This window comes from Equus caballus, chromosome 14 (assembly GCF_041296265.1).
Source record: "Equus caballus isolate H_3958 breed thoroughbred chromosome 14, TB-T2T, whole genome shotgun sequence".
Taxonomy (NCBI): domain Eukaryota; kingdom Metazoa; phylum Chordata; class Mammalia; order Perissodactyla; family Equidae; genus Equus; species Equus caballus.
In genome coordinates this window covers 72448727-72592905 of record NC_091697.1, presented here as the reverse complement: position 1 = coordinate 72592905, position 144179 = coordinate 72448727, and the positions used below count along the sequence as shown (strand labels likewise).

The following is a 144179-nucleotide window of genomic DNA, read 5'->3' as shown; positions in this document are numbered from 1 at the left end:
CTCTTACTCTGTGTACTTGCCAAAATGGCCCTTTCCCCACCTGTGTGTCAGTCTTGAGAGTGAAGAATATATCAGTTTTAATATACATTTTGCTGATTATTGATGAAGTCGAGCATGTTTCCTTTTCTCTTAGTCATTTGAATTTATTCCGTGACTTGCTAATTCAGTTTCATTGTCTTTTTCTTATTTATTTTAGGAACTCTATGTATTTGAGATAATAATCCTATGTTTCAGGTGTTTTCTGAAATATCTGCTGGTTGTTGTCTTTTACCTGTTTATGGTCAGTTTTGTCCTACAGAGTTTTAAAATGTTTATAGTTTGTCTAATTTATTTCTTTTTAACCTTCATGGTTTCTAAGCTTTGAGTCTTGCTTAAGTAGTCTTTTTCTCACCTCAAGATCATAAAATTTATTCCCTATAATCTCTTACTGTTTTAAATAACATCAATATAGTTTCTAATATGGAATCATCCTTGCATTCCTGAGATAAACTCTATTTGATAATACACTGATGAGTTTCATTTGCTAATATTTTATTTGTGATTTTTACAGCTGGGCACCCGATTCAAGATGGCCTATAGTTTTGTTCGTTTTTTGTTGGTGGTGGTTATGGAGGTTGTATTCGAACCTAATAGGATGAGGCAGGAAACTTTTCGTCTTCGTGTACACCTAGAACACTTTCTATAACCTGAATTATCTCTTCCTTGAAGGTTTGGGATAATTTGCCCACAGAATAATGTGGCTGGCTGATACTTTTGTGGATAAATGTTTGGTTCTCTTTTTTTTCCTATAGATACTGGTCTATTCAGATTTTCTATTTTTCTCCCATTTCTTCTGTTTTCTGTAAAGGCAAAGATTTTAAAATTTAATGTCATAAAATTATATGTAGTACTCTCAAAAAAATATAAAATCTCCTTTATATGTTTGTCTCATACTTTATTTCCATATTTTTTCCTTTTTTCTTTATCAGATTTTTCAAAGTTGGATTCTTTTTCAATTTTTTCTCTCTCTCTCTCTCCCTCATTTGGTTACTATTAAAAAGCAAAAACAAAACAAATAAAACATTAGCTATTTTTCCTCAAAGAAGAGCTGGGCATGGTTTTATCTGACCACTTTAACCAATAAATGTGAATGTATCACCAAAAATATGAAAACCATGCCTGTTAACTTATAAAAATGTTGTCACTAAGAGGTGGGGGGGTTATAATATGTATAACGATTACAGTGTTTCTGATCATTTATTTTCTAAATTAAGCTTTGAGTTTCTGAAGCACATAATAAACTCATCACCTATACTGAACTAAATTCAATATATTAAAATGTTTATAAAAACGTACTTTTCTGATGGTTTTACCCAATGAGAAATCTAAAGGTTTTAGTATGTCAAAAAATCACTGAACCATTGGTAAGAATGGTGAGAAACTGTAGAAGAAATGAGAACGCAACACCAGAGGGAAGGCCAGCTAGTAGACTGTAAGACCGAAATGAAATGCTTCATAATGAAGGAGGGCAAAAGAATAAAAAACATTAGAGGGGCCAGCCCAGTGGCACAGCGGTTGAGTGTGCACATTCCGCCTTGGTGGCCTGGGGTCCTCCGGTTCAGATCCCAGGTATGGACATGGCACGGCTCAGCAAGCCATGCTGTGGCAGGCATCCCACATATAAAGTGGAGGAAGATGGGCACAGATGTTGGCTCAGGGCTAGTCTTCCTCAGCAAAAAAAGAGGAGGATTGGCAGATGTTAGCTCAGGGCTGATCTTCCTCAAAAAAAACCAAAAAAACCCCAAAAAACATTAGGAAGGAGAAGAATATGTTAGAGCTAATCAAATAGAAGTACAGGATGCAGCTAATCAATACTGCATTGGTATTGGTATTGCTATGAAAGGGTAAAGCAGAGGAAATAACAGTTTCATCTGTGAGCACTCAAGACTCTTGAATCTGTTCTCATGTAACACATGCCTCTCATTTCATCCGATCTGTATATTTTCCCCACTCAAATAAAGCATTCCCTATATATATTTAGACCTCAACGTCTATCAACAAGTCACACAGGCACAATTTGACAGAATCTGCACATATCTATCCAAAACACTTTGTTTTTAGATAATTACATGTTATTCTCACATAAGTTTGGCCATTTGACTTGTCTAGTTGTCTGAGAAGAAGAATATGTTGTGTTACAATGAAGTCTATGAATAAATATATAAAATGTGTTAATACTTACTAATATCTACTAAAGACCTGTTATTTCATTGTTTTGTTTTTATTAATTCTTTAATCTTTTTTTAAAGACTATTTTTTAGAGCCTCCTTCCTTCTCCCACGGCCCCCTCTCTTCCCTCTCTCCCTCCCTCCTCTGAGGCGAACATCAGAACTTCTGGACTGTGCCAGATTATAAGAAAATTCTTCATCTAGATCTTCCGACAAATATTTAATGTTCAATTTTGTCCGTTCTTCTATTAAACTAATCTACTGAGCTTTTAAATTTTCTATGATCATATTTTTAATTTCTGAAAATTTGGGTTTTTCCATAATTGCCTATCTTGTTATATATTAATATGTATCTATATCCCTCTTTTCTCACACAAGGATGTTACTTATAACTATTTTGGAGTCTTTTCTATTTGTTCTGTGAACTCTGTTTCTTCGAGCATTGGTCTTTTGTTGAGGTTGGTGCCTCTCTTTCACAGTCCTCAGATGGTGGTTCTCGGTTGTGTGCTGATCTTTGTATCTGTAGCTCTGTGTATACATTTCTGTCGATTTGGCTTCTGTTTACCAGAGCTTGCCTTCAGGGATTGTGGGGCAGAGTAGGACGTGTGGCCAGGAGGAGGTGTTCCAGTAGGGGTCCTGTGTGTGAGAGGTCTGCCTAGTGTTCTCTTAAGTCAGCAGCTGTGTGGGGCACTGCCATGCTGTTTCCTTCCCAGAGTCCACTGTGGTGTCAAAGAGCTGCAGCCACTGCTCTGTGTGAGTGAGAGAAAGGGGAAGGGCTGACTTGCCCAGCTGCTCTGCGCAGAATTCGCTAATCAATAACTGTGGCCTCCCTCTGCTCCATTGCATCTGTTGAATGGACTTGCAGATTCCTGGAACTACAGTTAGGTTTCTCAAAGTTACTTACAATCGATTTCCTTTAAACAGCAACTGTGATTCTAGAGAACTTACATATAGCATAAAATGAAGCACATTTATATCAATATTAGTATGATGATGATTTGACCTGTATTAAGAGATCAGTGAGAGATTTCTTGAAGCCTCTTTAAAAATGCTTTTGCTTTATGATCTGGATAAATTGTTTTAAGAAAACTTTTAAAGAAATATGAACTTCTTGACCTACTACTTTAAAAAGGCAACACCAGCCATTAATCACATTCCCGGTGGTATTTATTGATCTCAGAGAGAGAGGTGGAGTCATAGCTTCGAATAAAGCAAAGAGGTAAGCAAAAGCCGGAAGGATAACCACAAACTTAGATCTGATTTTCAGGATTTTTTTAGTGGGAAATTATTACCATCATCAACAAAAGAGAAACTAAGTACCCCCCTTAACGGAATAGATCTTAACTATCTCCGTAAAGGGGAGATTAAAGGAGAAAGAAAAAAAGGCGTAAGCTCAATTTAATTCGTTGTTTTTAAAGAAACATAGGTCATTCAAATGATCTTTTAAAAAAAAACCTAAAATTTTAGAAAGCAAATCTTTTTACTGTTACATAAAATATTTAATGTTTGTTATAGCTAGAATATTATATTTGGGTAGGCTTGCCAGGCATCCTGAATATGCAGGACATGCCTCGTAGTTAATTATGTTGTCCTGTGTCCTGTATTAACTTTGTCAGGACACCATAAATGCCCTGTATTCGGCTTTTTTCAAGAAATTACAAAAATTCAGCAGTTTGAGCTATTTATCTGGCACGGTAATTGGTGCTTAAATCACTTAACTGGCGATCCCGGTTGAAAACCATACCTCCACAAACAAACATCTGGACAGTCTCTTATCGTCTCTTCTGCAGATTTGGCTGAGGGGAGATCAAAAGGGGAACTGAGAATTGCAAGTATTTATTTTTTCATACTCAAGAAAAGAAAAGACTATTCTTGGCCACATTCCCAAGTTATGAACAAGTAACTACTGTTAATTCAAGATAACTTCCTATCAGGACTCATGCTCTGAAAACCAGCCAAACAGCTAGCGCCTCACTCTCGTGGACTTGCTTCTGGAAATCAGCCGGTCAACAGCCTCATTCTAAGCATCTGAGAGTGAGCACATTAACAGCCCCGAGCTTCTGAAAGCCAATCAGTGACAAACCCCCAATCCTGCCAGTCAGCCGTCTATGACAGCCGGTGCTTCTAGACAACAGCCAATCAGAAAGTGCCCCACCCCAGGAGTCAAGAGAGCCCTCCTCCAGTGACCACGCTAATACAGCTGAAAATCCTTCAATCTCTACACGCTCCTGCTTCTGAAAATCCCCCAATCCCGGAATGTCAAGCTTCTCAAAACCTTATGTAAGGTCAATTCTGGTTTTGCTCAAGGAAACGGTGTCTTATAGTATAGATCTCCCTTGCAGGCACACAGGAAGTTTACCTTTTTCATACCGATACTGCGTTCACTTTGTTAGTTGACAAGATGGCAACCCTGCAGCCCCTCTTTACAGCTCTTTGTGAGTTCCGATTTGTGAGTGGCTGATGGCACTGACATGTCCATAAGATGATCAAATTCATCTTTACAAATTTTGCAGTGATTGTTAACAGCAAATTGCTAATTTCTTATTTGTGTATATTTGAAATTCCAAATGCCAAAAGACAAGAGTAAGTTTTGTGATGAACTTCTCAACAGTGGACACATTAAATGAGGAAGAAAAAGTCCTTTTGAAGCTCCTTGTGTAATATGCAATTGTCCATTCAATATAAAAACTGTCAGACATACCAGCAGATACTACAGCTGAGCATAAGAGGTATGATTTCCTCCACTAGCACCAAAGAAAAAGATTATTTTTTTTTTTATTTACAGAAATTCAGATGAAGATAAAATAAACACAGCAGAAGGTGTAGCGGCCTTCCACAGTCTGTCTTTCAGCTTGAATAACTGTTTAAATGTCCTGCTACCAGAAGTATCTTCTGATTTGAAAACTGCAAGCAAATATTCAGTGCCAGGACAAAATCTACAGCAATAATAAAAAGTGTAATAGCTGCATTTACTACTACAGATTATCAAAGATCTAAATGCCTCCTGATCTTTTTGCAGCATAGCCACAGATGCAAATAATCACAATCAGAAAAAATGTTCCTTTTGCTTGTGCAGTATTTTTTTTCTGAAAAAGTCTTGCTTAGGAAGACATTGTGAGTCAAATCTCTTCTGGGTAAGACTATAGAAATATTAGCAAATTTTAGCAAGGACTCTCTTATCAGCTAGGAGTTAATGAGATCAATTGTATTGCTTTTAATGTGGACCATGCAGACATTTGCATAAGGGTACAGAAAAAGTTTATGCAAAGTCGAAGCAAGGCATGAATGATTCCATAGAAAGTCTTGGCTGTCTGTCCATATTCTGCATGCTGCTGCTCAAATAGCATATGATGTTCTTTCTGTTGACACTGTTGTGACATTGTTATGAAGTTTTTCTCTTACTTCAGCATTTATGCTTACCAGCAGCATTATACTGTTTGTACTGAGCAATTTAAAAATTTTATGGTTTTGTTGGCATTATTCAATTCTCTCAAAATGTCTGCTGGCTCTAACAAATAAATTTGGAGGAATCCTTGGTTTATCACTTAAAGTATGAAATCTTATGAAGAAAAGAACCCCAAGATTCTTGCTGAGTTTTTAATAATCTATTAAGTGAAGCCTATTTACTTCTTGTTTACAGTTTTCAATCACTTTAGCAAAAGGATTATGCAAATCAAAAGAACAACAATGCTTTCGAAGTACTGCCTTGTTTAAAGGAAATTGTTGAATATATTAAAGAAAGAATTGAAAAATTTATCCCTTTCATTATCAAGGCTGTTCTTAAAAGAGGCAATAGTACTTTCAAACAGGAAAAGAAATTCCAACTTGAAATAGATAATTACTATTGTAATTGTTATAATTAGGTTTTGAAATTGACATCATCCTTTGAAAAATTTGATTCTTTTACTGGCTGTTACTAAATATTCTTCCAGGATAGGAACTAGTGGAATCACGTGTATTGTTGGAGAAGAAGGAAGTAAAAATGGACAACAATCCTCTTCCGTATCAATGGACAACATTTAAAAAAGTTATTGATCAAGAGATGCAACATAATCTTCAAGAATAGAAAAGCAAGTTATGGCATGAAAGATGGTATGTGCTTCAAGAAATGAAATTTGAAGAGCAATTATCAGAATTTTAGCTTTATGCCAGGATGTGTTTAGCTTACTGGTTTATAATGCTACTATTGAGCATATTTTCTCATTGATGAAGGTTAGATGGACAACAAAAACAAAATAAGTTGAATGCAACCACTGTGGATATGTTACAATGTAGGTGGAATATGGACTGTAACCACAGGAATTTTATTAGCAAATTAGGTGAAGCAAGGAGCTGTTAAGGACAGCCATGTCATCAGAAAAATAAAATTAAAGAAAGTGGCATGTAGTTTCGATGGTTATAATTTACTTCAGACAAATAACACACATTTTTAAAGTATGTCCCGTGCAATATTTTTCACTTATCTAAATGTATATATGCATAGGTAATTAGGAATAAATCAAATTTAACTGGGCTTCCTGTGTTTTTATTTGCTGAATCTGCAGCCCTACATTTAGGTAAAATTTAAATTTTAATAGAGTTTAATTTTTGTGAGTTATATTTATAGATTATAATAAATTGCAGCATTTTGTATACCTATGTGTATATTGTAATTTTGCCCATTATATAAGGCTTGGGAGCATTGCTTATCTTTTTATTGGTTACACAGGCTTGGGATTATTTTAATCTTTGCTCTTATGCAATATCAGTAGCAATATTATTCTTTTTTTCATAATAGTGTATTTTTATGAGTTTTATTGAGAGATAATTAACACACCTTATAATCTATCTGTTTAAAGTGTACAATTCAATGGTTTTTACTATATTCACATATATGTGCAACCATGACCACAATCAATTTTAGAACACTTTCACCACCTCAAAAAGAAACCAATACCCTTCAGCGATTTGCTTTTGTCTCCCATCCTCTCTCTCCACTCATTCCCATTACCACCCAGCCCTAAGCACCTCTAATCCACTTTCTGTCTATAGATTTGCTGATTCTGTACATTTTATGTAAATAGAATCATATAATATCTGGTCTTTTGTAACTGTATTCTTTCACTTAGCATAATATTTTCAAGATCATCCATGCTGTAGCAAATATTAGTACTTCATTCCCTTTTATAATCAAATAATATTCCATTGTGTGAATATATCACATTTTGTTTATCCTTTCACCAGTTGATGTACATTTGGGCTGGTTCCATTTAAGTTCTTACTTAGGGCTGGAATTGCTGTGTTAAATGGAAACTCTAAGTTTGGTTGTTTGGGGAACCACCAGACTGTTTTCCAAAGAGGTTGTATCATTTTACATTCCCACCTGCAGTGTATGAGGGTTCCATCTTCTCCACATCCACACCAGCACTTGTTGTTATCTGATTTTTTGATTCTAGTCATCCCAGTGGGTGTGAAGTGGTATCTCATTGTGGTTTTGATTTGCATTTCCCTGATGATTAACGGTGTCCAGCATCTTTTCATGTTTATTGGTCATTTGCATATCTTCTTTGGAGAAATGTCTATTCAAGTCATTTACTCATTTAAAAAATTGTGTTTTTTGTCTTTTTATTATTGAGTTGTAAGAGCTCTTTATATGTTCCAGATACAAGTCTCTTGTCAGATATATGATTTTTTTCCCATTCTGTGTGTTCTCTTTTCACTTTCTTGATAGGGTTCCTAGAAATATAGAAGTTTTTAATTTTGATTAAATCTAATGTACATATTTCTTCATTTGTTGCTTTTGCTTTTAGTGTCATATCTAAGAATCTGTTGCCAAATCCAAGGTATTACAGATTTACCCCGATGTTTTCTTGTACGAATTTTATAGTTTAAGCTTTTACATTTAGGTCTTTGATTCATTTTGAGATAATTTTTTTACGTTGTGTGAGATAAGCATTCAATTTCCTTCTTTTGCATGTGGCTCTCCAGTTGCCCAGCACTATTTGCTGAAAAGATTATCCTTTTAACATTGAATAGTCTTGGTACCCTTGTTGAAAATCAGACCAGATCCTGAGAAATACAGGGGAAGAATCCTGGAATGAGGAGTGGATCTTAGGGAGAGATTGCCTTGAGGAAATATGTAGATCTCTGCCCCAACAGGACAGACTGTGCCAATCTGCCTCCAGGTGGCTCAGGAGAAACCACTGGACACTCTGGGGCAGCTGAACAGGGGCACATCTTCCTCTCTTTCCCTGAGAAACACTAGCCTTTACTAGTGAGAAGAATGGGAGCAGAAAGCTCCGCTCTGGTCCTTGACCAAGGAAGGAGTCACAGTTTGCCTGCTTGTCCACCCCAAGCCCACCATGGCAGAGACCACTGCATCTGCAGTCTCTCTCACAGCTTCACCTCTGCTTATTGCATCTCCATAGCTTAACTAAACCTCAGGGGCAGATAGAGCCAAGAGTAAACAAAGAAATGGTTCCAGGCAACCCTGCAGCAAAAAAAGAATAAAGAGCAACTGGAACACCCAGAATTGGGTTAGCTTCTACTGTAGTGATTGCTAAAGGAGACAGAAGGCAACTTTAATAATAAACAAACAAACAATAAAGAAGCACTCACTCAAGGAGATTCTATTACAACATAAAAAGGACTTTCTGGGCCTGAAAAGCATTATTTTGAAGTTAAATAATTCAGTGAAAAAATGGAAAAAGAGAGACGAAATTGAAAATGCAATTAATGGTGTGATAAGCAGAAGAAAAATCTCAAAACAAAGAACAAAAGTTCTGGTTTAAATATACTGAAGCCATCACCTTGAAAAGCTTTACTGAGTTCTAGGCAGGATTAGAAAAACAAATAAGGTGTCTATTCCTGGATATGTCCTGGTAAGTTTTCCTTGGTGGGGGAAGATTCGCCCTAAGCTAATACATATTGTCAATCTTCCTCCTTTTTTTTCTCTTCCCCCCACCCCCCACCGCCTGCCCAGCGGTAGCACATAGTTGTGTAAAGTTGTAAGTTCTTCTGGGTCTTCTATGTGAGCCACTACCACAGCATGGCTACCAACGGATGAGTGGTGTGGTTTCGCGCCGCAGAACCAAACCCAGGCCACTGATGTGAAGTGTGCCAAACTTTAACCACTGGGCCATCAGGGCTCCCTCCTGGTCAGTTTTCTGAATTGCAAGGATAGGGAGAAATCGTACGTGCTTGCTGACAAAAGACAAAGTCAGATTGGTACAAGACTACTACTCACCTGCAACAATGGAAGCCAGGAGATGGTGGAATCTTATCTACAGAGCATCAAAAGAAAGGAATGCAATCTAAAAAGTCTGCTCTCAGTCAACATGCCATTCACCTCCCAGAGAAAAGAGAAACCTATTAATGAAATGTGATGGTTTAGATTATACATCCCACACTTATTCTAGCTGAGGAAAATACTAAGAAAGAATGTTTCAAGCTAAAGGAAACTCAAGAGATGATATAAGAGTGACAAGCAATGAACCTTAGAACACACGTGGTTAAATATAAATAAATAATGGTAGAGAGATTGGGAATTTGTAATGTAAGTGTCAAATAAAGAGCTAAAAATTAAAGAATTTGAGGACAAATATGGCAAGAGAAAAATTAATAATAGTTTAGAACTCAAAGTACCAAAGGATCTCAGCAAATAGGAATTGTGACCGGGTGGGAGAAAAGGGAAGTATTAGCCTTCAAAAGCTCTCGTTTAGAGAGTGAGGAAGCAAAAACATCATGAGGATAAGCAGAAGGTCAATAGAACCCCTTAGTATCTTGTTTTTATATAATAGTAGAAAAATATCTATTTTATTAGGAGCAGGAGAAATTTGAAAATAACTTCCAGTGGAATGGAAAAGGAAGTAAGAACTTCTGAAATAAGGGCCTTCTGCCAGGAGAATTTGGAAAGAGTCTCAGTTTTATGCCCAAGGGCTTAGTTTCCTGGCTCTCAGCATCTGAACAGCTCAGGCCTGAAGCCAGGATCCTTATCTGGCCTCCTGCCCAAGTGTGTAAGAAAAACCTGCTGGAGAGGCAAGCAGCAGGATGCAGGGAGCACAATTTGGAGGCAGACAGAACTGGGTCCCAATCAGAAGTCTGCTGCTTTGCAGCTTGCTCTCAGCCTTCAATGCCCTTTTCTGTAAATGAGGATGAAAACACACTCTCAGAAGGGTGTTGTGAAATGGGGTGAAAGAGTATGTGAGTAGGCAATGCAGGGCCTTGCATAAGTAGCTGTGCTACAGTGGTGATTTTTATTTTGATTATGGTTCTTATTATTTCTTGGGAACAACCCACCCTATGAAGATGCTCCGGAGCCCAGCAGTCAGGTGGGCTCAGCTGGTCAGCCAGGGGCCTCGGTTTCAGCACCCCGACCCCCTGTTTCAGCTCTTCACTAGGGTACTTTACTCTGCAATTCTGATTCCAGGAAACAACTTCCTGGGATTTCACCTCCTGCCTGGACACAGAGTGGACTGGCTTTTTGGACCTCTGTTCACATGAATCTTTGAAATCTCTTTAGATCAATTTTTTCATCAGTTTCTTTACATTTGTGTAGTGAGGACAGGGTGAAAGGAGTAAAAGAGATCACTTTTTGGCTATTTTGAAAAAACTATGTGAAAATTACTTTACAAAATGAAAGAATTCTATGTTTCCAAACATTTTGGATTTTGAAGTTTAAAAAATTGAAGTTGGGTTTAATCTTGCCAGACTAAAAGTGAAACTGTAAATAAGGCAAATTATTTTTTCCCAGTTGAGACTACTGTGAATTCCTGCCAATATCTAGTATGGGTAAAGTAAGTGCGTCAGACTTAGAAGTAGATTAATTGCATTGATCTCAAAACATTGTAGGGGCCAGTCCAGTGGTGTAGTGGTTAAGTTTGCATGCTCTGCTTTGGCAGCCCAGGGTTCAACAGGTTCAGATCCCAGGTGTGGACCTAGCACTGCTTGTCAAGCCATGCTGTGGTGGCATCCCACATATAAAATGGAGGAAGATTGGCACAGATGTTAGCTCAGCAACAATCCTCCTCAAGCAAAAAGATGAAGACTGGCAACAGATGTTAGCTGTCTGTTGCCAATCTTCCTCACATAAAATTTTAAAAATTAATTAATTAAAATGTAGATGGAAAGAACCTTGATGTTCTTGCAAATAAGGGCTGAATTCACATATGCAGACAAGTTTTTATCTTGGCAAAAGATAAAGATAAAGCAAAATAAGTAGAACTAGATTTTCATGCAGTATTAAAGCCACCTTTAATGATTTGCATGGGGATTTTTTTTCTGGAAGAAACTACTGTGACAATTCTTCTCATCATGTGTCTAAGAATTAGACTCTGGGGGCTGGCCTGATGGGCACAGTGGTTAAGTTCACACGCTTGACTCAGATGGTCTGGGGTTCACAGCTTCTGATCCCAGATGTGGACCTACACACTACTCATGAAGCCATGCTGTGGTGGGGTCCCACATAAAAAATAGGGGAAGACTGGGGCTTGCCCCATGGCCGAGTGGTTAGGTTCGTGCACTCCGCTGCAGGCGGACGAGTGTTTCATTGGTTCGAATCCTGGGCGCAGACATGGCACTGCTCATCAAACCACACTGAGGCAGCATCCCACATGCCACAACTAGAAGGACCCACAACGAAGAATATACAACTATGTACCAGGGGGCTTTGGGGAGAAAAAGGAAAAAAATTTTTAAAAAATCTTTTAAAAAAAAAATAGAGGAAGACTGGCATGGATGTCAGCTCAGGGAAAATCTTCCTCAAGCAGAAAGAGGAAGATTGGCAATAGATGTTAGCATAGCATAGACTCTGTTCTATTTACTTCATAATTTGTTTATCCAGGTAAATTAAGTAAATTTGCTTATATGTGGAATAAAGGGAAAAAAAGAGTCAAACACATCGAAAGAGAGTGGAATGGTAAAAGGTGGTTGCCAGGGACTGGAGAGTGGGGGAAATAAGAAGAGGCTGGTAGGAGACCAGCTCCGTGGCCGAGTGGTTAAGTTCGGCCGCTCCGCTGCGGCGGCCCAGGGTTCAGATCCTGGGCACGGGCATGGCATCGCTCATCAGGCCATGTTGAGGCGGCCTCCCACATCCCGCAACTAGAAGGACGTGCAACTAAGATATACAACTGTGTACGGGGGGGTTTGGGGAGATAAAGCAGAAAAAAAAAAAAAAAAAGATTGGCAACAGTTGTTAGCCCAGGTGCCAATCCTAAAAAAAAAAAAAGAAGAAGAAGAGGCTGGTAAAATGGTACAAACTTTCAGTTATAAGATGAATAAGGTCTGAGGATCTAATACATAACATGGTGACTATAGTTGATAATACTGGATCGTATAATTCAAATTCACTAAGAGAGTAAAACGTGTGTTCTTCCCGCTTCCCCAAAAAAGATAAATATGTGAGGTGATGGAAGTGTTTGTTAATTAACTCAATGGTGGGCATTCTTTCACACCATATACATACATCAAATCATCACATTGTACGTTTTAAATATATTACAATTTTATTTGTCAATTATACCTTCATAAAGGTGAAAAAAGAAAGTTATTAATAGAATGGAAACAATAACTAAATGACTCTGCACTTTGTTATCTGGGTGAGTCACATAGAACAGGCCGTCCTGTAAAGCATCTTCCATCCCTTGGCTGCATCTGTTTCCTCACCCCACCTCACTCCTGTTTCCCTTCAGGCTGTATTCTACTAAGAGCAGTGCAATTCGGTTTGATAAGAGAATTAATATAGAGCAGGTCAGTTCATAAATTCTATTTGCTTATGAAACTACCCAAAATCAAACTTAGTTTTATCTTCCTAGGATACGTTTCTTCCTGACTTTTCTGTATTAAATACATCAGACACCTTCTTCCTAGAGCCTGTGGAGGTTTCAGAGTCATCTTTGAACACTAGCTCCCTCCAGCCAATCCACAACCAAGTCCTGTGGGTTTGACCTCGGCAGTGGCTCCTCTAACCCCTGCCTCCTGACCATTCCCAATGCCAACTCCTAGTCCAGATCTCTTGGTTAGCACTCCTGCAGGGGCCTCCACAATGACCTTCCTGCCTTTACTTCTTTCTTTTCCCCAACCCAACTCATACCAAGAACCAGGTAAAATTTCCTACTGCCCAGCTTTGATCGCATAACTATTCTATTTGATCACTCCACACCGCTTTCAGAATAAGCCCAAAGTCCTCAGCCTTTGCCTTCTGCTTTTTTCCTCAGCCTTCCACTCCCACCCCACCCTCTAGACAAATCGGATTCAGTTTTCGGAGATTGGAAAGCCTCCTTAAATGCATGCCACACAGAAGATTGTGAGCTTGGCTGTTGTGAGACTTTCCTTTCAACAATATACTATCCTCCATGTCCACCTGTAAAAACCCCACCTATCCTTTGGGCAGAAGAGCTCCCTGTCAGTGCAAATAACCAATAACCATTCTATAGATAGGAGAGAGAAGATGAGTTTTACTTGAGTCAAACTGAGGACTAGCCCAGGAATGTAGTCTCCACAGAGGAAGAAAGCATTCGGGAGAAGCATGGCTTTCAGTACAGTTTTATACCTTTTTAGAACAAAAAAACATACATCAAACATGTCCACGATACATATTCATCAAAATTCCAAAGAGATATTTAGTTCAACATGACCTTGATGTCCAGGAAAGGAAATTTATCTTCAAGAGTACTGATACTGGCATAGGAAAGGAAGTATGCATCCTTATCTTCAAAGAGGCTATTCTCTAACTCTGAGATAATGTTTAATGCGTTCCTTACTTTAATGGTTAAAGCAGTTGTACAACGTTTGTTTGACAGGCCTAAGTCAGTCTTCTTTAGTTCAGGCCGAATCAGGTTTAAATGAGAATAGTTACCCCATATACCTCAATATGTCAGAATTTCTGTTCTCAATTTCCACAGTTTTTTGGTTTATATCTCTTTCATGACATTTACTATTATTCCTATTAGTTTGATGTTTATCGTGTATGTGTGTGTGTGAGCTATTGTTCAGGAATGGGGCCTGTATTCTGTTTGAATTTGCTACCACTCCTCACACCTAAGAGGGGCCAATAGATGTCTGTTGAATAAATGAATCCATTTATTGAATTGAGTTTCACCCAAGCAGACTTTCTTTCTGGAACTTTTTTAACCCCAAAGTTTCGCTTCCTAGTAGGGTTCTCTAAAATTTGGGCAAAGTTTATGGTATTATACACAAAGTTTTAACTCTATGTAAGCAGGTTTTATATATGTAAGTGGTAGCTTTTTTTTTTTCTATTGGTGACAATCTGAACTGCCAACTTAGGGGCTGCCTATAATGATATATACGTCCTACTGGCCAGGAGATGATTAGAGTGGTATGAGGACAAGTTAGTCCAGCATCAGCTAAGTGCTTGTGGCTGCCAGGCTGTGTTCTCTAGAGAAGGTGTTTGATGTGGAGGACAGAGCACTTCCCAGCAGGTGAGGATGCTGGCAATCTGGGGCAGGTGCCATTTGTGTCTTCTAGCATGTCCAGAGATAGCAGGTATTTCTTTGTACTGCACTTTCCTTATTTATACACATGAATGGAAAGGCTATCTCCTGATTATTCAATTAATGGAAGTCATTAATCCTTTCAGGACCTCAATCCCTCTGGCCAAAGAAAAAACTTCGTCTGCTCCTGCTAAGCTGCACGTGCCTCGCCCTTGCTGGTTAGCACATTATCATAGCTGAACACAGCCACTGCTGCCCAACCTGGAAGGGTCTCTCCCTTGTTTGCTGCCCAGTACAAGTGCCTTCCTGCTGGGGTGATAGCACATTGTCCTCGAACAGAGAGAAAGAACTCAGAGGGTTTATCTTATCTCGTCTTGAGATGATATGATGCTTCTCAGGGTGGAACTGTACCTTTTAAGTGCTCTGGGTGTCCTCCGGACATCTGTTGTCTCTATCTACACCACAACTTGTAGATAATTTATAAGAGACATCACTGTGAGGGGGCAACATGGAGGGGAAGCAGTAATTCTGGTGGAGACCGAGCAGAAGTGGATGGAGCATTGTCCTACTCTGATAATTAGGCTTAAATGACTCTTGAGTTGATCCCCTGGTAAACACTGATTATCACAGTGCCCATGTCATCCATTCATGCCTCTGGCTCTTAATACAACATATTTCCCAGAAGTGAATCCTTTCTCCCTAGCCTAATAAAACTGGCCGCCATAGATTGGGGATGGGGTAGGGCAGAAAAATCCTACCAAGAAGAACTTGTGCCAGAGATTCCATTCAGGGTTTCTGGAATCATAGACACTAAAGATCAAAGAGATTCTTTAAAGACTCTCTAAATCCTATGGATTAAAAAAGAAGAAAAAATCAGCAGTGGAGTCTCTCCCCTGCCCAAACAAAACCACTACTGGAATTGCAATATATAAAGTAAAATCTCAAAACCAAGCTGGTTTGGTTGCTGGGGGAGTTGGGAGTTGGAAGGGCCTTAATCCCAGACTATTAGTTATACTTCACCCCTCATTAAATCATTGAGTTTGGGGGAAATCCAGGAATCCTGGGTTCTATGGAGCTTAGCATGAAAAAATTTCATTTACAGGAAAGATAAGGAAACTAAGCCCTAAAGTTAAGAGCCCAGTATCCCAGTACGAGCCAGTAACAGAGCAAGTTCAGAACTCAGGGCTCTCAGCTGAATGGTTTTTCTGTTCCTCCAAGAGTAGAGCTGTGATTGACATAGGCTAGAAAACAAAGTCAAAGGAGAAACATACTAAAATTCAGAGGAGTTACTAAGAAATAGTTTAGGCATAAGCATTATAGCAGAAGAAAGTTCCAGTGATAGTAATGAGAGTGGTGTTTCTTCAAGTGTGTTCTGTAGATCTTCTGCATAAGCATGCCCTGGATTTCTGGGGAAAGTTGTTAAAAGTGTAGATTTCTGATCCTCATTCCAGACCCGAAGAATTGGACTCTCTAGGGGTGGGCCCAGGAGACTACCTTTTTAAAAAAGCTTCCCCAGTTGATTCTTATACTTGAACAATCCATCCAACAACAGCCTTCACGGCAAGGTGGGAGAGTGTAGCACAGAACAGGGAATATCAACTATATGCCTTCTCTTGTAGCTGCTGCTGCTTGGTGTTTTGTTTGGTTTGTTTTTTTTGCTGAGGAAGATTAGCCCTGAGCTAACATCTGTGCCAATCTTCCTCTATTTTATATGTGGGTTGCTGCCACAGCATGGCTGACGAGTGGTGTAGGTCCATGCCTGGGGTCCAAACCTGCGAATTTGGGCCACCCAAAGCAAAGAACACCAAACCTAACCATTTGGCCATGGGGCTGGCCCCTGCTGCTTGGCTTTTGACTTTGGAAGGTACCTTTGATAATATCGGAGAGAGGCAGAGTGGCCCCAAATTTCAGAGGTATTTTCCTGTTTTTACAGTTGCTTTAGTTGGATGAGCTTCCATAAATGTTTCTGCTCTTTCTTTGACAGTGTCCTCTAAGAGATGGTTATCTAACCTTCAGTCGAATAGGCCCCTCTGGGTGAAGAAAGGTCAGTGTAGAAGGCGGCATTTTCCTGGTCCTGCTGTCACTGCTTCTTACTTCTATGGCCTGGCTGGCTCACCCTCTTTGTTGCAATGAGTCAGTCTGGCACAGAAGGAAATCAAATGAGAGGGACATTTCAGTCTAGGGGTTCAGGGTGAAAGGAGATGTTTTCCTATTTCAAATTTGTATTTAAATCACATATGGAAGCAGCCCTAAAAGACCACTATTAGCAACTGAGAACACTGTAACCACCATCCTGCAACGGTTCCATGACTTCATTCTAGGCTGGCAGCCCCACTCTGACTTCTCCCCAGTGGGCTCCAGGAGTAGGAAAGGAAAAAGGGAGATGGAAAGAAATGGAACAGCACCTGTTGTCATCAAGGTTGAGGAGAGTGCATGTAAGGCAACAAAAATTTGCCTCAAAGGCTCAGAAAATGGCAGTTGGGAAAGGCACCAAGGTTCAGAATCCAGAATAATATAGAACTGTTCTGAATCATGCCCACAATGCTGGAATTATTGGAAGAATCAAGAGACTCCATTTTAATGTAACGATTTCTAGTTCTGGCTTCATGAATCTTCTGCTACCATTTACATCAGGATTATATTGCTGGAAAAAAATAGTAAAATGTAATCTTCTCTAATTTTTTTAATTTAATGTCGGTTTTCACGTCTCATGTTTGCCTTCGACCAAACATTGAATCATATATCTGCCTGAGTTGGAGCTTACCCACTTTGTGGGGTGACCTGTGTCAATTTCTCATAGCATCATTTCCCCAAGTGTGAAATACATTATTTTGAATGACACATGGACAATTTTTAATAGTTGAGTTCTTATTTTAATGTATACTGGAAAATATATAATTAGCAAATCAAACTCCTGATTTCATGGGAGCATTTGCTTAGGAAAAGGTTAATGTAGAAAAAATTAAAGAAATATAAATAGTTAATAATAATATGGTGAGAGGTATGACGTTCATGTTTCCGTGTGCAAGTTGCTCAGCTGCACTAATACTGTTGGTGTCTTTCTCCTCCTCTCATTTCTGTGGGAGAAGGAGGGAGTAATCTGAATTTGGGGAAAGGAACTATGCATGCTCACTTAGCCCCTTCCTCAGTGTTGGAGAGTGTTCCCTGCCTGGCAGAAAGGGGCCTAGCCCTGGGGACAGGTGTGTGAGAAGGGGTGGGGGAGGAGGCCTGCAGTTACTCAGGTGGGCCAGTGCTAGGTGAGTGACTATGTCTGACTGAGGAGTGAGATATTGGCAAACCCAGCTGGCCACAGTTCTGAAGCCATATTCACCAATCAACATTATCAGTGACAAAATTGGTATTTTCAACTCTACGTGTCTAACTGCCAGGAAAATCTCTCAAGTTGTTCCAAACTCAGGCTCCCTGAAGCTTCCGCAACATGTGCAGCTATGAAAGGAATCTCAGAAATACGGAAGTGTAAATTCCTTGAAGACAACGAACACGGATTCAGCTGATATCTGTATCTCTAATCTACCAGTGTGTTCCAGTTATTATGACTGGGTAACAAATTATCCCAAAATGTAGTGGTATAAAGCAATTATTTGTTATGCTTATGATTATGAGGGTCATGAATTCAAACAAGGCACAGAGGGGATGGCTTTTCTTTGCTCTATGATACTTGGAATCATCTGAAAGCTCATTCACTCACACAGCTGGCAGTGTATGTGGGCTGTTGGCTGGGGGCCTCAATTCCTCTTTGCAAGGGCCTCTCCATGTGATCTCTCTGCTTGGGCTGGTTTGGGCTTCCTTGAAGCATGGTGGCTGGGTTCCAAGAGTGAGCGTGTTGACAGGGAGAGAGAGAGAGAGAAAAGGCAGAAAATAGTGGTCTATCTTTGGAAATCACTGAATACCATTTCTGCTACATTCTCCTCATTGAGGCAATCACAGACCTCACCTAGGTTTGGAGAGGGGAAGTAGGAATATGTTCTGGAAGAGCCTGTGGGTCCAGAAATATTGCTATAGCCATTTTGGAAAATACAATCTGCCACACAGAGTAGCAGCATATAACAGAAATTGTCTTCCTCTTAATAAATTTGTATAATTGCTGTTGTAAGAACATGCTACAACTAGGCCATTGCTTATGATATTGTGGGTTTATATTGCCATTCTTTTGTCAGTCTACTCTGAATTGTTAATCAGCTCTGAAGAAGGTCCATCCTTCAGTACAGAAATGAGAAAGTGGTAGGGGTGAGCACCAAGATGGATGACTAGCACAAAAAAAGAGAGAATAAGGCATTCAGGACATTGCTGTTGTGTGGTAGAGAATATGATGGCACTTGTTCCATGGAGACAGGCTGGAACATAGAAAAAGAATTCAGAGGAGGCGTCTGTGAAATTGTCCCAGTACTAGAGTGAAGTTATTATAGGATCTGGATATCCATATTGAAAATTTTTATTTATAATTTTTTATAATGTATTTTTTGCCAATATTTTATTATGAAAAACTAGCCTAAAAGAATTCAGCCTGTTTATAATTAATTGAGTTCAATATTCATTAAATCTCTTTTGAGGTCAAATTTAAAATTTATTTATTTTAAGATGAGCTAACTCCTTTTAGTATTGACACGACACCATGCTCAAGAGATTCAAGGAGAGATTTAAGGAGAGTAGCTTCATCCTTGCTTAGGCCAAAGTGTTGAAGAGGGAGAAGCATTTCCTGGGATCAGGCGTGGTGGTGGCAGCAAGAACTGGAATGAAAGTGTCTCAATGGAAGGGTGGGACGTGGGGACACAGAATGAGACTGCTTGGCCAGGTGGCCTGCCCTCCCTGGAGATGCTACTTTTGTAATAAGTCCAAATAAGCTCTCGCCAGCCTGCATCTGACACCTTAGATCATTACATTTCTATTAAATATCCTCATGATGAAGCTTCCAGACCCCACCAGCATGATTTTGCACCATAGTCCTTGCAAAGCAACCCCCAGGTATTTTTGAGACTGTGCAGGATGCTGTCTCATGTGTGTGCACCAAGTCCCCTTTGTGCTTGCTTGCTGGCCTAATGCTGCTGCCAATGATTCTTGGAGATGACTGTCCTTGGACCTATCACTGCAACCCCAACTCTGGCCTCAGGGAGAGGACACCATGGCCCTTTTGAGAGTCCATCCCAAACCTTCCCTTTATCCCTCATAGCCCCGCAAAGACTTAGTTGAAATGGGCACGACATCTCTGAGGGTGTGGGTATGATGAAATGAACTATATATAGTACAGAGCCTCATAGTCCTGCGAGATGTGGCTTCTCTGAGACCCCAGCCTCAGAACTACTCTGAGGTCCCTTAAAGGGCTGCAACTTGCCTCGACCTGGAGGGAACAGCCCTGCACCCCTACAAAAACGCTTGGACTTGTTCCACATTTTACACTCCTCTGCTGGGGAAGGGGAAGGGATTTTTTGCTCCCTTCTAGTCTGTGGCCTCTTCTTTCCCTCAGCCAGATTCTGCCTCTTCCTGGAATGACTGAGAGGAAATGAACACTCCCTTCAGAGAAAGCCTGCCCCACCCCGTCCCCTGCTCCCTACCTCCGGATGTGATCTAGCCCCTCTGGCCCCAGCAGGACACTCACCACAGAAAACAGTCCAACAGTGATACCTTGCCAAAGTTTGGCTTATTCGGACTTGAACAACACTGAGAGAGGAATGCCCACAGAATTGCTCCAAACCAGTCCAGTTCCTCTCCGCTGTAGGGGAGGAAAACAATTTCTCTATCCTCTAGGTCATTCTGGCTGGCCTAAGAGTTACATTGACATGAGACAGAATAACAGGAAAAAAACAAAGTTTAACCAAGCGTATACATGGGAGAAACCCAGGAAAACGGAATAATTTGCCAGAATGGCTGAAGCCACCACCTTAAATACCATCTTTAGCTAAAGACAAAGGAGGATATTGGGGGTAGTGGTTTTGGACTTCAGAGGGGAGGAAGGCAATTTACATGGTGATGGAAGTTCAAATACTTGTTAAACAAGTGTTTGCTGGGCCATCTATAGACAATATCACCCAAAAGACAGAACTTTGATAAAAATGGGCTTTCAGGGCCGGCCCGGTGGCACAGCAGCTGGGTTCCTATGTTCTGCTTTGGCGGCCCGGGGTTCACCAGTTCAGATCCCAGGTGAGGACATGGCACTGCTTGGCAAACCATGCTGTGGTAGGCGTCCTACATATTAAAAAAAAAAGTAGAGGAAGATGGGCACAGATGTTGGCTCAGGGCTAGTCTTCCTCAAAAAAAAAAAAAAGGGGGGGCCTTTCTGGTGTCTTTCTATCACAACTATTTTACATTATACTATAGTTGTCTTATGGTATTAGCTCCTTCCTGAAACAGGCCTACTATCTTAAAATTTTTTAGGCAGTATGGAGGAAGGTCAAAATGTTCTTCCTGAGTCTTCTGAGCCTTTTGTTCTTAAAAATAATCAAGCAAAAGAGACATATTTTGAGGTGGTCAATTCTCCCACACACCATGGCTTCTGCAGAGTGAGGTGACCATGAGGCTGTCTTGTCTCTCCTGTAGGTTTCTGCAACTAGTCTCCTGTGGGCCCCAGCTTGACCATACACACAGAGAAAAGATTCCTTTATTCCAAAGTAACAAAGTTTGCAGAGACATAAATCCAACTCATATGATCACCCAGAGCATTAAACTTATTTATCTCAACATCCGTATCAAGATAAGTGATGGCATCACAGTTTCCCCAAAAGAAAGGGGTGGGGGCTCCTTAGTTCCTTGATTTATATTTATGGTACTACAGGACTGTCCAAAAATAGTTTCCAAGAACAGAGTTACTCTTTCCCAAAAGTAAATTCAGAAAGTGTTTGTGACTTTAAAACATATTTTTTCCCAATTTTTTATTGTCATTAAATTTTCTAAAAATACTAGGGCATCCTATAACACTATTCATCTCCTACCTGACAAAATTTGAAGGTTTCAATGTGTAACACATGTTTATAGGAAGTACTTAACTACTGCATTTGTTGATGATGATGTACATTTTGAACCCCTGATAAATTCCTTTTGCCTCCCAGGAACCAAGAGTGACTATTTTATAAGCTGTTATAATGCAGGATGCAGGTTTTCAAAAGAAGACAAGGCAAAGTGCATGTCTCAGCCCCACAGATCAGGCTCCCCTGATCACTGGATGGCATTGTCCTCTATCCTTACGCTATCTATTTGTACTCTTTTGTTTACGATTTGGACGTTTTTTGAAGTAGAAACCCAGATGTTCTCGGCAGATTCTTGCCCTGGGGTCCAGTGAAGTGCAAATCTATGAATCTGAACCCAGCTTGAAGAAAATCCCTTCTGACTCAGTTCACATTTGGTTCACAGCAGCCAGGATCTTATCCAACATTAGAAGCTATATTATTTTACTTTTCTGTGAATCAAATTAATTCTAACTCCTGGTCAATATCCTACAAGGCTGGTGGGAAATTCAATTTTAGTTCTTTTTGGAGGCAGTTCCTTCTCCCTTCCAGGATTACACAAGAATTCGAGAAGTTTATGTGATGCCAAGAAATAAATACCTCTAGGCTTCAGTTCATCTTGGTTGTCACTGATAAGCTCATTGCTTAGATCTGTATGGTCCCTGGAAAGATCTTGCTTTGTGCCAAGGCTGGAGGCACTAGTTGCCAGAGTCCAGCCTTCCTAGGTGCACCATAAATCTACTCTTTTTGAAAATACTTCCAGAGAATGGGACACAGGTCCTACTAAAACAAACTACGTCCTCTTCCATTCAGCTACCATATACAAAGGCTTCTAAGTGCTTGCCTCCCCACCCTACCCAACCCCTGAATACCCACCATAATCTCCTCAATCAGTTTAGGCTGTTGGGAGTTGGGGGGGAAGAGGCCAGGAGGAGAGGTTGTCTTGAAGCCACTTCTTTAGCCCCTGAGGCAACGGAACTCAAAGGCAGACTACTCTCTTGGATTGAGGCAGGGAAAATACAATTAGAAAAAATCTCAGTGGCTGGTCTTCTTTCTGATTTCTCTAAAGTAGCAAAAACAAGATGCAAATTAATATTTAAAAAAAACAATTGTCTTGCTACAACTTAATACTACAAGAATTAGCTGCCGCCCACTGAACGCAGCTCTGTCTTAGGGGTTGTTTAGTGCCTCAGGGGTCTGTTATCTAGTAGCAGATCAAACACAAATTCCTGTAAGAGCAGAATGTGGGAACTGCTACAAGGAAGTGAAAATGAAATTCTATGGAAGCCCAAATATGGAGAGATTCCCTTCCACTGCGGAAACTTCTGAAAGAATTGATATTTGAGCTGGGCCTTGGAGAGGAGCTGCTCTTTCTCCCAGAAGGCGGGTACTGGGGCAGAGGGCATTTTAGGCAGGAGAGGGGAGAACAAAAACAGTGAGATAAGACAGTGTCATTTGGCCAAAGCACAGAGTGGCATAAGATCTGAATGGAAAACCTGGTTCTGTTGGGGTGGGGGATGGAATTAGAGTGTGGGGTGGGCAGGTGTGGTCACAGCAGGAGCTGGAATGTGATTCTAACAGACTTAATGCAGTCATATAGATTTAGGAATGAACATAAGGAGATGGATTTGAGCAATTCACAATGGCAATGCAAGGACTCCCAACACCTCAACCTTATCTTAGATAGACTGGGAAAGGGTGATGGATGGCGTTGTTGCGGATCTGCCACCTCCTAGTAAGTCCTGAAGGGAAATGCCTGACCCCAGCCTCTCAGTGACTTTTGTCTGTTCTTTTTAGAATATGAGGTTTTTCGATACCTTTTGTTTCACTTAGGATTTAGTTAACCCTGGGACAATAGAAAGAGCCCATTTGTCTCCTGTTACACAGAGCTGTAGTTCTGGTGGAAGAATTTTGACATGGGTTAGGATTGATGGAGGATATTTAGATATTGGAGAATACCCATGAGTCTATCTGTAAAGTCCTCTGTCTTTGGAGTGATGGGGCATTCTGTTAGGTTTCATCAGTAAGAGAAAGAAAAAAACAACCAGGCTTGAATTGTTTTAATTAGTATTATCAGGGGTAAAAAGGTGATTGTGACTTAGTTGTTTTGATTTTTCATTCATTCCTTTACTCATTCATTCAACAGAAATCTATTGAGCTCCTATGTAGTGGAAATCTGTTGATTTTTATCTCCCTGGCGTCTAGTCTCTCCTTTCCCCTTTCTTCTCATAACAGAATTCCAATTTTCCTTGATGACCCCTCCCACCACTAATCTATTTGATTTGGTGGAACTGGTTCCACCGTTGACTCCAGAGGCAAACATGTGACTCAGGCCAGAGCAGAGATCATACCCTACTGGCCATAGTGAATGGGTCAGGGGTGGGATGGAATGCAATCAGAGCCCATATAACTAAATTCCTTAATTCTTGTGGAAAGACTGTGAAGAAATAACCCCTTATTCTGCCAAAATTGAAATTGAAGTTGTAAGCCTCAAGATATTGGGGGTCGTCTTAACACCACAAGGTTAGACTTGAGAGTCAAGAAATGAAGAGAACAAGATAGAGTCCTAAAAAGCTGTTTGAACCCCTCAATCCACCCTTGCCTGAGTGTCCTCTGGACTTTACAGCCTATTTTGTTCAAGTCAGTTTGGGTCACATTTCATCACTTGCAATTGAGCAAGTCCTAAGTGAAACAACCTGGAATACTGGTCTGGTGCCATGGGGGGTATATCTATGAACATAGTCCCAAAGTTTATATCCTGTGCCCTGTCAAATAAGTAGGAATGAAGCACAGCCCAGTTGCAACCTTTGCTATGACATAATTAATTGCATACACTTGGGAAAAATAAGACTCTTCACTGTCCTGTCCAGCCTGAATACCTCATGAGTGTTTTTGTTTAAACTATGAAGTCAGGAACTAGTTGACAAATTTCAGACAGGAAAGCCATAGAGTCATCACTGCGTTGGCCACATTGTTGACTTTCTGTCCCTGCTTAATAGTTTTTCTCTTTTGCCAAAGGTTCAATGTGTCCTGGGCAGAACCAACATCTATTTTGATTTTTCCATTACCTAGCTCTGTGTCCTTGGGTAAAATATTTCATGGACATGTGCCTAAATGTCCTCATCTCTGAAATGGAGCGTAGAGAAATAATAACCTGTCTCACTTTAAAGGATTTCTCTGAAGTGACAATAACATATATCTATATATGCAAAAGTGATTAAAAAATTTAGAAGTCCAATAAAAATGAAAGGATAAAAAAATATATTTAAACAGTCCAGGCACACTTTGTCTTTATTTTGAATTGGCTGAATAGCCTTAGATATAGCGGTATGCTGGCAAATGTTTAATAAAGGCTCTCTGGGGGAAGAGAACTACCCTGATTTGTAGCATTGATAGATTTCCACAGTGTAAATACTCCCACTATGGCCAGCTCTAACCTAGCGATCAGCTTGAAAAATTCCTGAACATCAGCTCCCATGGGGCAATATGAACCTGCACCAGCACAACATTGCTCAGGTATGTTGGTTAACCTTAACCTCACCTGCCTCAGTTTCTTCATTTATCAAAAGACTTGTTTGGCTAAATGCTCACTCAAGTACATTTCATCTTCACAGTTCCATGATATCATTATTTTATATTTATTAGTTAGATGAATCCTACATAAACTTGTATAATCATACAGCTTTCACCAAAAGGTGCATCACAGTGATCTGCGATGACAGAAAATGACAATTTTTCTTCTTGCTATGACACGCCTAGGAGGGCTCTTGGCATCGAAGGCTAATGGATCTTCAGTTACATTAGATTACTTTCTAGTTCTATAATATTTCTACTCCTCATGTGCAAGGAATTTTTCTGGTTGTACTTTTTACGTAAAAACTATACATGTCACAAAAGTATTTGGATATATAGATAGAAATATTTTAAGCAGATGACTATTTCCTCGAACCTGTACAAGGATGTTCCTCAGGCTACTGATTTAGGCTTAAATCAGTGCTCAAAACCATATTCAGTAGATCTCAGTCTGTCACAGTTTCTTTATGTCTCTTCATGAATTACTCGAAAAATAAACAAAATGCCCCTCATTAAGCAAACTGTGAGGCATGTTTTCAAATTGCACATAAAGCTATCACATTTTCTCCAACCATTCAAAAAGCACAGCGATAAAAACAAACATCAGGAATGCATCAGCCTACCTGTTGAGCAGACACAGAAGTCTAAACTGACCACAACTAGATCTTTAGTTTTCTCATGAACACGTGGGCTTTCCCTGGTCTTTCTTGCTTGTGATAGTAACCTCTGTGAGTGTCAAGCTTCTCACAGCACTGGAGGCTTCACACAAACACACTTGACTGATGAACGGAGTGGAAGGGGCTGAATGGAAGAGTGATGACATCAGGTTCTGCACTGAAGGGTACTCTTCTGCTGTTATCTCATTTCCTGGGGCTGAGCTACCTTGGTTGCTTTATAATAAAGAAATGTGTCAACTGATATTTGTGAAATGACATTATATACATGGTTACTCAATGCAGAATTGTTTGTAATTGTAAAAGGTTGAAAGTCACATCAACGTCCATCAATGGAGGACTGGTGAAGTAACCTACGGTATGCTCATACCGCGGAATATCACGCGGCCAGCAGGACAAAAGAATAAATGAACCACTTGTATTCTGAAGTGGAAAGATCTCCTTATAATTGCACAACATGAGCTTTAGAATGCTACCCTCTGTATAAACACTGGGGTAAACAAATGAGGAAACAAGAGAGTGGTCACATAGGTTACCTCCAGAGAGGGCAACTGAGAGCCTGGGACGGGACTGGAAAGCATATTTCCCACCATATCCCTTTCATATCATTCGTGTTTTCTATGACAGTATGTCTTACCTATTCCAACACGGACACAGACACACACACACACACACACACACACTCCCCTTCACCCCCTACATACACTTTTCTTTTAGAAATAACTTTTTTGTTGTGGGAAAATATACATAACATAATATTTATCATTTTAACCATTCATAAGCGTACAATTCAGTGGCATCAAATACATTCACAATGCCGTGTATGCATCACCACTATCTACACTTCAATCATTTTTATCATTCTCAACAGAAACTCTGTACTCATTAAACAGTAACTCCCATTCTTCCTCCCCCTTAGCCGCTGGTAACGTCTAGTCTACTTTCTATCATTATGAACTGGCCTATTCTAGGTACTTCACATAGGTGGAATCATACAATATTTGTCCTTCTGTGTTTGGCTTATTTCACTACCCACATACACTTTTTTTTTTAAGATATTATTTTTCTTTCCAAAGCCCCCCCCAGTATATAGTTGTATATTTTTAGTTGTGGGTTCTGCTAGTTGTGGTATGTGTGATGCTGCCTCAGCATGGCTTAGATGAGTGGTGCCATGTCCGTGCCCAGGATTCGAACCTGCGAAACCCTGGGCCGCCGAAGCAGAGCACACGAACTTAACCACTCAGCCGTGGGGCAGCCTCATTCCACACACGCTTTTTAACGAAAACATTCATCAACTGGATAAATAAAGTAGTGAAAGTCTGAAATGTCTTTCATGTCTTTACAGACAGAGAGAACAGATCTTGTGAAACGCGTGTGGACGTGCCTAGACAAGGTAGCACCAGCCTCTGGTGTTTCCTAGAAACCTCATTGTAACTTTTAAAAGGTTAACTGGTAGCCCAGCTTGCTAGTGCCCGCCTATCGCAGAAAATGAAGTGAAACAGCCATAAATCCCCACATGCCATGGCTCATGTTGACTGAAATAAAGAGTCTAGGTGATATTAGTGAAGGCGTTTATTCAATAATCAGAGTGGGGAGTTCGAACCCTGGGAAACAGTTCAGCAGAGCGCTCTGATGGAATTGCTCCGGGGTGCGTGACTTTAAGCGCAGCTTATAGCTCCTTCACATAACAGTGTACGTGCGGGGAAGAGGAAAAGAAAACAAACTTACGACTAGATTTTCAAAAAAGAGATGGAATACATCTGGGCTTTTCTCCAGATTATACATTGAGGGTAACATAAACAAGAACTCCTTGGCTATACATCAAACAAGTTCAGAGATGCTGACGTTATCTACGCGTGGAGGGAGGCAAGGACCAGGGTTGTTAATTATTCTCTCAATCTCTAAGAAATGCAGCTGAGACATGTGAGACTGAGGTACCCTTTTGTCTTTTCCTGTTATGGATCTGTCCTGCTGGCATCTTCCATCATGATGTATAGGGTTGCAAGGTCACTTTGACACAGGCTGGAGATGGCCTGCATGGCTGCCTCGTAGTACAGTGTGCATTTTATTGTACTGACTTAAAGCCTATGCAGCTTGTTTCCTAGTTTCACCTCTTAGAGCAGAAAGAGGGGTTCCAAAAATCTGTCCAAACTCACATAGGGCAGAATTCTTTAATGGGGGCCCCTAGGGACCTTCAGATGGTCCAGGAATCTTTTCTGAAATTCTATGCAAATTTCTTGTGTGCTAGCCTTTCTGCAGAGAAGTTCTTTAGCATTCAGAGATTTTTCAAAGTGGTCTGTGAGTTGGGAAATAAAGGCTAAGCACATTTGCAAAGTGGGAAAATTAATGCTGCTCTCCCCCGTGAAACACACATAAAAGCCCTTCATTCGTCAGTGTTTGTCTAAGTACGTGATTAACAAACCCACACCAAAAGATAAGCCCTGACACGGGCCTTATGAAAGAAGTTGTGGTTTAAAAAAATGATCCTTAGAATTTCCATACTTGATAAAAATAACACGGCAGGACTGATTTGGTGGCACATAGAAAAGACCATAGCATCAGGGTACATTAATACAAAATTATTATGTAAGGAGATTGAGGGTTTTTTCCATTCATTTCATAATGGTTTATTGAGCACCTCCTATGTATCAGGTATGGTTTCATGCTCAGGATACAGCAGTGAATGAAACAATGTCTCTTTCCTTATGGGGCTTGAATCCTATTAGTAGGATTTAGATGATAAAGGAGAGGAAAAAGAAATGACACTTTCAGAGAACCGTAAGTGCTTCCGTGAAACTGAATAGAGAGTGCCTGGAGATTTTGCTTTTAGACAGATGGTTGGGGAATTCCTTTCTAGGGAGATGGCCTTTGAGCTGACATCCGAAGGGCAAGAAGAGCCAGCCATGTAAAGCACTTGGACAGAGGCATTTCAGGCTGAGGGAACAGCAAGTGTAGAAGCTCAAACCGTAGGTGAGATGGGAGGTACCAAGTCGTAAGACGGTGTGTGGGCCTACCGCCAGCCCTGCCTCTCACTTTCTCCTCATACGTGGGGTTCATTCATCTCCTCTTCTAGACTTAGGTCCTTCTCTCTTCTTTTATCTCCCATTCATCCTTTAGCAACAAGCATGATTCCAGCCCTCAATGTTCCTTCTCCCTCCTACATAATCCATTTGAGCCCTTGACGGCTTGACCGCCTTGCCATGTGTGTAAACACCTCATCGACCCAAGGGTATGTTGAGCTTCTTGAGAAGCATGTCTGCTCCCTTGTGAACACTGTCATGGGTGGTGGAGAAGACGGCCAATCGCTGAGGTCAGGGTGGGCAGGACAGCCAGAGCGGCTGCGTAGGCCGAGCCTCACATTCACAAGGATCCTCAAACTTAGATTTGGCCGTTACTTGTCACACATAGGGTATTACCCATTTGTGTGTTAAAAGTGCTACTAAACATTTAAATATACCATACTTTAAAAAAAATATAACAGGAAGCACAAAAATTGGAAGTGGCCCAGGTTTCTTCTACCCTGAAAGGCCTGAGTATAAAGAGAATGACTTTATATGGGATCAGATCCTAGCTCTGTAAAATCCTGGCTGGGTAACTTTTGGGAAGTTCCTAAACCATGCTTAATAAGAGAAGTATTGCGTCCCGGGATGGATTATAAGAGCCTTACCCATACCTAATTTAAAAGAGATTTGGAACTTTTGAGTCGACAAGATTTAGAATTTTGGACTTTCAGTTGACATTGTGATGGGATGAGACTTTGGGGATCTCGGGATGGAGTGAATCTACCTTGCATGTGGGATGGACACGGCTCTTTGGGGGGCAAAAGGGCAGACTGTGGCAGGGAGAATAACACCCAAAGACATTCATACCCTAATCCTCAGAACCTAGGAACATATTACTTTACAGGGCAAAGGAGACTTTACAGACATGACTGAGGGTATAATCCAGAGACGGAGATGTTCTCTCATCATGAGAGTCCCTCAAGGTAGAGAAGGGAGAGTAGGATAGAATGCTGAGATGTAGGACTAAACCTGCCATTGCAAGCTTAGGAGATGGAGGAAGGGGATCCTGAGCCAAAGAATGCTGGCAGTCCCCAGAAGCTGGAAAAAAACCCCAAGAAAACAGATCCTACCTAGAACCTACCGAAGGGAATGCAGCCGTGCTGACATGGTGATTTTAGTGCTGTGAAAACGTCAGACTTCTGAGCCACAGAGCTGAGGGAAATAAATTTGTGCTGCTTTAAGCAACCATGTTTGTAGTAATGTACTACAGCACCAGTAGAAAAACTTTACAGTATTAATTCCTAGGAAGTCTTATGGAATTAAGTTTGTTAGTACAGCTAAACAACTTACAATACATAGTGTGTAGTAAGCACTCAATAAATGTTAACATCCTTCTCAAAATGAGAGGAAGCTAAAATGTAAATAATTCTATGAGATAGTGTAAAGAACATAATCAATGACCTATTTAGAAACTATCTTCAAAGGACTTTACTTTCTAAATTTCCAGAGATGATAAACTCCAAGGTTATGACAGATATTCCTAAGAAAATTGGCTCAAGTAGGGGCAGCAAACTCAAATGCATGTGGGCTGTGCAGGAAAACAGAAATAAGGGAAACAGGCAGGTTGGGGCCGCTGTAGATTGGAGGGGTGGCCCCATCTAAGGGCAGATCCTAGCCTAGCCAACGGATGTCAATGAAAATGCAAGGCAGGTCCAATGTTGCCAGATACTTCAAATTTTCAAGAAGCTGGAACTCTATACCTTCTATGAAATCTCCAGTTTTTAAATGTTGAAAACCAATTCACATTGAACGCATACAGACCCACATATAATTTCCAGGCAAACTTCATTCAGTCTATGAGCTGCATTAGGGCCAGAGGCCCTCAGGTTGGTATCTGTGGCCAATTAGTGAACACATGTAAAGCCTAAAAAGGTAAGCTGCTTTTGAATGCCTTTTTTGGCCCTCTCATATTCTTAGATCATAAAAGCATCTTTTGTAGTACTTGTGGCAGTCTACTTAAATCTAAGGAACCAAGAATTATATGAAATTCTCATCATGTGAAAGAGAAAGCCAACTTCCAATTGTGTTCAAATCCAATTTTATTAAAATTACTTGGCAATTTTTGTAGCAGTACAAAGTCTTTGACCATGACCACTGGACACACTGACATGAGTTTGTGTTTCTGGTTTGTTGTGGGCTTGGGTACTTTTCTAAATCCTCTGCCCTTCATTTCACTACCAAATGGCAAAGTACCTTAAGTTTCTCTATCTACAATACCCTATGATTTATAGAACAGGAATTTGTAAAATAAGATTGAAAAAATAAAATCCAGATTCAAAAAATTCTCTTCAAATACTAGAACATACAAAGTATATTAAGAACATCCACATTTAGTCCTCCAAGTAACAAGGTGGGCATCAGATGTCTGTGGTTTCTTGTTTTTATTTATTGCTAATTACAGTTCAGAGGCCAAAGTGTTTCCAAAAGCTATAAAAACCTTCACTGACTTTCCCAGTAGGGTTCCAATGGATTTAGAGGATGAAACCAGGAGAGTACTTGATTTGGCCTTTAAAATCATGAGCCTTCTCTTTCTATAGTGGGATTTTTCTCCTGTAGTAGCTCAGGGCACTATTTGCTTACTTAATGCCTTATAGTTAGCATCTGCCTTACAGTAGATCTAAGTATTGGCTTTATAAAGTATATTACTGGGCTGCAAATGGTGAGAGGCCTTCCTGTCCAAGGCAAAGCTTTCAGTGGACCTTAAAGTAAAACCTCAGAGGGTCTGGTGCTCCTTAGTTGTTCTCCAGAGATCCAGAAGTTGTCTGAAAGAAAGAAAGGTGTGTAAGAATCTTTACATGAGACATTTCAGCTTGTTTTAAGCAGTCCTGCTTTTTCAGCAGTGAATGAAAACTCAGCTATGGCACTGGAGCCCTGTGGTCTCGTTGCTGTGATAAGAGTATCTCTTGGGGATCGGAATGCAGAAAACAAAGCAGGGCAGTCAGGTCAGAAAATTCTGCCCCAGCTTCTCTCAAAGGCTATACTTGATGATTCACGAGGATGGTTTTCAGGCTCTGTTTTCATGCATTGTCTATTTCTGGACGTTCCAACTGCTAATTAAAGACCATCCCACTAAATGGCCAATTTATTTCACCAGAGATGGAAGACTGCCATACCACATTACTGTTGGTTGCCTTATTATTTTAAGGCAGAAACAGGTGTTCCTCAAGGGGGACCGTACTATAATCTACTCTCATTTATTTGTGGTCTAAATAGCATCACTACTCAAAGAAAAAGCAACTTGGCCATCAAAACAGGCAAGTTTTTTTAATTTATATCATCAGAAAAGGGTCTCAACTTTGCAAAGGTTAACTAGGCAAGTTATTTGTGTTGTCCCAGCGGGTTAGACCTATGAACACTCAGTCACAGCAACAGTGCTTACATCAAATAATATAGTTTTCACTCATTTCTCTAATAAATGAAAAAAACCCATTTTCTTTAGGAATACATTTTGAAGTTTCTCAATAAACAATTCTTCGCATCTAATTCAAGTTGTTTTATAAATTGAAAATATGGTTTCCAAAGTTAAAAGAATTAGGATATAAGGGGCCTTTCCTCCAAGTTAAGTTTCATCTCATTCTTCAATTCAAGAATCCTTAAAACAAGATATTCAAATAATATCTAGAATAAAAAAAGCAATGCATACAGTAATGTTACCAACCCACAAAGTACTTAAACCTAGGAGAGAGAAATGATACTTACAAATGCAGTCCTGATTCCAAATTTGCTATGGAACGTCATGGTGACTTTGTTTTTATGTCCTGTTCTTTGATCAAAGGCATGGCATGTATCAAAAGGCGGACTGTACAAGTGAAGACTCACAGCAGGTTCTGTGTGGCTAGTGTTCTCTACTCGATGTAAGCCAATGGAATCTAAACAATATCCAAGAAGGAGGGAGAGACGAAGGAGCTTAGACAACAGCTGCAGGTAAAAATTTTGTCAATCACCTAAGATGACAAATCAATTTTATACATAGGAATAGAAATTAGTTAGAATTGAACTTCCAATTAAAGACTGTAAGCTGTGTGCACTCTACTCTTTCCTGAAAATCCTCTACAATTGCAGTAAAAGAAGAAAAAAGGCATCACCGTACAAAGATAATGGGAAAAGAGAAAATATTAATAAAAATTTGAAAGTTTGAAAGTAGATGGATGGCTTCTCAGAGGAGAGAAAGCTAAATCCTCAGCTCCCATGGGACTGCCTGATTTATGTCGTAAAACTCCCAACAGCTCAGGAATTGGCAGCACAGGTGCTTCTGGAAACGAGGGTGAAGATGCGGCTGAGAATACAAGAATTGCAGTGGTTACCAGGGGAAGGGGGTTTGGGGGTGGGCACAGGGGGTGAAGGGGAGCACTTATGTGGTAGCAGACAAGAAATAATGTACAACTGAAATTTCACAATGATGTAAACTATTATGAACTCAAATAAAAAAAAATACAAGAACTGGGTGGAAGCTTATTTAAGTAGAGTCTCAAATCCCTTTCACCACTTCTACTCCTTCCCCCTGAAGAATTCTTAAATCTATTCTCTAGAAAGAGTATAACAGATGAACTCAGGATTGGTGAATGCCAGGTGAAAAACAGGTGACTTATGCGAAAATTTACACATCAAATGGTAGGATCGCTGCTTTCTTCACCACCTCACAGCTAAAACGTTGCAAGACAGGAATTTTTTCTCCAGGCAGGAGATGAGAATCAGCTTCTCAGGGAATCCGATCGGATTGCCATTGGTTGTCCCTCAAAGAAAAAGCTCTGCCAAATTATCCTAGAGTGAAGTCCAGCTGACAAACACCATTCACGAGTTCAGAGCTACCAATTAACTTTTTTGTCCCTGGTTTTTAAATATTAGCACACAGCCAAGGCCACCAGATATTTGAGCAAGGCCTCTCGTATGAAAGACAGAAACCAGTGCAACCTGAAAAAAAGCAACTTGAAATAGAAACTACTCAGGAGAAAACTAAAAATAACCTATTAATATCCTCAGAGAGATAAGACAAACTACTATAAAAAGAACCAGCAAATAAGACTTTCTAGAAATAAAAAAGGGGATATCAGAAATAAAATATGAATAGAAAGTTTGGAAGAAAAACTGAGGAAGATTCAAGAATAAAAGGACAAAGACAGAAAATAGGAAAGATTAAAAATTTATAGGAATACTTCAGGAAGTTTAATATCTAAGCAACATAAGTTTCAGAAATAGATCCAAAAAAAAAAAAATCAAGGAAATAACTTGAGAATATTTTCTTGAGTGGGAGGACATGAATTTCCAGACTCAAAGAACCCACTGAGTCCCCAGCACAATGAATGAGAGTCATGAAACAAGGTACATCACTCTAATACTGGGGACAGAGAAAACATATCAGAAGATCTCGAAAGTTTCTAGAAAGAAAAAATAGGCTTCATAGAAAGATTCAAGAATCAAATGGCACCAAACTCTCAACAAGACTGGAAACTAAAAGACAAGGGATTACTTCATAGCTCTGAGAGAAGATGATTGCAAGGTCATAATTCCATATCCAGCTAAATTATCAATCATGTGACAAGAATTGAATATAGAACTTTTTAGATATATGAGGTCTCAAAAATTTACTTTCCATGAACCCTTTCTCGTAGAGCCATTGGAGGATATGCTCAACCAAAACAAGTGCATGGACCAAGAATGAAGCAGACACGAGATCAGGAAACTAGGGGATCAGTAACAGGAGAGAGCAAAGGGAAAGCCTGGATGATGTGAGGGGACTCCAGGATGACAGCTGAGCCCCGGCTTAGAGATCAACCAATCCACACTGAAGCAGGTCAAAAGGCCCTGGGGGAGATGTCTTCAAGATCAAAATAAATAAAGACAAAATGCTGGATTTAAAAAAATATGTTGAGAAGAAATTTATGCCGTTAGGAGAGAGTTTGAGGACTAATTAAGGAACTCATTGTAATTAGTGTAGTTAACGCAGGCACCTAATTTGGCTTAATGCTTTGATCTAGCTCCACGAGCTTGCATGATAAAGAAGAGCAAAGCCTAGAAGCAGAAGACTTAGTTTCTACTCTCAGCTAGAGTAGCTAGCCAGGTTACCTTTGAACAACTCACCATTTCTAGGATCTTCGGTTTCCCTCATTTCTAAAAATGGGGCCTAATTCTCAGATCTGCAAACTCTTTAATTCTATAGTTTATTGCTTTCATAATATATTGGCTTATGCACAATCTTGAATGAAAGTTCAATATTCTTAAGAACTGATTGCCCTTTATACAATTACTTGTTTCTCCAGTTGCAAGTACATACACCACCCAACGCATCTTGGACAATCCTGCAAGCAAAGACCCTGCAAAAACTAGTCACCCATCCTTTACAGAAGCCCCTGAGGCTCATGTCTGATCCCTATTGTTAATAATCCCAGCATTATTATTATTTTGTTTTTTGCCTCCTTTCCTTTATGCCCATGGTGTACTCTCTGTCACAGTAGTATTAGATCTTTCTTGGTGATACTAATGGATGGCAGTTTGGTCTAGTCCATGTTTACCTTCTGCCTATTACAGTAGGTAACTTGCTCTCCTCACCCCCGTTCTCCGTTTCCTCTACCCTATCTTGCACACTGCTATTGAATTGATCAAGATATTCCCAAATAAAATTCTGTTGACCAAAGCAAACTCTTACTTTAAGCTGGTCTTGGAGGTCCAGGACCTGATCTCACTTTCCCTTCCACTACTTCTGTTCAAGCCCATTTTTCCTTCTTCCCTCCAGCTAGGTCATTCCTGAATAGTTTTCATTCTTTGCAATGATTGTACCTTCTTCACTCATGCTCTTCTCTATACTTGAAACATCCTTCCCACTGATCACTATCCATCTGCACTCCTATTCCTGCATCTATAAAAATCAAACGTTGAAAGTTTGTGGGTTCCGATCATATGGGTAATTAGTCCACAGAAATATTTATCTTATCCTACCCAATATTTTACTGACTGGCAAAATTTCCCATAAAAATCGGAATTTCTCTTCTACAGAAAAAGAAATCAGGATGATCTTTCTGGAGCTGGGTGGCCATTGTTGTCCTCTGAGACAGTGTGGCTTGCACATACCAGTTCTCCTAGCCTTATTGTCAGCCTGTATCACTCACTTACCTTACCTGCTTGGCTCCTATAGGCTTTTGTATTGAAGACCCTTGAAAAAGCTTACCTATTCTTCAAGATCTGATCTAGTTTCACAAAGACGCTGTGACTCTAGATGAAAGTAATTATTCTGAAAGGCTTTTGGCTTTATAGTAAGTGACAGAGGCAGCAAACCTGTTCTTGGAACTCTGGTATGCCTTATACATATAGCCTCCCTTAAATAGGAGTTTCTTGCTATACAAGAAACTAACACCTTTGTGTTATATGAATGGGGGAAAAATTTTTCTATACAATTTGACCTTTGTAAGTGGCTTGCAATCTTAAACTAATGAACAAATTTAGGCCAAGTATCAAGGCCAATACTGGACTTTAAGATAGAAGAACAAAAAACCTGCTTTGCCAGAAAAATCTCTGTAATAACTTATTTTATAGAAGTGGGATAGCATCCTGATTAAGATTACGGGCATTGGGGTCAAAGTGCTTGGGTTCAAATCCTGGCTGCCATTTAAAAGCTTTTAAAAGTGACCTTAGACAAGTTATTTAATGTTCCTACGTGTTGGCAATCTCATCTGTAAATGGCAATAAAAAATAAGTCTTAACAAGCTTTTTGGAAAGTGATTATCCCTATAACCCCTTTTATGAATACAGACATGAATCACTGCCTCTCCTGAAAAGCATTTGCCTCTCCCATATCACACTAAGGGAAAAGAAGGAATTCTTGGTAAGAGATCTAAAAATCACTGCTAAATAACAAGCTTTGCAAAGTTTCCCTAGAGAATACTCTTTTAAGTATGCTGTATGCATTTTAGAAAAACAGGGACTAGCTAGCATTCTTAATCACTTACAAAACATTTCTTTACATTTTCTAACACGAAGACCAGTATTTCCAACTTGGCCTCAATCCTTTATTAAAAGACTCTACTTAATGTAAATTCATATTCTAACTGTCCTAAGATTTGGCAGGTAAATGACTTTTCAGTGGGCACTAATCTACCTGTATATGTTTTTAATAAATGATTCCAATCCAGATGCAGAGCATTAAAAAACAAAACCCATTGTTTTTAGGTCCTTTCCCAAGTATTTGAAATCATGACTCCACGATCCAAGTTCTGTTGCACACATGTAAGAAAGCAATATTTCAGATGGGAGTTCAAAGTTTTTCCCACTTGCCCTCAGAAAAAGGTATTGGATGTTACCATTGATGTAGGCACACTGGTTTTCCCTCAAGATTCTTTCCGACTTCTTGGTCATCTCATTGGATTTTTTGTCAGGCCAGGCAAATAATGTCTCCTTTAGATTTCCCTGTAGCATCTTCAGAAAGCAGTGGGAGTCGGTGTGATCATGGATACTACTATATAGACACAAAATGACAACTGAACTCAGTGGATAGTCCAGGATCCAGACCTACAGTAACAATTTGCCCAGAGCTTACAGTTGCACACTGTCAAAAGGACATCTCCTAGGCCAAAATCTATTTCAGCTGGATTTTTATATGTCATCAATTTATAATTCAACATTGTTCCGGGCAAAGTAATAAAAAAAACCATCTTCCATATCAATGCATATAATGGGTACAGTTTTGCCACATACCCCTACTAAAGAACAGTTAATTTTTTTAAACCTTGCTGTAATACTAGTTTGATAACAAACACAAAACCAGCAACCTTTTATCTTCTTCAAGACATAGTTTCTTTTTTTGGTGAGGAAGATTAGCCCGGAGGTAACATGTTGCCAATCTTCCTCTTTCTTTGCTTGAGGAAGACTGTCACTGAGATAACATCCTGTGCCACCACAAGATGTCTGGATGAGCTGCATATAGGTCTGCACCAGGGATCCAAACCCATGAACCCCACACCACTGAAGCAGAGCGCATGAACTTAACCACTATGCCACTAGGCTGGCCCCAAAGATATAGCTTTTAATAACTCAGTTAAGCTGGGCTAGAATTTGATTATAAAACTACATTAGAGAAGTTTTAGAAAGGATAAAGGTAATCATCTATAATAACTGCATCATACTTAACATTTAGTTTTTTCCCAGACTTATTCTCTTTTCTCCTTTCTTTGGGGAATAAAGAGTATGTGTATGCGTTACTACCCTAAAATTATACAGTAGAGTATATATAATGTCAGCATTTTATAGATTTAGAGTACCCTACCTATGATAACCTCTCAATATTGGTGGGAGAAAGTAAATTGGATCTGGGGAAAGGATTTATTCATGTAATCTTAGAGTAAATGGTATTTAAGTTTACTAAGTAGTACTAGCTGTAGGGTTGATTAAAAGATACGAATCTATATACATTATTGGCATTTATTTCATATGTTAAATTCTATTAACCCATACATGTATCATAAGAACTTGTTTCCTAAATCCATGGAGCCTAGTCATACTCTTGACATATAATTTGTTTTCAAAAAATATTGAGAGAATGAATGAAAACAACTCCATTCCATATGATTAAGTAAATGTACTCTATAAACCTAACTTTCCAAAGTCTTGTAAATTCATGTTTCCTTTCTCCCATCAAACATGGGTCTGGATTACTGTTTTCACCATTCTCAAAAGACTGAGAAGGATCTGTTTAAAGAGAGAACAATACTCAATTGGTAATAAGACTGGTAAATGTGTAAACTAAGGATAAATTAAGGAACCAAGTCTCAAAGAATCGGTATTAGTTTAACTTGCCTTATCCTATATATAAAGAAAGTACACAATTAACTTGAAGTTGAAGGAAACTTTCTGAATTTGTGAATTGTTTTTCTAACTTCAAATGTGGACGTGTTGGTCTTTGGTCTCACAATTGTTTACATACGTCAAAGCACCACAAAGGTCAAGTTTTAGCATAATTCCATATAAAGCTTAAATCCATAAAAGATAGAGATTAAGTTAAATTGGTTATCTCCTTTGATTTACTACCTATTTTGGGGAACTGTTTTGATATGCAGGGGTATGCCTAAACCCCTCCCATGAGAATTTCTGTTGGGATTAGGGGACACTGTAAACAAATAATTATAAAATGAGATTTGTCAGTGCTCGCAAAACTTGTTGCCAGGCTGGCAGTGTACTTTTCATATGCTGGAATAGATACTCTAATAAATATCTGCAAATGAATAGTCGTATTACCTGCCATGTCCTTCACCCCAACATAGAATCATTAGATTAAATTTTCCATTTCCTTGATCCACAAGATTTCGGGTATACCTAAAAAGAATGTATTCAGAAGTTTGAATTTGGTTGAGGAAACAAGCACTGAGAAAAATCAGTGTGTCACAAGTAGCATTCATTTACAAATGTTAATATTTCTACCTCTAAGCAACTTTGTGGTTTTCTAATTAGAAACTCAGCACAAATGAAAAATATTTTGTCACAGTTCACTTTGGACATTTCTCTATTTTGAATCACTGGATTTACAGCTGTTCAGTTTTAATTAATGGCATTGAAAAGGCAACAGGAAAAGAAAGCACATTACATGATTCTCCACATGACAGCCTCAAACTGATAAAAAGAATAAAAGCTTCTCACAGAAGGTATTTGCAAACTGCACTACTGCTCCAGGCAAGAATGTTACTACTGTTTTGTTTTTCCCCCTCCCTTTAGCTAAACCACAACTTGAGAAACAAGATTTCACTAAATAGCTATTCTAGAATTCTCTTTAGTTTTACTATAGCCCAGACACAAACCCCATTCAAAGGCACTCCTAAGGAAAAGTCTTGCACAAATAGGGTAGGGGCTAACCTAAGTACCAGAACAGACAAGCTACATCAGGGAAGTAAATAACACTCTAAACCTTTCAGAGTGAGAAGCCAGGTAACTGGCAAAAAAAAAAAAAAAAAAAAAAACCCAAACCAAAACAACTACAACCATACCACTAGGAAAAAAATTCAACTTTAATGTTTCTATTGGTTCAAGTGGTACTATTGATGCCATTTAATTAGCAAAGTTTGATAATTATGACATTCATTTAGACTGTCATCATTAAGGAAAGGACTCTTTACCCCATTTTTGGGGTAGTGTTTGCTCACAGGGTCATCTGTTCACTTATGTTCCATATGCCCTTTCCTCCCCTCTCCTCCTCCAGGCTGGAGGCCAAGTGCGGGCAGACCAGGGTCACTGAGGAGTTGATTAGTAAGTGCTTTTTAGATGTCAGTCATCCTGATTGTGCAGCCCTTTCTACCCTTAAGGGGCTGTGCTGTGTGCCTTTCATTCACAGTCAACTCGGTTCCTGCACCAGGATCCTACTTCTCCCTTCCTCAGTCTTAGGGTCACCCCTCTTGCTTCTCTGGGGCTTCTTCCAGAGAATTTACTGTGTGGCCCACACTGGAACATAGTCTATCTTGGTTCTTCTGCACTGGCCTTCCCAAGGTCAGAGACCAGAATCCTTCACAATGCTAGGACATCTATTACACAAAAAAACACTATCAAATTGATTTCTGATCTCCCATCTCCCTCCTCTCCCTTCCCCCAACTGGCCACCCACGACTGGATCCATAATCAGCTGTGCCTCAGGCACCTGTGGAATAGGTCCAACTGGTTGCATTTCAGATGGTTTAAAGCTTGTGAATCAAGAGGTATTCAAGGCCCCTGGAAATGCCCTTGTTCTAAAGATTAAGAGCTCTTACAACCTAGCTTCTGGTTAATTAATTTCACTTGGTCAATAATATATTCAGACAGAAGAAAACTATTATGGCACCACGTCTGCAGGAAGTTTAGTAGTGGTTTGGAGTGCCGGCTCTGGAACAATGCTAATTTGAATCCAGGGGCCGCTACGTGATAGAAGTATGACTTTGTGCAGGTAATTCAATTTTTTTACTGCCTACCATGCCTCACCTATAACACAGGGGTAAGAACAGTACCTATCTCAGAGAGCTGTTGTGAGGTGAATGAGTTAACACATGTGTAAAGTGCTGGGAAGAGCACCTGGTCCATAACAAGCCCTCAATGATGTGGAGTTAATGGCAAAATTAAAAACTCGACTCTAGTAGCTTTATTGGCAACCACAGAAGGACCTCACCGTAAACTGAGCTGATACGAACCCAAAGAATTTCCTAGAGTCACTTGTAAGTGAAAAATGGGATCCTAAGTAGGCTTCACTTTTTAATTTCAAATCCTAAAATACAGTTGAAACAGCCCTTGGCCACAAAACCTTACCAAGCACACTGCGTGTGTTTAGGTGAGATGACTAACAAACCGCTCCCAAGGAAAACAATCTTCTCTTTCTTCTCCCCCCCCTCCCCCCGCCCCTCCCCTTCTCTCAACCCTCAACCCAGCCAACCACAAAACCTGAGGCGCAGGCTGCCCTTCGGAAAAGAACCTCTCACCCTTCAGGGGTATTAAATTTTACTTCTATTCCTAGAGGATTGGTAGAGAGACTAAGTTTTACTTAATCACTACGCGGAGGCTGCAAAGGACCCAGCCCACCGGGGCATCACACTCAAGCACATCTGGGAAGCAGCGAGCTTCAATGTACATTGCAGGTCCTCAGAACTGAGGATAACAGAAAGCCTATGGCTTGGGGGCTGAAAAAGCAACGGTCGTTTAATTCGCGAACCTGATAGTGGGTTTAAATAAACCCGCAGTCCTGGAAGTTAAATTGGTTTGGGAGAGGAGCAGTATAAAATGAAAAACAGCAGCTCACAACCCCAGGAAGTATTTTATATTAGCAAAAATGCCTGTTGGCAGGTGCCTGGTTGCAGGCGACCGAGAGCGAAGCGATGGAGAACTGGGGTCGGGGAACTGTGTCCTCCACCTTCAGCCCTTTCTCCGGATGGCTGATGTAGCTCTCTCCTGGAAGCACCCCTGTGCTTCCTCAGGGTGGCGGGAAGGGTAGACCCTGCGTGTGTCCGGGCCCCCGGGTCTCCTCGCATCTCCGCGTCGGAGGCGAGCGATCGCTCCAGAGGGCAGGGGACAAGCGGCGGTGTGGGGGCGGAGAGACTGACGGGCGCAACCAGAACAGAAAAGCTTGCAGCCGCGCAGTGGCCTCCCCTCGGGGAGCCCGCTGCACTCTCAGGCCAGCGGCCATCAAAGCCACAAGGATCCACCTTCGGGCCAAAGCGCGGAGCGCGGGCCCGGCCGCCCGCGGGCGAGGAGGCGCGGCGCCGCGGGGCGTGAAAGGCTCGGGCGCAGCGGGAGGGTGGGCGCAGCGCAGGCCGCGCTCCCTGGGCCGGACCCCCTCCCCAACGCCCGCTCCTCGGTGGCAAAGTCGGCGCCCGGGGTCCTCGGCGCGCGGGGCTAGCGCGCGCTCACCTGTACTGGTCGAACTTGGCGTACACTGCCCACTCGGCGGGGTCGCTCTCGTAGGCTTCCAACACCGACTGCACCTCCTCCACGTTGACCTCCTCGCCAGCGAAGAGCTGGTGCAGGATGCGGATCAGATCGGCCAGGGTCCGTGGCTTTAGCACCTCGGTCTGCTCCATCCCTTGCGGAGCTGGCGGCGCGCGCTCCTCCCTGCTGGGCTGCGGTGCTAAGCGAGCCGAGGAGCTGGGGGCGTGGGGCCTTAGTTGCGAGCTAGACAGCTAGACACACAGAACCCCTAAACGCTAGAGCGCCACAGCGTACAGAAACCCTCGGCAAGTTATCAAGACTCCCCCGGCGGCGGGGAGGGTCTGGGCTGGCGTGGGGGGGAAGGGCGGAGGAGACACGCCGCGCACACAAATCAGGACCAAATCCGCCGGGCTCAGCCTCCCGAGCCCTTTTAAGCTCTCGGAGTCAGCGGGAATGTACCAACATCCCTCGGAGGGTGGGGAGAGGCGGCCAGCGACCCGAGAACGGAGGCGGAGGCCGCGAGAGCGTGCGGGCACGGCCCCCGCACGCGGCCCCGGCTCCCCGAGCACCGCAGCCAGCGCGGGAGTCCGCCCTCGCGTGTCCGGGCGCTGGCAGGGGGCTGCGCGCAGTCTCTCCCCTACCCGACCAGGGCACAGTTTGGACGCCCATCCCAACCGCTCTCCCCGCGCCCTCCGCTCCTGCTCTGAGGCCCCTCTTGGCGGCTGTGGTTCGCGACGCTAGGACGTAGAAAGAGGGGGTCAGGAGAAAAAGACTAAGGGGAAACCGAGGAAGGAAACGCAAGGAAAGGGACACTTCCTCCCAAATAGAGGTGAGGAATTGCGAGCAGGTCGCGAAAGTTGAGGATGGATTCCATTCCCAGGCTGGAGAGCAACTCTTTTGTCTATTGAAACTATCCATAACATGCTCCAGGCTAGGTGAAAATAAGTCGAAGACTTCCCTTTAAAAATTTTCAAATGTACTATACTCAAAAGTACATTTTGACAAAGGAGACTCGAGTCTCGAGCAAGACCAGTGAAACGATGGAAGGCCAGGTGTCCCTCTTTGATCTTAAAATCAAACATTTCCTAAAAAATATTCAGTGCAAAGACCTGGTCTATCAATTAAAGGTGAAAAGAAACGCTATTTTTTTGGCTTCCAATTTAAAGGGTTCTAATGACGACTTAAATCCTTTATTTGTAAGCGTGTGCTTGAAGGGGCCTACTGGTAATACATGTAGGGAAACGCATTTCTAATGTTGTGCATAGTACTTAGCACGCTTGGAGAACACAAATTAGTATGAATGAAAATAAGGAAAATGTGAGGGACAAAAGAAACGCAAGTATAGAGTCCTTCTTTCTCATTATAAACGGACCCAGGGAATTTGGATTTAAATTGGTGTTTTTTCCGACTTTGCTTCAATGTATGTATGTATATATGTATATGTGTCTATCATATAATGTATATATCATAAATTTACTTGTGCCACCTGAAGTCTTATTTTAAACTGATTACACTATAAGTATTCTAACATTGTTGTTAGGAAGTAAAAGGACAGTTTAATAACCATTGTTCAAAAAGGGCTGTAGGTAGAAAGCACTCCAGAAGCCAACCTTTCGTGATAAGTGTTGCAGAGAGGTGGTTGATTATTTTGGGAGAGTAACTTGTACACTTTTCATTATTTACTCAAAATTATTTTTTTCTTGTCAATGTTTTCTATTGAATATCTTAATTACTTCATTTCAGCTATTCTAATCCTTGTATATTTGGGATGAACAACAAAAATCAAACACAAGCTTAACTTCTTTGTATTTCATAGTGGAGTACACTTCTCAAAATCTTTTGGACAATTCTTTTTCTATCTACTCTGGCTCTGATTGACCTTCAAAGACCTGAAGAATCTTTGCTAATACAGCCATATTCACACATGCACATTCCTCACCTCCCTTCTCTAAACCCTTTCCTGAACAATTTTATTAATCACTTCTATGTGGATGCCTCCCACATCTCCTGATTTTATATGCTGAGAGCAATCTCTGTTTAACACCTTTTGGCACCTCAAATGAAATATATTTAAAATTCCTTTCAAGCATGCTTTTCAAGTCCTGGAGGTTGTATTTCTGCAATGAGGCTACCCAGGTTTAAAAACCTCATCCATCACTGCCTCCTCTTTCCTTGCTTCTCGAGACCTTTCAACCAATTGCTAAATTTTCTGTCTCCATATCGTTTATGTCTTCTGAGCTTTCTATTCCTATTGTAACGCTACCTGTTCAAGCCTCCATTCTATTTTGGCTGGATTCCTGCATTGGCCTCCTAAACTGGATTTCTGGATTCCAGCTTTCCCCATGTGAATCCTTTATGCAGAGCTTTTGGATTAATTACCCTGAAGTGCAAACTGATGATGTTTCCTGGTCAGAAACTCTCAATAACTCTTATTTCGTACACACTAGGCTTGCCAGTCTGGCATTTAAAGTTCTCCATGTTTTGGCTCTAAAACACCTTTTTCATCTTTCACCCTTTACTATTCTTTATAAATGTATCTTTCAGCCAAAATGAATTAGTCACTATTTCTGGTGCTTATCAAATCCATTCTCTGGCTTAAGCTTTTCCTTCTGCCTAGATTCTAAAAGGCCACTTCAGTATGTCCAAATCTTACCTTAAGGTCTTAGCCCGAGTGCTCTCCTCTCAAATAAGCTATATCCCCTCCTGAACAACAGGCGCAGTAATCGGTGTCTTATGGCACTTACCACTACACGGCATGTGTTACAGTTACTTATGTGGATCATCTTGACAGTAAGAACTTTTAGGACAGGCTCCACTTATATTTTTACATCCTCTTCTATGCCTAGCACACAGTGCCTTATGTACCCATAAATGATGAAGTTAGGAAAAGCACACTGGTAACTAGCTAGAGTAATTCAAGTGGTAGTTTTTCTTTGGAGATCCTAGGGTTGAGTTCAAATCCAGCAAAGACCTGTTTCAAGTTTTTTTGGTTTCTCTGCAAAGGACACCCAAATTCTCCCTAAAAGAGTTGTACCTTGTAACCTATTAACTGTCAAAAAAAGTAAAGAAAAAGAAAAAGAAAAAAAATGTGATTAATGTTACAAGGTCTGTGAAGATAAGTAGAATACCTAGATCCAGAAAGGTAGTTCTACTGCACTCTGCATTGTCAAGGGCAATGATGGTCACATTTTAAGACAGACATTGACATGGAGTAGACAGCCCCCCATGGAGGGAGCTAGAATTAGAGGTCTGGAAATATTTATCTATTCATCCATTTAATGTATGCTCACAAAACTAAACCTCTGCCCTCAGAGGGCTTATGTTCTAACGAGGGGGGTAGACATGTTAACAAATATTACATACGTATACATGGAGAAAAGGACACACAATACTGTATATGACATACAATGGAGAAAATTAAAGCAGGGGAAGGAGGGTAGTGAGGCGGTAAGTTGTCATTTGAGAGGGAGTTCAAGGGAACACTTCCTTGATGAAGTGATATTTGAGCAGGGACTGAAGGGTGTTAGTGAGGCATGTAGTTGTCTGGAGGGGGTTTCCAGGTGGAAGAAATAGCAATCGCAAAAGCCCTGGAATGGGAGCAAGCTTAGTGTTTGATTAACAACACTGATGAACACGGATGTGGGTGGCAGGGTGTGTAAGTGGGGACTGCAGATCATACAGGCCCTGGTAGGACAATGGTTTTGTGGGTTTTTTTTTTTTGAAGATTAGCCCTGAGCTAACTGCTGCCAATCCTCCTCTTTTTGCTGAGGAAGACTGGCCGTGAGCCAACATCTGTGTCCATCTTCCTCCACTTTATATGTGGGACGCCTACCACAGCATGGCGTGCCAAGCGGTGCCATGTCTGCACCCGGGATCCGGACTGATGAACCCCGGGCCTCCAAGAAACAGGTGTGCACTTAACCACTGTACCACCGGGCCGGGCCCTGTAGGACAATGTTAAAGTCTAGCTTTTACTCTGGTATGGGAAGCCGTTCAAGGATTTACCTCCTGGAGGAGAGAGGAGATAAAGGGGAGCCAATCAGTTGGCTGTTACAACAATTTGAGTGAAAGATTAATGGTGGCTTTGGCCAGAGTGGGAGCAGAAGAGATGAGAAATGGTTAGATTCTGAACATATTCTGAAGGTAGAGCTGTCAGGATTTGCTGATAGATTGGAAGTGGGTCGTCAGAGAGGGATCAAGAATGAGTCTAAGCAACTGGAAGGAATGGATTTGCCATGACTAAGAGAAGACTTGGGAAAACTGGGGTGGGAATGGGGGAAAAGATGCGCTTGGTAGATCTAGATACTAGAGCTGGGAACCAAGAACTGGAAGAGGCAGGGAGGAAGGTAGCAAGGAAGACAGTTCTGTAAGGAATAGAGCCATCACAAAATGACAGGGCTTTCTTTGCGGCCATCACTAGAAGTAATCAACATAAGCTTCCTGTCTATCTGCTACGAGGACACAGAAGGGACTACAGGAGTTGATTTATAAGGATTCTTCTTAGATTCTAATCGCACTCATACACATACACGTTTTATCTTTTATATAAGAAAACACAGGTAAATCTAGTATCAAATACATTTTTACCTTTCATTCTTTCTAAAAATTCAAGTATTTAAATTCGTACCTGAAAATCTGCCTCCCAGTTAGAATGAAAACACCATGGGAACAGGAACCTTATTCCAATGCTGAGAACACAGTAGGCGTTCAAGATGTGAATGAACAAATGGAAGTTTATATTCAGTTTCAAGGCTTTTGATAGATATTGCTCAACTGCCTCCTAAAAACGTAGTACCAATTCACATTCCATTTACCAAGAATATGACAGAGCTTCTCAACTTTGCCAATACTGGTAATTACATTGTTTTTAATTATTGCTTTTATAATAGTGATAATCTGCATCTCATAGTTTGTGTTTTTTTTTTAAATAACTAATAGGGTTCAGCACTTTTCACTCTTTATTGGACATTTTTATATTTTCTTCTGTGAATTGCTTTTTAACATTTTTTGCCCTTTTTTCAGATGGTTTGTTTTTGCTTATTGACTGATCTGAGTTCTTCACCTTCTGGACATTAAAACCCTGTCATATGTTGCAAATATTTTCCTTTATCTTCTGCCATACAAAAATTTAAAACACGCAGATTTCCTTTATTGTTGCTTTTCTAAGTTAAATTATACTTTCCAAGCCACACTTAATTTTATTCACTCAATATGTAATCAATTACTAATTATGTGTGTGTAAGGAAATGTACTATTATATGTGTGAGGTTACCAGATAAAAAAACAAAAAATCCTATTTTCAGGGCCATTACAATCATGAAAGGGTGTTGGACACATGCTTATAAGGTGGTATGCAGTAAGCACTGTAATAGTGGTAGTTTACTGTTAAGTGTTCTTATGAGGGAGAGAGTATCTCCTCCATGAGTGATTCAGACAAGCTTTAAGGAAAAGTTAAAATCTGAATTAAGCAGAGAGGTAGGATTTGAAAGGGTAAAGGTATAAGGACACTTACAGAAGTGAATTGCATGAGCAGATGTAGGAAACAAAAAACCCAAGGTATGTTCAGGGAAACTGAATAATCCAGTGTGGGTTTCATAATCTTGTAGGGAAATAGTACTTGTAAGACTAAACCTGCTGAACTGTTTTCTGAATACTTTTCCTTCCATTATGTGGTCTGTTGCTGACTTCCCTAGTGCCAGAAGCTTACCAAGTATATTATAATCCTTGGAAAATGAAACAGAAACCGTATGAAAGGCGATCATCATACCCCTTGAACACTGCAGACTTTTCCACTTTGGGTTACACACAACTAAACTAGCTGACTAATGCTAAATAATCTAGGGCATAGTCTGCATGTCTCTTTGAGTTTTCTAATCTGACTAGAGTAGATGATATTTAAGGTCCCTTCAGGGTTAAAACTTCTGGAAAATCAAAGATTCCAGGAAGCATCCAATCTTATTTTCATTACAGATAAACATTCTTAGCTTACCTTATACCCTAATAAGGGGAACTCATTATGAAGTCCTTGACATAGGTACCTTCAAAGATGGAAACACAATATTCTAATATGATATACACTCTGTGTGCTGTGGGTCATCTTTGCATGGTAAGATAAAAGCATGACATTACTGACATCCTTTTTCTCATAAACATGGAAAACTTAAAATATAACCTGAGGGTCCAGTTGGCCCCCCCAAGTTCAATTACCATTAAGACAGTATAAACATCTGTAAAAATATTTGTGAATTGTGTTTTACGTTATAGTCACCCAGTAACTCATGGGATCCGGCTTACAAGTAAAAGTTGTAAAATTAGCATGGAGCGATTAATTCTTTGGGTAAGGATTAAGAGATAATAATATAAATATGGCTTGAAAAAGTGTAAAGCCCTATATACTCTTCAAGGTTATTAGGGAAGAAAACAAGGTACATATATTTAGCTAACCTTAGACTTAAACTAGTAAGTTATTTAGATCAAAAGAGAACAATTAAATTGATGTCACAAATTCAAACTCAAGTAGTTTGGATTGAGGTAGTAAATATTTTATCATCTGAAACCTTAGTGGCAAACACAATATATAAATTAAACACATTTCTGCTATTTGTTAAATATATATGCATATATTCATATCCTTCAGTAAACTGTAAGTAGACGAAGCTAAAAAACAGATCTTTTCCAAATCCAACTTATTTGACTCAAAAATAATACTTTCCAGCTTTCAACATATATACTAATTTCTTACCTAGTCTTACAAGATAAATTTGACAATTCAACCTGTATTATTCCAGTGCTAACTACTAGCTGTATTAATTTAATAAACAGGGACATTGGTACAAGGGGACTTAATAATTCATTCTTGAGCAGAAAATGAGAACTGAACAGTGAATTCATCACTGTAAACCAAATTGTTCCTTAGCACCCCCTGAAGCTAATGTATGGCAGATCATTAACCATAAAGTACATTCCGGGGTTTAAGGGACATAAGTGTAGTTCAGAGTCCTTTGACAAAATCATACCATCTCACTACCTTTGAAGATAAACACTTAGAATTCTCATACACATCTCAGATCCTGTTTGGATATGCCATTCAATTTACTGGAATTTTTTTTTTTAATGCTGCATTACAAATATAATATAGAATAAAGAAACAAAGATAAATGTCACTTCAGGCAATTACCAGTAACAGTATTAGTAAAAATGGTACTTTTAGTGAAATACACACAAAATCTAAGGCTATTTTTCAATTATTCTTTTAGCATTTTCAAGTTGGAAAATGCATTATAAAAAACTGAAAGATGTTGCCAGGTTTACGCATCAAGTGCTTTTGACACTAAAAATAAGAGACAGAATAACACCATAGTTATAACCATTGGGGCTCAAGAATCATTATATGATAGGACTGCAAAGAGCTGTATGAATCACTTGTCTAGAATTTGTAAAATTCCTTCTGTTTCCCAATAAAATAACTAAACCATGCATTTTTCTCTAAAGCAGGCTTCCAGTGTGTCAACATGTGTGCTCTCTTGGCTAGACGTTTCCTAGAAATTAGCAGGAACAGCTTTTTTCCTCCATTATCATCTGGCCCAGATGTAAAACCAGACTGCCTCTTTCTGCCAGCTGCGCTGCCCTCTACTGGACTACGTAAGGTGTAAAGCAAGCAGGTCAATGCAGCTTTGTTTCCCAAGGTAACACTGTAGATATAAATGCATACGAGAAAAGGCATATCCCATACCTCAAACAAACTGAAGTTCCCTGGACAAACACAAAAAGAATCTTTTAGTAAACCGACTTTTACAGTAGGAAAAAATCAGCAGAGTGCTAACTCTATAAGTAAACAATTTCATTTTGAGAACTGATAATAAGGAAGCTTTATACAGTCTTATTCTCCTTTTCAATACCCTGGAGGCAGATCTGGAGCAACGGTTGTAGTAATGGATATACTCTAATGTTGATCGGTTATGATGATTTGTATTAATACAAATCACATTTTTGTGAGTCCATCTACTCTATGAATTTTTTTATACATAAACATAGCTCATAGTAGATACATGCTGAGTTCATCAAATCCACAAGTCTCTTGCCACAAATATCAACACTTTCCAGAGCCCAGTTCCCTTGTGACGATTCATTTTAAGTTAGCAGGATCATTTTCTCTGTAGTTCATCCCCATGCCTGAGATTTGCAGTAATGCAGGACCAGTTTACCATCACTGCCAAAACACTACAAATAGAAAAAAAGCAAGAAATTAAACTCAATTTTTGTTATTCTTAGATGGAACTAAGAAAAAAAAGTGTATCATAAATAACCCATACATGTAAGGTATCTATTAAAAGAAATAGCTTTATAGATAAAAGTTGCTATCAGACACTTACCAGTAATCATAAATTTTTAATAAAAACCTGTCCTTTCAGCATCTTAAGCATGGACACGTTTACATATTTTAATCTTCTCCATTCTCTACATCTCTGACTATAATGTACACACTATTTTCTACTGGTGCTAGTGTGTATACTCTAATGATTACTGCCATGAAGCTATAAGGATATTGAATAAAGTCATTCTTTGCAGTCTCCTTTTCAATTTCTTGGAGGCAGATCTAGATTACTGATTATATAAACAATGTAGATGAAACTAGATGTAGGTAAAAAAGGATACCTTACTTTCTGGGCATACTTCAAAGTCAGCTTCTGTTTGTACTACTCATTTCTTAATTCTTCAATCACTGTACAGTTTTTTGAGACCCACCTATGTTCAAGGAGTTACAGATATAACAGAGAATAAGAAAGTAATTTCTTCTTTGCTGACAGACAATTAAGAATGGTATATCACTTCATAAAATGATGATGTGAATTAATGATCATACTATACACAGAAGTGCACATTTCATTAAGAAAACAAAGCAGCAATATTTTACCTCATAGAGGGTTCCAACTTCCTGGTCTGGGGAGGGGGCAAAGGACTGATTCACATAAATAAACTGCAAGAAAAAAAAATTATCACAACTCACTTTTAATGGTATTTTGATTAATCTGCATTTTTCTGTGTTCCCATCCACGAGCTATTTCAAATTGTTTGTCTTCAGAACTGAATAAAGCTTTCCTAAACTTCTAATTTTCATAAATTAGTCAACTAATGAGATCTTTACGAAGACCATGTCTTTCCTCTAGAGAACAAAAATAACAGAATTTTTGTTCCTAGAACAGTGGTTTCCAACTTTTTATAACTAAAAAACCTTTAAATATTATGTTTACAAATAGCTTTTGAAGGTTTATTCAAGAAATTACATTAAAACTAACAATTTTCCTATTTACTCATAATTAGAGACAGAATTTCTCTTAAAATTTCACACACACAGCCAAAAATCAAGAAGTCTAACATTTGGGATAGTCCATGCATTTTTCTTGGGTAAATGACATATATGGTTGAATTTTTTTTGACCTTTACCACCTTTGAAAACTCTCAAAAGTACTGAACTTCAGGCTGGGTACCACTACTGTAAAGTCACCTGCAGCCAAATGAGGTAGGAAAAATGTAACATAATTGAAACCTAATGTCCTTATAACCTTGTTCTTTAAAGAATTCACTGTTCAATGTTTCAGTTTAGTCTCTTTTTACTAAAACATTTCTAGTATTTAAAAAATTCCTACAGATACTGTAACAAAAGGTCACAGTATCAAAGTGACTTTTGATAATTTTCTTTTTAGAAAACAAAAGATAGTATTTACAGGTAAGATACCCAATTGTCCTTTGTCTATAATCAAATTCTAAGAGTAAAATTTCCTGGGCTTAACATAATTAAAAAAAAAAAAATATATATATATATATATCAGAATAGTTGGTTGATAGAAACTATTTGGGCCACCAACTATAACAAGAATAAATATTGCTTACATTTCTCCCTTGGGCAATACAATGTGGTAATTAAAAGTAGAGGCTCCATTGAGACAGATCTAGGTTTGAATCTTGGCTCTAAATTCAAATAACTTTTCTTAGCCTGTTTCCTTATTTGTAAATACGGAAACTAATAGTATCTTTACTTCTTGGGGCTCCTGGGAAAGATAAAATGAGATAGTATGCATCACATATTGATGGCTGGTATATGTACTCAATAGACATTAATTATTAAATTATTTAAAAATAGTTCATGCAGAAATATCAATTCATGGTTTAGGCTGAGTAAGGTTCTAAAATAATTTCAGAAACTTACCAGAAATCAGTGTGCATTTTAATGTGAATTTCCTGTAATACAGATATAATAATTTGTGTTGAGCTCCTAGCAGTTTAACTATGAGTGAACATAGATTTTACTCATTGGTACATTTTAAATTAGGATAAGGGCTCTTGGTGACAATTTGGTTTATTTCAGCAAACATTCTGTCTATTTGCTAGGAACTGTACAAGGTATGGAACTATGAAGAATATGATCTCTCCTCTCATTGAGTTTTTGCTCTATTGGAGAGCCAGTCACACATGAAGAAATGAGAACATGTATGGGAAAAGAGCATCTGATGAAGTGTGTAGTACACAGAGATGTGGCATTAGTCTAGCCAAGCAAAAAGGTTAGGGAAGGCTTCCTGGAAGAGATACCTGAGGAATAAATAGGATTTAACTAGGTGAAGAGAATAGTGATTAGGATTTTGTAGGCAAAAGGGACAAAACTAAGATGGTGTGAGTGTTGAGGGGACAGTAGAGTAGACGTGGTAGAGAACGACAGGAACTCAATGTGATTTTGTAACAGGAATTAGCAACTGAAAGTGACTTTAATAAAAAAGAGCATTTCAGCTAGTTTAAACGTAAGTTCCACGGAAGTAAAATTTTCAAAATGCAATCTTTTGCCAAATGCTAGAACTTGGGAAGATAAAATTATTTTAGTTTTAAAGAATAATGATTTTGTTTTTAAATCACCAGTCTTTATGTTGATATCTCTTTAGTTATTCTGGTTGTTACAAAGCTTTCTTTAGAAGACTCCCCAGGAAGGGTTCATGGGAACAGTTTTCCCTGAGTCATTACACATTGCTAATAGTTCGTGCCCTGATTAAAAGTCAGTTTTGTTGTATATAAAATCCTTATCTCATTGGATTGGTGGTTACCAGAGGGGAAAGGGGGAGGGAGGAGGGCAAAAGGGGTGATTAGACACAAATGTGTGGTGATGGATTATAACTAGTCTATGGGTGGTGAACATGATGTAATCTACACAGAATTCAAAATCTATTACAATTTACACTTGAAAGTTATATAATGTTATAATCCAATGTTACTGCAATTAAAAAAAAATCCTTATATTACACTTTCCTTCTATCTTTGCTGTCAAAGTGATGATAACCTAATTTTCTTTCTAAGGCAGGTCCTCTTTATTTCCCTAGATGTCCAAAGGATTTTTTTCTTTTTTGGTGAGGAAGTTGCCAGTCTTCCTCTTTTCGCTTGAGGAAGATTGTCCCTTAGCTAATATCTGTGCCAATCTTCCTCTATTTTGTATGTGGGACTCTGCCACAGCATGGCTTGAGGAGCAGTGTCGGTCTGTGCCAGGGATTCAAACCTGTGGTCCACTGAAGTGCAGCATGCAAACTTACCCACTACACCACCTGGTCGGCCCCGAAAGGATTTTTTAATGTGCCGTGGTGCTCATTATTCTGGGCTGGTATTTGCAGTACTTTGTATATTTTTTTAATATGTAGTTTCAAATCTTTTTGTAAGAAATTTCCCTTGAATTATAGTTTTAAGTATTTGTTTTGTTCCTTTGCTTTGGTTTTCTTCTTCAGGGACTCCTGTTATCTCTATGTTCACTGTCCTTTGTTCATACTCTGTCACTTTCTCCCAAATCTTTTTTACTGTTCATTTTTGATTAAAAAAGAATTTTTCTTTTTGCCTTTTTTTTTTTAAAGATTGGCACCTGAGCTAATATCTGTTCCCAATCTTTTTTTTTTCCCTCCCCTTCTTCTTCTCCCCAAAGCACCCCAGTATAGAGTTGTATATCCTAGTTGTGAGTGCCTCTGGTTGTGCTATGTGGGACATCGCCTCAGCATGGCCTGACGAGCGGTGCCATGTCCATGTCCGGGATCTGAACTGGTGAAACCCCAGGCCGCCAAAGTGGAGCATGCAAACTTAACCACTCGGCCACCAGGCCGGCTCCTGCCTTCTATTTTTCTTAAGGCATTATCTGTTATTTATTTGCTCTTACATTCCTTCCAGTTAAGTCTCCATTCTGAAATAACTTTTTTTTTTTTAAAGATTTTATGTTTCCTTTTTCTCCCCAAAGCGCCCCCGTACACAGTTACATATTTTTTTAGTTGTGGGTCCTTCTAGTTGTGGCATGTGGGATGCCACCTCAGCATGGCCTGATGAGTGGTGCCATGTCTGCGCCCAGGATCTGAACTGCTGAAACTCTGGGCCGCTGAAGCGGAGTGTGTGAACTTAACCACTTGGCCATGGGGCTGGCCCGTGAAATAACTTATTTATAATGCTTTTCCTGAGCTCTGTTACTTCATTTGAGTTTTATACTAATGTTGATATGTTGTTCTTACATTTCTTGTATCATTTTCTTATTATTTCAAAACAAGCTGAAAGACACTAAGTTACAGTTACTGACCTATCTTGTAGGTACATTTTTCTGACATGTTTTCATTGTCTTTAGGGATGTTATTTTGTCCTTTTCTTTTTTTCTTATATCACTGTATGGGATTAGACCTTGATACTTCTCTGTTGCTTGTTTTTATATGAAATTTTTTTCTTCAGCTTTTAGAATGAGATGGGTTAGTGTAGTTTTTCTAACTCTGCAGAGCTCCATCTTCTGTTTTTGTTTTTTTTTTTTTTTTGAGGAAGATTAGCCCTGAGCTAACATCTGCCACCAACCCTCCTCTTTTTTGCTGAAGAAGACTGGCTCTGAGCTAACATCCGTGCCCATCTTCCTCTACTTTATATGTGGGATGCCTGCCACAGCATGGCTTGACAAGCAGTGCCATGTCCGCACCTGGGATCCAAACTGGTGAATGCTGGGCCACCGAAGTGGAATGTGTGTACTTAACCACTGCACCACTGGGCTGGCCCCTCTTCTGTTGTTTTTTTGTATAGCGTTCAACGGTATGCAGGCCTGCTTTCTAAACTTTCCAGGTTCTGTTCCCTCGACTTTGACCTGGTCCTTCTCCTCCCTTCCTCTCATATTCCTACCCTGATCAATTCTGTTTCATTTCCAGAAGTTCCTCCTCAGTGTGGGGTCTTGTCCTGGAAGGGAGCCTTACTGAGTCTGTTTTGAGAGCTTTCAGCAGCTAGACTGCTCTAGTCCCTCCAGTCCTCCTTAGTGCAGATATACTGTAATCACCTGCTACTGGAGAAATAAAACCTCTCAATTTCAGCTACATTCTTAAATGGGCCCACTGTGCTTTCCAGTGAATACCTTCTAGCTGTTTTCAGGTTCTCCTTTTCTCAGAGTTGTCAGATGCCAATCTTGCTGCTTGCTTCTTTCAGCACATTTGCTGATACCATGCAGATCCTGTGGTTGGTGATGGTCTGTCCCCAACAACTTGCATTTTAGGGTTCATGAGGATACTTTATCATCTAGTTTTATTATAAATACTAATCATGGGTTTCTGGTTTTGCTATCTAGTTGGTTATGTTTTTGTGGGAATTTGGAGATTTGACTATGCCTTATATCACTGCTATCTTCCCAGAATCCTCAACATTTTTTCTTTAACATCCATTTTGCTAAAATAATGTGGGTACAGCTAGATAAAAGCCAGAAGATGTGAGTTTTAATTTAATCTAGGAAAGTGACAAAAATGATTCTACTTGTTTATGTTTCCTATTGCTTAAATGGGAAAGCATCACCAGATTCACTACAAAGGGTTAAGATCGAACCACATAAAATTTTTAATTTAAAATGGTAGATTGATGGCTATTTTACATGGTACAACCTAATACATATTGATATCAATCAAATCCTTTCAGATTGCTGGATATAGGCAATACAAAATGTCAAGACTCTAACACTAACACAGAACATAGCATCATTTTGTCTTTTCTTCTATCTATAAATTTCTAAAAGTGATGCTTGAATTATTTGGTAGTCTTCTGGTTTCCCACCTCTCCAATTCTTCATGCTGCACCCTTAGTAGAGACATAGCGTCTACTCATTTCTCTAAAGTGTATGTCCTCATTCCCCTAACTTTTCTATTTAGACTCGAACTCTAGGCAAGGTCCTCTGCTCCTGAGGTTTTAGCTACCACATGCATGTGGATGACACTATAATCTTGACCATCTCTGACAGTGAATTAAGTTCTATATGGCACTCATAAAACAGGCTGATTTTTTTCACTCTGATCACAATGAGAGATGTTCACCTGTGAAACTCAAATATTCCCAATGCTTTTCCCACAACTTCCTTTGGAGGAATGCCTGGCTTTATGCTATTCTTGCCTCAAATAACTTCTAGTGATTAATCTATCTTGCCCTTACTTTTGTGCCTATGTCCCTTTTGTGAGAACCACTTGTAGCTAAACTCTTAGAGCAGAGTAGTTTCTTTCTCCTCATTGACAAAGAGAAATAAACTCCAAAACATCCCACTTTTATAAATAATCAGTTCGTTCATCTTACCTATTCTCACTCCTGTGTTTACAAGCAACTATATCCCTCCCCAACGCTTATACAAATTCTCAACTCGTATTTAAAAAACACTTAGCAATTTCTCAACCACATATCCACTCATACGCTATCTGTGTGAGTACTGACCAAGACTGTGATCTGCAGATAATGGTGTCTAACACATTAACATAACATGACAAAATGCCAAACACATGTAGACACTCAAATTTCTGTAGTCAAATATCAAGTTAAAAACCAGTGGCATTTAAAATATTAATCCTTACAACTGCCACCAAGAAGTACTTAACATGTAGTATAATATGAAACAAGTATATCCCTTAGTTCTTCCACAACCTATGGCAAAGATACATTGCTTACCTCAAGAGGAACAGGAAGGAAGCAACACTGACATCAAAACAAGTTTAAAAACTCCAAAACTTTCATACTAATGTGCTATGATAGATCTTTCTGCATGGGCATTCAGTGACTTTTTGAGGAAAACAACTAATACAGTAAGTAAAAAAAAATTCAGTTCACATTGTAAAAGAAAATCTAAAATTCATTTCATTTCAGGGTTCCCCAGAGAATCCTTCAATAAAGTACACAAATTCCACTAATATATAAAATACAAGCATATCACTAAAGTAGCATATGTGGCTCTATATGCATTTCTATATACAACAGTTATTCACTGCTGCCTAGGAACTATTATGAATTCCTGTCGGGAAATGATCACCATTGGTTTCATACCAACTGTTCTGAGGCCACAAGTTTTAGGAACTTTTTGATGAAGTCAATGAGTCCTTGGATGGTTCGGGTTCGCTCTACAGCCCACTTCTTTGTTTTCATTATAGGGGTGTCTCCCACAGCCTTTAGCAGGATGTCAACTGTAAAAGAAAAAAATATTGACCATTATACTAAAACATCTAAAGAGAATGTTGTAGAAGACGACTTTAGAAAACTTAAACCTTTAATCTACATACAGTTTATGTATTTAAGATGCTGGAGGTATACCCAAGATGTAAAAATGTTCGGTAAGATTCTTTTTCATCACGTTTTTGTAGGTTTTTTTCCTTGATCCTACAGTCCCACAAAGTCTCCCCATGAAATGAATCTTTAAAATGCATTTTAACATAACAGCAAATTCCAAAGAGAAGAAATATAAATGGTCTATTAAGATAGGAAAAAATATATAACAATGTCATGACCTTTTTCATCTACCAAACTAGTAAATCTTAGAATAATAGTGTAGATGATACTACTATTGGGAATACAAAATGGTGTACCCTTTCTGGAGAGCAATACAGTAATACATTACCAAATACTTAAAGATATATTTGACTCAATAATACTTCCAGGAATCCAGTCTAAGAAAATATGAGATGTGATAAGATTCACTTACAAGGATTTCACCTTCGTTGAAACATTTATAGAAAAAAAAATGGTAAACCTAAATATCCAACAAAGATATTTAGAGGAGATTGGCTAAATAAAGGATATTATACTCTATGATAGAATTTATATAGTGTAGTCTTTAAAGAGCACACTCTCTAAACTCCCTGGGTTCAAAATCCTCTCTGCCACTTGTTAGGTATATATATCTGAATAAACTCTTTAAACTCTCTACCACAGTTTCTCCATTTGTAAAAGGAAGATAATAGCGCATATCTCCTAGAGTTGTTATGAAGATTAAATGAGTTAGTACACGTAAAGCATTTAGAAGAGTATCAGCTCATAACTCATACTCATTGACTCTTAAGATTAAGCTGCCGTTAAAGAAACACATAAAAGCATATTTACAGTATGAAAAAGTTATCAAAATGTATTAAATATAAAACAGCATGTATAATATGATCTCAATTTCATTAAAACCATCACAAGCACATAGTCACATAAACGTGGCCTATGCACCCAAATGCTACTTCTCAGTAGTGACATTATAGGCTATTATTATTTAGTTTTACTTGTGTTTTTTGTCACCACCAAGTTTTCTACAATAAACTTTTCAATAAAAGAAGACAATAAAAATTATTAAAAAGAAAATACATAACTAGGGGCCAAAAAGGTTTGGAGAAATCAAAGGTTTTGATAATCCAACATACAAAGATGCAAACGTAATGACTGTGAATCTGTCTCCTGAAGTTACTTTGCTTAAAAAAAAAAAGACATCTACCATCAAAAGCAACACTGAAAGCAAAATGGTGTTCTGCTGCCCTCTAAAGTTAACTCTATTCTATTACATCCTTCTTGTACCATTCTTTGGTATTAAAAATTGGGTCCCAATCAATGTATTCAAGTTTACCCCTGGAATGAAGGCACCTAGAACAGGTGATGCACACAGGTTATCTTGCTGCTAAAGTCTATTTTCCTTCCTCCTCTTAATAATTCTAGCTTCATTCATGTAGGGAATAGAGATGAACTGGGAGACAACTGAGGGGATTTTGGTTAATTCACCTTCTATACCTCCCCTTCCCTGCTCCTTCAATCCTTTGGGGCTAGCAATAAATCAATTGTAATTGGGCATTTCAAGAAAGTGAAGCAGAAAATATTGAGTTGTACTATTGAAGAAGAGCAGGAGGACAAGAAGCTAGAGAAGGAAAAGCATTTATTGTAATTATAACTGTATTTGTTTTTTTTTCTTTAATTTTAAAGGTGATGTGCTTGTAGTTCTCAACCCTAGCTACACTTTAGACTCAACTCGGCGAACATTTACAGGTGTCCACATCAATTAAATCAGAATCTTCTGGAAGTAGGGCCTTGGCATGGATATGTTCAAAAGCTCTCCCAGGTGATCCTAATGTACTGTCAGGACCAACAACCTCAGTCTGCTTCAATGATCTTTCTTCCTCTGTATTAAATGAAAGATGGAGCATATGAAATATTTAAGCTTCTTTCTTCAGAAGAGGTCCTCAAAAAAGAACAATGTCAAAGTAGAAATTCAATAGCTGGAAACTAAGTTTTAAATCAGAGGCAAACTCAAATACTCACAGGAGCCAGAAAATGAAAATCTGATTTTAAATGATGATTTAAAGATATATACTGTGCAGACCAAAGAAAACACGCCGCATAACCTCAGACCCTATCTGGGCTCTGGGCCTCTGTTTTACACAGCTGTCTTTAGGTCAAGTAGTCAGCTTTTTCCTAAGACTATTAGAGCTTAAAACAAACCTGAAACAAACCCTGTTCCTACTTATAGTAAATTGGAAGAAAAAAAGGGAACAAGAATCTGTAAAACTCATGGGATTCTTTTGAAGAAAGATTCTAACGGTTATCTACAGAAATAATCATAGGTTTCTGTTCCTCTACTAGTGCATCATGTGGAAGCAACAACACAGATTTCCCCCAAATGTAGAGGCAGTCTGCTTAAAGCGGGACAGCGCTAGGAGAGACAATTATCCTCCACAGCAGCAGAAACTGATGTTGGATGACAGGCCGTGAGATCACTGACTGGAAAACACGCCGTCCCTACGCTTTAAGACTCTGGATTGAGAAAACCTGAGGCCAAGGGTCAACCTCTTCGAATTGTAGATGCTGATTTGCTGCTCTTCTCAGGCAACCCTACATAGAGTGCCCCACTTAGGAATTTCTGTATTTTACAATGGCGAACTAATTCTCAATAAAGAGCGTGGGGACAGCTGGTTCACGCAAGGAAATGATTCACTTACAAAGGTTCCAAAATGGTGTTTAAAAAAAAAAAAGGCAGCGAAGGGGGCCAGTCCGGTCGTGTAATGGTTACATTCGCAGGGTCGGCTGCGCAGGCCGGGGTTCCAGTTCCGATCCCAGCGGGGCCCTACACACCGCTCATCAAGCCACGCTGTGACAGTGTCCCATATACAAAATAGAGGAAGACTGGCACCGTTGTTAGCTCAGGGCCAATCTTCCTCACCAAAACAAAGAAACAAAAAGGATGACGCCTATGCCTTTAGTTTTCCCTTAGCGTTCTTCGTACTGGGTAAAACTCCAGTTTTTTGGTTCAAGGAGTGAATTCACATGCAATTAGCATAAAAAACAGCGAACTGGTCAGAAGGGGTGGATTCTAATTCAGACTTGCCACCGACATCTCTATCACCTTAAATCATTCAAATAATTAGGTCCCGCGTTAAGTAGCTGGAGCCACCGAGATCCCACTCAGCTCCCACCTTCAAACAGCTCGCAGTCTGGCCAACCCAAAGGAAGATCGGAGTACAGGGTGTTAACTGCGGTGACAGTCAAGTACCAGGCACGACACCGCGAAGGTGCGTCCAGAGATGGCCTTCTGGAGAGGCACTCAAGTCAAAGGTGGAAAAGTACACTTCCTCTCTCCTGACTGCTCAGAAACCACGTCTGGGACCGGCCCTGCTCTAAACTTTGCTTCTTCATTGCCCTCTATGCCTAGACGGACGCAATCTAAACCTCCCACCTCTGCCCAGAACGAAACTGCTCTCAAAATTACTTTTTTTTTTGGTGTCGCCGGCAGGCTCCTCTGTTCCCGGCGAGACTGCAGCGGAAGAGGGGGGCTCCGGAGTGGCCGTTTCTGGGGAAACCTCCGTAGGTCCTTCGCCATCAGCCGCAGTCGAGGGAGAAAGCTGCAGCGCGGACTCCGGCTCCTCAGCCATCTTGCTCGGTGGAAAACGAGGGCGGAGGTGGTGGGCGGCGCACAAGCGTGCAGTGGGCGGGCCTTGCGTCAGGGAGCGTCGCTAAGGAAGCGCCGGAGTAGGGAGACTCAACCCAACCGTGAAAGTCGGGCTTGCAGGCTGGTCCTCTTTTGTCGAACCTGTTGCAGACCCCTGACGGTTAATGCCGCAACTACCGTTTTCCCCCAGCAACAAGCCTCCGCAAGGCGTCTGTGGGCATCGCTGCTGCACGCCACCGAGTGCGCAGGCGCCCCTCCGGCAAGCCGAGATGTTTCCGCTTCCCTCCGCGTCGGCCCCGTCCGGGCCCCGCCCCTCCCAGGCCCCGCCCCGCAACTCGGGGGCGCGCGCGCGCGTGCGAGAGGGGGCGGGTGGGGAAGGATCGCTGGCGAGATCCCGAGGCGAGGCTCGCTCGCCTGCCCCCGCCCTGGCCGCCAGCGCCCACCCGGTCGGCCCGGCTCAGCCATGATCAAGGCCATCCTCATCTTCAACAACCACGGGAAGCCGCGGCTCTCCAAGTTCTACCAGCCCTACGTGAGTATCCCGCCGCCGCCGATCCGGGCGAGGGGAATCGTTGGCGGCAGGCAGCGCCCTCAAGGCGGACCCCTCGGGCGCGCCGCGGCCCTTCCCGCGCCCCGGCCGCCTCGCGCCCCGGGGCTGTCAGCCTTTGGGTGGGTGTGAGCAAGGTGCCCACCTTCCGCAGCGCTCCCATCCTCCGACGTGGCTCTGCCTGGGCGCCTCCTCCGCCCGTCTTGGGCTGGGTGGTTTCCCGGCTGCGCGGGCGAGGCCCTGGAGACTTCGCCGTGGGGGCCCCTGCCGGTCGGGCAGCCGCAGCCCACCTGCGCCCGCGAGCCCCCGGCGCCCTGGCCTTCCTGCCGCTCGCGGCTTCTGGCGGCCGCGGAGGACTGCGCGCCGCTCGCGGGGGCGCAGCCCCACCGCCCGGACTCCCAGCCTCTCCTGGTGGACTTGTGTCTCTCCTCCGGGGACCGATGGGCTACTGTTTTCACTGTAATCCTCTCATCGCGCAGGAACTTCGGCTCCCTGCGTCTTGATGACGGCACGCTCTGTAGTGTCTGTTGCGATACGTGGTCGACTGTCCAGTGTGACTTTCAGGTGTCTCCTTATTTAAGAAAAAGATAAGTGAAGACCTGACGTTTTCCTCGGGCTTTTCCCCTAGTGGCTGTAAATAATTTACAACTGCCATAACCGGTGACGTTTGTAGTTGACCAATTAGAACTGTAATTCTATACCTGGAAGTTACCGTTTCACCTGCTGGTTTGGCATTTTTCTACGTCAGGGGATTTACCCAAATTTTTAGTTTTCTTCTACTTATGAGGAATAGTGATATTTGTAAAACCCTTTTAGAAGCGTAAATATTGAGGAAAAGGCAGGAGGTTTTAAGGTAGTAAAGATAATTTATTAATGATTGAAAGAGGGTTATAGACATATGTGCTTATCTGAGGGCAAAATTCACCTCTGGGTAAAACACGTAAAATTGGACTCTCAATGGTAGGATTAAGGTAGAGATGAACCTTTTGCATAGTTTGGGGCATTTTGCTTAGAACCAGAAATGACCTTTCAATGAAATGTTGAAATTGTGCCAAGGCTAACACTTTTATGCAGATAATTCCCAGATGGAAATCACTCCTGCCATTTAAAATTATATGTGAAAATGTTCCTTTGGCTAAAATGATAATGCAGTCGGAGGTGTTAGTTGAAGTGAGAAATCTTGAACTTATTCCTCATTTCCTTTTCAAAAAAGTAGTTTTGCTTTTGCTGGCGATAAAGAGTATTTTCTACTATTCTTGTTTGGTTTTAGTATAGTATAATTCAAATACAAATGCTCTGTTTATGAATTTTATATCTTTTTTAATCGAAGATAAAATTCTAGTTGATCCTTCTGAGTGAAAAAAATGCCTTTAACTTTACATTGTTACCCGTTTACCTAAAATACAGAACTAGCCTATATTGAAGGATCTTTCTCTCAACGATTTTGCCTCTGCCATTCATTTGCAGTGTAGAAATGGTATGCTCCAATAGTGAAACAATTGAAAAATGTGTTTTTCCATATCTACACTTAATAATTAAGCAGTATTAAAAATAATAGGTTTCTTGGCTAATCCGTAATATCAGTGTAATCAGTCCTGTAGTGTGAAATTTAACTATCTACAGAAAAATGTATTTAATTTGGAGATCCAGGAATACATCTTTCTCCTGTCCAACAATGGGAACAAAAATATATTTTACTTTTACTCAGTAGGTAGCGCTGAAGGTTAATGTGGGAAGAGGCAGTTTTGGAAGCAGTGGCATTTCTGGTGTCATTTTTGGCCATTGCAGAAGTAACAAGTGTTACTGGGTGCCGGAAGCTAGGAGGTGTAAAATGAAGAATCTTGTGGTCACTGGACATGTAGAAGTGGGGATGCCAGGAGCTATTTCTGTGTGTTAGTCTTTCATAAATTTGGTTTTGCTCACTGTGTATTTTCTCATTCAGGAATAATTTAGGATTATTTATTTATTTATGTGTTGCTTCCTCCGCTAGATCATAATCTGTTTGAGGGCAGAAATCTTTTTCATTCATTTATTCTGAGTCAGTTTGTCAACAAATATTGATTTCATGGCTACCACATACAGACAGTGCTTTAAATCCAGAGGTGAACAAACAGGTAACCTCTCTTCTTTTGGCAGGGGGATAGACAAAGCTAATAAGTAGAATATACCATGCCCGACAGTAACAAGTGCTGTGGAGAAAATAAAAAGGGAAGGATGATGGAGAGTGTGAGGGTGACAATTTAAAATAGGATTGCCAGGTAAGTTCTCACTGTGAAGGTGACATTTGAGCAAGGACTTGAAGGAATTAAGAAAGCCAGCCTTGCAAATATCTGGGGAAAGATCATTCCAGGCTGAGGGAGCAGCATATGCAAAGGCCCTGAGGAGGCAATGCCTGTTTGAAGAACCTGCCCTGTTTGAAGGACACCAAGAAGACTTGCATGGCAAGAGCAGACTGTGTAAGGGAGAGTAGTTGGAAATGAGGTCTGTTTGTATAGGGTATCAGAGCTTATACTATTCTCACTGCCTGGAATGTCCTTCCCTTCCTTTGCCAAATGTCCAGATTCAACCGCCTGTTCCAGGCTTGACTCAAACATCACTTAAGCATTCTCTAAGACCTTTTATCTTGCTGAAAAACTCCTCTTGGTTCTTAGGATTTTATTTTTATCTTTATTATGATACAGTATTCTTTTCACTGCCTGTAATTCCTTGGGGTGTCCTATAGATCCCTTGAGGGAAGATATTGGGTTTTAGATATATTTGTGTCACCCCCAGCAATCGACATTGGATCTTGAATATAGAAAGCTCTCAGTAAATCTTTGCTAAATGCACTCATTAGAGTCTCCTAGCTTGAGATGAAGTTTGGATTAGAAGTGACTTCCTAATATACCTTCCAGTTCTTAAAATTTAGTCTTTCATTAACTAGAGGTTTTAAGAATCCATGCCTTTAGGACAAAAGTAATGGTGGCATAGCTGGGACTTCAACTGTTTCTGTTTTAAGTTAAAAGAAGTATATATCTGATAAGATTGACAGCTTTGAAATTAACTTATTAAGCAATATCTACGAGTGTGGCCGGGTTAACAGTTGGTGCCCTGACAGGATGCTGAGGTTTGAGTCTAACAGTAATGGTTTAAACACTGAGCAGTTTGAAAACCGTCTAACCATTTGTCAACTCATTTCCTTTACTGCATTGGATTTCCATGCCTCATTTATCCTTCCTCATGATACAACAATTTATATGTTCATCTTTACCCTTTAATAGTGCAGATTTCCATTCCTGCTATAATAGATTTTTAGATTTGATTGTACCTCCAAGCTGCTGTTGTGTGTGAGGCATAGGAAATCATACACCTGTTTTTGCTAAACTGAAGTTTTTGTTCATTCTGCCAGAATCAAACATTAAGAATTAAAGAGTAGGCTCAGAATGTGTCCCCTTTTGTTTTTGCCTTCTATATATCCTTGAACTATGACTGCAGAAGTTCACATGTTTTCCTTGGTTTAATTGTTTCTTTAATTGATACTTAGCCACAGCAAATTGGCAACAATAAACTTTAGTCTTTTAATATTTGCCTGGCAGTATTTGTGTATCACTATAAATGTCTAATGAGACATATTTCATAAACTAGATATATTTTTACATAGCAGTCAAACAAGAAAACCCCTTGGATTCCTATATTAGTAATGAACCATGGCATATCTTAATAAAGGATAAAAATGTTTTTCTTTTATATGAATTGTCTTAGTTCTTTCCACAGACAAAAAAGATTGTGTGTGTATACGTGCACACACCCACAGTGCAAACAGGAAAGTTTTCAAACTGTTAGAAACATGAGTTGCTTCAATTTTCTTATAAACTGCATCTAAGTTGTTTGTCAACCAAATGCAAGCCCTAGAAGGAACTCTAGGATTGTTCTTTCCTTTTTTTCGAGTTTGTTTACATGAAAATATAAAGTATAAGTATGTATAACATTTTTATTCTTTTAAAAAAATCCTTAAGAAAGATGCATCCATGTTTACTGATCTTTTTTTAGTGATTGTTAAGACAGTGTGGCAGATGGGATAAACTTATTTTTATGATCAAGATGTAATTGTCAAAACAGTTCTAAGTATTAAGGTGTTAACACACATTAACATGTACTGTTTGAGCTGTTTTGTTAAGAGGATAATTTCAAATGATTTGATTTCCTTCTATGTTAGTTAGGATGCTTTTGGCTACATAAATTAGGTATAATGTAGCCTGACACAAATTTACTTAAAAAGAACTAGGTTAGGATACGTAATAGGAAGTGCCGAGTAGTAGACAGATTCCAAAATTATTTGATTCACCAAACGAATGACTCGTCATAGACCTAGTTTCCTTCTCTTTCTCTGCCTTGCTTTTCACACAGTTGATATACAAGAGCTGATTTCCTCCTTGAAATCACTGGTAATCAGTTCAGTCCACAAGGAGAGAGTGATCTGTTCCTGAAGTCCTGGAATATGTCTTTTACTTCAGTCTGGTTAGTTCTACCCAAGACCAGTAACAGCTTATGCTAATCAAGATCCACCCTTGGAGCTGAGGATGAGAGTGGAAGCATGATAAAATTGGTCTTATTTTAGAAAGGTGCAAGAGAGGGGTAGGTATTGGGTGTGTAAACAAGTGTCCACTATTCCCTCTTTATTAGCTCACATTATTTCTTTTGAATAGATATTATTTTTTCTTTTCTGTAATTTTAGATTGCTTCTGAAGTTGTTAATATCAGGAATGGTTTTTGATAATGTGTGGTTCTGAACATGTGCCACAAAAGATCTTAGTTCAAAGTATTCCTTTTATCAAAGGATCATTCAAAAATTCAAATTCTAATGTCACAATTTTTGTAGATAGTATGTTTGAAGACTTGCTTTTAAAAAGTTAAGATAAAACTTGTTGAAAATTAAATTGTAAAGGAGGAAATAAAATGTTCTGTATTACAGTGATTTTTGGTTTTGGGGGAAAGGTTATAGGTCATTCCTCTGCCTTTCAAAACAGAGGAAGGACTTGTATAGGGTGGCTATATTATGTTTTCTTAGTAAAGTTATTGATTGTTAAATTATTGATTGTTTTACTTTTTAAATGTTTCTTTTTTGTGATTACGTGGAAAATATTTAGTATTAAGATTACTAAGGTCATCTTTGATTTCACCATCCACAGATAACTGTTAACATTTAGTGTATTTCCTCCAGCCTTCATTTTTCCTTCCAGAATGTCCCAGTGAAAAATATATACCTTTTAGACATTAATAAAACAAAATGAATGCGTTGAAGCTGTTGGCGGGTTTATTGAACATATGTGGCTTTAAGATAACCAAATATGTTTATGTCTGGCTCTTAACATTGTTAAAATGTTTAAAAATACAATCATGTATATTAATAGCACTTTAATAATTTGCATATATTTTTTCTCGGTGTACATCTTTCTCTTTTACAAAATTGAACTCATATATGTAACCTGAGTGTATCAGGGCCCTTCCCTTTTCTGATCCCGAAGGGAAGTCTTTGCTCATTTTTGTTGGAAAGTCAAAGAATTCATTCTTGTTTTTAGCATTTCAAGTCGTCTTTGTACTTTGTGGGTTATGGATTTCTTCACTGTTGCTGGTAAGCCAAGGTGATTCTGAGTTGTAGACCACCTAGAGGAGCCAGTCCCCTTCCAGCCTCTTGTTATATAAAACTCTCACATTGGGATAAATTACACATGTTCTTTCCTTGCCCATTCTGCCCTGTTAGCCTTCCCCTGCCCAGTCCTTTGAACTGCACTGTAGATAAACAAAGTTTTTACTGAAGGATCAGGCAACTCTCAGAAGGATATTGCAGTAGAGGAGAAAGAAAGGCCGACATTCCAGCTAACAGGTGTTAGCTTCTTAAAACTCCAGGAGAAGGCACTTCTAGACTTAGTCCTTTGAGAAGAGGGGTGACCTTTTTGGATACTACCTGACTTGTCCATTGCGGTCGTCTTTCTCTCTCTTCCTGCCTGTATTCCTTCAGCAATATTTATTTGTTGTTTGTATAGCCATGTTCTAACGTCTGGTAATATTGTGATGAGTACCTTGCCTTATGAGTTTACATTCTAGTGATGGGAAATAGACATAAACAAATTATGTAAAATTCTGATTAGTGTTTGAAGAATGAAACAGTGTAAGGGGATGAAGAGTGATAAGGGAGAGGCCATATTAGATAAAATCATCAAAGAAAGCCTCTTTGTCTTAAAGGTTCACCCATGTTGTAGCATGTGTTAAAATTTCCTTCCTTTTTAAGGCTGAATAATATTCCATTATATGTGTGTGGGTACCACGTATTGTTTATCCATTCATCTGTTAGTGGACCCTTGGGTTGCTTCCACTTTTTGGCTATTGAGGGTGATGCTGCTGTGAACATGAGTCATTAGGTGTACATGGGACCATGGGTATACAAATATCTGTTTGAGCACCTGCTTTCACTTCTTTTGGGTACATACCGAGAAGTGGAATTGCTGGATCGTATGGTAATTCTATGCGTAAATTTTTTTTCACAGCTTGCTATACCATTTTCTACAGCAGCTGCACCATTTTACGTTCCTACCAGCAAAGCAGAAGTGTTCTAATTTCTCCACATCCTTGCTGACACTTATTTTCTGTTTTTTCATAATAGCCATCCTAATGGATGTGAAGTGGTATCTCATTGTGGTTTTGTTTTACATTTCCCTAGTGTCTAGTGATGTCAAGCGTCTTTTCATGTGCTTACTGATCATTTGGATATCTTCTGTGGAGAAATGTCTTTTCAAGTCCTTTGCCCACTTGTTAACCTGGTGGTTTATTTTTTTGTTGTTGAGTTGTAGGAGTTCTTTATATGTTCTGGATATCAGTTCTTTATCAGATATATGATTTGCAAATATTTTCTCCCCATCCCTGGGTTGCTTTTTTGTCCAAAGAATGATATCCTTTTTCAAAGGACAGCATACTTTGATGCACAAATGTTTTAAATTTTGGTAAAGTCCAATTTAGCTATTTTTTTTGTCTCCTGTGCTTTTGGCATCATATCCAGAAAGTAGTTTTTGAATGACTACATAATAGTTTATTATATACTGTACCATAATTTATTTAACCAGTCTTATACTGTGGGCTTTTATTTTGAGTAAGGTTTTTTTGATGAAGATTTAGTAAGAAACATACTTGTAAAATCTGATACATAATAAAGACTCAGTAATTGTTACTTAAATTAATAATAACAATTACTTTTATTATTACTACTACTTGCTACTTTCTACCCTTGGTTGGAACATTATGTAGCTAAGGAGCTGTAGAACATTCCAGAGATTGTTCTCAGATACTCTTTGTATTTCCTCAGAATGAATTGTCTCATTGTAGGCTTTGTTTTGGGTTTTTTTTCTTTTTTGAGGAAGAGTAGCCCTGAGCTAACTACTGTCAGTCCTAATCTATTTGCTGAGGAAGACTAGCCCTGAACTAACATCCGTGCCTGTCTTCCTCTACTTTATACGTGGGACGCCCACCACAGCATGGCTTGACAAGCAGTGCCATGTCCGCACCTGGGATCCGAAGCTGTGGACCCTGGGCCGCTGAGAAGCGGAACGTGCGAACTTAACCGCTGCGCCACCGGGTGGGCCCCCTAGGCTTTGTTGTGGAATGAACTTCCTTCTTATTACAAAATATAAAGTCCTCCAAGATTCTTCCAGAGAAGAGTTTCGTAAGAAGACTTTTTAGGAGAAAGATAGCTGTAAAACTTGCCCCAGCTTTTTTTTTTTCCCCTTTAAATTACGTAACCTTAAAAAAAAAAATCTTTATGAAGGTGTAATTCACATACTATAAGATTCATCTCTTGAAAATGCATAATTCCTTGGTTTTTATTGTATTCATTTTTGTGCAATCATCACTATAATTTAAATTTGGAACATATTCATCAAATCAAATGAAACCTAGTACCCATTAACAGTCACTCCCCCATCCCCACTTCTCCCTGCCCCTGGCAACCACTAATCTATTTTCTATGTCTATAGATTTGCCTATTTTAGACATTTCATGTAAATAAAATAATAAAATATGTAGTCTTTTGTGACTGGCTTCTTTCACTTAGCCTGATGCTTTCAGGATTCACCCATGTTGTACTGTGTATCAGTACTGCATTCCTTTTTATGGCTAACTAATATTCCATTGTATAGATATACCACATTTTCTTTATCCCTTTATCAGTTGATGGATGTTTGGGTTTCCACTTTTTGGCTACTATGAATAATGCTGCTATGAACATTCATGTACAAATTTTTGTGTGGGTATATATTTTCATATCTCTTGGGTATGTATCTAGGAGTGGCATTGCTAGGTCAAATGGTAACTCTGTGTTTGTTTGAAGCACTGCTAGACTGTTTTCCAAATTGTCTGTCCTATTTTACATTCACATCAGCAATCTATGAGGGTTCTAATTTCTTCATATCCTCATTAACTCATTTTATTGTCTGACCTTTTGATTCTAATCATCCTGGTGGATGTCAAGTAGTATCTCATTGTGACTTTGATTTGTCTTTTGCTAATGACAAATGATGTTGAGCATCTTTCCATGTGATTATTCGCTATTTGCATATCTTCTTTAAAAAAAGGCTTTTCAAATCCTTTGCCACTTTTGAGTTATTTGCCTTTTTGTTATTGAGTTGTAAGAGTTCTTTATATAGTCTAGATGCAAGTTCCTTATCAGATATATTATTTGCAAATGTTCCTCCTATTGTGGTTGTTTTACTTTCCTGCTGATATCATTTACAGCACAAAGGTTTTTAGTTTTGATATTGTCCAGTTTATCTATTTTTTTTTTGCTTGTGCTTTTGGTGTCATATCTAAGAAAGCTTTGTCTAATCCAAGGTCATAAAGATTAATACTTACATTTCCTTTCAAGAGTTTTGTAGTTTTAGTTCTTACATTTAGGTCTATGATGCATTGAGTTAGCTTTATGTATGGTGTGAAGTAGGGATCCAGCTTCATTTTTTGCATGTGGCTATCCAGTTTCCCAGCACCATTTGTTGATTTGTTGAAAAGACTATTCTTTCCCTATTGAATTGTCTTGGTACCTTACTCTTACTTCTCCCCTAAATTTTGCATTGTTTTTGAGTTCTCAGACCGTTCATCTGCCATCATGTTTCAGACTCTCTTTAAATATTTCAAATTCGGTATATCATCTTCTCAGTTGTTTGGTATTTAAATAAAATAATAGAGTGGGAAACATCTTCATATGGTAGATGATAGTTTTAGAGTGTTGGTACTAGGCTGCCATTTATTGAGTGCTTTCTTTATTGTGCTAAGCATTTTTTGTGTGTGTATATGTGAGGAGGGTTGGCCCTGAGCTGACATCTGTGGCTAATCTTCCTGTTTTTGCTTAAGGAAGGTTGTTGCTGAGCTAACATCTGTGCCAGTCTTCCTCTCTTTTATGTGGGCTGCCGCCACAGCATGGCTTGATGAGCAGTACTAGGTCTGCGCCCAGGATCTGAACCTGCAAACTCCAGGCCGCCAAAGCACAGCATGTGAACTCAACCACTATGCCACTGGGCTGGCCGTGTGCTAAACATTTTTAATACTTTTTTATACATTGTGAGGGAAAATACCAGAGGGTTCTTCTCTTAGAAATTTAATGAAATAATCTCAGCAAGTGCTAATACAGTTTCTGTTGTAGGTGCCCTCTTCTCTCTTTGTTTGCCATTTAAGGGTAACCCCATCCTGACTGCATGTTCTCTATGCATTCAGACTAAAGTGAGGCCTACTCAACACGCCAGGTCTCCAGCGAGACTTCCTACTTTGGAGTGGCCTGGGAAAACAAACTCACTCACTGGGTTTTCTATACTGGAGCCTTCTCTTTTTCCTGATTCCTAAATGTTGGAGTGCTTGAGGCTTAGTCTTCAAACTTCTCTTCCTTTTAATGCAATATGAACTAATTATTATTCCTCATACATGCTCCTTGCTTTCCTGATTCCATGCTTTTGCCCACATTCTTCCTTCTGCCTCAGATATCATACAACTTCACATTCCCTATTCTCTACATTTCTGAATTTTACCTATTCTTCAAGGCCCTTCCTAGACACCCGTCACTTTTCTTTGAAGATGATAGTCTTGTGGTGGAAAATCAAGTTCCCCTTGACTTCTTATAGTATGTTATTTGTACTGTTCTTATGTCAGCAATTGCCCTCCAACTTTTATTATAAAGACATCTATTTCTTTTTTGTAATGTTAAAAAAAGCCAGATTTAGAACACTAACTAGAAATTTTAAATAGCTATATTCGTTTTACTTTTTGTTTTAAGCTCTTTAAGAAAAGGATCTGTTTCTCTTTCATCTTGGTAATTCTCTATTCTAACATCTAGTGGAGTGAATGAATGCGTTTAAAGAAAAAAATTCTCCACTGAGGGTATGTGGGAGGGAGGGATGAGGATAATGACATATTTATGATTTGATTAGAAGGAAGTTTTCGTTTTAAAATTGCCTTTTATGCCATATGCATAAGGATGGGAAAGGAACATGGGAAAAGAGAAAGGTTATTAGTGGGTTACTGAATTTAAAATTTAGTTTTCATTAATGCATTAAGAATTATTTAAAATAAAAGCTGTTGCCTTTATGTAACTCTACTTGTCTTTAGACTCATGTAATCTAGGAGTTGTGACCAACTGAAATGTATCTCGACTTCTGTTATGAAACTATAGTGTTAGGAAATCTGAAGCAATTTCCAGGCTTGTTTATGAAAGCTGTTAAGTTAAATTGATTATTAAAGAAGGGCAAATTGTCTTATGTCAGCAGAAACGTGATTTGTTTAATCTTAACTTAGACTTTGGATGTTTAATTAAAATTTTAAAGCATTCTTTCCAATATTGATTTTCATAGTTGAGTATTGCTGGCATTTTAAGAAAAACGATTCCAAGCGGCAGATGTGACGTTCACATGAGAAATTCTTTTCACTGTTAGTGAAACATAGTTAAGGTTTAACATATTTAACTTGTTATTTGTTTATAAACAATAATATAATCCAAAAAGATAGCTTTCCTTAAAAGAAAACTTTTAAGATCTTTACTCTATCATTAGAGTTCTAGAGCTTATTTTACAGATGATGACAAGGCTCAGAGGCAGATATTTTAAAATAAGTCAGTGTTAATCCGTGCTTATTATGTGCCAGGTTTTGTTTTTAAGATCTTTGTGTATGTTAACTCAATCCTCACAACAACTCCATGAGGTATATGTTGTTATTTTCTTCATGCTACAAATGAGCATAACTCAGGTACAGAGAGGTTAACTAACTTGCTGAAAGTCACACCGCTGGTAAAGAGCATATCCAGAAATAAACCCATATAGTTTGGTTGCAGATTCCATACTCTTCCTCCTAGTTTGTTTTTAGTTTGTTTATCAAAGTTATACGTATGTGTAGGTTAAATAATCTGGTAGTTCTTTAAGGTTTATTGTGAAAAATACCATGCTCTCTTTCCTCCTCCCCACATTTAAGTACTTTCAGCTGATTACTCAGTATTTATGTACACATCTCTAAATAATATGCTTGTTTTGCTGCCTGATTTTTCACTTGTAGGCCTGATCTATTGACTTCTGCTATTGAAAATGATTATTTAGCTCTTTTTTTCCCCCTCCCGCCCAACATCTGTATCCTTCTCAATCCCTTAGTTATTTCATAATTTTTGTGAGATCAGTGTTTTTGGTGTTTACATTAATTTACTGTGTGAACAGTATCCTCAGCTAAACCATGTTGTAAACTGCTTAGTTTTTTCTTTCCTGACATTTTATTTTCTGTGGAGATACAACTGCCTTTTCCTTTGAACTTGTGTGTTATTTAATTATCACTAATTCAGGTCTCAATCATGTTGCTAGTTGTCTCAATCATATGCATCTTCTATCAGTTTCATGTTCCTGAAGAAATCTCTTCTGGAATCTTTTGACTAGGGCCAATCTGGACCTGTTGTATGGCCATCGTACTAGATCTACGTTATCTTAGGGCTTCCTTTTGCTGTCCCTGTGTTGGGTCTCCTATTACTTGATTTCTTGGTTTATCATCTTATCATGGTGTAGTACATCTTCCAGTAACTTCTTGAGAAAGGTCCTGGGAGGTAGATTTTTTTGAGATCTTGCATGTTTGAAAAGAGTCTTAGAACTTCACATTGCCTATAGAATTTTATGATAGAAATAACTTTTCCTCAGAATTTCGATGGCATTGAGCCATACCTTTTAGTTTCTAGTGTTTACTATCACAAAGCCTGAGGCAATTCTGATTCTTATTTTTTGTGTATGGTCTGTTTTTACTGTCTAGAAAGTATGTAGACTGTTTTTCTGCAGTTTCTGAAGTTTCACAGACCCGTGCTCTAAGTCTGTTTTCATTAATTGTGCTGAGTACTTACTTGATGGGCCCTTTTATTCTGGAAGTTCTTGTCCTCTCTGCTTGAAAAATTTCTCAGTTTACTCTGTTCTGTTTTTGAATCTCCTTCTATTCAGTGTTCCTCTGGACCATTCTTTTACTTTTCTTATCCTTTCTCTTCCATTTTTTATGTGTTTGCCCTTTGGCTCTATTTTCTGGATGCGTTTTACAACTGTATTTTCCCAGTCTTTCCCCTAAATTTAAAATTTCTCCTTATATTTTTAATTTCCGTGAGCTCCTTTTAAAACTTATGAATGTTATTGTTTTATAGTATGCTCTTCTTATTTCATAGTTGGATTATCTTTCTTACCTCTCTGATATTAATGATATATATTTTTAAATTTTCTTCTCCCTATTTGGTTTATTTCCTTTGAGTTGCTGTCATCCCCTGTTTTGTCTTTACCTGTTATGTTAGAGCTATCTGCAGATGTCTAGTGATCTTGGGTGACTGCTTCTGTCTGAGGGTAGAATACTAAAACCAAATTGCAAGCTCTGAATTCATGATTAGAGATTGTCTGTGTGAGCTTTACTTGAGATGATCAGGCTAGGCAGTTTAACTAGTGTAAAAGTTACAGTTGTTGTAACAACAATCCCCTAAATCTTAGCAGCTTAACATAGTAAAAGTTTATTTCTCACATGAAGTCTAGTATTGGTATTTGTGATCACCTGTAACCTTCTGTGTGGGCATTTGTCTGTCGTTCTTGAGAAGGGATCAAAGGAACTTCCACATCTAACATGAGAGATTGTGCAGAAATTTTTATGAGTGAGGCCTGGATGATAACTGGCTCACCTGGGAGGAAAAAGCTCTAATTTGTAGTGTTTGCTCCATGGTGTAAGTACTCCCATAATGGCCAGTTTCAGGCTACCAACATGATGTCACTAAATGCAGAATTGGCAAGAGATACAAACACTTGACCCTCAATTGTGCCAGCTCTGACATACCACTGCACCTACCAACCATGTCCCTTGGGCCAGAACTGAGTTGTGTGGCTCCACCTAAATTCAAGGTAGAATGAAAAATGTTCTTCAATTGTGTGTCTGGGAAATAAAGGAACTAGATTTTGGAGAACAGATAGCAGTTTCTGCCATAGTTGGAACCTCCAATGTCATTATCTTTAGATCTAGGTAGAATTCCTGGAGAAGTTTGTTCCAGATTCCAGCCTGGCTGGTGAAGAAGCCCTGGCTGTAGGAACTATGGGAACTGATTGAGGAAAAGGGTTAGAGATTTCAACATCAGGTATGTGTACATTTTCTTAACCTACCCCCCACGCCCCATTTTCAGTATGGTGCCTGTATTCGGTTTTTATAGCTGCTCTAACAAATGACCACAAATTAAGTGGCTTAAAACAACACAAACTTCTCATACAGTTCTGTGAGTTAGAAGTCTGACATGGCTTTTACTGGGCTAAAATCAAGGTATTGACAGAGCTGCATCACTTTCTGGAGGCTCTAGGAGAGAATCCATTTCCTTGCCTTTTCCAGCTCCTAGAGGCCACCCACATTCCTTGGCTCATGGCCCCCTTCTTCCGTCTTCATAGCCGGCTGAATAGCATTTCCCCGACTCTTTTCTAGTCATCTCCCTCTGACCACAGCCCAGGAAAAGTTCTTTACTTTGAAGGAACCGTGTGATTAGATTAGGCCCATTCAGACAATCTGGGGTAATCTCCCATGTCAAGGTCATTGGTTTAATCACAGCTTCAAAGTCCTTTTTGCTGTGTAAGGGGACATATTCATTGGTTCCAGAGATTAGGATGTTGTCATCTTTTGTGAGCCGTTATTCTGCCTCCCATAGCACCCCTTGCTCTCCAAAGACCCTCAGTTTTATCTACTCCTAGAAATAAATTTACAGACTTTTCTTGTGGGTGGTGGAGGGAACTTAGTGGTCCTTTTACTTCTTAAACAGTCCTTATTTTACACTCCCCTCTTCATCTTCACTTCCAGAGGTACCTAAAAGTAGAAATTCCTGAGTCTTTGGCTATTTTGTGCTACAAATTGGGTTAGTTCTTCGGTTTCCTTGTCACCAATTTAGGATTAAATTTTCTGAGGTTTACTGAATGCTTTACCACTCATTCAACCACTTTCCAAATTTTGTTGCCCTTATCCTCCTTTTCCGTTCTCATCATTGTGGGTTTATGCCTTAAAAAAAAAAAGAAAAAAATCCTTTTAGTATTGTTTTAGCTGGGGTTTGAGAAGGCAACCAAAGTAGGTGTGTATTTAATCTCCCATTTTAATTAGAACAGAGTTCATACCTTTAACTACTACACCATACCGCCTTTACTTTATTGCCTTTTTTTGTGTGTGTGTAATGTAACCCAGATATTTGATAATATAAATGGATGTGGATCCTGTCTTCTAGATTACAGATTCATTTATTCAGTCCACCTCTATTGGCTACTCAGTGCCAGCTACTCTATTGAGCATTTCAGATTCAAAGAAAATCTGGAGGAGCTTGGAGTCTGTAAGTTCTACAGATATCTACAAAGGAAATTTGAGCATATGGTTAAAAGTGTATAATAGGAATAGAAACAGTAGCAAGGAAGCACTGAAGCAAAGGAACTGATTTTTCCCTTGGAAAGTCAAAAAAGGCTTCACAGAAGTAATCATATTTGAGCTGAGTGTAAAAGTGTATTGCTGGAGAATGAGATGAGGAAGTGGGAAAATAGGAAGGGAGCAGTTCAGTGTGGTTGCTGTAGGTTGTATAGGGGAGAAGAAAGAGATGATGAAACTTCAGAGGTAGGTCTAGATTTGAGTTTGGAGGGCTTTTTATAGCATGGTGGGGAGTTTGGGTTTTAGGTCACATGGAAACTGGAGGCCTTTAAGAAAGGAAATAACAAATAGTGTTTTTTAGGAAGTAATTCTGTTGATGTGTGAGATGGTCTGGAGTAGACAGACAGGTGGCAGAGTAAATATGTGGGTGGTTCTTATAGTATTCTGGGTGAGAATAAGAATCTAAGTTGAGATAATGTCTTTGAATCCAGCTTTACCATTATTTCTAACTAGAATTAACAGAACTTGGTGACTGAATGAACATGGGACTGAAAGAAAAGGAATCATCAAGATTTTTGGCTTAAGAGACTGGGCGAATGGTGATGCCATTAACTGAGATTAGAAATATAGTAAGAAAAATAGGTTTTGGAAAAAATGTGATGTTTTTAGTCTTTAGTCTTCAACATGTAAGTTTTAATACACCTTTATGAAATACAATTGGAGATGTCTGTTTGGAACATAGGCTATAGGAAAATTAATTAGGGAGATAATAACATAGTTGAAACCACTAGATTAGGTAAGATCTTCCATGGGACACCAGTTAGCTCTAGATGAAGAAGGAGGTGGTGGAGCTGATCAAGCAAACATAAGGAAAGAAGAGGGCAGCTGTCTTGTTCAGTGCTTTTACCCCCTCCTTTCCTCCCTCTTTTCAGTATTTTTTGAAAATATTCAATAGATAGAAAAGTATATTTGTATATTAAATATTTTAAGCTATAGGAAATAATACCCTAACTACTGTGTTCACCACTCCTTTTTAAGAAAAATTACCAATACCTTTGAAGTCTTTCTGCACCTATGTTGTATTCCATCCTGTTTCCTTTCTGCCCAGAGATAACCACCATCTTAAATTTTTAAAATCATTCTCTTATTTTTGTTTTACCACATTTCTCCTTAAATAGTTTATTGTTCAGCTTTGCATGTTTTTGAACTTTAAAAAAATAGAATCATAGGGTTTATATTCTTCTGTGACTTGATGTTTAAAAAAATTCAACATATCCAAGATAATTATTGGCATTATATCTAGTTACAGTCATCCATTTTCATTGCTGTGTAATATTCCATGCATGAATAAACCCATAGTTGGTTTATACATTCTAGTGTTGATGGACATTTACATTGTAGGTTTTTTGCTATTACAAACAATACTGCTATAAGCATTCTTGTAAACATTTTTTTGAATTTCTCTAGGGTATAAGTAGGAGTTGAATAGCATTGTCCTAGAGTATGTGCATGTTCAGCTTTCCTAGGTAATGCTGATCGGTTTTCAGAAGTGGTTGTACCAATATGCAGTCCTTTTAGTAGTGTCTGAGTGCTTTGTTGCTTCACATTTTTACCAATACTTGGTATTATTACACATTATTTATATATCTTCACTGATAGCATGGGAACTTTAGGTTGTCATTGCAGTTTTAACTAGCAGGGTTTTTTTTTATCCCTCTTTTTCGTATTTTTCTTTTTGTCCTGTATGAACTTGAACATCTTTCATTATTAAGTCACCATTCTGGTTTCCTTTTTTTGATAACTTTCTATCTAAGTCTTCATTTTTATATTGGAATGTTTATATTTTTTTTACTGGCATGTAAATGTTCTTTATATATACTGGATTCTACTCCTTTGCCAGTTTTTATGTATTACAGATATATTCTCTGTGTTTGTAGCTCTCTTATTTTCTTTTTCTGGTGTCTTTTGAGCATTAGAAGAGCTTGCTTTTGATGTGATCGAATTTGTCGGTCTTTTTCATTATGATTACCCTTATTTTGTGTTTTATTTAAAAGCCCAACACTGTTACAAGGTTATACAGATATTTTCCGGCGTAATATTTTTGAAATCTTGTAGTTTCACCATTGGCATTTGTTTTTAATCAACCTAGGATTGATTTTACAGTATAATATGAGAGCTAGAAGTTTATTGTATTAGAACAAAACCAGCAATTTTTATCAAATAGCAATTTTTATCCTGGCACCATTCATGGAAATACTCTTCCTTTCCCTACTGATCTGCAATGCCTAGGTTGTTTGAAATTAAATTTTTATATATATGTGGGTGTGTTTCTAGTTCTCTATTTAGTTCTATCAGTCGGTTTCACTATTTTTGCACCAATATCATGGTATCTTAATTGCTGTGGTTTTGTAATAATTTTTATCTGGTCCACAGGTCCTCTCACATTCTACTCGAGAGTGTCTTGTTATTCTCATCTTCTGATCAAATATATGAATTTTGGAATCAGATTCAAGTTTTCAAGTTTCCTTCTCTCTTTCTCTGTGTTAGAATTTTGATTATAATTACCTTGACTCCTTGGAGCATTTTGGGGAGATTGAGCATCTTCATAATATTGAATCATTCAGTCTTATTATAAACATTGTACATTTTTCTGTTTACTTAGGTCTTTAAGTTTTCTTGATAAAAAGTTTTACATTTTTTCCTAGAAATCTTATGTGTTTTTGTTTCATTTATTCCTAGGCACTGCATGTTTTTTGATGTATTGTAAATGGTATATTTTTAAAATTACGTTTTCCAACTGTGATAGTTGCAGAAGTTTAGAATTGCAATAGAATTTTGTATACTAGCTTTGTGTTCTTGTTAATTCTATTAATTGTAACACTTTTGTGTAAATTGTTAGATTTTCTGTGTGGAAAATCTTGTCATCTATGAATGACAGTTTTGTTTCTTCCTTTCAGAGTCTTAAATCTTTTATTTCTTTTTCTTGTCTTCTTGCGCTGATGATAACTGGTATGGCACTGAATAGGAAAACCAAAATCAGTTATTGCTATCTTATAAGGAGAAACTGTTTAAACATTTTGTTTGTGAATATGTTTGCATGTTTGCAAAAGGTATTTTATAGGATACCCTTCAATAGATGCAATTCTCTTTTTTTAGTTTGCTAAGAGCTTTGTTTTGTTCAAGAATTGTTGTTCAGTTTTATCAGATGCTTTTTCTGCATCTATTGAAATGATTTGCTTTTTCTCCCTTAATATGTTAATTAATGTATAAAATGATATTAATCAGTTTTCTAAAATTAAATCAACCCGGCATTACTAGAATAAACCATTTTGGTTATAATGTATTAATTAAAAAAATTTTTTTTTGTATCTATGTTCTTTAGTGAGAGTGGCCTGCAGTGTTCATTTTCTCATACTTTCCCTGTCTGATTTTGTATCAGTGTTAGCTTAGCCTCATAAAGTGAATTGGAAATGTTAATTCTTTATGTGTGCTCTGGAAGAGCTGTCAAGATTGGAGTGATCTGTTTCTTGAATCATCGGTAGAATTTGGTCTTAAAACCCTCAAAGCCTGATTTGTGTTTGGTGGAGATATTTTAAACTACTGTTTACTTTCTTTATGATTATAGGATTATTAAAGTTTTTCTATTTCTCCCTAAGACAGTTTTATTAAAATCTTTTTTAGGGGGGCTGGCCTGCTGGCGCAGCGGTTAAGTGTGCATGTTCCGCTTCAGCGGCCCAGGGTTCACTGGTTTGGATCCTGGGTGTGGACATGGCACTGCTTGGCAAGCCGTGCTGTGGTGGTGTCCCACATATAAAGTAGAGGAAGATGGGCAGGGATGTTAGCTCAGGGCCAGTCTTCCTCAGTTAAAAGAGGAGGATTGGCAGCAGTTAGCTCAGGGCTAATCGTCCTTTAAAAAAAAAATCTTTTTTAGGAATTTTGCCATTTCATCTTAGATTTTTAAGTTTATTGGCTTATTATATCTATCATACTGGCTTATTATCTGTTGGATTTCTGCAGCGTCTATAACTAGGTCTCCCTTTTTTTTCTTATGTTGTTTATTCTTCCTCTCCACCATTTTTCTTGCTGTTGATTGATCTTACCAGAAGTTTATATGTTTTTTAAGTCTTTCCAAAGAACCACCAGCTTTTAGCCTTATTTATCTACTCTGACATACTTCATTGAGTTGTGCTCTTTATCATTTTCCTTATACTTTATTTGTGTTTTTTCTGGTATACTTATTCTTAAGAATTTTGAGACTTCTTTTCTTTCTTTTTTTGGGGGGGTGGTGTGTGTGTTGCTAGGACTGTTTATTTATTGGTGTTTCTGGAGACTTCTTTCCTTATGTGTCCCACGAGTTTTAAATCTCTGATGTTTTGTTATTGTTGGGTTCCAATATCCATTATGTTAGGACTCTGGTGCCTGTTTTCTAACATTCATTATGATTTTTTCTTTGACTCATGATTTGTTTTTTAAAGTATGCTTTAAAATTTCAGAATGTTTGAAGTTTTTCTTTTACTACTTAACATTTTTTTTTGTGGCAAAACATAAAAATTTACCGTTTTAACCATTTTTAAGTATCCTATTTAGTGACCTTAATTACGATTCATAATATTGTGCAACCATTGCTGCTATCGGTTTCCAAACTTCATCACTCCAAATGGAAACTCGGTACCTATTTAAACAATAACTCCCTATTCCCCACCTCCCTTCACCCGCTCCTGGGAGCCTCTAATCTGCTTTCTGTCTCTATGAATTTACCTATTCAGAAACCAGCCTTGCTGCCACCTTGGGCTTGAACTTCTAGCCTCCAAAATTATGAGAAAATAAATTTGTTAGTTCAGCCATCCAAGTCTATGGTGCTCCTTATGGCAGTCCAAACTGAGAAACCTCCTCTTTTCCACACTGTTTTGGAATTGTTTATATTAATGCATGTAATTTACTTATTTTTACTTCGTATAGGATTCCATTATATAAGCATACCATAATTTATCCATTCTGTGGTTGGTGGACATTTGGGTTATTTTTAGCTTTTTTTGTTGTTACAGTGCCTTTATGAACATTCTTCTACATGTCTCTTGGTACACAGGTTAAGAGTTTGTTATATATACGTAATTGCCAATATTCTGTTTTTTTGACGTTCAAAAACAATGATTTCAGATGGTTTAGCATAGTATCTAGGAGTGGAGGTGCTGGATTATGAAACTTTTCCCAAGTGATTATATCATTTACTCTCTCACCGGTGGAATGAGAGTTTCTTTGGCTCCACATCTCTGTCAGCATTTGATATCGTGATATCTTTACACTTTTACTAGTATGTGCATGTGGAGTTTATCTCATTGTTATTTTAATTTGCATCTCATTTAATACTAATGCGGTTTAGCATCTTTTCATTTGTTTGTGGATCATTATATTTCCTTTAATGTGAAATTCCTATTCATGATTTTGTCCAATTTTCTGTCGCAGTGTTTGAGAAGTTGACTCTTTTTTTACTGGCATATGAATTGCTTGGTGAATTTAATAAATATTTATTGAGCCAACTCTTGGTTTTAGGCTGCACTTGTATAAAGATGAGTAAGATTGGTGGAATCATATTAATTTGCCTTTAGTTAAACTTACTTAATTGGAAGCTCTAAACTACTGTATCTTTCTTCTATTAAAATATAGATTAACTACATGAATTATTTATAATTCACCTCTCTGTTTCAGTTTACTCATTTGTAAAACAATGGGCTTTGACTAGTTAATACCTAGTGTCCCTTTTACTGGTGTCTGTAATTCATCTGTCTAATATTTTTCTTGTTGGTTTTTGAAACTTAGAAATGTTAGTTTTATTGTAATGGTGAACTATAAAATGTTGACTTTTTTTGGTTTGTATTTGCTTTTTGTTTTTCATCAAAAAATGTTTTCTGGGGCTGGCCCCGTGGCCGAGTGGTTAAGTTTGCACGCTCTGCTGCAGGTGGCCCAGTGTTTCATTGGTTCGAATCCTGGGCACGGACATGGCACTGCTCATCAAACCACGCTGAGGCAGCGTCCCACATGCCACAACTAGAAGGACCCACAACGAAGAATATACAACTATGTACTGGGGGGCTTTGGGGAGAAAAAGGAAAAAAATAAAATCTTTAAAAAAAAAAAATGTTTTGTTTCTGTAGATTATGATATCTTAGTTCTCCAAGGACATCTCTTAGATGTATTTCCCAGGCTGATATTATTACCTTTTATTTTTAAAATTCTTAAAATGCTGTTAAACCTAGAAATACAGTCCTAACGTGTGTGAATTATTCTTTCTCAGAGTGAAGATACACAACAGCAAATCATCAGGGAGACATTCCATTTGGTATCTAAGAGAGATGAAAATGTTTGTAATTTCCTAGAAGGAGGATTGTAAGTAAAGCATTTGGTAGACATTTCTAATCTTTGACTACATGATTAAAATGTATACTCTTTAACTGGTTTGTAGTAAAAGTTTCCTAATTTTGATTAATTGGATCATGTGAATTAATTGCTATCCATATTAGATATACGTCTAACTTAATTTTTTTTAAGATATGCAGTCTTTTTTTTCTTTTTAAAAACTTTTATAAAGTCATTTTTTATAAAGGTAATATATTCATATGGCAAAAATTCAAACTTTACGGTGAAGTACAGTAGTCCCTTCTTATTTGCAGTTTCACTTTCCGGGGTTTCAGTTACCTGTGGTCACCATTGGTCTAAAGATATTAAATGGAAAGTTCCAGAAATAAGCAGTTCATACGTTTTAAATTATACACTGTTCCGAGTAGCATTTCATCTCAATGTCCGTCCTGCTCCTTCCTGCCCAGGTCGTGAATCATCCCTTTGTCCAGCATATCCACCCTGTAAATGCTACTCAGTACTCACCCATTAGTCGCTTAGTAGCTGTCTTGGTTATCAGATCGATTATCATGGTATCGCAGTACTTGTGTTCTAGTAACCTTTATTTTACTTAAAATGGCCCCAAAGTGCAAGAGTGGTGATGCTGGCAATTCGGATATGCCAAAGAGCAGCCGCAAAGTGTTTCCTTTAAGTGAAAAGGTGAAAGTTCTCAACTTAACAAGGAAGGAAAAAAAAGGTATATGCTCAGGTTGCTAAGATCTATGGTAACTTTTATTACAGTATATTGTTATAATTGTTTTAGTTTATTATTAGTTATTGTTAATCTCTGACTGTACCTAATTTATAAGTTAAACTTCATCATAGGTATGTATGTATCGGAAAAAACAGTATATATAGGGTTTAGTACATCTTACAGAAGCATCTTCCAGGCATCCACTGGGGGTCTTGGAACATGTGTCCCATGTGGAAAGGGGGGACTACTGTATAAAAGGTGAACTAAGTCTCCCTCCCTATTTTAGTCTTTCTTCCCAGTTTGTTGTGTATTCGTCTAGAAAATTAACTTTGCGTTGACTAATATAAAAGTATAACCTTAAAAAATTTTACTTTTGGGATCACACTATGTATGCTGGTTTGCATGTTTTCCCTTAATATTTTGAAAAGCTTTACATGTAAACACATCTAGAGCAACCTCATTCTTTTTAACGACTAAAGAGTATTCCTTAGGTTGCTGGACCTGTTCATAAACATTTAGATTACATCTTTTGTTTTATTATTATAAACAAGACTGCAGTCTGCTTTTCAAATACATATCTTGTGTGTATGTATGTATATCTATATATAGACATATCTTTATGTTAGATAGATTAGAATTCAGCTAATGGATTTTTCAATTTTAAAATGAATAAATAAGAATTACTTATAATTAGCTTTGTAACTATTATAAATGAATACTTTTAAACTAATGGGTTTCATGAAAACAGTTTTCTCTCAAATAGTTTCATAAATGTTCCCTCCTATGTTTATGTAATTAATTTCTTAATAAGATATTCCTCATCGATAATTTAGAAACTAAACTTTAGCTGAGCCTCATTATGAATAATCACAGATTAGTGAGAGAAACCTACACTTTTCTGTATTTTAATATGTATAATGCATATTATGAAAAATAGTTCGGATAATAGAGAATTCATTCTTATCTGACCATAAATTTACTTTTTATCATTTAGAAAGTTTACTTGCGTTTCTTAAAATCTTATATCATGCTGCACTTAAATTTGCAAATACATGCTTACAATTTGTAAATTTTGTTGTTAACTCAAGACCTTCAATTTAATAGTTGAGAACGGTGTACCTGCTTTCTGTCTTTGTATTTTAATGATACTTTACTTATTTCTTTTAAACTTCTGTAGGAGTTTAGTTGTCTTTGCCATTACTATCACTTCCTTTCATCTCAGCCTCTTAATCTCTTATCTCATAGGAAACTTAGAACTCAGCACAGTACACTGTGTAGTAGTCATATAAGAATCTAATAGATCTAATCAGGGCACTGTTTGAACTAGAAATTATGGCTTGCATTTGTGATTATTCTTTTCCAACCTTATAAGAAGAGAAAGCAAATTTTGCATCAGAGATGAAGTTACACATCTGCTTTAGTGCTGGTTTTGTCAATAACAAGCTGGTTTTCTTGGTCAGGTCACTTAAATTCTTGTACCGCAGTTTTCTCTTCTGTAAAATGAAATATTTGGACTGAGAAGATTTCTAAAATTCTGTGGGTTTATGTAGTATATTGCATTCCATACAAGAATTTGTATCAGTATTTATCAGTATTGTACTGTAGTTTAAAGATAAAATTGTATTTTTAAAGACAAAATACATACTTGTCATATTGCATATTAATATCTTTGCTTTCTTTTAATAACATTAATAGCCATTTCGAAACTTATAGTTTTCAAAAGTTTGGTCTTCTTTTAAAGCAGAGCCAAACAAAAGTTTAAGATAATCCCTAAATTGCCAGTTCAGGTTGAAACGGAGCCTGCTATTTGTGCTCTTTTTGTCTCTTTCAAGGAACATTTGCAGTCATAGTCTATAAAAATAATCTCAGAGAATCTTTAAAGTGCACTTATTTTTTAATTGAATATCCTTTTTAGAAACATGTCTAGCATACTAGGAATTTTTAATTCTTATCAAAGATCATTTCCACTTTTTGCTATTAGAGGACATAAAGGTAATGTATACTTAGAGAAGTTGTTTCTATGAACTTGAGAATTTGGTGGTACTTTTACTGAGTAAGAAATAGATGCTATTTCCCCATATCCTGTTTGTTTTGTTCAGTTAGCTTTGAGTACATGTAGTCTTGATTTTATATTATGTTAGTGTTAAAGGGTCTTTTGAGAAGGTGAACTAATTATTGTAAATTTAACTGTGAAATAGCTAAACTATATTTAAAAAATATAAGGTGTTTGGAATGATTCCTAAATTATTATTTTAAAAATGCTGAAACCCCAGTCAATATATATAAAAATATTTGATGAAAGAACTGAGAATCTCGTAGCTCAGTTATTTTTCATTTATATTCCAAAACAAAATATATTTTTGGAGGAGATCTTGATGGTAAATCTGTCCAAAACTTAAGAAATATTATTTTTTTTTTCTAGTGAATAATCAGTCTTAGGCTCTGTGACTAACTGTGACCTGTGGAGTTAAATCTAGTAAGCACTTAAAAATGCCCTATGATCTGATCTGCCTACTTCTCTGACCTCATTGTTTACTAATCTTTCCTTGTCTACAAGTCTTCTTTCTCTTTCTTGAACATACATATTTCATTCTTGATGAAATGGCCTTTTTATTCATTGTTACCTTTGCCTGAAATGCTCGTCTAAATTTTTTTTTTTTTGAGGAAGATTAGCCCTGAGCTAACATCTGCCGCCAATCCTCCTCTTTTTGCTGAGAAAGATTGTCCCTGAGCTAACATCTGTGCCCATCTTCCCCTATTTTATATGTGGGATGCCTACCACAGCATGGCTTGATAAGCAGTGCATAGGTCTATGGCTGGGATCTGAACTGGCGAACCCTGGGCCGCCGAAATGGAGAGTGTGAACTTAACCTCTACGCTACTGGGCCAGCTCTCTAAATTTTTTCATGGCTGGCTCTGTAGTGTTGGATCTCAGCCTAAATGTCACTTTTTTCCTAACAGTCAACCTAAAGTAGAGATTCCATCAATATGGCATCATCCTGTTTTGATTCTCCATGATTCTTCCACTCTGATAACTTTTTTTATTTATTTGTTTGTTTATTGTTCCTTACCCACTATCAATGTCTGGCACATAGTAGGTACTCAGTAGATAGTTTAGTGAGTGAACTAAAATTAAGCACTAGCTTCTTTTACTTAATATCTCTGAAGAAAACAGCCATCTTAAATTTAGTCTTTGATATAAGTTCACTTGAATGCTGTGCCATTAAATGCTATGCCAAAACATTTATAAAAGATTTTAAACAAAATGGTCAGTTTGCTTGAGGTAATAAAAACGTCTTTGGTTTTGTTCTGTAACATTCTGATTGTTTTGTTTTGTCATTTAGATTAATTGGAGGATCTGACAACAAACTGATTTATAGACATTATGCAACATTATATTTTGTCTTCTGTGTGGATTCTTCAGAAAGTGAACTTGGCATTTTAGATCTAATTCAAGTAAGTTAACATTTGCCTCTTAATGTCTTAAATAACGATTTTGGCATTTATATTTTTTCAAACTTGTCTGTTCTAAATTTTCAAAAATGATGTTTTGTTTGGTAAGAAATAAATTGTTCCATAGTAGATGTTGGGTGAGTAAAAGAGGGATGAGGGATGTAGAAAGATGGAGACTAATTTAATCTGTTTAAGAGTAATCACAATTAATTTCATCATGCCCTTATTTCATATTCGTATGTCACCACAAGAAGCCTAGGACTTGTGGGTCTCTTAACATATGTATCCAGATCTGACCCTAAAACCCAGCCCTCCCTGTGTTTCCTGAAAATCTTTCATAATGTCTCTGGAACTCAAGGTCAGTCATCAGCAAATTCTTCTTTATCTTCAACCTCTTCTGTAATATTGTCTTCACCTTTTTGCTCCAAGTTACATCTGGCTTCTCTAATGACACTACCTACAAATCTTAAGTAGTAGCAGTTTTCTCTCCTGCTTTCTTCATACCATTGAGCCTGGATGTTTCTGTTTGCTTTGCATTGCTTTTTTTAGACGATTCTTTCTTCTAAAGTGTCTCCAAACTTTATCTCATGTTATCAAACTATATCACCTTCTCCCCATCCTGTTGTAGTAATCTCTTATCCTCACTTCCCAGTCATTGGAGATTTTGTGAAGAACTTTCAAGAGTCTGAGATTTTACCCTATTTGCAAGCTAACAAGTTAACTACCACAATTTCATGGATGCCAGCAGAAAATAGGAGACTTCTGGGCCAGAAACAAAGGGCTTTATTTCTAATAGCAAAAGTAGCAGCCAGAATAACAGCATTTGCTTACACTGGTTCCTCAAGTCCCAGTTCCCAAAAGGTGACTTGAAGAGGGCCATGTGATACCTGCATACACAGTGGATTGAGTTATAGGAGAGGAACCCCAAGCTTAGGGAACTGGAGTCTTTTATTTTGGGCACTAAGTATGTCTGCCCATGTCCTGGAGGAAGAGAATATCTTCCAAGGGTGTAGGTAAACCTACCCTTTGATTTGGAGAAAGATATTCTATTTTCCAAGGCTATTTGTTATAGAAGCTTGCTTGGAAAGATAGTCTACAATAAAGGTAGTCAGTACCTCTGCTCACATTATGTGCAGAAATGGAAGACCCATGGAGGATTGTTTCCTTACAGATTTTAGTTCAGTTCACTCACGTTCACTCCAATACTACGTAAGTGATAATTCTTGTTGATTTCAGTATTCATGTGTATATTTCCCCCAGTATCCTGGTGTCTTCAAATCCAGAATTCCTCTTTTTCATTGAGTTTTGCCCTCTACCCCACCTCACTACTCATTTGTAGAGCTTATCTTTATCCAAACTGCAGTCCATGCGTAATTTCAACTTCACAGTTTCCACTCTCTGTCTACCACCTCTTATCTTTTCATCTCACAATTTCTATTACTCCAACAATTCTTTAAGTCTGTTGGGACGTTCAGTCTTTTAAATCTGTCATTTTTTCACTATCCCTGATCCTCCTGATGTCTTACTTTCCTTACCCAGCTTAAATTCCATCATCAGTCATGATAATCATAGTTATGTGTTTACTCAGCTCCTTCCCTGAACCCATACATCTGAACGTAGTTAGAGAAAAAAACATAACCATACTTATTGGCCTCACTTTAGATTTATGATCCCTAACCTCAGTGAATCCTTAATGGTACCTAGTAATCATATTATATTTCCCTCGTCCATTCACTCTTCCATATTCCTAGACAACTACTGATACATTCTCCTCTCTCCTTAAACCTCGAGCACCTCTAGCATCTTGCTTCCTAGGTCACTGAAAAAATTGAAGCAATCAGAAGAGAGCGTCTACAGACTGCGTCTGTGTCCATGTACTCTACTTTCTCGTCTGTGAGAGATGAACTCACTAGGCTCCTAGCTAAGGCCAGCGTGCCCACTTATATACTAGTGTCCTTCTCATTGCTCTAGCAGTTCTCTCTCTTTCTTCTGTATTATTTTTCCTCTCTCTTGTAGATGATTCCCACTAGCCTATAATGTGTTCTCTCAAAATTCCTGTCCCTGCTTCCCTCTCCAGCCACTGCCTCACTTTTTTCTCTCTCTACATCAAAATAATTTTAAAAAGTTGTCTGTACAGACTGTCTCAAATTTTTCTTCTCCCATTCTCTTGAACACCCTCCAGTCAGGTTTTCAGCTCTACTATTGCTAAATCCAGAGGTTCTCATCAGTCCTCCTTTATTTGATTAAGATTATTTATTAATCTCTTCTCCAGGAAATATTTTCTTCACTTGGCTTCTAGGACATCTTACTTGCCTGGTTTTCATCTACCTCTTTAGTTGTTTCATTTCAGTTTCCTGATCTCTCTTGCCTCTTCTTCAGCAACCCCTGTAGGATGTACAGAATCTGACCACTTATTACTCCCTGCTCTGCTACCACATTAGTCCAAGCCACCATCAGCTCTTGCTTGGTTTATTACAGTAGTTTCCTGACTGGTCTCCCTGCTTCCACTGTCTTTTCCTTTTGGTCTTTTCTGAGTAAAACAACCAGAGTGATACTATTGAAATATGTCACATCTTACATTCTGAACTCTTCAGTGGCTTCCCTTCTCACTCCAGAGTAGAAGCCAGATTCCTTACAAATGACCCATGAGGCCCCACATGACCTGACTCCCTTCCCCATACCCTACTGCTTATCTTGGTTCATCATCTACTCCTTTCCCCTCTGCTCCAGCCACAGTGGCCTCCTTGCTGTTTTTCAGATAGACTAGGCATGCTTCTACCGCAGAGGCTTTGTACTTGCTGACCTTCGTACTTAGATTGTTCTTCCATTTGATATTCCCATGGCTAGCTCCATCATTCTATCAGGTCTTGACCCAGATGTCACCTTCTTGATAGGGTATTTGCTTGGCCCTTCTTTCTAAAAATTTTCCCTCTCTTTGACATTTATAACTCCTTTCCTGCTTTGTTATTCTTTTCTTTAGTATCTGTCATCATCTAATATACTATATATTTGACTGGCTCTGTCTTGTTTATTGTCATTTACCCTTTCAAGAATATGAGCTCTATGAGGGCCAGGATTTTTGTTTATTTTGTTCAGTGATTTATCCCCAGTGCATAGAATTGCACCTGTAACACAGTAGGTCCTTGACAGATAATTGTTGAATGAATGAATGTATTTAATGCCTAATATTAGCATTCTTTGTAAAATAACTGACAACAAAACCTGAAGGTTAATTAGAAGAAGAGTTAGCTAGAAAAATATAGTGGTTGCTATATGCTAGTAATTTTTTTTTGTCTGAGCTGTGGTTACATTTGTGTGTTTAACTTGTGAAAATCATTAAGCTCTGTATACACTTAAGATATTTGTGCTTTCTGTTTGTCTGTGATATTTCCATAAAAAGTTAAAAAATTACCTCTCTCACAATAAAAAAGAGTAGTTGGTACAAATAATTGTTTTGGACTAAGATGATCATGAAGGAATGCTCTGAACTTATGTTTTCTTTCTCTTTCTTGACCCCAGACAGGGCAAAAACATAGAGTCATGGTGTAGGCAAGTCATAGATTGGAGAAAGCTGCGTGTAAAAGGGAAATTTTCTTTGCCAAACAAGTTTCATGTTTTTGAAATCAGCAAAGAAGGAGGCATGGTATGAGATCTAGTTAGTGTGTAGACTAAATGAGAAATTAACCAAAGCAGGCAACTTTGTCAGAATTCTGAGTACCAAAGCTTGAAAATATAAGTGGCTAGATAAGGCTTTTGGTGTCAAATATTGTTAATAAAAAAAAAAAAGACAAGTGATAAATGGAACTGTTAATATGCCAGATTACTCTAAATCCATAATTCTTAAACTGAGTTTTGAGGAAGAGCTAGATAGCTGAGTTACATGAAACCAGGCAGTAATCTTGGTATTTGTTTTTGTTTTTGTTTTTTTTTAATTGGTGGTAAGGAAGTGACACTTTTAGGATAAACGTGTGTATTAAGATTAACATGTACGTCTTATAAGGTAAAATAGAAATTTTTTATAATATTAAAAACTCTAAGAGGAGACTTCAAAGAAATTTTGATGGGGCCGCCCAGTGGCATAGTGGTTAAGTTTGTGGGTTCAGATCCTGGGTGCAGACATGCGCTCTGCTCGTTAACCCTTTCTGTGCCAGCGTCCCACACACAAAAATAGAGAAAGATTGGCACACATGTTAACTCAGCAACAGTCTTCCTCAAGCAAAAGGAAGAGAGTTGGCAATGGATGTTAGCTCAGGGCCAATCAAAAAAAAAAAGAAAGAAATTTTGAGCTTGAGGCAAATAAGTCCCCAAGACCCCTTGGGTTTATATTTACTTTCCTCCTGGGGACTACTTGAGAAACACTGCAAAGTTTTGTTGTGTTTTGTTTTCCCAAAGGCTTTTCTAGTAAAGAAAGAGAAGCCAACTTTTACTTATATATGGATTGGGAACAGTTAAGGGTTGATCAGAACTCCGTATTGCATTGCCTTTTAACTGTTCATTATTACATTTCTTGGTTTATCCCATATAGGTAGTAGTTAAATCATTATTCTGTTAATTCAGAGAAGCTTTGTGTCTTTTAGAAAATGATTTTTTAATATGGAACTATGCTTTATATTTATCTGTCAATTATCCACAGCTGATGAGAGTGATAGACCTATGCACTCAATTCTCAAACACTGTCATTTATTTTCCTGAGCTAGCTACCAGTGTTACAAGAGGAGAAACAGGGGAAAAGTAATCTGTTTCAAATTCAGTCTGTTTTATTGAAGAGAAATACTTCAGTTAAGAAAGACTAAAACAAATGTGAATTTTCCTAGAGACAAATCAGAAGTATTTTACACTTGTGTCCTGAGATTTAAGTCATCATTATTGATGATATTTTGATCCCTTGGCTAATCTTAATGGTTATGATAGCATAGTTGTTATCTCTCAGAATGAAATTCTACGGGGAGTTGTCAAAGAACAGATATCCTACATCATATGTGAAGTAAATTCCATCACGTGTTTGTGGAAGGTGGAAGCTATGTCTTGTGTTTTGCAAAATTTTGTAGCCATTACTGTTCAATTGTTGATAATTTGCCTTGATATTATATAAGATACAAAAAAGAGGATTTCAGGAGAATTGTGTCATCTTCCCATTACTAATGTAGGCTAGAGCTGTTTTTACAAAAAGATCCTAATGATCTATCATGTCACACAAAACAAGAAAGGTTCTGTAATTTACCTTAAAGGGATTAATATGATCACTGCCATGAACATGCTGAAGTGCTGTAGTTGCTCTCTTTCCCCTTGCAATTACCTAGATCATTAAATACTTAAGGGGAGTGCTGAGCATACATGACTCAGTCACTTTAAAAACATCGGTTGAGTGAACAAAGGTGGAAGGGAGTAGCTCATTGTTTCTGGTTCTGTGTCATGAAACGGCTATTCAGAGCTTAATTAGAACTGATTTTCTTGCTTTGTCCATCCTCTAGTTTTGAGAAAGGCAAATGTAATGTAAAAAGTAAAGTGGAAAATTATAAACCAAGCGAGTTTGGATCAAAACCTCTTTGTCTTGCATATTCTTTAGAGAATGGATCAAGAAAACTTCAACATATAGTTACTAAACATATGTTTCATTTTGACTTTTTAAATATTAAAAAATGATACCATTCAAATGATCATTGGAAGCAAATATTTTTATGCAAAGATTGTGTTTCTAAGGTATGCATATATTGTCCCAGATTTGACTTTATATCTTAGTATAAAGTCTGAGAGAAGGCATTGTTAGTAAATTACATATAAAATTTATACCAGTTTGTCACCAAATTGAATAGTCAGCTTCTGTTTTCTTTCTTTTTTTTTTTTTATTCTTTTTAGGTAAAAAGGTCATCCTTTTTGGTTTCTGATATGTACTACTTTATCATGATATTGACAGTCATATAAGCAAATTTCAGAGTTGATAGCTAGCTTTTTTTTAGTCTTTTCTGTTGTAGCATATCTTCATTGGAAGTGCTAAAATATTTACAGTGTGAGAATAGAAGTTCATTAATTCTTAATGTTGGTTGTTTGAGTTATTTATAAGCAGTCATACTGTCCTCAATTAATTTTTCCAAGCTGATAATGGAGCCATAAAAGTTCACTAGGTAATTCCAAATTCTGTTACAGTTTTCTGTATCACATGTAGTGATTACATCAGCATCAGTCTTGTTCAGTTGTAGTTAGGAAAAAAATTGAGAACTAACAGCTAACCTTTTCGTTAAGGTTTAGAAAGATATGTTTTGACCACAGTGTTAGAATATGTGTATAAACTAGAGCTCCATGTGTACATAGCGTTTGTCATTACTGCGATACTGAGTGTTAGACTAGCTGTTGTGAAATTATTTTACTTATGGCTGCTAATGCTAATTTAGTACGATATTGAGCAAGTCATTTAGTCTTTATAGACCTTGAATTTTTTTTACCAGTAAAGTATGCCTGTTTCAGTATGCTGCCTACGGACCTCATGAGGTTGTTAGAAAGATCAGTGAATTAAAGCAAGCTGGTGGTAGTTAGCCATTCAGGCTCTGCTTTGTACTGGCTCTATAGCTTTGGGCAAGTTATTTAACCTCTTTAACTCTCATTTTCCTTATCTGCAAAATGGAGGTAATAATAATAAATCTAACTCATCAAATAGGTGCAAGCATTAAAAAAGATATTGTACATGAAGCCCATGGCTAAATGACTAACATGTAGTAGTCAGTGATTTTTAGCTAACTTTATCATTAAGCACATAGTTATGAGGAAGGCAGATAAAGTATTATTTCATTAAACTGAGGCTTAGAGTTAATAACTTGCCCTAAATTTCATAGTTAGAGGCTAAGCTGGAATTTTAATAGAGACATGCTAAAGCTTGTGCTCTTAAGTACTAAGTACTCTTAAATACTGAGCTGCCTCGTAATAGATTCCTGTTACCCATTGTGGCCCGGACATATAAATTTGTAGTTAAAGATAAAGAAAACACAAGGAAGTTCTGTTGATAGAAGGGCACAGGGAAAGGAGACTGTTTATGGATGTGGCATTTTTCTGGATATCTCTATCTTTTAAATTTATTTTTGGAAAACTAGGTAATTATTAAAATGAAGAAAAACTTAAATTATGATTCTCTTAGTAAATTAAAAATTATTTTGCTCCCATTAGCCTTTGAATTCATTAAAGCCAGAGATTAATGAGTAGCTACTTATAGATAACTACTATATTGAAATTGACTTTAAGCTTTATATCGTTTTTAAAATGAAATGCTAGAGAGTGCCATTTACTTTGTCACTTCTTGTTCTTGGCTGTTTTTATCTTTCTCCTTGTGACATATGATGCAACGACAACTATATTATTTTGTTGTTGTTCTGGCTAGAACCCACAAGGTCCTTTGATTTGTTTTCCTTAATTTCTTTACTTCAGTTTATAAATTTTGCTTTTGTGTTGGCCTTGTCTATGTAACAGATCAGCAATGTGTATCTGTCTACCTTAGGCCTCTAGATTTCTAATTATACTAAGTAATTTTTGCCAAATCAAATGCAAATAAATGGAAAGTTTTTTTGAAGAGGATTTTGATTTTTTTTTTAGTTAAACGTAGCCTTTGAATGCCTTAAATCTTAAGAATTCTTTTCCTTAATTAAGAACAGGGAGTTATACTAACATTTGCTGCAGGGGACTTTTTTTTTCCTTAAAGTATTTACATTTTTCATAGGTGGTATTGTTCTGGTTTAAATATTGACACTGGTTTTCTTTCTTAGTTAATAAGCAAATCACAAAGGCTTGTCAGCCTCAGTGTGTAGTTACTTTGCTTTTATCTTTCAGTGTTAATCAGCAGAATTAGAATTTTCTATTTCTGTTTTAATTTTATAATCATTGCATATTTTGAACATCCAGATGAATAATACTTTATCTAAATCATTTAACTAAATCTTTAAAATAATCCAGAAAGGTAGGTAGTTTTATCACTATTTTATAGTTCTGAGATTTGGAGGGGTTAAATGGTGCCCGAGCTTACATAGCTAGGTAGCAGCAGAGTAGGAATTTGAAGCCAGATCTTTCAGATTTCTTCACCACTATACCACACTGCCTCTTTAGGCTGCCCATATTTTTTGCCACTCCATAGTTCACCAGTGGCACACTTAATGCTACCAAGAAAACATTTTTTTCTCTTTACCCAACATAGTCTGCACATTTAGCAGGTTCCACTGATCTTTTATAAATGTACATAAGTGAAAGGAAACTATTTAGACAGCATTTTCACCAAGATAGTCATCTTCTGATGGTTAAAAAATAATGGCTACACTATATAGATAATCAAACCAGTGGAACTGGGAAAAGTAATCATGAAAAAATAAAGGTATACTGGAACTTTATATTCTGATTAGTAAGTCTAATAATGATTTAAATTAAGGAAGACGACTACCTCATTCATAACCAGAAATCAATTCCAGATAGATTTGATCCAAACATGAAAAATAAAACAGTAAAGCTTTTGTTTTCTTCTGGGAGAATATCTTCCTGACCTTGTTGTAAGCGAAGATTTCTTAAATTGGGCATAGAAAAAAATTAACTGTTAAGGAAAAACTGATAAATTGGACCATGTTAAAATTTAAAACTTCTGTTCTTCCAAGAACACTATTAGGAGAATGAAAAGGCAAGCCACCGAGTGGGAGAAGATCTGTAATCTGTATATATGACAGGACTGTATCTAGAATATGTGAAGAATTTCTATACATCAATAAGATAAAGACAGTAGAAAAATGAGCAGAAGTCTTGAACAGATATCCCAAAAAAGGATATCTAAATGGCTAATAAATATGAAGTGGTGCTTAATCGCATTAGCCATCAGGGAAATACAAATTAACATCACAGTGACATCCCACCACATACCCATAAGAATGGCTAAAACTAAAAGATTGACAACATAAAGTGCTGACAAGTTTGTGGAACTGTGGGAACTCTCATACAGCTAATTGGAGTGTAAATTTTTATAATCGCTTTGACAATCTATTTGGCACTGTCTACTAAAGCTAAATATATGCTACCCTATGACCTAGCAAGTCTACTCTAGGTCTACATTCAGTAAATATGTGTATATACATTCACGAAAAGACATATAACAATATTCTTAGCAGTACTAAATGTATTAGTCCCATACTGGAGACAACCCAAATTTCTGTCAGCAGTGGAATGGATAAATACATTGTGATATATTCATGCAATGGCATACTGTATGACAGGAATGAATGAGCTATTGTATTATGCAATAACATGAATGATTCTCACAAAAATGATGATAAATAAAAGAAGTTACTCACAAAAGATTACATACTTTATGATCTCATTTAAATATAGTTCAGAAATAGGCTAAATGTATTTATGGTATTAGAAAGCAGGGTAGTGGTTACCTTTGATGGTAATAGTGACTGATGGAGTAGGAGGGGCTTCTATACTGCTGATAGAATTCTAACACTTGCTTTGGGTGTTGGTTACACAGGTATATTTACTTTGTGAAAATTTATCAGATTATACATTGTTATGATTTGTGTACTTTTCTGTATGTATATTATACTTCAGTAAAAATTTACAGAAGGGGGATGGAACTTAAATCCCTTTATTTCCCATAACTTATTTATAAATTTGTATTCAGATGATTTCCAAGTTAAAGACACTGTTTCAAAAGTTAATATTTTCTTTCTCAGTGGGAAAAGTTTTCTCTTTTTCATGTCCCTTCTTTGTTTCCCCAAGTAGTCAATATTTGTTAAGTGCTTACCTGTGTTCAAGCAGCATTATCCTGTTCAGCCCTTATAATAAGAAGCTATTATAACAACAAGGAAAATTAATTTGAATTAGTTAGAATGAATAAAGTCATTTCAGGAGCCACATCACCAAGGCCTTGAGGAGAAATAGATAAAATTGGGAGTTTGGGTGGATACTCAACAATATTTATTTTCTACCTACCACAAAATTGAAATAAATTAGAAACTCACTTGATGCTGACCTGCGTATCTCCCATACTTGGTCATCTTAATAATGCCTTCTTCTCATAAATGAAATTATGAGTAAACTGTATATTCTTGGATACTACACACTTCTTATTTCTCCTAGTGACTTTGGTCTAAGTCAAAGGCCAACAAACTATAGCCTGTAGGTCAAATCCAGCTTGCCACCTGTTTTTGTAAATAAAGTTTTATTGGAACAGAGCCATGGTCATTTGTTTATGTATTGTCTATGGCTGTTTTTGTGCTATACTGTGTAGCCTAAAAATTTTACTCTCTCAAAACCTAAAATACTTACTCTCTGGCCCTTTGCAGAGAACATTTGCCAACCCCTGGTCTAAGACAGTGTTGATTATAGTCATATAGTTACATATCTACATTGTTTCACCTGTCTTATACATCTACATTGATGCCAGGAAGGAACCTTGGGTTGTGGATCTGTATAAAATGGCCTGAGGTTGGAGCAGTTACAGCAGGAAGCCTGCTGTTGAGATTTTACTCTTTGTCTCATAGAATCATCTATGAAGAGGGTGACCATACATTTCAGTTTTCTTGGGACAGTCCTGGTTTACATCTGTTGTTTCAGGCCATTATTATATTATGACAATATTACATAGTATTATTATAATAATGATAATTAATAGCTAGCTGCTCCTTTTACTGTTAATATGCCCCAGTTTGGATGATAAGTTGTATGATCATTCTATCTATGAAAGTTACCATTTAGAAGGGTAGTGAGAGTAGAAATAGGAATAGAATAGAATAGTTAGAGACAGCTATGCAAGGTGGAGTTTAAGAGATTGACTTTTGAAAGTTTGTCTCAGAGGTTCCCGAGATCATCTTGCACCTGGAGGAAACCAGGTTTAAACTTCCACGTGTCCCTTCCCACTGGAGTCACAAAGGTATGCTTAATTCCCCCAGAAATGATATGTGATGACATGTGCAGAGTATTCCCAACTGAGAAAGCTCACTATAGCCTATGTGTCCAGGATTTTTGGGGGGATCAGTCACATAGACTTGTAGCACCTATGTGACTGACGTTGGTTGCTTAAGCTCCAGAACCACAAAGAAAAAGAGGTGTTCACCATAAATCACATTGTTAGCATAAACTATCTGCTCACACTGGTGCAGTGTGGCCCAAGGCCTCAGGCGTGCAAAAACATTCTTATCAGATAGAAATTTCCAAGGACTCAGAGCTCAGTTCCCAGGAGCTAGCCAAGAGCTAGGCGAGAAACAGGTCATTTTTGGAAATGTGTAGGGTTTGAGCAACCCAGGCCTGCTGAGTTAAGCCTTTCCTACAGAAGGTCATAAAAGGTATTCGAGCCAGAGCTTGAACCCAGATAAATCTGATTCCAAAGCTTATGCTCCTTCCATAAGTGATTTTTAGTGATCTTTTATACTAATTTGCCAGTTAAAAATTAGTGGCTACATTAGATATGGTAGAGACTTGAACTGTGCCCATCTATCTTGATAAATACTTCTAATAAGCTCTTTTTTTTCCTGACGTGAAGATAGGGAACCCGATTTAAATATCTTTCAGTGCTTTGTAAGTAATGGTGCTAAGAATTTCTAGTGTTTAGTTATTTTCAGCAAAGTTTATATTGTTTTGTAAATTATTGTATTACAAAATAGTTTACATGAAGAATAGTCTATAACTACTCCTTTTGCACTTAGTACAATTTTTAATTTATAAAAGAGAAATAATAGAGTGAGAAAAGTTTTAGTTCACAGTTAAGAGTTGTCTGCCTTGTACATAGTACATTTGAATGGACTTATACAGTTCTCAGAAAGTTTTAACCGTTTTTTCTTTTCTTTTTCTTTAGGTATTTGTGGAAACATTAGACAAGTGTTTTGAAAATGTCTGTGAACTGGATTTAATTTTCCATGTAGACAAGGTACTATTTCTCTGTTGTCAAATCTTCTAAACCTAAGAAAAATATTAATTTGTATTTGTCAAAGTAAAAATGGATTTAGTGAATAGTACTGTTTTTATAACTTTATTGTTCAGTTCATAAGTTATTTTTACTATGAGCCAGGTACTGTGCTTAGTGAAGAAGATTCAGACCCTGCTCCAGCGGAATTCATATCTGGAGGAGGAAACAGTGGCATTAACAAGTAACAATATGTTCAGAGTGTTAATGAGAACACAGCTGAACCACCTACCTCTGCCCCAGAGGGTGTGAATGGAGGAAATTACATTTAAATTGGATTTTTAAGGATTAGTAGATATTTCACAGAAAAGGAGAGGTTGGCTCTTCAGGCAAGGATATAAAGTATGGGCCTTTTTTGAGGGGGATTAACATTGATCAAGAGGCCTAATTTTTTTTTTTTTTTTTGGTGGGGAAGATTGGCCCTGAGCTAACGTCTATTGCCAATCTTACTCTTTTTGCTTGAGGAAGATTGTTGATGAGGTAATATCTGTGCCAATCTTCCTCTTTTTTTTTTGTATGTGGGCCACTTCCATAGCATGGCTTGATGAGCAGTATGTAGGTCCATGCCCAGGATCCAAATCTGCGAACCCTGGGCCACTGAAGTGGAGCACACAAACTTAATCACTACATCACCAGGCTGGCCCCAAGAAGCCTCATTTTAGAGTGCCTTTAGTGCCATGGTTATTGTTGCTTTGTCCCTTTTTTGGGCAAGATCATTTTTTTCTACATTACGGAGTTTCAGTTGGTAAGTGGGAAACTAAAGACAGGGAAATCAATTAGGATCTGTTGTAATAGTCCAGAAAGTGGTGAACTAAGGCAGAACAGTAGGGGTGAAAGAAAGAATTGACAGGGCTTCTTGGCCTATTGACAGCTGGAGGTGAGAGAAAGGAAGAATGACTGAGTTTTCTTTTTTGTGTGTAAGGAAGATTTGCCCTGAGCTAACATCTGTGGACAATTTTCCTCTTTTTGCTTGAGGAAAATTGTTGCAGAGCTAACATCTGTGCCAGTCTTCCTTTATTTTGTATGTGGGACGCCGCCACAACATGGCTTGATGCACGATGTGTAGGTCTGCGCCGGGGATCTGAACCCGCGAACACTGCGTCAGCCCCTGACTGAGTTTTCTAACTAGTGTTACTGGGTCTTGGTGATATAGAATTTAGGAGGAAGAAATTCCACTTTTAGTATATACAGATTTTTTTCTGTATTAAGTTTGCATAATGTAACAGATTGTTTTGAATGATTAAGCCATTGAATAAAATAGTTTGAGAATAATCTGTCAAAAGTTTTAGCCAAAAAAAGTGATTTTTAAAAATAAACTTTGTTGAGGAATAATTTGCACTGATTAAAATTCAGCAGTTTTAAACATACAGTTAACTAAGTTTTGGCAAATGTTTGTAGTTATGTAACCACTACCCTACTCCAGCTATAGCACAAGGAATGAATTTTATTATTTGTAAACATCAAAAGAATACATTTATCATTAGCCAATCCCCTAGATCATGTTTCTTCTTTACTAAGTGATTTGATTTCATGTACTAATTCATTTTTCACAGAGAACTTAAACTTGATATTTTTAAGTCTATTTTTAGTTTTTTCCTGCTTTTCTCTAATTAATATATCCTATGCTTTTTCACATTTGCAAAGACTCCTGTTATTTTTAGACATTAGGGTGTACAATATTTGAAATTATGTTTTGGTACATGATTAAAATGCTTAAAAATGCTCTTTTTAAAATGACTGCTCTATGATCATTAGCTTATATAATACATCTTGCAATTTTTTAAGAAAATTGAAGATTCTATTTTAAAATGTTGTGGTAAGAGTCAAGCGTTCGTGTTTGTACTGGAGAATGAAAGTTTTCCTTAATAGAGAAATTAGGCTCTACTCATCTACAACTTCCATACATGACACACAATGTTTTTAAAACTTTTATTTTACGTTAATATACTTTCATTTTAGAAAAATCAGAAAATACATATGAGAGGAAAATAAATAGAAGTCATCTCAATTTCAGAGATTGCCGTGTTAAAAGATAAACCAAGGCATATTAAATTTATGAGTTTATTTGTGCAAAAATTGATTCAAGTTGGGTAGCGCCAAACCGAAAGTGGTTAGGAGCATTCCACTGACAGGAGCTAGGGAAAAGACTCGTATGGAGAAGTGGCAGAAGCAAAGCAAGGCAATGATCTGATTGCTAAAGCTATAATCATGCAATAAGCGGTTGCATTATTTGGGAAAGCCGAATTGGCTGTTTGCAATTGGTTGTCCCTAGTTTTACTTTCTTAACCTTGAGGCATTTATAGGCTTAGGTTTCAGTTTGCTTATGTAGGCTGCTAAGGAATTAGAATCATCTCAGACTAATGGCCTCCTTGTTTAATTAACGCTAGTGTTAACATTTTAGAGCATGTATATTTTTAGATATTTTTTGTACAAATAATTACAGAAACGAATATGTCTTTAAAAAATTAAAAATGTGTAATATTCATTTCATACAACAGTGTATCACTACTTTTGAACCTCCCCAAATTAGCTATGTCTCTTTTTTCTGGGCTAAGCTCTTGTTTTAATTTTTTTCAATGCACTAAGAAAAACTTAGGATACCAAGAGTCAGAGACCAGTCATATAGACCTTTCCTGACCGTACATTCTCCATCTAAAACAATGCTAGTTTTGTTTTTTTTTTCAGCCTTTCTATGAAAGTAGGATTATTTTCAATTTTTAAGCACCCTGGAGCTTTCTTACAGCCAGGCATCTCCTAACCTGCTCAATTCACTTTTTCTTAGGGACAGATACAGAAAGTTTTGCACACAACCCTCCTCTTGCTTTTGGACCACAGCTGGGCAGATCAAAGGCGGAAGTTGTGAGGAATACCCCTTTTGTTATCAGTTAGGGTGGGCTAATTGATGCTGCAGTAACAAATATCAGAATATTTCTCATTCATGCAGTATGTTTATCATATTCCACATGCTGTCACTCTGGGATCCATGGTGACAAAGCTGCCACTGTCTGAAACTGTCAGTTTCTATGTCAAAGAGAAAAGAGTTTTCAGGGGTAAAGTTATTTGCTTTTCAAGGTATCACAGATGACAGTTTTACCAAACGTTTGCCACTACAAACATGGATCACTAACTTTCTAGCCTCCATATAACAGTTTCCACGTGACCTACTACCCACCAAGCCAGCATCTTTTCTTTCATTGTGATTGTTAGGAATTTCTCATTACAAATCTTTAAGTACTGATTTCTGTTATCAGTCACTGATTTCTGTATCTGAAGTAGTGGGATAGCCTTCCCCTACCCAAAATTGGTTTGGAGCAATGGTTTCCTCCAGCCCAGTCCCTCTTGAGGAGTTTGACAGCCTATCCTTAAACAACAGGCCACAGAGTGAGAGACTCCTTTTCCTTTCACCAACTGAAGAAGTCTAGCCGTTAAGAATATCTCAGCAACCAGACCTGAGTATTAGTGAGCCAACAGAGAAAAGGAATGCCATCTCAACAAGAGAAATGAAGGAACAGTTTGAACAATCAGAACATATGCCCCATGAAAAGAACTACCGGAGGAGAGAGAGGAACACTTGAAATTTAAAAATAATAAAAAATATTTAAGGAGATGCAGTTTGGAAAAGTCTTTCTGTGGCTTTAGAGTGTGTTTTTCAAACTAATGTTTAAAAGAAGAGGATGGTCACAGTTGAAACTTGAATTATAGGTAGAAGATAAGTGCAGGAAATAATCTCAAAGTGTGGGACTGAAAGATTAAGAGGTAGAAGACATGAAGGAAAAGATAAGAGACTTTGAAGTATTTAACATGTATTATAAAAGTATTTTGAGGCTCTTATCCAACTGAGAGAAAGGAGAACAGGGGATAATGAGAGCATTTTAGTAGGAGACCAAGGCATCGCACTGGTAGAAAGACTTTATATTTGTTTTATAAGTAATAATAAAGTCATATTTGCTTAAGAGAGCAAGGAAAGAGATAGTAATCACTAATGAAAATTGTAGGCATAGAATCTCTGATTGAAAAGAGGGGGGATATATTATAAATAAAATTTGATCAAACTAACATGGGGGAACAAAGTAATAATTTAAAATAGTTTATTATTCCATACATTAAGTGTAAATTGAATGAAATAATCCATTGAAAAACAGAGATGATGGGTTTAAAAGGTATGGTTTACATAGGAAAGGAAGGATAAATTCTAGACTATTTCTTTTTATTTTCCAGTTTTCATAACAGTTTGGTTCCCTCATATCTACCATGATCATTGAATTTTTTTAGTATCCTTGTGACATATGAATTTTAACATGATTGATTTGTTCTAATTGATTGCAGATATTATTTTTTTTTTTGATGCTCATATTGCTCCATCTCTAGCCAGTGGGAATCCCTTCAGGTTGTCTTCTGAGTCCTTTTGACATGACCTCCCCCAATGGACTTTAATAGTTGCTTTGTCTTAGGTCCAACTAGATGTTCCAGACTCATTTTGTTCATTTCCTGCTCTAGATGTGTTAGCAGCCATTCCTTCTAGGAGCCCTGATTCCTTTCAGTAGGAAATGGTGTATAGAAACCATCATCTGGAGGTGATCATAATTATGAGGCTGGTGATTGTTTCTAGGCCTTTTTTTTCCCCCTGTGAGGAAGATTCACCCTGAGCTAACATCATTGCCAATCCTACTCCTTTTTTTTGCTTGAGGAAGACTAGCCCCGAGCTAACATCTGTGCCAATCTTCCTCTACTTTGTATGTGGGATGCCTCCACAGCATGGATGTCAGCACCCAGGATCCGAACCAATGAATCCTGGGCCGCCAAAGAGGAGCACACAGAGCTTTAACCACTTGGCCACAGGGTCAGCCCCTCTAGGCCTTTTCTTTGGACAGAGCATCTTATATATTTTCTGCCCCAGCCCTTGAGATAGCCATTTCTCCAAGGAACCCTAATTTCTTTTAGTGGACAGTGATGTTTAGAAATGACAGTCTCAGCACCATGTATGCTCATTGCTACAGGGGTGATATAATAGATGTATTTATACATACACATGCACACACACACACCTGTACCTATTTCTGTATCTTTATATGTATTAAAAATAATTGAGTTCTTCTTAATACCTGAGTCTAGTGCCACACTGCAGAATTTATGCTAGCCTTCTCCTTTTCCATACTTGTAATTTGCTTCTCTGACAGAACTGATTAATTTAACAAACACTTTCTCAAGGTTAGTAACATTATCAAGTGAAAGTTTTGATTTGTGTAACACTTTGATATATCAGATATCCTGCTGGAGAACAATTATACCAGAATTTTAAGGATTTTTAGATTTAATGAAATTCCAGTATATATATGGTGTTTGCAGTGACTTCAGTAAAACCCAAAGACATTCATTTTCTTATTTAAATTTTTTCATTATAGCTTTTATTTTACCTATCAGCCCTTGTGGAGCTAAATCATGACATGAAAATACCATATTTCATGGATTCTAAAATGCATATTTTCTTTCACATTTTAACATTTTTGAGATCGGGATACGTGTTATGTTCTATAGCTCATCATTATTTAATTGGCAACATTTTTCCTTTTCAGTGGTATGTAAATTAATGATTTTTTTTTAATCAGTGGTAGCTTAGATTTGAAGAAATACCAAAACATAGAGATCTATTTAGACCATTTAGAATTACAAATAGAGATATTAATAGATTAAGTTCATTGCTTAAAATTTTTATTAGCAAATATATGTATTAAAATTTCGTTATCAGATTAGTAGCAGTATGATCCACAGAAGTACGTAAATGGAAATTTTCTAACCTAATTTTAAATAATTGATCATTTCATCATAATTGGCTGTTCTGTCTTAATTTAAAAAGTCCTATCTTACAGTATTATAGTTTTTACAGTAGACTTGTAACTCTGCTTGCCCCTCCCCCCTTTTTAAATTTCCTGTTCAATTTCCTTTCACAAGCAGAGAAGGAGTAAAATGTGCAAAACACATTTTACAAAATATTTATTTAGTAGTTAACACCCTGCAGAGTTATGCGATGAATATGCCCCTAGCCCAGTCCTCAAGTGGTCTGCAGTTGTTTGAGGAAGATACGTGATGTCTGTCTGCCTCTGTCTGTGTCTCTGCGTGTCTCATAGACACACAAATATTAAAAAACATTAGAGTGTTATCCATAGTCAGATATTTTATTATTTAAAATTGCAATAATAATGCTTATATTTCTTTAGAAACAAAGTCAAACAATTCTGAAGACTGTATAATTAAACATGAAGGTTCTTCTTACCTTATCCCCCTCCTTACACTCACTCACTCCCATCTCACACTGTTTTCCCTGAAGTAATTTCTGTTAATAGTTTGTCTAGGTAGACTTCCAGACTATTTTCCTATATATTTTCAAAGACATGCATAGTTCTCTTGGTTCAGTGAGTATTTAAGTTTGTTTTTATTTCACGTGATGTTCTATGCCTTGCTTTATTAACTTCATCTTTCTGTAAGTTGTTCCATATTAATACATACACAACATCTTTATTCTTAAGTGAAGTATTGAATAGAACGAATAGGCCATATTTTACTTGACTGTCCCTATAATCAGATATTAATGTAGTCTAATTAAAAAATATTTAGCGCAGAGGACATCTTTTCTAGCATAAATTATAGCAAAGTAGCTTTTTATGCTCTGAAAACAAGTGACAATCCATAGAAAAGAATCTACATAATTTGACCTCCTTTCCTTTCTATATCCCTTTTTAGATGCTTTGTTCAGCCTAGTAGAGGGCTTGTAACTGTCAAAAAGTGAAATGTTTCTCATTTGATCTTCATTCTACTCTCCAATGATTATGTAGGCTTTACTCCAGTCAGGATGCTGCTCTCTGTAAGCACTATATATAAATATCTAATAAGTACGTTTTATTGATGGAATGGTAAAAACTTAAATACCAAATAAATGCCTTATTCTTTAACTTTTGAATTTTAAGATAATTGAGATAAATGATCTTGAAGAAAAAAGTGTATTTAGTATTTATTAGATACCCACAATGTGCACTATATTTTATAAATAAAAATAAAATAACATAAAGACTATTTAATATTAAATATGTTAGAGTAGTTTTAAGTAAAAGTCTCCAGGTTCTGCATTGATGTATATATAAGATAGAATTCTTATTATTTAAACATATATGAAAAGTGGCAGGCTTGTCTTTGCTTATCACTAACAGATATTCAACACCTTTGTGTTACCTCCTAAATAACTTAAACATGTGCGTGATCATTGCCTTTAATGTTGTTCCTCTGAGTTACTGCATGGTGTCTCTTTTATTTTAGCAAGATTTTTTTTTCAAGTAATATATGCACATGTTAAAAGTTTTCAAAACAAATAAAAGTATAAAATGAAAGATGGCTTCGTTCTTCCTGAGTCCTCCAGTTCCATTCTTTAGGTAATTACTATCTGTTAAAAAAAATATTTGCAGCAAATTAAAACAAAAATGAGATACCACTACATACCTATTAGAATGGCCAAAATCTGGAACACTGACAACACCAAATGCCGGTGAGGACATGGAGCAACAGGAATTCTCATTTATTGCTGGTGAATGCTAAATGGTACAGCCACTTTGGAAGACAGTTTGGCTGTTTCTTACAAAACTAACATACTCTTATCACACAATTCAGCAATCACGCTCCTTGGTATTTACCCAAAGGAGTTGAAAACTTATGTTTACACAGTATTTACCCAAAGGAGTTGAAAACTTATGTTTACACAAATCCCTGCACACAGATGTTTATAGAAGCTTTTTTCATAATTGCCAAAACTTGGAAGTAACCATGATGTCCTTCAGTACATAAATGGGTAAACAAACTGTGTTACATCCAGAAAATGGAATATTACTCAGCACTAAAAAGAAATGAACTATCAAGCCATGAAAAGACATTGAGGAGCCCTAAAGTGCATATTACTCAGTGAAAGAAGCCAATCTGAAAGGCTACATACTGTATGATTCCAACTATATTTTGGAAAAGGCAAAACAATGGATACAGTGAAAAGATTAGTGGTTGCCAGGGGTTGAGGAGGGAAGGTGATGGAATAGGTGGAGCATGGAGGATTTTTAGGCAGTGAAAATTGTGTGATACTATAATGATGGATACATCATTACTTCTTTGTTCAAACCCATAGAATGTACAACTTCAAGAGAGAACCCTGAGTTAAACTGTGAACTTTGGGTGATTATGATATGTCAGTGTAGGCTCATCAGTTGTTGCAAATTTACTACTTTGCTGGGGGATGTTGATAATGGGGGAAGGTGTGCAAGTTAGGGGCAGGAGCTATGTATATATATGGGAAGTCTCTGTACTTTCTTCTCAATTTTGCTGTTAGCCTAAAACTGCTCTAAAAAAATGAAGCCTGTTTTTTTTTAATAAAAGTATTTATATGCATTTCCAGAAATTTTCTGGGTATATCTAAGTATGTGTATAATTTTTTTTGTAAACCTCAATGGGACCATATTATAGAAATTGTTCTATCCCACTCATTTTTTTCATTTAATAAGCTATGTCTATTTCTGAGGAATCTGGAGATTTCTTTCATTTTTTAGGTATGTGATAACTAATAGCGTAGATTCACCATTTTACAGTTTTGTATTTTTGTTTCTTTGCTCTTACCAAAATGTTTCATTTATTATTCTTCTACGTAAATCTGGCACCAGTATCTTTTATTATTTTCTTAACTTGCATTCTCATTCTCTCCTGCCTCTAACTTTCAACCATTCCTTATTTTCTTGCAGAACTGTGAAAATAATGTATATAGTGTGATCTCATTTGTGTAAATTAGATATCATACACACACATATGGCAAGTATATGCATGACAAGTTTTCTAGAAGGATGTATAAAATATGATTAACTGTGATTATCTTTGGATAGCGGGAGCTGATAACAGAAGCAGAGGGTAGTGGAAACTACTGTTGTTCATACATAAGATTCTGTATTGGCTTAAATTTTTAATCATTTGCTTGTATTGTAATTTAGAAGTTATGATCTATGTCCAGGAGAAGCTTTGTGGTTGGGTAGACAGGGCATGTATTAAAAAAAAAAAAGCAAAAATACATTGTTAATGTGGTATTTGCAACTTTTTAAAACACTTAAATATCTATACAAGTTCAGAAAAAGAGTAAAAACTCATTAAACTCTTATTGTGGGTGAACATCAAAGTGCTTTAGTAGATGAGTTACATTGTAACCATATTGTCATCCTTTCCTTTATTTCCATAAAAATCTGTTTTAAATAAAATTTATAAAGCAAAATACTGGAATGTGTCAACCATATGAGTTAGGGTTAAGCTAAAAACAGAGCTTTTATCGTCCTCTTTCTCTTATTAAGTCTGCCAAAAATTTTTCTCAATTCTTGGAACATGAATTTTTCTATCACTGGGCATGTTATGTTCATCTTCAAAATTTCCCCTCCTCATGTGACATACCTTACTTTGTACTCCATAACCTTGGTAATACTGGAATAGCCTTCCAATTACTAATTCTCATTCCCATACTGTTTATCTCCTTGAATTTCTACATAACATATAACACCTCCTCAGCCAGGATAAAGTTGTTAGGCATTTATTATCTTTATAATGAATGAGATTATTTTTCCTTAAGATTTAGCTCACAGACCCTTCATTTGTATTTTCTGTCTCTACCTCTGGATTTCTGAATTTGCTTTCATAGGAGTTATTTTTACTTTGAGGACAAATTTATATCCTAGTCCTTATCTCTTAAATTGACATATATTCTTAGAATTTCTTGGGTAGGACCTACATTTGCAGGCTGCTCATATTTTGATACCTCTAAACTTGGTAAGCATTCCTATAATACTGAAATTTATGGTTTCCACTAATCTAGTGCTTGTGTTCTAAGATGTTTCTGGAAAGGCAGTGGTACAGTGTATATGGAGATGAACCCATAAGAAAGCCTGAGCAAAGTGGGGGTGGTGGAGTTACTATACTTTTAACAGCATTACAAATTGTGCTTTCTCATGAGACTTTGTTTTAAAAAGAAGAAAGTAAGTTCTGCTAAAATGGAAGTTTTAATGAATCTCTGTCTGCTGGCCATGGCCTTTCTTTCTGAACACTTTCCCTGCTATATAGTACGTCCTAGCTATTGTAAGGTAATTTTATCACCTAATCACCTTCTTGACCTTTAATTGAATTTTCGTACATTATGACTAAAGATTAATTAGCTGCATCAATTTCATTTATTGTTGACAGAAGAAAGCAAGGAATTGGACTTGGATCACTCAGGCTTAGGTTTGAGTCGCTGGTTTGCCACATGTTATTAGTTTATGTCTTGAGTAAGCTGGTTTTTTCTCTCAGCTGTAACAAAGGATAATGTGAGAATTAAATTAGATACCATAAGTACAGCATCAAAACATAGTTTTAATAAATGGTATCTAGTAACAGAAAGGATAGTAGAAGTGATGATACTTAGCACTAGGTTTTTTTTTCTGAGGAGGATTTGCTCTGAGCTAACATCCATTGCCAATATTCCCTTTGTTTTTTGCTTCAGGAAGATTTGCCCTGAGCTAACATCTGTAGCACTAGATTTTAAAACAATTGTGGCTTCTGGTGGTTTTGTTTTGTTTGCTAGGAAAAGTAACTTCTATAATTCTTTCTTCACAATTTGTGTATGAGATGTCCATCTTTCCAAAATGAAAAAATAGTAAATAATGGTAGGATATTTTTTAAATCATGAATACATCTGCATGAAATGTTTTAAAGGAGTGAAAATCGAAAAATATAATTTTATATTTAACCAAAAAAAGTTTTTGTTTAAAAAAATAAAATTACCTTATAATACCTATTAGGTACTGTGCTAAGCACTTTACGTGAATTATTAATTCTTTCAGTAGTCCTGTGAGGTGTCTATACTATTTCTATCTCTATTTTACAGATAAGGTAACAGACTCAGAAAGGTCAAGAAATGCTGAAAGGCGTACAACTGATAAGTGATAGAGTCAGTGTTCATAAATAATTTCAGTCATCATTCTTAATGTTGCTACATTTTTTAAAAAAATTATAGCAGAGTATACTATTTTGTGAAAGCTAATTCAGCTTTGAATTGGTGATTTTTGATCCAGTAAATACGTTATGAAAAAACACTTGGGTTATATATTTTCTCCCCAATGGAAAACACTATATTTAGTCACTTTAAGATGTATTTGATCGTAAAAAATCTGAATATTACATATAGAGAGTGCTTTGGGGTAAAAGCATTATTAAAATACCTGCAATAAAAAGAAAATTTTACTTTTTTTCAATCTAGAGCTTGTAATAATGCCACATAGCTTCATTAAGTACTTTGAGCATAAAACAACTTACTAATTGTTGTCTAAGAATCTGGTATAAAAGGCCCTTGTAGAGCTTTTTTTAAGCATTAAACTTGGTACAATAGTAATGGTAGCTAATATTTATTGATCGTTTACTTTGTTTGGGGCACTTCCATGGATGACCTCATTTAATCCTTTCAATAGTCTGTGGAGGAGGTACTATTGTTACCTCTTATTTTACAGTCCATTAAACTAGGACTTAGGAGGTTTTGTAACTAACTGCCTGAGGCTTCACAGTAGTGATGAAAGTGGATTATGAGCCCTCACTCCAAATTATTTTTATTTTACAGTTCACACTTATAAAATAGACACAGGAGTATTTGAAACAACAACTACTGAAAGCAATAAACATTTTTTACTGAGTTTTCTTTATGGATGTGTATATTTTTTCCTTTAGGTTCATAATATTCTTGCAGAAATGGTGATGGGGGGAATGGTATTGGAGACCAATATGAATGAGATTGTTACACAAATCGATGCACAAAATAAACTGGAGAAATCTGAGGTAAGAATAGAAAGTGCTCTGATTAATGGAGGTAGTAAGCATGATCATAAATTATGCATGAGTTATAGCTTTCACTGTTTGTCCTTCAGTATCACCCCTTAAGTACAGCTGGTATGCTGATTCACTTTTAAGAAATAAAATATACGAATTTTGTTATGTTAAATGTTCTGTGACTACTATCTACCAAATAGTTTTGTGTATTCTTCTTTTAGACACGGTCATAACTGCCTTGGGTAATAAACACAATTCCAAATTCTTGTTGCTTAAAAAAAAATTATTTATTTGAATAGTAGAATCAATATTTGCTTTGTAAAACCCTAGTCAGTAATTATCAAGGAAATCTCAGAACTGATAGATTTTGAAGATAGATAAATTTACAAAACTTTCTAGAAAAGGAAAGGAGAGGAAATAGAATTCTTATGAAGAAGTAATGTTATGTTGTAATAGGTGCTTAGCAAGCCTGAGTGCACATTGAAAAAAGAAATTCAATGCCTTAATCTTTTAATTCTGGGTCATTCCCAAAGGTCACTGAGAAGTTAGCTAAGTCACATATTTTATGCAATAATACATGTATTTGTGGCGTTTATTGCATTCTATAAGAGAAGGAGTTGGTTAGTTATACACAGCTAACTTTGTGCTGTTAAGTTGGGTAAATGAGGACCAACCAGCACTTTAGCATTGTATAAAACCCTACATTAGAATTTTAGTGACTCTCCCCTCAAGACCTAGGCTGAACATCAGTAACGGGTGCTGTAGTGGAGCCACTCAAGTTCATATTATTCTGGTTGCTTCTTATTACTAGAGCAGAAGTCTGGAGAGATGAATAGTCTCAATATCTCATTCAACACGATGTTTGAGGATACTGTTAACCTTTGGTATTTATAGTCATAACTCAGATTAGAAAACTAAATTTTATTTATACTTATTAGTACAAGTTCAGGTGTTTGGTTGATTTAAGGTAAATGTTACTATAAAAGCAGGAAGGTATTAAAAATATGTCAGCATTAATTTATAACAGGTGAGTTTTGAAGAATTTTTATCTTGTTGACACTTGAAAGCATCAGTTTAACACAATGCTATGCTCATTGGAATTGAATGAAACACAGGATGATGCATAATCTGAAATCTGAGTGTTAGAAACAGTTGAAGCTTTGTTTGAAAACATCTTCCAGTGTTCTATTTTAAATTAAAATAATCCTGCACTTCTTGTGTCAATTTACCATCCCTGTTGGTTTCCCAAAGGAGAGGCTTGTAATAGTGAAGAGCTTAAAATTATGACTCTTTTAAGTAACTGTATATATTTTGTGTGTTCTATAGCCAATTTTTAAAAGTTGGTTTTTGAAAAGGGAAAACATAAACCAGATTAATAGGGAAAATTTTGTTTTAGGACAAAACGACTCAATTTTACTTAAAATAGTTGATTTGCAATATATTATTTAGTATAGTAAGAGATTTACTATAAAACTCTAAGCTATAGTTTTTAAAGTCTTAAAATGATAACTTGAGACTTATGTAATCTGTTAACCCTTGCTTTACTAAACTGTATGGATATAGATTTTAAATGCCAAGAGACAGACAGTGACACAATCCGTGAATAATCAGTCTAAAATGAATGAATATGTGGTAATTTGTGAATTCTGTATAATCATCTGTAAAAATATATTGCCCTCTTGTCTGGAATTTTCACATTTCCAGGTGTTTAACTCCTTTCCATTGGTGGTGTCCTCTTTTTGTTTTTTCTTTTTCTCCTTAGTTTGCTATATATAAAATATTGACAAAAGTCATGAAGGACCTATAATAATTGCGTAATGGATATTGCTTTTTGATTATCCAGTAAAACTTTGTTAATGAGACAGTTTTCCCTCTCTATAAAGAGCAGTAAAATACAGAATTTACATTTTCAATAGAAATAGTTATAAGAATATTGTAACTTAAAAATCCTTTCACAGAAGCAATGCTATTTAAAATGGTTCGAATACTGGTGAATACTTCTGTTTTTCATCCACTGATCATCTTTTAACTTGTATAATCAGTTGTTATCTGCTACCAAATTAGTTTTTCTTTTTCTCCTTTACAAGAAAGTATGTTTTAAATCTGATTGGGGATAAACCACAACATATTATATGTCTTATCAAGCGTTCCTCTATATGTGATGTCTGCTAATATTTTAGTTCTAACATAGGATTTTGAGTCAAAGTGAAGCCATGATCAGATTTTAAGAAATTGTGTTGAAAATAACATTGACCTTCAAATTTTTCAGTAATTTTCATATATTTTAAGAATGGAAGGCTATCAACTTTATTCCAGACACATTGAAATGTCAAAAGTTTTCACGTGGGTTCCATTTCCATGTTACTTAAACTGTTTATATCTCCCAAATATATGACCACAGAATAATCCAAAATTATTTGAGAGTAAACTATAAGCTTTTATTAATCTAACTCTTACTAAATTTTAGTTAAAATTTATCATAAGCAAAAACTTACCGAGAAAGACTTAATTAAAATCCAGAATATCATGATTGATGAAAAGACCTAGTTATCATATTTTAAAAATTACTTTAAGTAATATTTAGAATAGCAGTTATCTTTTAAAAATAAGCCTAGCTATAATTCAGCTAGAGCTTTTAAAATATAACATGGATCCATCTAGGTGCCTTTACTTTGTGAGAAATTGAAGATTTTATTTTGGCTTAAAGGTATTTCCAGTGACAGTCGAAAGTGAACTGGTTTAATTCCAGTACCTAGACAGGTAGAAGCAAAGATCACCCAGATCTTTAAAGGAGCAGAAGCAAAGATATATTCTCAATGTGTTTTCATCTATCCTACTTTGCTAGAAAAGTGGTTTACTATTCCATTGGGATCCTGGGAAAGGAGGGTTTAAGATGGGAGGTTGGTGGGATTATGGGGGAAGTGTAAGAGGCGCCCTGGAATCTGCCTAGGAATAAAAGGACTCCCTGGGGGTGGAGGTAGAGGGGTGGGGTTGGGGAGACTGGTTAGCTTTTATGTGTTTCATGTTATTTTTTTAAATTAATAAATGGGTCTGAATTTAGTCACTACTTTTTTAAAGTCAGTCCTCTTTTTTCCGAACATCCTGATCTTTCTAGCTCTTTCCATTCTTCTCTCTTACAGACCTTTATCTTTCAATCTCCCAGACAGGACAGGTAGACAAGGTATTGCTGACTTTGAGAAAAATGTACTTTAACAAAGGGAAAGCAAAATGATGTCAAAGGCAATTAATTATTTAGGCCAGACTCAAAAATTTTTTGTGTTAATGAACCCATATAGTCCCTGTAGCCTATTTTCCATTCTAGTTTCTCCTTGTAGTTTCTTCATCTTTTATTGGACTTAGTGTATTTTACTAGTATATCATTGATGTCATGTTTGTTCTGTTTTGTCTGCCTGCATTGTAAAAGGAAAGTTTAAATTTTTTGTTCTTTTTTTTAAACATTGTCATTTAACTGACAAATTACTTCTGTAGAAATGACAGTTTACTTTGTATATAGTAATAAATTTAGAGTTTATTTTGAGCATCATATGGCAGAAGCAATCTTAATTTAACTCTCAGAGATTTTTTTCCCCCTATCGTTCTAAATTAGGATCTTAACATAAAATTGCCTGCTGTGTTTTGGAAGCTGTTAATTTAAAAACCAAAAGCTGAACCTTTAGAGTTTTGCATACAAAGTGGGAAGCAGTGAAGGCTTAGACTAGGGACTGTTACATAGTACTTTTTACCCCCCATAATGGTTTTCAGTTCCAAAGTCTTAACAGAATTGCTTTTACAGCTTTGACTAACAGCGGCCAACAGAAAGTAAGATCAAAAATCTCCTAAAATTGAATTAAATGCTCTAAAAAATGGAATTAAATATATTGACCAAAATAAAATGAATTTCCACTGTAGCAACCTTCTGACATCTAAACATTAAGACTTAATAAAAAATATTGTAAAGCTTGAAGGTTTTTGCAAAGTGTATTGGCAAATATTGGAAATATTTTTAGTAGACCTAACTTTACATTTTTTCACACCGTAAGTTAACTGTGTGAATTACTTTTTAAAAATTTCCATGTAGATGATGATGAACAACTTTTTTTGTACAAAGCCATTTTAGGAAAAGTGAAAATGGAAGCCTCCATTTAAAAATTTCACAGTGAAAATGCTTTATTGAGTCCCATAGAGGAACAAAATCTATAAACTTAATAGGTTAGATTACGTACCGCACTAATTAGAAAAATGCCGCTGAGAATTTGGCATTGCTTTTTAGCCACTAAATTATTACTTTCTGGATGTGTTTGAGAAGCAGCAACATATAAGTGGCTTTATAATTTCTTATCTTGAGTCGTGAGCTATCTTATGCAGCTCGGGCTACCACTTTTGGTCCCCGGATCCATATTGCTTCATCCCCGGAACAGATAATACATAATTGTCTCATTTACTCCATTGATCCAAATCACTGCTGATTTCTGTGTTCCAGTCTTTAACTAATGTGAAATTGCTATTTTCTAGCAAAGAACCATCAACTGCTCGGGTCTCTTAACTTCCATCACTAGATCTAGTAATTAGCTTTTTCTTGAAAGAAAAAATCAAGCAAACGTTTTTAAAGAGTATAGAATAAGAAAAATGGCCCTGAGATACAGATGTTGGAAACTCAGCTTGTGAGTTGGTTCTGCCCTCTTCCTTGACGTGCACAGTTATTTTGTTCTTCTACTAAATTATGGTGAGGACCCCTAAGGTCACTTGTAATGGTCAAAACTAGTTAATAAATCCATGAATGGCATTAGTCTACTATATTTATTTCATACAGGCAAATCCTGTGCTAGAAATTATAACTGAAGATTATATAAAATGACTAGTAATTTGGAAGGTTTAAAATTTTTAAATATTCTAATTTTGATAAAATTTTTATTATAATGCCGTAGTTCTTGCTCACTATAGGATTGTTATCAGCATTTCTAATCTGTTTATAATTGCAGTTAAAGCACTGCCTTTAAAGCAATGAGGAAGCCTATTATAAATTCCCAGAGTAAAAGTTACTCTTACATTAAGAAATTGAAATACTGACATTTTCTATTTTGCTCAAAACGTGCTCTCAAAATCTGCCATTATTTTGTTAATGATTTTGAGTCTGAAACCATTTACTATTGTGTTTATTAATGTTGATGTTCTTTCACTTTGCTGTTAGGTCAAAATGATGAATATGCATATAGCAACTTCCAGCAGGAAGGGTGGGTAAAGGTTTTAGTATGTACAAATCATCCCAGCTACCATCTTATGATGCTATATTTCAAGCTTGAAAAAATATTTTAAGATGGTGGAATGGTATTTTATGTCTTAGATGAAATACATATCCAGATTCTTTTCCCTTTCCCTTAAAGAAAGTTAATTGCTTATTGCATGAGGAAAAGGGAGCTTTCAGATTCTTTGGATTATATTTTAGTAATGCTGCTTTTTCAGTTTTGCTTGCACATATTTTGTTTATTTTTGGGTCTGGCAATTTAAAAACAAAATAAAAAACAAATCATATCCATCCATTACTATCTTTGTGATTCAAGTGCTTGAAATTTCCGAGAGTATGTCTGTATAAGTCTTCTATCTGTTTGGCCTCATTTTGGTATACTTGCAGACTTCATTTTGTTTTCTTTCTCTTAATTCTGTTTATTTAATCTCATGGGAGAGAAAACATGACCATTCTTTTATATACTGTACTTCATTCTTTCATCTAATTCATACTCTTAACTGCTTTGGATTCATATATTTGTTTTTGTTAGTGGAGTTGCTGCAGTCTACCTGCCATGGTGGTGCTCGAGTATAACAACAGATGGAAACAAGTTATTTCTCCAGTAGGGTTTCATTCTTTTTATTTCTGCTTTGTGTCAGCTGTGTAATCTGAAATCTTCAAGAACTGTGTTATATTGTCAGAAGTATCTTATTTTTACATTTTAAATTGTACATACTACTAAGTCAGGTAAACTTAATTTCTGTAAACTTTAGTGTTCAAAAAATTATGTTAGTAGAAGTTATCCTGTTGCTTTGAGTATATTTTACTGAAAAATGAAATCTTAACTAAGATGAAAATTACTTTACACCTTTCTCTTGGCAAACTGATTTCCTAATGGCAAATTACCTCTTTTGCATTTTATTCTTTAGTAAAAATGTTTCAGACTTCACTTTCTTGGAAATCTGAAAATGAAATTTGTTTCATAGCACTTCTGGTGTTGACTACCTGAGTCATGCGGATCTTTTTTTTTTAAGCCCTAAGTTTTCCTGTATGAACATTGATAGGTCTTTTAAGCATCTACTTACTGAACAACAGTCCTTCTTATATTTTTTTTATATTCTGCTGAATCTGATTTCTTAAAATGTTAGTTTAAAACTTAATTGAAGTACTACATTACAATTTTTTTATTTCCTACCATTTAAATTCATGACATACTACGCAAAAGTATTGAACATGCTTGAGAAATAATTTGATTCTCTTAATTCATTTGCGTGTTCTGAATAGTTACCATCCTTTGCATGTCTATGGCTTGCTGCTTATGTTTGGAAGAATTGTAGTTTGTTGTACTCAGAAACTTCTTTTGGTTTTACATGATAAGAACTTGGCACATTTATGCTATTTAAATCAATTGCTGTATTGACTTTATGTATTCTCATTAGCAGCCAACAGTCAACACCCTCTTTGATCACAAAGAAACGACTTAATCTAATGAAATTGAACAGGACTCATTTTTATTCTCCTTTACTTTGCTTAAGTTCACTTTAGCTGTTCATGGTACAGGGTATTATGGAAAGGAAGGCTTCTTCACAATGACATTTAATTTAATACTGAAAAAATTATTTTTACTATTTATAAATGTAAACCATAGCATCCAGTAAAACACATATACACACATATTCACACCTACCTTCTCTCTCTCTTTCTCAGTAATAAAGTCCTCTAATAATTCATGTCTTTTGAAATATTTATATTCAAATATCTTATCAATAATTTTCTATAGTCTACTCATCATTTGTACCCTGTATAGAAATTCCAAAGTAAAAATATTGGCAAGTTAGTTTTTCCATTAGAAAAATTACAAAATCCTTCTACCTGGAAAAATGAACTAGTTCTAGGATGTCTGTAATTTTATAAAATAATTTCTGTTCCCTTGGCAGACAGCATACTTCCTGGTAAAATGAAGAGAGCCTACAAGGATGGTAAAGCTCTCTGAATTGGATTCTTCTTTGATCTTAAACCATTCTAAATTTTGATAGCTAGACAATGAACTTGAAATAATCAAGTTAAAAACCCTTTTGAATATGATTCGTGTCACCCTAAACAATGTTCATTTGTATTTCCAACGTCTTTTGGGGCAGTGGGAGGAAAATGGGGTACAACAAAAACTGCGTTGCTTCAGGTAGGTATAAATGTAGAGGTCAATCAAATTTTTAGTTACGTAACAAAAACAATAACCTCCATTTAATTACAAAAATTAAATTCTCCAGCCCTATTCATTCTTTAATTGGGTATGGAGTTTTTCATCCATATCACCCTTATCATTGCCTGTGTGGACATATCTATTATTAATACTATTTTACTGATTTTTCTATTATTTCCAATTCTGACTTGATAATCCATGGCTTTTATTTCATTGCTTAACAATGTTTGTATCCTTTATTCAGCAAATAGTTTACACTGGCCTATTTTGTATCAGTCAAGATTTTTCTCAGGTAACAGCTTTATTATTACTATTTTTTTTTTTGATTAACGAAAGAGGTAGGATTACATGAGAGAAAAAAAATTCTAAAATTACAAAAAGGAACTTTAAAACTAGTGTTCCTAATTACACGGACATTGTCTCTTATATATGTAATCTAAGCAAAGTGGAAGATTTGTTTTTGCTACTTAATTGTCTGCTTTTGTTCAAGATGATGTATGCCACTGAATTCACATGTTTTTGTTGGCTTTACTTTATTATATAGCCTCAAGAAAAATTGATGAAATCTATTTTGTATATGAATTAAACCTTAAAAATATGAAGACTGTTGATGTAGCTATTTGAGAAAAATGATATATATTCATTTTCCTTTTATATTTTAAGTGTATTTTCTTTCAAAATTATAAATTTTCCTAAGATGAAAGACAAAAATTGTACACTAATGGTACTGGAAATTTTAAAATTCATTTATTTATATATACTACCTTTTGCCTTTATGCTTTTCTTTCTCTAAGTTTGTATTTTGTAAAATATTGTTGAATCTACTGTATATGACAATATTTTTAATCATTATATTTTTACTAATGCATCAAAGGGTTGGAATGATCCTCTTCTTTCAGTCGTTTTTAGGCAGAACTGTTCTCTGGTTGAGGCTTCTCGTTAAAAACCTGATTTTTTTTTAATGTTCTAGAATTTTCCTAGAAAAGTTTAGAGGAGCCTCCATAATTTTAAAAAATAAATTTTAAAAGATTTTATCACTTGGAATGTTTTAAGGGTTTAGCCCTAAGTCAAGAAACTAAGCAAGCATGATCTATTACTTTCAGTTTTTATTTCACAGCATATATTGATAATAAATGCATTTTAAAAATGAGAAAACACCAAAATCTATCCTTATTGTTGCAAGAGACGTTTCATAAGGAAACTAATGTAAAATATGTTTCGTGGTTATATCGTTAAGTCAGTTAAATCAAGATATAGGTGAAGCTCTAAGTTTTGTAATTTCAATATTGTGTGTGATATCTAAGTAGTACAGGTTAATTTGTATTTCAGTCTTTACATTGTTATCATTGCATGTATTCACTGTATTTTTTAATGTGTCAACTGTTTTCTCTTTATAGATTAGTATTTCAAAGTAACCATCCCATACCAATTCAAACTACCATCTGGTCTCTAAGCTTGTTATATGAAAATCTTTTATCATTGTCCTCCATTTTTGTGTTTTGTGATGAGCTACACCTGAGTTGTACATTTTCTTTTTCTTTTATTTGCTTCTGTATACAGGCTGGCTTAGCAGGAGCTCCAGCCCGTGCTGTATCAGCTGTAAAGAATATGAATCTTCCTGAGATCCCAAGAAATATTAACATTGGTGACATCAGTATAAAAGTGCCAAACCTGCCCTCTTTTAAATAAAAAATTTAAAAGGCCACTCCCAGGTAAAATCCAGGGGGACAAGTCATCTAAGTTTACCATGCAGTTGTTTACCAAAAATAGAGGAGGAGAGTCTTAACTTTTGCTCTTGGATTTAAGTCAAGGTACTGTATAGAAGTTGTGTAAAATCGGTATGGAAGTGCAGTGTTGCTTTTCTTGCTCAGTGATTTTGAAGAAATTGAGTAGTTCTAGTGTGATTTTCTTTCTTTTCTAAACTGCGTTCCTGTGCCCACCTAAGGCATGCCTCTGTGTTTTGGCTACTACAGTATTTTGAAAAGTGTTTGAGACATTTCTTTAAATTATGTACAACCCAAAATGTTGGTGTTTTGTATGGATCACAAGTGCAGCATTCCTTAATTATTTCTGTTATTTGTCACAATTGTTATTTAAAGAACCAAGTATGTATTGCATGAAAACATTATGACCTTTTTCTCTTAGTTTAAATAAACTCCAAGGTAACTGGGCTTCTAAAGTACCTTTCTGTTTGCCTGATATCTACTTTAGCAATAATTTTTTTTACGACCCTCAGGTTCAACAAAGTAAATAAAAGTATATTTTATCACTGTTAAGCAGCTGTTTATGTTGATTTATTTAACTGGTACTTCTGTTTTTAATATTCAGAAGCTCACTAAATTGTTCTGAAGCTCAATTATTTCTCAAATCAAGAGTAGTGTATCTCATAGCCTATTGTGTAGGGTGAGATCTGGAGTGGGAGATGATAAATCTTTTTCTAAAATCTCTATTGAGAAATTGCAAGATCTATTTTATACACATAGGTTTAAGCCTTGTATCTGATCCCTTCTTGCTAAGATGATGAAAGATAATTTCAGCAAATACTTACTTGCTTTTGAACGCAAAATCCTTTGCGGCTCCACTTGACTGTTCCATCCCAAAGTCAAAGCTAAATTGTTTTTTTAAGTCCTAACATTCTCACATTCTGATTTCTCGTAATTGGCCCACATTTTCGTGTTTGGTCTTGTGAACCATGAGCGGGTTCCTCTTCCAGTTAGACCTAGGTTTTCCTTGCAGTTTTAGTCCTCCCTCCCCAAATGTTCTCTTTGAAACATTGCCTTAGATTTGTGGCGTGTGTGAATTTTACTCTAAGAGCCCTGGGATGTAAGAAAAGTCACTTTATTTTTTCTAAATAAAATTAATCTGACTCTAAGCCCTATCCTGTTGAGGCCACAGGAAATTCAGTCTGTGATTATCAGAATGTCCATCATTTCGGAGATTTGTAAAGGTCCTAGTGGAAGGCTGTGCAAAGCAGAACATTCAGGGAGGTCCTGGTCTTCAGTCATTCAACAGATGTTCTTTAAGTGCCTGTTTTGCCAGGTGGACAAGTCCCTGTCTGCAAGGAGCTAGATACAGCGCTGCACAGAGTGCTTGACAGTATTTTCTTTTCTCTTTTCTCCTTGTTTTGGGAGAAAAAATTATCGGAAGATTAAATTATGGTTTGGTTAGGATGTGCCAAAATTAGGGAAACCTCTGGGCCAGATCATACTTTAATCTCAAGAAACAGTCAAAAGGGTTTCGTCTCCCATTGTGTTCTGTCAAATACAATGCCCAAAGAACCAAGCAACCTTCCTTCTTTCTTTCTTTCCTTTCCCCCTCGTTCCCCTCCTCTCCCTTTTTCCCACCATCATTACTTACTGAGCATCAGCTATGTGCCAGGCTTGTTCTAGGTCGTGGGGTATATATAGCAGGGAACAAAATAGTTTATATTAGAGCATAAATTCAAATGGGGGCAAACAATAAATCTGTATGTCAGGTGGTGATAAATGCTATGGAAAGAAAAGGATAGGAGCAGAGTAGGAGGTGAGTTGGGCTGTTGCTGTGCTGTAGAGAGTGGGTAGGGGAAGGCCTCTCTGATGAAGTAGCATGTGAGTGAAAACCTGCAGGAAGTGGGGAGGGAGTCTTGGGGATTTTTGGGGCAAGAGTAGTCCAGATGGGAAATAAAAAATGGCAAGGGGCAGAGTTAGGGGCATGCTTGAGGTGTTTGAGAAACAGTAAGGAGCCCATAGCAGAAGGCAAGGGGGAGAGTGAGTTATTTAATGGCCCTTATTATAAATCTCTCACAGTGTTTACTCATGGATGGTGCACAATAAGGGATATTAAATAACTTTTTTTTTTTTTTGAGGAAGATTAGCCCTGAGCTAACATCTGCTGCCAATCCTCCTCGTTTTGCTGAGGACGATTGGCCCTGAGCTAACATCTATTTCCATCTTCCTCTACTTTATATGTGGGACACCTGCCACCGCATGGCTTGCTAAGTGGTGCATAGGTCCACGCTTGGGATCTGAACTGGCAAACCCCGGGCTGCCCAAGCAGATCATGTTAACTTAACTGCTATGCCACCGTGCTGGCCTTTAAACTTTTATACTTTTTAATATTTTAGAATGTAAAAGGGGAGAAACTTCCAGTTAAACATAGATTCTTAAACACATTCATTTACATTCGGGCTCTCTCGAACCACAAGTGACCATAAAGAATTTTTTTTAATAACAGATCCAGAAGGACAAAGAGAATCAGAGAGATGATAACAGCTATAAAATTTTGGAAGCTGGAAGACTTCTGAATGAATGATAGAACTGAACAAATCTGAGACAGCTGAAATTTAAGTTGGCAGTAGAATAACCATGGAAGCATGTGGATTTGCACTGCAGAACCCAGAAAGATTGTAGGAATTGGAGGTAGTAGTAGACTGAAAATGGGAGAACTACCTAGAACTTTATGTTGAAGCAGATAGACCCTTAGATCCCCTTTACCATATCAAACTGTAGCGATTGCCGTTACCTCTCATTCACCCCTACAGGCACAGACACAGCTGAGGGCAGAGGCACTCAGCTAACAGCCTGGAGATGACCCTAAAGAATACCTTCTCAATGGTGAGACCTCAGCCCACTCCCCTCATCCTCCCTCCTGGATTGTTGGCAGCCAGGCCCCACTCCACCCTATTGGCAGGAGAGTCTAGCCTACTCTCCCATAAGGAAATTAGCCCAAGAGAAAAGAACTACAATTGATGATGTTTTAAGCCTCCCATTGATACAGTCTCATGATATCCTCCTCCACTAAAACCCCTCTGTTGAAAAGCCTCTCCATGGACACAGAGCTTCCAGTCAGGTTTTTAGGGCCCCACATATGAGCAGACAGCCACAGATCATCAAACACTTGAGGAGAGCTTCTAATAGGAAAGATAGAGATGAATGCAAACAGTATAATCAAACTAATAGGAAAGACATTAAGAAAATTAAAAGTTGTCATTACTATTCCATGTATATCAGACACCCCTGAATATCACTTCAAAATCCTCTTGGCCCCACCACTTACTCTAGCCCCTGCTGCAGTAACCAATTCGTCGTAGTCTTTGACCAGCTTCACCCAACCACAACTGGACATTGCCATGTTTTGGGCCCTAGCTCTAGGCCCCACTGCCCTGGGACTTTTCCGCCATCACCTTTGGAACATTGCAGCAGCCCTCTTGGCACTCGTGTATGCACAGTTTGGAGGTGAGAGAAACGTAACACCACTCTGACACCTGTGAGTGGAATAGGTACTTCTCCTTTTTATACCTTAGACAGTTTGAGAATATTTCAAAAAGATTTCTCGGAAATTCCCATGGGATTGAGAGCCAGTTGCCGGTAGCAGTAACCAACTCCCTAACGCATCCATTTTTTTTAACTTTTCCTCCTTTTCTGTTTAGTCCTCATCCTGTACACCTTCCTGGGGTTACGTTCCCCTCAAAAGTGCCTGTGCCTAAGTCTTTGTCATGGGCTCTGTTTTCAGGGAACCCAGGCTAAGACACCCAAGGAAATAAGAACAGATCAAGAATAGAGTCAGGAAAGGAACATCTGGGGACAAAATGAAGCTCTTGGATATATTTTTAAATATTATAAAATTGAACATTTAATAGAAGATAAACTTGAGAGGATTCCCAGAAGGTAGAAGAAAAAGACAAATAGGTGGAAAAGAAAAGATAAGGTGAAAGTAGAGAATCAGGTAATCCAATATCTGACCAGTAGGAGTTTCAGGAGAGGAGTTAACAGAGAAAACTTACAGGAGGAAATTGCCAAAAAAGAATTTTTTTCAAAGATTACTTAGATCATAAGAATGTCTGCCTTTGGACTCAAACTGAAACTTTGGCTCATCCTAGGTCTCAAGCCTGCCAGCCTTCAGACTGGACCTCCACATTAGGCTCTCCTGGGTCTCCAGCTTACCAACACCCTGCAGACCTTGGAACTGTCAGCTTTCATAGTCACGTGGGCCAATTCCTTATAATAAATCTCTTTAAATAAGATAAAATCATGGTGTTGGTGATATCTTACATAAAAGATTTATTATAAAACTCATTCAAATCTGAAAACAGGAAAGCCAATGTCCCAGTTTGAAGGCAGGCAGACAGGAGGAATTCTCTCTTACTTAGATAAGGGTCAGCCTTTTTATTCTATTCAGGCCTTCAACTGATTGGATGAGACCCACCCACCTTAGGGAGGGCAATCTGCTTTACTCCTGCTACCCATTTAAATGTTAATCCCATCCAAAAACACCCTCACGGAAACACCCAGAATGTTTGACCAACTGTCTTGGCATCCCCATGGCCCAGTCAAGTTAACACATAAAATTAACTATCACAGTATGCTGCCAGTTATTTAAGAAAAAGGGAGAATGAGAGTGTGTGTATTGTTTATATTTTTAAATGGAAGGATAAGCCATATATATATTTAAAATATATCTATAGTGAGAGAGGAAACAGGGCAGAAGTTTGGGGGTAGAAGCAGGACTTTCTGGAATGTACCTTGTTTTGGAACCATGTAAATACTTTACATAATTAATAACCAAAATTAAATCTTAAGAAAGTAACCCCTAAAAATTCAAAGCAAAGCAGATGAATTGAACTATATAGTGAGTTGATGACATAGTCACCCAGAGATAACTGTTTCACACGACTAAAACACTTGTCTGTATACCACTGAGGACAAAAAAACTTGCCCTCTCCCCGACCCCCCAAAATTAAAATGTTTTTTGTAATCCTAGTATTGGTGATACTTTTTAATCTGAGGCTGTGTTTATGTGAACTGTGGGGTAAAGCAAAACAGAGTGCCTTGATGCCTGGAGCGATGCTCTGGCTGCATCGTTTAGGACCGAGGCATTGATTCCCTCAGCTGCAGGCAGTGCTGGTGGCTGAGAGCACTCAGTTAAGTTGATCTCTGAGAACTGCCACCAGCTGAAGGGAGCCACTTCACTCGAAGGTGTGACTCCTCTCCAAAGATGTCCTCTACCCAAGTTCTAAAAGCCCAGCCCCCTTGGCTAAGGCAGGACAACTCTGAAAGGCCGTGCCAGCTCCAGTGCTGCTCAGCGTCAGCTGAGGCCTTTGTTGTGACTGCATTGCAGTCTAACTCCCCACTCTGCCTCATCCTACTTCCTTCGGACCCTCACAGGCTTTGATCCCAACGGCATACCACAGTGAATGTCTTGCCAACAAATCTCCATCTCAGTCTGATTTTCAGGGAAGCCCATCTAAGACACTTATGGCCAAGAACGGTCTGAGGAGGGATATTCTCAAATGAGATTCTGGAGCTTGATCACCCACTGGCAGGCTGGCATTCGAGAGCCCTGTTACTGGTGGCATGTGGAGCCTGGATCACCACTAGCATGCCATAGCATTGTAACTGTGGACACTTTGACCAATGGTGAACAGGGGTGGGATACAGGGATTGCCCTGGCAGGGACAGTGTCTCAGGCAATTGCGAAGTGGTAATTATAAAGAGTATGGAATTGGATGGCTGTTGTTGGGGGCAATCACTGTGTTAGTGAAGTGCTGAGAGTGATTAATCACCAATTAAAGAGTATGTATGAAAGCCAGATGACCTCCTTGACGGCAAATCAAAAGACTCTCATCTCCTGCAGCTGGAGGACAGCAAAAGCTGTGAATCAGGCCCTGGACTTAACTGTAGGATTGGCAGACCTTGAGAAGTTGGATTCCAGCCCCATCATGTCTGCTACACCAAGGTCAGGGATATGATTGGAAAGGAGTAGGACCTGAGACTTGGGATGAGGACATCTGGGTTAATGCACACTACAATCTTGGATATGGACCTGCAGAAGTAGCTCATTTCTTCCTGCTAAACTACCACTCCCTCTCCCTTGTTTGAAGAGGTTGCAGAAGCTTGTGCCTTGCAGGATAGCATGCACCCTCCTCAGGATTTGCCTCACTTGCTCTGATCACCAAGCCAGTAGCTAAGGTCAATTTGCAGCATAATTGGGCTAGGGAAGTGCTGGGCCTGCCAGAGTTACTGCAGAACCTTGCCAAAATAAACCTGGAGGAGCCTAGAGCATATGTATGGGCCTGGATCCTAAGGGTTCTGGATCAAGGGGAAAGAAATATAAAACTGGATAAGGGAGAGTTTATATGTCAGCTCTCTCCCATGGTAAAAGGTTTAATGCTCTGGCAGGGACCTGGGGAGACAGTGCTGATATACAGCTAGGGTAGTTCTTGGATGCCTGGAGAAAACCTGAGCCTCTTAGCTTGGCCCAGCTAAGTGAAATATAACAGAACTTCCAAAGCAGACAAGAGGAAGAAGGGACCAAAAAGCTCAGAGAAGTGTGCGTGCTAGAGTGAATATACTGTGTGTGGCAAGATAGCCCAGAGGTTCCTCTGTTTACCAAAGCAATGAGGAATGTATTGTTTAAAGGGACACCAGCATGATTTAGAAGCTCAGTAGTGGCTGTCTTCTGAAGGCAAAGGCTGATGGTAGGAAATGCTGCGTGCCCTAATAACAATGGAGATGATGAGATCCTGAAATAATAGATACCAGGTTGTGGTACCTAACTGGTAGGAGCAAAGTGAGTAAATTATCTTAATGAACTGCAAGGTCAAGATGGCAGCTAAAGTCGTGATCTGCAGAGAGCTATAGAGATGGTTAATGGAACATAGCTTCGGTAGGTACAAGATAGATGGTCAGCCAGTAAGGGTATTGCCCAATCTGTATAATCAAAAGAAATAAAAAGTGGATGATCAGGAGGCTGAGAGCAGCCACCACAATAAAAAGTCAGGAACTCTTTTCCAGTTTCTGGTCCTAAGCCAATTCTCAGACCCAGAACTCACTGAGTGACAGACTAAATCTCTACCAGAAGGACCCTGCATACCATGGCAAGTTCATGTGTTAATGATTTTCCCACTGCTTCCCCAAAGGGACTTATTTGGGTAACCATACACAGAGAAATGGAAAATACTCAATATTTTGAGGATTATTGGGCACAGTTTCCAAGTTGACACTGATAACTAGAGACCAAACATTGTAATGCCCCCTTGCTCCCATTACAGGGAGCAATACATTTAGTCCTGGCTTAGGTCTAGCTCATAGTGAGTCTTCTGGGTCCACAAATCTACCTAGTGGTCATTTTCCCCATCCCTGAATATATCTAACTGGCATGGACACATTTAGTGTTTGGAAAAAACCCATAGTGGTTCCTTAATCTGTGAGATGAGCTGTTTATTATAGAAAGGAAGACAAAGTGGAAGCTTTGAAATAGCCCCCTACTCAGCCAAGATAGTAAATAAATAGCAATATTGCATCTTGGGGAGAAGAGAGAGATTAGTGCCACACTTAAAGACCTAAAAGATGAAAGAAAGGTGGTCTCCATCACATACCCATTTAATTGATCAGTCTGTTCCCTAGGGATCCTGGAGGGGATGACAGTGAACTACCTCAAACTCAACCAAGTTGTAGCTCCTTGGAGCTGCTGTGCTAGATTTGGCATCTTTGTTGGGGCAGATTATCAAGGCCTCAGGTAGATGGTATGTGGCCATTGATATGGTAAATGCCTTCTTTTCCATCCCTGTTAGGAGGGAGGACCAGAAAGTTGAAGTTTTGGATACACAACAGTGTACTATAAATGTTACCTCACCTACCCTTAGTCATGATATAGTCAGAAGGGATATTGGTCATCTGGACATAATATCACGTTCGTCCACATATTGATAACATTGTATTACTTAAACTAGATGAATAAGAACTTGCAAGCACGTCAAAGGCCTTGGTAAGATACATGCCTTCCATGGGTGGGAGATAGGTCCTGTGAAGATTCAGGGGCCTAACATATCGGTGAAATTTTTAGGGATCCAATGATCTGGGATGTCCTAGGATATCACTTTCAAAGTAAAAACAAAGTACTGTATTTCACAAATTTCCCACTCAGAGGTAAGCACAATGATTGGTAGGCCTCTTCAGATTCTAGAGGCAGCATATTTCATGCTGGGAACACAATTCTAGCCCATTTACACACACAGCTTCTAGCTTTGAGTGAGGCCTAGAATACGAAAGGATCGGCGACAGGTCCAGGCTGCAATACAAGTGATCCTTCCTCTTGGACTATTCTACCTGACAGACCCAATGATATGAGAGCTGTGAGTGATGGAAAAAGATGCTGTGTGGTGTTTATGGCATGCTCCAGGTGGAGAATTACAACATAAACGCCCTATGAGTGCAACCAGACCATGCCACCTGCAGTGGAAAATTATACATCTTTTGAAAGATAGTTCGTTGGGTGCTACTGGGCCCTGGTTGAGAACAAGCATCTGATGATGGAAGTGATCATACATCCAGAACTGAGCTTTGATCTGTTAAACTCACAAAATCATAAGCAGATCCAGCAACAATCTGTAGTAAGATGCAAGTGGTACATGGAAAGAATGGAGGTAGAGAGTGCAAATAAGCTGCACAAATCCTGGCCCCAGTTTCATTCTCCACTGTTGGCCATTGCCTCTCCTTCAGCTCCAGGGAAGGAAAACGGTGAGAAGTCCTTACAATGGGCAGAGCATTGAGTTGTATACATGGGCATCCATTTTGTGTGAAAATAAAAGTGGCCCAAGGACTCATAGGAAATAGGTATGTATGACTCATAGGCAATAGCTAATGGCTTGGCTGGTTAGCCAAAGGCCTAGAAGGAGAATGATTGGAAGATAAGGGACAAGAAGGTTTGGGGAGGAGGCATATGGATAGATCTGTAGGAATGAGCTTTAAAATATGAAGATTTTTGAATCAAGTTACCCATCAGAGATCATCTGTCACAGAAGAGAGACTATACTACCAAATAGGCAGGATGACTCGGCAAAGTGTCACTGTGCCTTTGTTATTGGCCACTGCAGTATTGGCATAATGGGAGCTTGAACAGAGTAGCCAGGGATGGAGGCTACACATAGGTCCAAATAGCATGGGATCCTACTCACCAAGGATGATTTAGCTACTGCTTCTGTCAAATGTCCTATCTACCAGGAACAGGGACCAATGCTGAGCCCCTTCCCTTGAGGAAACGAATAGACGCTTGATGGCAAGTATCTTTGGACCCCTTCCACCTTAGAAGGGGAGTGAATTAATCCTGAATAGAGTTGACACATATTCTTTCCTTTCCTTGTGTGCTTTCCTTTGCTAGCTGCATGGCTTCAGCCAACATCACTAACCAAGGACTTACAAAGGGTTTGATCAACCAACATAGGATCCTACATAGCATCACAAAGGACCAAAGAATCCACTTTACAGCAAAGGAAGTGTGGCAGTGAATACAGAACCATGAGATCAACTGATCTTGTCATTTGCTGCCAAATTCAGAGGCTCATGGACTGATAGAGAGATGGAATGGTCTTTTAAAAAGGCACACCTGAGACACCAGCTTCGAGATGATACTCTGCGAAGATGGGGCAGCATTCTCTAAGGTGTAACATACACCCTAAATCAACAACCATTATATGGTGCTCTGTTCCCAACAGGTAGACTACATGAGTCCAGGTGCCAAAGGGTAGCAGTAGGATTTGCCCCCTTTAAACCATTCCCAGTGACCCCCTAGGGGTATTTTTGTTTCCTGTCCTCACAACTCTAGGATCTACCGGTATGGAGGTCTTGGTTCCTAGAAGGAAGTCGTTCCTCCAGGGGCACAACAAGAGTCGTATTAACCGTTAATCTACAGCTGCCCTCCAGTGATTTCGTGCTCTTCATATCAGAAAACCAGTTGGCAAAGAAGAGTCCCTAGCCTCCATCCCTCCACAGCTCATTGAAGTCTAACCAAAAAATATCTTGCAGAGCACCAAAAATAGTAGCTATCATGACTTGTCTAGTGAAAATCACAGCTATTTTGGAGATAATCAGCTTTCACTAGGACCGTGCTGCTGGGGTTCCAGCTGCTGACTTAACAAAGTTCACTCAGTATGACTCCAAAATCAGATTTTAAAACAACAGGTGCATGTGCGTGTGTGTGGAGAGAGAGACAGAGACAGAGACGGACAGAGATATCAAACTGAAGAGTGACCTATGTCAATGCAATATAACCAATAACCATTCTATAGATAAGAGAAATAAGGTGAGTTTTAATTGAGCCAAATTGAGGATTATAATCTGGGAAGGTGTTTTCCAGAAAGGAAGAAGGCTTTCCAGAGAGGCATTGTTTTCAGTAGAGTGTTAGACCTTTTTATAACAAAGGACATACATTAAACACGTCCAGGATACATATTCATCAAAGCTTCAAAGAGGTGAATTTTCAGTTGTAAATTAGCAGGTCAATATGACCCGGACGTCAGGAAAGGGACTAGGCATGAAAGGGACCAGGCATTACCAACAGGGAGCTACCAGTAGGGCATAGGAGGGAAGGTATGCATTCTTATCTTAAGAGAGTGCATTCTTTAATGGTTAAAGCAGATGTAAGTGTCTGTTTGATAGGCTGTAAGTCAGGCTTCTTTAGTTTAAGCTGAATCTGTTTTGAACCCAAATAGTTACCCCAAATACCTCAATATCTGAAAATCTCTCATCACCTATTATTGCAGGTCAAGAAGAGGTGAGGATACCTATTAGGCTACTACCTATGTAAGACCACAGAATTTGGAGAATATAATTTCTATGTCTGAATAATCTCTGTAAGAGATTTCTCCCTGAGAATTGACAGGGAGTGACGTCAGTATCATGGTGACATAAGATGTTCCTCCTTTCTCTCCTCTTTTTAAAAAAATCTAATTAGACTCCGTCCATGAACAAAAGTGCCTCACTAGGAGCTGTGGGACCAAGCACCCTATTCCAAGGGGACGTAGGAGGACTCTGGCCTACCTGTGCTTCCAAAAATAGACAAGCAGACTTGGTAAGAGCTGCAGAGCCAAGGAAGTCAGCAAACTTGTTCCATCCCCGCTTGCCCTGGTAGGGGAAAAGCCTGGAGAGTTCTGGCCTGTTCAGATACCTATAGGTGTGTGAGAGAATTTGTACAAGTCTAGCCTGCCCGAGGGGAGATTCCAGTGCATTATGGGAGCAGGAAGGATGAGAGTTTATACACAGTGGAGAGGGAAGAACACCAGTCTGCTCTCCCTACCTGGGTGACACTGCATGGGGCTAAGCTGTCAAGTGATTGTGACCTCTTCTGTGGAGGAGATGAAAAACCATGAGTACCTGACTACCCCAGTTTTGTGGGTCCTGGCTGGAGAAACCCATTTCTCTTCAACAGCACCCAGAGGACCGAGGCAGGACCTCCATGACTGGGAGAAAGAAGGAGAAAGGGAAGGAAGCAGATAAGAATATCAAAGGGCATTAAAGGAACATGGTTCCTGCTGACTGCTTCAGGACTTCAGTAGGATGCCTGCCTACAAGACTTTGAGAGTATCTTGCTTGAGAATCTCCCCGCTGGGTCCATGAGCACCCCTGTCACCCCAAGTGCTAAATCCACATCTCCCCCAACTCTGTGGCCAGATCTTTGTGAGTGCTTCCAAGTGCAGAGGTGGGAGCAGGTCCAGTTATTGGAGTGCTCTCAGAAAAAATGGCCTAGGTTCTGTGTGTGAGGGAGAAACCACAAACGAGCTATAGTGCCACCTTCAGGAAAGCAAAAGAGCTTTCCGGCAGCCAGCTGGTGAGTTACAAGAATAAAAGATGTAAAAGCTTTAGAATCCTCCCACAAGGGAGAGTAAGGAGAATCGAGCAGGTTTACCTTGAGGAACTTGAGGAAACCCCAGATATAGTAACGCCAATGATCACTACCCCATCTGAAGGCAAGATTTAAGGAGGTGTCTGCCAGTTCAAATGGGAGAGCAGCAACAAAAAGATAAGGAACATGAAGAATCAAGAAAATATGTCACCCCAAAAAGATATAAATAATTTTCCAACAACCAAGCTCAAAACTATGAAATGCTGTGATCTAGCTGATAAAGAATTCAGAATAGCTGTTTTGAAGACGTTCAGCAAACTATAAGAAAACTCAGAAATACAGTTCAATGATATTAGGAAATAAATAAATAAATAAAATGAACTCTTCACTGAAGTGATAGAAATCATTAAAAAGAAACAAACAGAAATTCTGGGCCTGAAGAATTCAATGAATGAGTTGAAGAATGTAATACAGAGCATCTTTAATAGAGTAGAAGTGGTGGAAGATAGAATTAGTGACTTAGAGGATAGGAATTTAGAAATCACACAGTTAAAAGTGAACAACGAAAAAAGAACAAAAAAGAGCAAAGAAAGACTGAGTCATCTGTGGGACTCAATCAAAAGGCCAAATATTAGAATAATTGTGGTTCTGGAAGGAGAAAAGAGGGAGAAGGAGACAGAGAGTTTATTTAAAGAAATAATAGCTGAAAACTTCACAAACCTGGGGAAAGACTTGGACATCCAAGATCATGAAGCTAATAGATCACCAATTTACAAAGGGAGGCATAAATAGAGGGGAAAAGAAACAATGAAAATACAAAACACCAAAAAGCAATGGATAAGATGGCAATAGTAAATCCTTACATATCGATAGTTACTCTAAACGTAAATGGATTGCAAAAGGCACAGAGTGGCTGAATGGATTAAAAAACAAGACCCAACTGTATGCTGCCTACAAGAGATTCACTTCAGCTTTAAGGACACACATAGGCTCAAAGTGAAGAATGGAGGAAGATATTCCATGCAAGTAGAAACCAAAAGAAAGTGACTGTAGCCATGCTTATATCACACAAAATAGACTTTAAGCTAAAAACAGTTACAATAAGCAAAGAAGGTCATTATATAATGATAAAGGTGTCAGTACGCCAAGAAGATACAACAATCATAGATATATATGCACCCAACATTGGAGCACCTAAATATATTAAACAAATAGTAACAGATCTGAAGGGAGAAATAGACAATAATACAATAATAGTAGGGACTTCAGTACCCCACTGTCAGCAATAGATAGATCATCCAGACAGAAAATAAACAAGGAAACGTTGGAATTGAACCCTACTTTAGACCAAATGGACTTAGACATGGACAGAACATTCCATCCAACAGCAGCAAAATAAACATTCTTCTAAAGTGTACATGGAACATTCTCCAGGACAGGACAAAAAAACAAGTCTTAGCAAATTTAAGAAGATTGAAATCATACCAACTGTCTTTTCCAACCACAGTGGAATGAAACTAGAAATCAGTAAAAAGAGGAAAGCTGGAAGATCTACAAATATATAGAAACTAAACAGCATACTTTTGAACAGTCAGTGGGTCAAATAAGAAATCAAAAGGTAAATAAAAATATTTCTTGAAATAAATGAAAATGGAAACACAACATATTGAAAACTATGGGATTCTGCAAAAGCAGTTCTGAGAAGGAAATTTATAGTGATAAATGCATACACTGAGAAATTGGTAAAATCTCAAATAAGCAACCTAACTTTATATCTCAAGGAAGTAGGAAAAACCAAATTAAGCCCAAAGTTAGCAGAAAGAAGAAAATAATACAGACCAGAGCAAAGATAAAGAGATTAAAAAAAAAGGATCAATGAAACTGAGAGCTGCTTTTTCAAAAAGATAAACAAAATGATGAATCTTTAGCTAGATTAACCAAGAAAAAAAAAAAAAGACATTCAGAAATGAAAGAGGAGACATTACAACTGATAGTATAGAAATGCATAGGACTACTGTGAACAATTATATACCAACAAATTTGACAACCTCGATAAAATCCTAGAAACACAAAATGTACGAAGACTGAATCAGGAAGAAATGGAAAATCTGAACAGACCAATAATAAGTAAAGGTATTGAATCAGTAATCAAAAACCTCCCAATGCAGAAAACTGCACGACCAGATGGCTTCACTGGTGAATAACACCAAATATTTAAAGAATTAACACCTATCCTCAAAACCTTCCAGAAAATTAAAGAGGAGCTAGCACATTCAAACTCATTGTACGAGACCAGCATTATCCTGATACCAAAGCCAGATAAGGACACTACAAGAAAAGAGAAATATAGATTAATATCCTTAATGAATATAGATGCAAAAATTCTCAACAAAATATTAGGAAACTGAATTCAAGAACTCATTAAAAGGATTATATACCATGACCAAGTGAGATTCATCCCTAGGATGCAAGGATGGTTCAACATACGCAAATCAATAAATGTTTTACATCACATTAATAGAATGAAAGATAAAAATCACATGACCATCTCAATAGATGCAGAAAAAGCATTTGGCAAAATACAAACATCCTTTCATGATAAAGACCCTTAACAGACAGGGTATAGAAGGAAAATGCCTCAACATAATAAGGCCATATACAACAAACCCACAGCTAACGTTACACTCAATGGAGAAAAATTGAAAGCTTTTCCTCTAAGATCAGGAAGAAGACAAGGAAGCCCACTCTCACACTCTTATTCATTGTAGTACTGGAAGTCCTAGCTACAGCAATTAGGAAAGACAAAGAAATAAAAGGCATCCAAATAGGAAAAGAAGAAGTAAAATTGAAGTTAGTTGCAGATGATATGATTTTATATGTAGGAAATCCCAAAGACTCAACCAAAAAATTATTGGAACTAATCAATGAATTCAGTAAAGTTGCAGGATATAAAATTAACATACAGAAATCAGTTGCATTTTTATAAACTAACAACTGGAACATCTGAAAAAGAATTAAAGAAAATTATCCCAATCATAATAGCTTCAAAAACAATAAAATACCTAGGAGTAAATTTAACCAAGGAAGTGAAAGATCTATACAATGAAAACTACAAGACTTTGTTGAAAGAAATTGAAGAAGACACAAACAAATGGAAAGACAGCTTGTGTTCATAGATCAGAAGAATTAATATTGTTAAAATGGCCATACTACCCAAAGCCATCTGTATTCTGACTTGATTTTTCATCATTGCTAGAGTATTGTGCACTTTCATTTACTTTTATATCACCAATTAGCATCTTTTCATTTCAGCTTGAAGAGCTCCTTTCGGCATTTCTTGCAAGGCAGGTCTAGTGGTGGTGAACTACCTCAGTTTTTGTTTGTCTGGAAAAGCCTTTAATTCTCCTTCGTGTCTGAAGGATAAATTTTCTGGATAAAGTACTCTTGGCTGGCAATTTTTATCTTTCAGCACTTTGAATACGTCATTCCACTTTCTCCAAGCCTATATATAGCATTTCTGCTGAGAAATCCGCTGATAGCCTAACGGGGTTCCTTTGTAGGTTACTTTCATTTTTTTCCCTGGCTACCACTACGCAACCAGGCCGCCCAGCAAACACCTTTCTTAGTTGTTTACTTTCACTGTTATAGTTTGACACACAGGAAATTAGAAACCTTTCTTTTCCACAGGGTGGCACTATAGCTCAAGTTTTTGGTTTCTCTTCACCTGACTTGGCTCTGGGGCTGTGCTCTGAAGCACACATTAAAAAAAGCCGGCATGGAAAAAACTGGTGGCAGATTTCAGGGGAGGTGTGGGCTTAGCACCTGGGCTTTGTGAGTGCCCACTGCCCGATAGGGGGATCTTTGAGTGGGGGTACTCCCAGGGGTCCATGGGTGGACTTCCTGCTGAAAGCCTGCAGCTGACTGCAAGGAACACATTCCTTCAATGCCCCATGTTATGTCTTATCTGCTTTTTTCCTTTTCCTCTCCATCCGCCCAGCCCTGCCTCAGAAATTCGTGATGCTGGAGAGAAACCGGTCCCTGTGACCCATGTGGCTGGGCAGTCAGTCACTCAACTGCCTTCACTTTCCACTTCATCTGCGAGGGAGGTCATTGTTGCTTCCAGTGAAATCTCAGCATGTAGAATGTCGCCCTGAAGAGGGGGACTAACTCCTTGAGATTCTCCGTGTCTTCTGTCTCCAAACTCATCTCTACCCTGCTCTGATGGTGTGCCTGATTCTCCTGTCAAGCTGGCTGAGCACATCAAGCCTATTTTGCACTCTCCAGTGCCGCCCTCCCCTCCTGCCACCCCAGTCAGGGCAAGTGGGTGTGGGGCAGGCTCACTGACTCCCTTGGATCCACAGCCCCCTCCAAGTTTCTGTTCACCTAATTTCTGAAGCACAGGTTGGTAGAAATTTCCTGTGCATTCTGGTGTAATCTGCAGAGGCACTTTTGTTTGGTTATGAATGACCAATCAGTTGTAAATAAAAGGAGAGAGGAAAAAGGAAAATCTCATACTGCCGTGATGCTGACATCACTCCCCAAAGCCATCTATAGGTTCTATGCGATCCCTCTCAAAATTCCAGTGGCATTTTTCACAGAAATAGAAAAAAAAAATCCTAAAATTTGAATAGAACCACAAAAGACCTTGAATAGCCAAAACAATCATGAGAAAGAAGAACAAAGCCAGAGACATCACATTTCCAGATTTGAAACTATAGAAGAAAGTTATAGTAATTACAAGAGTATGGTACCGGCATAAAAATAGATACATAGACCAACAGAGCAGAATAGAGAACCCAGAATTAACGCCCTGCATGTATAATCAACTAATATTTGACAAGGGAGCCAAGAACACCCAGAGGGGAAAGGATAGTGTCTTCAACAAATGGTCTTGGGAAAACTGAATAAACACATGCAGAAAAATGAAACTGTACCCCTATCCTACACCACTCGTAAAAATTAACTCAAAATGTATCAAAGACTTAAACATAAGACCTGGTAACTGTAAAACTCCTAGAAGACAACAGGAAAGAAGCTCCTTGATGTTGGTCTTGGCAATAATTTTTTGGATAGGACACCAAAAGCAGAAACAACAAAAGTAAAAATCAACAAGTGGGACTGCATCAAACTTAAAAGCTTCTGCACAGCAAAAGAAACAATCAGCAACATGAAAAGACAACCTACAGAGTGAGAGAAAATATTTACAAACTATGTATCAGATAAGGGGTTAATATCCAAAATATGTAAAGAACTCATGCAACTCAATAACAACAAAAGAAATCTGATTAAAAAATAGGCAGACATCCCACTACTGGGTATCTATCCAAAGAACTTGAAACCAGCAATTCAAGGAGACTCATGCGCCCCTATGTTCACTGCAGCATTATTCACAACAGCCAAGATGTGAAAGCAACCTAAGTGCCCATCAGCTGATGACTGGATAAAGAAGACATGGTATATATATACAATGGAATACTACTCAGCCATAAAAAATGACAACATCAGTCCATTCACAACAACATGGATGGACCTTGAGGGTATTATGTTAAGCAAAATAAGCCAGATAGAGAAAGACAAACACTGTATGATTCCACTCATATGCAGAAGATAAACAAACACATGGACAAAGAGAACAGATTAGTGTTTACCAGGGGGAAGAGTGGTGAAGGGTAGGCACGAAGGGTGAAGGGGCACACCTATAAGATGACTGAAAAATAATAATGCACAACTGAAATTTCACAATGTTGTAAACTATCATAACCTCAATAAAAAAAAATGGGCAGAGGGACTAAATAGACATTTTTTCCAAAGAAGACATCCAAATGGCCATCGGGTACATGAAAAGATGCTCAACATTACTAATCACCAGGGAAATGCAAATGAAAACCACAATGATATCACCTCACACCTGTTAGGATGGTTGGCTTCAAGAAGACAAGAGATAGTAAATGTTAGTGAGCCTGTGGAGAAAAGCGAACCCTTGAGAACTATTGATGGGGAATGTAAATATGTCCAGCCACAATGGAAAATAATGTGGAGGTTCCTCAAAAGATTAAAAATAAAACTACCATATGATCCAGCAATTCCTCCTCTGGGTATATACCCAAAGGAGATGAAAATAGGATATTGAAGAGAAATGCCCTTCCATTTTTATTGCGACATGATTCACAATAGCTTTAAAATATGGAAACAGCCTAAGGTCTTATCAACAGATGAATGGATAAAGAAGATGTGGTAATACACATATACCATATACTATACACACACACACACACACCCCCCACGTGATGGAATATTATTCAGCCATAGGAAAGAAAGAAATCCTTCCATTTGTGATAACATGGATGGACCTTGAGGACATTATGCTTAGTGTAAGAAAAACAAATATTGTATGATATCACATATACGGAATCTAAAAAAAGCCAAACTCATAAAAATAGACAGTAAAATGGTGAATACCAGGGCTTTGAGGATGGGGGAATTGGAGAGACATGGTTAGTAAAGAATGTTTTTGACTTTCAAGGATTTGTTCTGCTTGGAACATTGCCCTTCTGAAACCTTCTCTTTCAGACACCTTCTTTAACTATTCAAGCTCTTAATTTTGGTTTACTAAGACCTCTGCTCACCACCACTCCAACCTCCCCCGGGCTTGGGGAGGGGCTGCATATTGCAACATAGAAATTAAGATCAGAGCATTTTCCACAGTAAAGCTATCTTAGTTTCAGAAGATAGAAATTCTACTTATTATGTTTAAAACCCTCTTTGTAATGTATCTTCCACTTCCTGGAGTTTATTTTTATAGGTACTTTCATGTTACTATGAAACTAGAAGAGACAATAATACCCAAACCACAAAACCATTCATTTTGGAGTTAACAATACATGTAATTTTGTTTTCCCAAAGACCCCCCAAATATGAAGGCTAAAATAGATTATTTTCACAATCCACCCTTTGACACTAAGCACCACCACTCCCTCCTCTTTGTGTACCACTGCCCACCTGTGAAGTGTCCCTGTGAATGTGGCCTGGGCCTCCCTTAGAAAGTTGTCCCATGTTGGCTTTAATTAGATGTCATTTCCTAAACATATGGTGTATTTTATACCAGTTATTTGTAGAAACAACAGAAGCTGGTTACTGACTGTTCCTTCTAGCCTTAAGCGGCTTTCTAGTGCCCTACAATGAAACATAGAATTAGGGACACTGGTAAAATTATCTTTAGAGTGAAAAAACTCCTAAACAGCTTTATAATGTGGAAGTCATTATCTTTTCAGTTTTCAGTGGACCAATGCTGCCTGTGTCTCATTCAAATGATTTTCAAGTTGTACTTTAAATCTTGCTGTAGTAAAATTTAATAACCTAAAGTAGTAGATTTTATATGACTAGAGAAGCTACTTTGTAGTTTTACAAGTTTGAAACGATGTGCAGGTGTGGTTGTGTACTTCACTGGGAGCAGCATCCTGGAATAAGCGTGTGTTTGTCAAGAAGATCTCTTGCACGTTCCACCAGTCACTGCTTTCAGATTCATCAGTAAACTGTTTTAAATGCAGCTGTCACTTACCACAAGCTGCCATGGTCTGGATGTTTGTGTCCTCTAAAATCCATATACTGAAATTTAACCCCAAAGTTGATGTGATTAGGAGATGGGGACTTTGAGAAGCGATTAGGTCATGAGGGTAGAGCTTGCTTGCCTCTTCCATCATATGAGGACATGACGAGAAGTCTGTGACCCAGAAGAGGGTCCTCACCTGACCATGCTGGCACCCTGATTTGAACTTCCAGCCTCCAGAACGGTGAGCAATAAATTTCTATTGTTTATAAGCTGCCTCGTCTGTGGTATTTTTTATAGGAGTCCAAACAGACTAAAACACAAACTTAATTCACAAGAGCTGTGGATGTTTTATGCTGGGTAGGAAAGGCATAATTTTGGACCCTAGGACATAGTTAAGGGAGAACAAGCCTGGAGAAGGGCTTCAAAAGAGACTGATAGAGTCATTCTGGACATAGTTGACCAAGAGAAGATGCAACTAGAGCTGTTTTCTCAACCTTGACACTCAACATTTGGGGCTGGATAATTCGTTGTTGTCAGGGTTGTCCTGTGCATTGTAGAATGATACACAGTAGCATCCCTGGCCTCTACCCACTTGATGCCAGCAGTGGCCTGCCTCCCAGTTGTAACAGCAAAAATGTCCCCAGACATTGCCCAGTGTCTCCTGGGCTGCAAAATCACCCTCAGTTGAGAACCATTGAAATAGAGAATTCAGAGTTCTAGAGAAAAACTTTGGATTGTCTGTACTCTTTTAGGCCCCTGATGGCAGTGGCACCAATTATGAGTTGCTAAGAACCGTTGTTGTCTGCTGTCAAGAGGTTCATATTTAAAGCCCATCTCAGTTGCGTCCCAATCCACCCTTCCTCAGGCCTAGTCTCTTCCCTGAACTCCAGTGTTTTTCAAGGTACTCAGTAGGAGATTATGAAATCAATTTAGTGCGTCTTAATCAGCATTTTAAAAAAAATGAAATGATGGAAAGGATAAAATAGTACAGAAAATGTCAGAGTATACTTTGTGGAATAAATACTGATTTGTAAAACTTTATGTATTTGTGTGTGTACAACTGTGTATGCTTGCTCATATTGAATATTGATGTAAAATGTATTTGTTACCAAGAGTTGGCAATTAAAAGAGTTTGAGAATCACTGTTCTAGTTTAACATACCCCCTGGACATACACTTCTCTCCTAATGTGAAAAGTACTAGTTTCTCACTGCTGTTGTAACAAATTACCACAAACTTAGTGGCTTAAAACTCACAAGTTCATTCTCTTACCGTTCTGGCGGTCAGAAATTCAAAAACAGTTTCACTGCACTAAAGTCAAAGTGTTGACAGGGCAAGGACCTCAGTCCTATAGCTGGCTGCAAGGAGCTGAATTCTGCCAACAACCAGTGAGTTTTTAAAAGAGGATTGTGAGCCTCAGATGAGATATCAGCTCAGGCTGACATATTGACTGCAGCCTTGTGAGACCCTGAACAGAGGACTCAGTCAAGCTGTGCCCAGACTCCAGATCCATGGAAACTGTGAGTTAATAAATTGGTGTTGTTTTAAGTCCCTAAGATTGTGGTAATTTTTTATACAGCCATAGGAAACTAATACAGGAATTCAAGGAAATCTCTAGAGCAAAAATCTAGACTATGCTGATGTAGGACATGGATATTAATATTAAAATTAAGTGAGTTCATGGTATAACATGGAGGAATCACAAATGCATTTTTGCTAAGTGAAATAAGCCAGACCCAAAAGGCTGCATCCTATTTGATTCCATATACATGACATTTTGGAGAAGACGAAACTATAGGCATGAAGAATAGGTCAGCGGTTGACCAAGATAGGGGAGAGGGGAAGGGGTGACTACAAAGGGCAGCAGAAGGGAACTTAGGGGGTAAGTGAACTGTTCTGTATTGTGACTGTGATGGTAGATACACCTCTCTATACATCTGTCAAAAGCAATGGAATTGTGCATCACAGACAGTGACTTTTACTCTGTACAAATCTAAACATAAATTTAAAAATTAAGTGATTTTAAAACAATTGCAAATTCCTTACTTGGAGTTCTTTGCCCTGGGAAAAGCTTTTCTCCCAGCTGGACAAAAGGAGAGGCTGAAGAGAACTCCTTGTCCCGGGGTTGGTGCCACCACCATAGGGCTTTGCCTGGGAGTTGTGGAGAAGGTGGCTTCCTAGTCGTGTCCTCTGAACACTTCTGTCCCTCTCATGGAGTCAGGGTCCAGTCAAAATGATCAACTCCAATATATGGCCTGGTGAAGTGACTGAATTTCAAAGATAGCCAAAATTGTTAGGAAAAGTGAGTTATGTAGTAGAGGGGAAAATCAGGTTGGTTTACATTTCTCCACAGTTGCAATATCTATAAAATGTGTGGTAATGGATTAAAATTGGAGACATTAATATGAACTCATATTTAGCTTAATATAGATAAAGATGGATGCATATAGAAATATTTATAGATATGTGTATATGCACTGGTTAGTATACACATGTGTGTTTTTTACTCTGTCAACTAAGAGGGTCTAGAAGGAGCAAAGAGGAAAGAAGTACCCCCCACCGCCCAGTGGCAATGAGCACACCCAGCACCCAGATCGTGGATTCTAAATGCTATGCTTCAATAAAGGCAAACTAGGCTCACTGGAGAAATGGTTGATTCCAGGGCTGGGGCAGGGACTATACGAGATGAGCCTGGAGCATCTTGTGGTGCCAGAAAGTAAGGAAATACTCAAAAAACAAGACAATGGGTGTACGTCAAAGGGACTCAAAGCCAAGTGAAAGAGCTCTCAATGGTCAAAGCTGAAACAATTTGAGCAACAAAATAAATAACATAGTATTGGACTATAACCCAAAGTATAAAATAAATATCTTTCAGTCCATATTGACACAAAAAAGTGAGTAAGTAAATAATTAAGAATAGGCAAGTCGTCTTTACAAAAGAATTTCAAATAATTTATGTAGGTAATATACTCTCAAATTGATAGAGCATAATTCCCGATCCTTTGAGTATGGGCCGTGCACAGCGACTTCTACCCCAAGAGTTCAATGTGGAAAGGGGGACAGGAGTGGAGAGACCTGACAAACACTGCCTCAGCGGAGCAGTCAAGCTTCGCATCATCATTGGTAAGTCATGTTGGTAGCACGTACCCTGGATGGGTTGTGGTGAGAATGGAGCTTTACCTTTGCGGTCTTCCTCCCTAAAACTCTAACACCAATCATGAGAGTGAGGACAACTGGACACGAGGTTTAAGGGGACCCTCTGTACCGTCCTTGCAGCTTTTCTGTTAATTTAAAACTATCCTAAAATTTAAAAACATTTAAAAACACTTTAAAACTCCAAAGCACATATAATATGATTTTCTTTCCTTCCTTCTCTTTCTTTCCATCCAACCATCCATCTGTCTGTCCTTCCACCAGTTCTTCTCTCTGTATACATACATAGATGCCTGTAAGGCTGTCCACCACATTGTAAGGACTACTGTATCTGACTAGTGTAATTTGTGATGATTTTCTGAACTGCTTGAATTATTTTTAATAATCATATTATTTCTATCAAATTATTAAAGTCACTGTGTTTGTTTGTTTCTGTTTCTGTTTTTGAAGGGGACTGGCTCTGAGCTAACCTGTTGCCAATCTTCCTCTTTTTTCTTTTCTTTTTTTGCCCTTTCTCCCCAAATCCCTGGTACATAGGTGTATATCCTAGATGCAAGTCATTCTAGTTGCTCTATGTAGGATGCTGCCGCAGCATGGCTTGATGAGCAGCGTGTAGGTCCTTGCCCAGGATCCCAACCAAGGAACCCCTGGGCTGCTGGACATTGTAGAAACGGACCCCAGCTCTGCTGTGAAGTAATATACGACCTTGAGGAAACTTCATTTATCCTGGAAACTGATGCTCCCTGTAAACGTACAAAACAGGTTGTAAGAGTTTTTGGAAAACATTAGAGTGTATGCAACAAAACCCATGGTCTGAGTCAGACTCTCATTTCTTGGTGCCTTCTAGCTTCCTCCACATTTCTCTCCCCATCACTGCTTTTCTGTGTACTGGGCCAAGAGCCCACAAACGTCTGATTAAAACAAGTCAAGTGTTCACATATGTAGATTTCCAAGAGATGCATGGAACAGATGTTGGAGCTTCTTCCTGGATTGTGTGGACAGATTTACATCCCTTAGAATTCCCAAATGTATTTCTCTGGGAGATCAGAACTTGTCCACGTCCTCTCAGTTCATGCACGTTCTCCTTCAGAGGTGATAATGTCGAGGCTGTGCTCTCTCCGGGTGTAAACCGAGTGCACCATGTTCCTGGCAGCCGCATGTCCTCATATGTCCCCTGGCAAATTCTGCCACTTCTGGGAAGACCTCTTGCTGCTTGTGTTTCAGCCTTGCCCATTCCCTCCCTCTTCCTGTCTGTCAGACCCAGCTTCCTCACCAC

At 37.9% G+C, this 144179-nt stretch overlaps 2 protein-coding genes across 6 annotated transcripts; one reads left to right on the top strand and one right to left on the bottom strand.

Moving 5' to 3' along the window:
- Positions 1-30921: 30921 nt before the first annotated feature.
- On the bottom strand, positions 30922-43457 carry CDO1 (cysteine dioxygenase type 1). Its single transcript, XM_023617841.2, has 5 exons — positions 42242-43457; positions 39122-39199; positions 37192-37346; positions 32600-32769; positions 30922-31662 (listed from the first exon to the last, which is right to left on the bottom strand). The coding sequence occupies exons 1-5, from the start codon at positions 42409-42411 to the stop codon at positions 31633-31635; spliced, it is 603 nt and encodes a 200-aa protein (XP_023473609.1). The 5' UTR covers positions 42412-43457; the 3' UTR covers positions 30922-31632.
- A 14230-nt stretch (positions 43458-57687) lies between these two features.
- On the top strand, positions 57688-120882 carry AP3S1 (adaptor related protein complex 3 subunit sigma 1). Of its 5 annotated transcripts, XR_011425144.1 has the most exons (9): positions 60615-61977; positions 83162-83253; positions 87301-87412; positions 99222-99293; positions 111084-111191; positions 114323-114363; positions 116371-116413; positions 118851-118898; positions 120167-120882. XR_011425144.1 is itself a non-coding variant. In XM_070233226.1 (7 exons), exons 2-7 carry the CDS (start codon positions 61081-61083, stop codon positions 120293-120295), a joined length of 1410 nt encoding a protein of 469 aa, XP_070089327.1. In that variant the 5' UTR covers positions 57688-57867; positions 59486-61080; the 3' UTR covers positions 120296-120882. The 5 variants fall into 5 exon arrangements, 3 of the variants coding, with proteins under 3 accessions (XP_070089327.1, XP_070089326.1, XP_070089328.1); XR_011425143.1 differs by lacking the exon at positions 116371-116413; XM_070233226.1 differs by lacking the exons at positions 114323-114363; positions 116371-116413; positions 118851-118898 and adding an exon at positions 57688-57867 and having other exon boundaries at positions 59486-61977.
- Positions 120883-144179: the final 23297 nt, after the last annotated feature.

Bases quoted from the DNA above. Each gene is read 5' to 3' on its own strand.
- CDO1 (XM_023617841.2), bottom strand. From the start codon at position 42,411: ATGGAGCAGACCGAGGTGCTAAAGCCACGGACCCTGGCCGATCTGATC. The intron at 39,200-42,241 runs GTGAGCGCGCGC...CATTCTTTTTAG, and splicing joins GCCAAGTTCGACCAGTACAG to GTATACCCGAAATCTTGTGG. The intron at 31,663-32,599 runs GTAAGTATCATT...TCTTTCTTTCAG, and splicing joins TTGGAATCAGGACTGCATTT to ACAACTTCTGGATCTCTGGA.
- AP3S1 (XM_070233225.1), top strand. From the start codon at position 61,081: ATGGCCTTCTGGAGAGGCACTCAAGTCAAAGGTGGAAAAGTACACTTC. The intron at 111,192-118,850 runs GTAAGAATAGAA...TCCTTTATTCAG, and splicing joins ATAAACTGGAGAAATCTGAG to CAAATAGTTTACACTGGCCT. The intron at 118,899-120,166 runs GTAACAGCTTTA...TTCTGTATACAG, and splicing joins TCAGTCAAGATTTTTCTCAG to GCTGGCTTAGCAGGAGCTCC.